At 36.2% G+C, this 144,179-nt stretch overlaps 1 protein-coding gene, 2 non-coding genes and 1 pseudogene across 5 annotated transcripts; 1 reads left to right on the top strand and 3 right to left on the bottom strand.

Annotated features, from left to right (window-relative positions):
- Positions 1 to 7,065: 7,065 nt before the first annotated feature.
- On the bottom strand, positions 7,066 to 7,137 carry TRNAW-CCA (transfer RNA tryptophan (anticodon CCA)). Its single transcript has one exon. It is a non-coding gene; the product is annotated as a tRNA-Trp (tRNA).
- Positions 7,138 to 33,165: 26,028 nt separating this feature from the next.
- On the bottom strand, positions 33,166 to 34,098 carry LOC145660754 (serine/threonine-protein phosphatase CPPED1 pseudogene; annotated as a pseudogene).
- Positions 34,099 to 37,184: 3,086 nt separating this feature from the next.
- Positions 37,185 to 37,257, bottom strand: TRNAM-CAU (transfer RNA methionine (anticodon CAU)). Its single transcript has one exon. It is a non-coding gene; the product is annotated as a tRNA-Met (tRNA).
- Positions 37,258 to 51,492: 14,235 nt separating this feature from the next.
- Positions 51,493 to 127,211, top strand: LOC145694443 (uncharacterized). 3 transcript variants are annotated; one of them, XM_081770685.1, is made up of 4 exons: positions 51,493 to 51,513; positions 102,789 to 103,288; positions 117,131 to 117,603; positions 122,978 to 127,211. In XM_081770685.1, the coding sequence occupies exons 2-4, from the start codon at positions 102,794 to 102,796 to the stop codon at positions 124,818 to 124,820; spliced, it is 2,811 nt and encodes a 936-aa protein (XP_081626811.1). In that variant the 5' UTR covers positions 51,493 to 51,513; positions 102,789 to 102,793; the 3' UTR covers positions 124,821 to 127,211. The 3 variants fall into 3 exon arrangements, with proteins under 3 accessions (XP_081626811.1, XP_081626810.1, XP_081626809.1); XM_081770684.1 differs by lacking the exon at positions 51,493 to 51,513 and adding an exon at positions 64,043 to 64,143; XM_081770683.1 differs by lacking the exon at positions 51,493 to 51,513 and adding an exon at positions 85,595 to 85,877.
- The last annotated feature ends 16,968 nt before the right edge of the window (positions 127,212 to 144,179 follow it).

Genomic DNA, 144,179 nt, shown 5'->3' with positions numbered 1-144,179 from the left:
TGGCGGAAAAGAGAACCGCCAATCAGGTTTGTCTCGATTATTTTTTTTTTTTTTTTTTTTTGGCTTCACCGAGTAATGGGAACAAAATAGGTGAATCCTTTTTTATAACATTTTTGCTCGTCCTACAGGATCGGCATCCATGACTCTAGTTATTTAAATTTCTTTCAAGTTCTTCAACTTCATATGTTTGAAAAATAAATTATTTTCTCAACCTTTTACTTCTATTCGTTCTTAACAATTCCATGCCAATTCGATATATGCAGAGAAGAAATTGCATGAGGGCGGAACTTTTTTCTTAAGGGTAGCTTATGAAGTTGGTGTTGTAAATCTGTCTCATAATCTTTCGGTAAGAAATGAATAGAATAAATATTAGCATTGTTTACATCGATTCTGCCTCAGGGGCGTCATTTCAGACTTCGCTTGGGGGGGGGGGCAAGAGCACCACCGACATAAGACTTTCAAGTTTTGTACTAGTATATTAGTAAGCAATCTATTAACGTATATGTATTCCTCAAACTCTTGGGGGGGGGGAATTGCCCCCTCCTGCCCCCCCCTAAATGACGCCCCTGTTCTGCCTGCGCGTTTACACTGAGAAACTCATTGTCATTGTACCAACAACATTTTAGGAAAGGAGTGCTATGTTATACATGGAGTCTTCCGTTCTCAATTCGGACATTGAGCAACAACAAAGTTATTTTTATTCATTATTTTCTCAATAATTACCCATTCTTGATAAATTTCACACATCGACACCGCTTGCTGCGTAGAGTGCTACGGCTTACTGTATTCTCTACAATGCGTTTGTTTCGAGCTCTCTTCCACGTGACGTCACGTCGCGCAAGAATTCTGGGTAATTTCTTCTCTCGATAGCAGAAAATATGCTACCTGTAATACTCTATATACATTGTATAACACTATTAGTAGAAACAACTTACTATATAGAAGTACTTATTGAAAGGCAAAAACTTCATAGTCAGTGTAACTTTCGTTACATTATGTTACAGATGAAGGAATCCAGTGAAAATCAGAAGTTAATAATGCAGTGGGAGTAGAAAAAACAAACTTTTTAATTCACCTGTTACTACAACTGCATTGTGAATATTGTTCTACTGGGTATATACATTTCTGGCTTGCAAATTCCTAAAATTATCCGTAGATGGTAAGAAAAGATTATCCGGTTCTAAGATTAAACGGTGTCCGTGCTAGTTGACAGAAATGACACAGGGTATTAATAGAGCCGTTTTCAGATGTATTGAACCTCACATGCACTAGTCCTATATTGCTGAATTTAGTATAAATATATTGATCAACATGCAAAGTCCTAAAATGCATCTAGCTGTACCGCATAAGACCCACAGTTTAGGATTTGTGCGACTATTTGTAAGACTCCCGCACAAGGACTAAGAAATGTCACTAGCAATAAACAACCATGGTAAAGATAAAGAATAAAAATTTTGAAACATTAACTGAAGAAGTTCCCAAAGATCAGTGGGAAGGTTATGAAAAGTGGTGCTATACAGGGTGTTTCAAAACAACATCGACAACGTTTGGGAGGTGATTCCTGACACGAAGATAAGACGAAAAGTATAGACTAACCTGGGTGCACAAATGCTTCCTTTCCGAGTTATAGGCTGCCGAAAACATGAAAAACTTAAATGTAAAGGTCCATAGCTCTAAAACTATAGGACCTATCGTATTCGGGTCAAGACTTTATTTGGGAACTAGTTTGTGACCTATCCAAATATCCATGTTTGAGAATTCTGTGGTTCTTCCGCAACAATTTTTATAGAGGTAGGTGGATGGTACCTCAAATTTATATGCCCGTAGCCAAACTGCCTTCATAAAAGTTGTTGCGTCGGTACCTTAGGATTCTGAAGAATGTATTTTTGGATAGAGCACATATTAGTTCCTTAGTAAAGTTTTGACCCGACTACGGTAGGTTTCATAGTTTTGGCACTATGGACTTTTAACTTTCATTTTTTTTATCTTTTCGTCAGCCTATAACTCCGAAAGGAAGCATTTGTGCACTCAGGTTGGTCTATACTTTTTGTCTTATTTTGGTGTCAGGAATCACCTCCCAAACGTTGTCGGTGTTGTTTTGAAACACCATGTATATAGTAGAATTATTCCGTACGAAAAAGTCATGAGTACTTGATGTGTATGGCAGGGTTTAAGTTAAAAATAATGAATATGCTACAAAAAGGGTAGAAAATTAGGGTAGCCAGAAGGCAATAATTTTAAAAGCCGGACTTATATGAACTTGTAAACCTTTTCCCCATATATTTATTTATTTATTTGCCAGATACAGCAAGGTAGTTATTTTACACTGAAACTATATAACATAGAATATGAGAATTCAGTTCATTAATTGCATTTAGGCGGATTTTGCTCAAGCAAGCTGGGAATGCTACATTTAGAAATAGCTACATTTACCATGTTATAATTCTTACCTCATTGATATTTCTCTGCTGTTCGAGGGGCTTTCAAATAGACGTTTGTTCTGCAAGAATTCTTTAAAGATGTCACTGCATCTTCAATTCTCACTTTTTCCTTCAAAACTGAAACAAACTTGAAGTTCAGACTTAACTGTCGGTTGCGTTCTTTTGTGTAAGCAACATTTATTAATGAAAATACGACCCGTTCAGAATAATGGAAAGTTAAACATTTATATTGAAACAACTGAAAAGCAGGACAAATGGAAATATGAAGAAAGCAATTTATTCATAAGATGTGTCCAATCCAATTGGCCTTCCTGTGGATGCTGGCTAAAAGCATCCTCTTCTTTCCTATCAGTTTTAAAACATCCTCGTTTGTTACCCTTTCTGCCCATATTATCTTTTCCAATATCACATTTCTAAGCTTTTGCTACCTACCGTTTCCCTTGGGTGCTGGCTCCCGAAGAACTCCCTAAGAAAACAGCTGATAACAATTCTGGTCCAGGCTCATACTCTGTTTGGGCGCAGATTGATAATACTGAAATATGACAAGTGATTTGACATGAGCCACGTTGGTGCTTTTGAGACTCAGGTTGTATTATACTTACTTTTGCGTATGCACACGCATAAATATACGCAACTGGCAGGTCGTCTGCTCGCAGGAATTCACACACACATGAATGAAGACGATGATATTTACTTAGGTAAATTCCTATTTATTGAGTATAAATATATGTGGGTACGGAACGGAATAATATATATATATATATATATATATATATATATATATATATATATATATATATATATATATATATATATATATATATATATATATATATATACATTAACAACACACAAAATTCTCACTTGACAGAGCTAAATGCTCAAACAGAAGAAATTGCACTGCGGCAATCGAATAAGCGAAATGGAGAATAAAACTCTTAACACTGCATGGTAAATGTAGATATGCGCACACTATATACGAACACTAGAAACATAGTCCTTGTTTAAATATCACTTGCACTATAAATTGACTCTTCACACTGAGTCGAGACTTTTACTGCGTAATAATGACAAGGGGAATGGGGAAATGCTGGAAAAACGCTGGTCAACGAAGTATCTTGACTCCAAAAGGACGCTACATATTCAGAAGGTATCCGTTTGTTCTTTAGCTTCACATCCTATATATTAATGTAGCACCACAAAGTTCTTCATACTATGACTTCTTGCTATCACTTCTTCTTATAACGAACTCTTTTTGCTAACTCTCCGCTTCTACAGACTCTTGGGAACAACCCGTTCTATACACTTAGGGTTGACAATGCACTATATCAAACAATAAAGAAAATGTTAAAGTTTCTGCATTCCTACACAGTGCCAAAGGGTCGATGTTATAATAGAGAACACTGGCAACATTTGATTTGGTTCCGTGAGAAAGAAGCTTGGAAAGAATAGTTTAAAAAAGTGTAGCAGTCTAAACTAATAAATTCTTTCCATGGTTATAGGATTTTTATGCACTACTGTTATACGTAAAACAGTTCAGTGGAAAGGAGCGAACGATGGTAACTGTGTGTATGAGTCATTCCACCTACGACTCCTGCAGGACATGAACACTTGTTCTCACGGTAGGAAGTATGCCATAATATGAGTGCGTGAGAACACGACAAACACAATATCATTCACACACAATATCAACTTCGTATCCAAAAATATTCCCAATCTTAATAAATGTTGTTAAGAAAAAAGTATATGCGGAACAGTCATGGTGACGAAGACTATAAGTTGGAAACTATTTTAGGGAAAGAAAAAATAAGTTTGCTGCGACGAAGCACTCTGGCTAGACGGTAAGCGTTGCATTGAAAAACTATAAGTTCTTTGTTCAATCGTGAGAAACGATAAGAACGACTGAAGAACACCTGCATACACAGAAAGAATTGAAGTTCTCACCAAAAGAGAAATAGCTGTTCGTTTCTATGAGTAAAATAATAATTTCGTTGCATGAATAAAAGTTAAAAGAAAATACACTGGTCGTCCAAAAAGATAGTTTTGTGGCCGGGCAGACGGTCACACTTTCTAAATATTTCTTCTGTAACTTACGTAATGACCAAGTCTCTAGACTAGTGATTCTCAAACTTGTTGTTACTGCGACCCACCTTAAATAATAAAAGTACAATGTGGCCCATCAACATTTATTCAAATACACATAGACATTCTTTCTCAATAACTGTATCATATGAAGCTGTACGCATACGTAAAGAGAGTTAAAGTGTTCCCTATAAAGGTAACAAAAAGCTGACATTACTCCTGACGCAATATCCTACCCCGTGACAGATTTTGATTCACACATTCTCCACCCTAACCCAGAATCTCTACAAATTGCACAGCATTGCCAGGCTCTGAGTAACCACTTAACCTACTCTTTACCTCATTAACAAACGCTTCCAATTTTCATTTTCTGAGTACCGGTAGTACTTCATAACATGTTTCTGCATCAAAATAAAATTTTCATAATTAAAAGGAAAAACTTCTCGCGACCCACCAAAAAACAGCCCGAGACCCACCAATGGGTCGCGACCCACACTTTGAGAAACACTGCTCTAGACCATACAGTCCAATACTTCATATATAGCACTTGACCAACTTATTCCTTAGTCCACCACTAAAAATCACCTTAAATTGAAGAAAATCCATCTAGTTCATGGTTTCCGTGAATATCTATTGGAAAAAATAAATTCTCTAACATATTCGTTATTTCCTCTCAAGTATACACTTTAGCCACAATTACAGTACCCTGCAGCGAATGTAAAAGCGATTTCTCAAAACTAAACCTTATAGTAACTTCATCTAGGTTCATAGGCTCCGACTTATTATTACTATTATTAGTACTGGGGCCGCGCTGGCTCAATAGTAGAGAGTTCACCTGGTGTGCATAGAGTCCTCGGTTCAATCCCAGCTCGCGCCAAGTTAACTTTGTGGTGGACAAACACCGTGTGCGTGGGTTTTCCCGGAATTCTCCCGTTTCGAACCACTTTCTTCATTTCACCATTTCAGTCATTTCCCACAATCAGTCTCCTTTAGCCTAGCCGGCATAACTGTGGAACGTAAAACTTAAAGATTTCATTACTGTGACTACTACTATTTTTATTATTCTTATTATTTCAATGGGTGCTTACGCTTCGGTAGTTGTATCTATCCACTTTATCTACTTCAAGCCTTGTTCTTCTACCCCAAGTTTCACGCTAAAGTAAATTGCCAATAATTGCCATGTTTTCTTAACTTTTACCATTCAGTTGGAATGTTTCAGAAAAATGTTCCGATTTCACGATCTGAAAATATGAAGTGAATATTTTAGTTTTACCCCCCTCCCCCCACGGTTATGTCGTGTAGGCTAAAGGGGACGTATACAATATATATAAATAGCATACCTACTAATAATCCGAGTTTCAGCAGTGTTTCACCAATATCAACCAAGAAATAAAAGTATAAGTGAAAATTTGTATTTTACTGAAAGCAGGCCTTTAATAAGTGAAATGAAATGAAATATTTGAGTTTTACGTCCTAGGTTTATGCCATGTAGGCTAAAGGGGACGGTGATGATGAGAAATGAATGAAATGAAGATAGTGGGAGGAAATAGCATAACTCCGAGAAAACCTACGCACACGGTATTTGTCCACCACAAAGCCAGGCCGGTAGCCAGCCCAAAAATGTAGGGGGGCCGGCTGAAGTTAGGGGGGCCCAATTCAACGTTACTATAGTTTATCACCATAATATAGTTCATTTGCAAGCCTACCATTTAAAGTTTAGGGGGGCAGCAAAAATTTAGGGGAGGCGCCCCCCCCTAGACCCCCCTGGATACGGGCCTGCACAAAGCCCACTTGACGCGAGCTGGGATCGAACCAGGGACCTCACACGCCAGAGGTGAACGCTCTGTTACGAAGCCCTGATCTGAAAAGATGATAGCATTAGGTATTGATTTCAGTTTCGGATGAAATTCGAGACACTAATTATTGGATCCTTAGCAACTATTCAAAGTGTATTACTTGGAAAAATAAGAGGCTATCCCAGTGAGGTCAGAGGGTGTCATGTGCAGGGATGTACCCAGAGGGTGGCTCCGGGGATTCCGGATACGTCCAAAATTCCGAACTTTTATGTAGATTTAATCTAATTTTAGAGGTAAATTTACAAAGTTTAATATAGTTTAACCTCATATTGAATTTGACCCCTCCCCCCCAAAAAAAAAAGCTTTGGATCAGTTCTGAAATAAATTTCTGCTTGGCCATGGAACACCTAAAATCTGTCTTAAAATATTTTGAAAATACATCGTTCCGTCCTAAATAACATAGCAGATACGTATTTACCGATAGTTCCAAGTCGGTACATAAAACGGTTACCGAAATTTGGTAAAATGAAGTGTAAGATCACAGGGACATGTGGTTTTCATTCGAGAAAATATTAGGTTTAAATTTTGTGATTAGAAAAATCAGTTTTACTGGGAGCTGAGTACGAAAACCTCGAAGGGCACTTTGAGAAAAACGGTCAAAGAAGATTTAAATAACGATTTTATGTACCTGGTATTAATTTTTGTAGCTATTAATTTAAAATTTGACGAAGGAAAAAACTTGAGGTTGACCTCGACGTGATTTGAACACGCAACCTTCTGATCTGGAGTCAGACGCGCTACCGTTGCGCCACGAGGTCGATGAGGAAATGTGTTGAAAAAAATGTATAAGAGCTATAGAGGATGACTACCGAGAAATTTTTTGTGTAAATGTATATATTTCTTGTGCTATTGAGTTTTCTCTTCTTAAGAAAGGTTAAATAGATACATAATTAATGTATATATTTATGGAATTAATGTTTAAACAGGTTATTTAAGGCAAGTTTGGATTCGAAGTTCTCTCTCTGTATCTGTACAACAAATCGAACTTGATTTCACGAATTGTTTGAGAAAAACATTCAATCTTTCTATAGCCTACGTTATAAATAACTTATGCTTAACGCATATTTTAGTCTTCCATTTCATTTTGCTATATAATGCCTCAATTGTTTTTAAGTTTATATGAAGTAAACTGTTTTGTTACTCCTGTTACCAGGTTATTGTTTCCTGGTATGAAATGTACCCGTTTGGGCACATTGGGACCGAGTGTGTCGCAGCAGCAGCACCAGCACAGAAAGAAAAATGCAAGCACCGCCGTCTCTCGGACAAATAAATAAAAAAATACACGAGAAGAGTTTAAAAAAAAAAACTATTTGCCTCGCGACATCTTTCTTGTTCCTACAGTTTTGTTATCTTATGGGTTACATTAGGGGCCCATTTCCCTCCCCTGGTGTTCTCTTTATTTACAGTATCTACTACCGTACATAAAGAAATGTTCATGTTGAATGTAAAGCTATGAATTGTCATGTATAGTTTTAAATATCAAAGGTAGGTTAATTGAATGTGTAAAAGGTACATTATGCCAGTGCGTGATGCTAATTTCTAATAGTAAGTAGCCACACTAATAGATGTCGTTGTCTGGTGCCAATATATATCGCGAGAGTGCAAACAATTTGCAAATTTGAAACTATTGTGGTGCGAAGATGTTCTTTCTACTTGGAATCCATTCTGTTTTATATAGTTTTTTTTTTTTTTTTTTTACGTGCAATCAGCAGTGATGCCAATTTAGCCTATTTTTGGCTAAATCTAGCCTATTTGGAGATGCATTTAGCCATACAAATCTACGAAATGCTTGTAGCCTTAAATATAGCTTATTTTATGACACTCTTTTGCCCTTTTGGCTTATTTATTAGCCGTTAAATTGATTCTAAAAATACTTTTCCTTTGAAAGCAAAGTGTAATATTTAAAAATTAGTCTATATCTCATTATATTATATATGATATAATCATATTAATTGATTTCTCTTGTTTTTCATTCTTCTCTCTCCCCACCCACAAATCCACAACTACTTAACAATACTTATCGACTCAGAAAGAATTTTAATGTCGTTTCCGTAAAGACCCCATTTGCTACTTTTTATTGGCATTTCATTGCAAGAATGAAAGTTTTCTAATACAAATTCAGTAAAATGTTTGGTTCTTCAAGTTATAGAGATTTTTTTTCTGTTTATTAAAGGAAACAAATAGAATATATAATTAGCTTGAAAGCACTCAATACAATCATCATGATTCATGTGGATGTACGGAGAAATAAAAAGTGTTTATAAGAACCTGCCGAAAGAAGTACTACTGAAAATTCGGACAATGGCAGGCTACATAAACACAACCAATCCACAATCCAACGATGATGCATCCAATTCCAGCGCCTCGGCTAGCTGCGACAAACTGATAACTCGATAACTTATTTGAACTGATAACATGGCTGTTGACTTTCACAAATCAGATGAGTTGTTGATGGATTTTATTGTAGTTTAAAGTCATGTATGTTGCTTGTTAGTCTTCAGCGAATAAAATTCAACATTTCAAATTTTACTATAACCCACTTTATAAACCTACACACAAAATAGGGGTTTAAATTCTACAATGTGGGTTATTGGTTAGCAGTTAAAAATCTAGCCTTTTTTTTTACGTAAAAAAGCTTATTTTTGAAGGAAAACTAGCCTATTTTCTTCAGGGGGGCTACACTGGCAATCATCTTCTATATTTTGACCATTCTTTTACGGGTGCATTCCCTTTTTGTGTGTTTTATAACAATTCATCTTAGTGGCGCCCCACTTACGTATTTAATGAATTATTTTATAACTGTGACAAACTGCACTGAGTCAGGCAATTTGGTACGTCTTTGCCATCCATTTTTTAAAAAAATTTTTGCAGTTGTACTGCACACTTCTACTAAATTAATATTTTCATAATCAATTGAGGAATTTGATATCAATAAGGGCGTAAGTCTGAAGCAGTTGGAGAAAAACGATGTTGAAAATTTCGATGTAATATGCAACATTTTATTCCGATATTGAATTGAAATGTTACCAGGAAGCTAAACAAGCATGGCAAAAGCCACAAATGCGTTTGATGCAAAAAGGGCGTAAACTCGCTTACGCCCTTGTTACATCAAACTCCTCAATTATTACACAATTTTTTTTCAGTGATTTGGTTGACATAGCTCTGAAGCTGCGACCGTAGTTAGTATTTGATCCCAATAATTTGTTTTGAAGAAAGACTTAAATTGCAAACTTTAAATTGAAGGGTAAGGGAAAAAAAAAAGAAGGAATGTCACAAAACTGCATTTTCGAGAAAACGGTGTTTTAATATTCAAAACCGCGTAGAAAAGAATAGAGTTATTAAATATTTTGCCCCTTTTTACATTGACATTTGTTTCTACATCTATGCATGTGCATGCATGGCATATACAGTCAAATAGTACCAAGAGTCACCAACAGATAGGACAAAGCACCCGATAAAGCACATACATGGACATTCCTTGTTTTTTTCCCTTACCCTTCAATTGTATTCTTTTAGTTTAATTATTAAACTGGTTAGTAATGATGCTAAACTACTACTGCCAACCTCGGAAAACAAAATTATCGATTTTTGTCTTCAAAATTATTTTAGTTTCGTTATGGACGTGATAATTGTAGAAACAAATTTAATACATTTAATAATAGCAATAAAATATAATAAACTTACCAAATAAACAAAGTTCATTTTTGAAAATGCACGCTCACAATCAGCACTAGTGTGTGGCAAAACTAACGTATCTAATACAACTCTTCCCAATTCTAAAAATTCGTGATTTCCGTGGGAATCAGCATTTTTGATAAAAGTCAAAAATTCGTCCAGTTCCTTAGATTTTCTGGAAGCACCGCCTGTTAGTACTCTCCACTGATCGTCTATCACTTGTATATCATGATTGTTTTTCACTGTAATTCTGTACAGCTCTCATTTTTGGAACAAATGTTGGTGATCTTGCAGCACTTTTTGATAATGCTACTACTTCAGGTGTTAGTCAATGTAAACTTTGCAAAACAGTATTACCAAAATTATATTATTTTTTATTTTACAGCAACAAACTTTAAGGAACTGCTGCACCTTGTAGTAGAAATATGTTAGTTTGGATTCATCTTACTGATTTATTTTAGCGATTTAAAAACATCACTCTGTGTGTTTTATAATTCTTTAATTCAAATCTTCAATTTATTTGCACATTCAAAAACTGAAAAAAAAAGTGTGCGTTCTAAAATTATCGTATATTCATTCACCTATTTATCGCAAGGACATTATCGTATATCGTATTGTCTTAAAATATCGTACATCGCGATATATTATCGTATGGTTGGCAACCGTGTGCTGAACATAAACGTGGTTTGTTTGCTTATTTTAAAGAAAAGAGTAGGCATATTTACTGTAGATACAAGCATTAAGGTGGATCACCATCCGGAAGTCAGTACATATTTTAACTCATTGCCTTAACTACTGCGCAATGAAACGTTACATATTATAAATACTGTACTATAAGATAATGTTTCAGCTGCAGCACAAGTCACTGACTCATTTGCTTGTGTCTCCTAATATCGAAAAATGTAAGAAATAAAAGAAAATATTTGATTCGTTTTATAATGAGCACACAAGATGGCACTTGCTGGTAGATCTTACTAGAAGTGCTCAGTTTTACGAAATGTTTATTTGTATGTGTAATGTATTTTAAGTAACGATCTTATTATGAAATAGATATATTGTTTGACCGTTTTTAGTGTTATGTTTTATATTTTATTTAAATAATAATTTACATTTAAGGAAATAGATTTTGAGACGAAACTTGCGCAGAACGCCATAATGCGTTGTTGCCAAATTTGTACGTTTACTGTAGTAGTCACAATAATAAAATTCCTGGATTCTAGTGTTGTAATTCATTAAGCGGAATTGCGGTAAGAGTCGAAAACTAATTTCTCTAGTAAGTATCCAAGCAGAATTCCACGATCAGTTCCTTTATTATCTGGCATCAGTAAACACTCGACACTATCTGGAAACGCCACTCTATTTAAGCAGCGTTCAGCATAGCACTGGGAATACGCAGTGATCCACCTTAATATTTGTGTAGGAGGCCTAAAGCCAGGATTTCGTAATAGGGGGGTCCGTGACGAAATACTGTGGTTATCACACCAGGGTCTCGATCATTTTAAACTATTTTGCTGGCAACATATTCGTTCATTTAGCCAGGATTTCGTAATGGGGGGGGGGGAGCGTGACATGAAATACTATGGTTACACACCAACGGATCTATCAATCTACACTATTTTACTGGCAACACACCCACATTGGTTTGTTAGGACAATAAAATGAGGATATGTTAGTAAGTGTTTTAATAACTAAAAACTATGAAGAAATCTCGAATAAAAGAATATTTAAAAAGTATTGAAAAAGATATGGTCTTCCAAAGTCATTTGAACTCGGTTCTTCTTGTCCTCTTTCTTCTTCTTTTTCTGATCTTCATTCAATGCCGTCAAGGATAGCAACGAGATCTCTTTCGGAAGTAAAGACATCCTATAAAATGGATTAGTGTTGCCGTGAAATTCAAAATGGCTCATAATATTAGTGATTCTGGGCATTTCTTAAGTTCTACCTGAGAGTTTATGTTATCCATGGAGATAGATAGAAATTGGTATGCTTCGTTACAATAATATCCATTTTCAACTTGACTTCCCCCCCCCTTCCCCCCGTTTCCTCCACACTAAGCTCCTCATAAGAAAGAATTTTTTACGCTGATTCATCTTTTTCTCGGATCTTTTTGTTTTATCCTTCCTTAATGTTTAATTTCTGGATACGAAGGGGGTGAGGGGTGGGTCCGGACCCACCCCTTGGCTACGTGCCTGTGTAGGCCAAGCCTCTTGTTAGTTGGTAGACAAATAAAAATTCTGTAAAAAAAAGAAGTTAAATGTAAACATTGAGAAATTTAACTTAGTCACGATTTTGACCTATAGGGCCTTCTGCAGAGTCGTTCTGACGCGTGATTAATACCTACGATGCTAAAGAGTTCAACTAACATATAGTATGTTTCCTGCAGTAGTCAGGACTTTAGTATGACGCTAATCATACGTCAAAATGACTCTGAATAAGGCGGATAGTGTGCAGCAGGCGTGGACCCAAAGTAAGAGGCGTCTTCAGAAATTGAGTTTACCTTGGGCGGTAGTCACAGTGCAGCTATGGCACCTTGAAATTTTGACTGCTACAATCAGACCGGTAGCCAGCCCGTAAATGTAGGGGGAGAAGTAGAAGTTGAGGGATCGATCCAACCATATTATAGTTCATTTTCGAGCCGGACCCATCAGACTAATATAATTTAGTATTAATAAAGAGATCTTTTTAAGTTCGTTCTAGCAATGCTCTTGGAGCATTCTCTACTGGTTTTAATTGTTTCCGGTAAAAGTTACATCCGGTCTTATTTTCAACATCCATTACATCTACGTTTTTATTAGACAAAAGCGATTTTCAGAGGATATGTATCTCTTAATAACCTCTTTTGTTACTCCAACTCTCCAGATTCCTTCCTGCAGTCATTGATCGTATAATTGGAGATTCACTTATACAGGGTGTTTCAAAACAACACCGACAACGTTTGGGAGGTATTCCTGACACCAAGATAAGACAAAAAGTATAGACCAACCCGGGTACACAAATGCTTCCTTCCAAAGTTATAGGCTGCCGAAAATATGAAAACAAAAAATGAACTTTAAAGGTCTATAGCAGGGTTGATATGTTTAAAACAAAATGTTTAAAACAAGTGTTTAAAACATGTTTAAAACGAGGGCTGTTGTTTTATTCAGTTTGTTTTAAACGTTTTAAACAAATTGTTTTAAACGTGTTTTTTTCGATGCTGGTTGGACATGTTTAAAACAACTAAAATATCAGATTGAAGAAGCTAATTTAATTTTCTAACAAACAACCAGTCCTCCGCAGGATTTGTGCATGAAGTAAATTACAAGCAAAGTTATATTCTTATTATAACAGCAATTACTGAACTAAATTCTGCACATCAGTGTGCGTATAACTAAACCATCAGAAATTCAAGTGAAGTATTTGAACATTTCTTAATTTCTAAGAATAACGGAGGTTAAACACACTATACACTATTCTAAGATCCAAATTCACAAATTCAAAACTTGTGTATTTTTTGATCACTATCATTTCCATAATAATGACAGTTTTCACGTCATAAGCTAGAAGAAATGCTCTGACAAATACAATACAACTCATAGAAAAGAGCAGTGACTAGCCTACAAGGAGCAAATGACATATTTTAACTAAACAGTTTTCAAGATACATCTCTATCTGCAACATGGGTAGCTAATAATGATTAGTGTCTACGGCATAACAACGCAATTAACTCTAAGACACCCGCCAGGGATTTTAACAAAATGGTAGACTCTCACGTTCGGGGCTCTGGTGACCCCCTAATTATCACAGAGTCATGAGTTATACACCATTGGAAAGCTTATAGACCACAAATTCCAACGATGTAGCATTCGTGAAATTCCCGTCATATTCGTAGAAAAAGACAGACATAAAAATCATTAAAAATATGAAAATATTGACTTTGCGGGGTCTTGGCAACCCTTGCAGCCACCCTCGGTGACAAAATGATGCTAATGTGTAGGCCACATACTTGTGACAATAATATAAGAAATGGCAGACATCGCTGCCATTGCGTAATAAATTCGTTTTATGTAGGAAATATTTTTTAAGAAATATGCGCATAAAAACATTCATTGAATTAGACATTCTCCCTCCTACCCCACTGTAGTCCCACGTTCATATGCAAATCATGTTTGCTGAACACATCATGTATACGAACAAGAATTATGCTTCTAGACCACTTCAGTGAAATATATCTTGTGTTACATGGGACCGTCCCGAAAATAAATGTAAATTAACCAAATTTGACCCTCTCTTCCTCTATAAACAACAAGTACACATACAGATTACTATCATGTAGGGGACTACTTCATTGCTTCACATACCAATTTTTATGAATGTACCACAAAGGGGTGAGGAATACCCACCAGAACCTGATGAAAAAAAATTGATGAAAAATTAAAAGAAACAACTTCATCCTACCTCTTTCGGCCGTACATACGTACCCCCTATATACATAAAATGCAACTGACGGAAAGCTTCATCCCTCAAAAATACTTTGGTACCAAATCATCTTTCTAGCTTAATTAAAGACTGAGCTATTGATGTTTGTTGTAAAAATAAATGTAATTTACGTCAAAAAACTGAAACTCCAAAAATTGGCTAACTTTGCCCCCTCCCTGCTCCCCCATATAAGCAAGAAGTACAAATACACGATATTACCATGTAGTGGCCTACTTCATTGCTTCACGTAACAATTTTTATGAATCTATCCCCCAAGAGGGGGAATGGTCAGGGCCTAAAATTCAACGAAATCACAGCTCCACACTGGTAAAAATTTTATATAGTATAGAAAAACTACTTTAGACAGCATTTGTTTTGACATATAATCAGTGTTCTGTCCAGTACAACATGTTACCAGCGACCAAAAAATATAATTATTATTATTATTATGTAGGAAAATTTTGGCATCTAGAGCAAACAAAAGGCACATTAGGATACATATTTAATTGTATTGTTTTAAACCATAAAATACAGGAAACAAACCGGTAAGAAAAATAGTCACACTGGAAGAAAAAAGTAACTTCTTCTTATATAAGAATTTCACCGTCATTTTTCCGTGATCATCACGCTGTCTCATTCTGTTTTCTGCCGAGGCAAATACACCGTTATACCAGGGCTGTTCCTTTGACTTCCTACCAACTTCAAAACGCCAGCCATTTCATAACAGCAGGGATTGGGCTAAAATCTTCCAACGGACCCTTATTTATATTAACGTGAAGGTAATTTTCACAGTAGTGGGAGCCAAAGAGAGTCTGTTATCTGTTTTCAATATGTTGTCACTTATAAGCCTTTCAACATCGAAAGAAGATGGTTTCGAAGCAACAACTCGGGCTAGACTTGTTGACAGAGCATTGCAATGAGCACTTTCAGGCCCATTGCTAGTTGCATATATATATATATATATATATATATATATATATATATATATATATATATATATATATATATATATATATATATATATATATATATATATAATTGAAGGTATATAATATTCATATTTTTCTTTAATTATTAATGCATATATAATTAGGTTAAGAACCAGCGCTGGTAAAATTATTGTAGATTTGGTATATGTCTATTAATCTTTATATAAATTTATATATTTCATGTGTGCATTTATGTATGTTAATCTTGAAAGTTATTCTTTTCAGTTTCAGAAAAATAATTCCAAGTAAGGCTAAAGTTTAGTAGCTAGCTAGTTCAGATGGAAACACTGTTAAGCTCAGTGACAGTTTCTTCTCGCCGTTGCGGAGAGGGGGAAGCTGTTAAATTCGTATATAAGTAAGAAGGGAAATAGCAGCGGAGAGGCAGATTTTGGATTCTTTTGGTAGAGTCGAGACGGAATTTCTTGCGGGAGGAGCTTTCGTGCTCCTTGGGCCTCTTTTTGCTTCGCGACTTTTCTTTTTAAGTCAGAGCAGGGGTACAGCCGAAAGTGATGGCTGTGTTTAGGGTCAACCTTTAGACTTGTTTAGCGGAATACGAATCGGAATATTTAAGTTCTGGTTGTATGTCCATGGGTTTATAGTCTAAAGATAGGTTCGATTCCCGATTAGGTAATTTTATTGAAATGAATTTTAGCAGGGATCTTTAGATCTATTGTGGCAACGTTCCTTCCGAACGCTGTCCGGTTGCAGAAATTTTCTTTCTTTTGATTTTTAGGGAAGGCTGTTGCTATGGCAACCGAGCCGGATAAGTAATATATTTTTTTTCCTCGGTTAGTTGTATTTGATTAGCCGATTAAATTTTTTCACAGCTGATTCCTCACATAAGGGGATGGTAGGCTGTTGTTTGTTTTGATTTTTATTCCTACTACCGAGCCTGAGTGGAGGTGCTTTATTCCTAAATGAAGGAAATTTCCCTTTCCCTTTTTTTCCTTATTAAAGATTGTTAGCTAGTTATTTCCTTAAGGGTTGTCCAATAAAGGGCAATTCCTGAATTAGGGATTTAGGCCAAACATTACTCAGAATGTTGGGTCTGTCTTTAGAATATGCGAGGTTCATGATGGCTTGTACGAGAACGCATGTTCAGAACCTCTCTTAAGAAAATTTTAGTTAATCTTTAAATGAAGCTTCATGTCCGAAGCGTACTGTAATTTAAGGTTTTAAAAAGGCGGGGGCCCCTGGGTCTAGAGGTGTACCTAAGAAATATATATATTTTTTTTAAAGAAATCAGTTTTCGTTAAGAATCATTAATTTCCCAGAGTTTTTTTTTTTTTTTTAATTTTAAATAAACTATAGTCTACTTTAAAAAGTCTGATTGATATAAAATTCCCTGAACCTTGGGTATTAATATTAAGTTTATTGTTTGCTAGTTACCTAAACAATTAGTAAACAAATTTATTTATATTATGTGAGTGTCTCATGAATTAAGTTTCAGGTTTAGAAGCGAAATATAAGATAGTAAAAGAAACATACTATATCATATAAGAGTTAAATAGAGACTACCACAGCATGAAATGACTGATTTCCACAGATTTTCATGAGAAGACTTTTAGCGTCCAGACCTTTCAACATACTGCACGATGATGCCTCTCTATATTGCATTGCGAACTGCAATCTGTATCAGGACAAATAACTTTGTGGCATTCTCTTAGGGCAATCATCAGTTACATCCTCTTGCAAAACACGCAAAGGCTCCAAAGCAACAATACTGTCTTCATACAGCAAACGCTGACTAATAAAGTTAATTATGGAATCCAGGACTTCGTAGCGTACAGTAAAATCTCTTTTCTCCCTGACATATTTGCTATGGGATTTATTGCAACGTGTGTTACGATGAAGTTGAATACCATGTAATGAGTACTGCATTTCTCCGTTGACGTTCTCTTGCATACGTTCGTTTAAAAACGTTTCTTCCCACCCGCCTAACAGAGGTTTCTCTTTCATACTCTCCAATTGTGCTACAGTTCTATTTTTATTTGTTATTATGTCCAAAAGAAACATTTCATCACTCTCAAACTTGTGCTGGCAGTTCTTGAAAACATATAGAGCGTATGTCACAAGACACAGAAGATGAAGGCGATCTACTTCTATCCTTTTACGCAGATGACCATTGGCTTCATTACATCCATGGCTTTCCGTTTGCAATTAAAGGCAGCTTGGATACCAATTTTTTTAGAAGAGTAGTGAGCATACTGAATGAAAATTCTGTCCACCTGACGTCAAAATATTCTGAGTAGTGCAAAACTTCTAAGTTATTTTCTGAAGCTACCATCGTTAAACTTTTCGTTCGCTGCCCTGAAGAGTGATAGAAAGCGCACAGTTCAGATGCTTCTTGTATGACAGATGAAACTTCTTGGACATTCTTGGTGACATCTTTCCATGCTAAATTAATGCTATGGGCAGCACATCAAATTGCGGATGCGATGCGGATACGCATCAAATTGCGTTAATACGTGAAACGAATAAAAATACTCCGAGTTGGTGAAGTACTTCTCTACTGACAAGACCATGTACTCTTTTACCCAACATGCGTAACTCGGCCCAAATTTACTGCGTTATAGGCTACTGCCTACTGTACCTGTTCATACTGCTGACTGTGAGCGCGATTTCTCAAAACCGGGTAATATTTAGTCAGTAATGGGTGCCCACACTAAGAAATTCCTGGAGGGATCCCTGTATAATTTTACTGAGGCTTTGAATTCCAATGTTCCATATAAAAATAAATAGACCTAATGTCCAACGCCCAGCAACATGGAAAATTGAATATCCTATGCTGCTTGTAGGCACAAAGTACCGGTAAATCAACTAGACGAGAACCATGTGTTAGGTGTAGTGTCTGCAGGCATAAAGACGAACTAAAGGAACATTGGCTTACCTTTTGTTTCTTTATTTCCTTCCTCTGTTCCATTTTCGTTATCGTTTCTAAAGCAATCAAAATACCTTACCAAAGACAACAAAGCAGCATCGTCACCAAACAGTGAACGCTAATCTATAGAAAAAGAATTAACCCGGGCCGGCTAGCTAGATTTTTTTCCCCATGAAACTTACGAACGGATAATATTTTCTGGGTTATGATTGGTTGTTGAGAGTCTACCTTGCTTCGGCTAAATTTTTGGCGGTTATTGATGTATGTTATCTCTGGTTAGGGTGACCAGACATACTCTTTTTAAGAGTATTATACTCTTTTGGAGGTTCATATACTCTATACTCTTTTTTCTTCCCAAAAATATCGAATTATACTCTTTTATGGCATTTTCAATTTCATTTAACGTTTAATGCATTTTCCCATTGAAAATCGCATTTTTTTCCTGTAAAAACTTGGACGTTGACAGCACTGTTTAGTACTTCGTAGTAGCAGACCCGCTGCACTGTGCTGCGTTTCTCGTCCTCGTTGCATTGTAGGGTTGCCAGATTTTCTTTTTGCAAAAGAAAAAAAATAATATAACTAAACTGTTTTTATTAGTTAGTACTAAAACTATAGTAAAGACGGCAAAATTAAAGTGATAGATTTATCCAAACTTTCAACGTTTTAATTATTAAATTGTCAATTAAATTGATTGAGTACCTGGAATGATTTATATTTTCGGAATTTATATCTGGCATTCGTACAGTTCATGGCACAGGGTTTTGTTTCCCCTTCAAAGTGAGTCAGTTTTTGGTAGTGGGAATCGCGCAGTGATTATTATTCTAATTAACGTGCGTACGTACACTCAATCAATTATATTATTCGAGGATTGGAAGGATTTATTTTATTAACAATGTCGCGAGAAAAATGTCAGTATAATCAAGCGTTTGAAATAAGCTATCCTTGCATTAAAAGGGTACGCAGTAACGATGTTTACAAAGCATAGTGCACGGTATGTAAGAAGGAGTTCTCTTTAAAAAAAAAATAAAGGTAAATATGCACACTGAATGATAATCAACTTCCGAAGCAGGTAAGTTGGATGTTTTTTTCACCACAGAATCTTCAGAAGAGCTAGATTTAATTCGACTAGAACTTGTGTGGTCATACCATAATGTTAAACATAACCACTCTTTTAGAAGCATGGACTGCACTAGCAAACTTTTGAAATCAACAGTGAATAAAAAATTTGCATGTGCGAGAACGAAAACGGAGGCTTTGTTAACAAATGTGGTGAGAGTGTGGTCAGAAAATATTTTAAGTAATAGTGTTTAAAAGGCTCCTTTCGTTGTTGTTGCTTGTGATGCTTCCAATCGTAAAGCAACCAAACTTATGCCTGTTTTAGTGCGGTACTGTGAAGTAGATACTGATATTAATGTAAAAACATGTCTTCTAGAAATTCATAGCATGTCAAATGAAACCTCGGAAACTGTGTCGAACGTATTAATGGGTACATTACGTCAGTTTTGTTTGGAAAATAAGTTCATCGGTTTTGTAGCTGATAATGCACCAGTAAATTTTGGAAGCATAGAAAATAAAACAGCAGGAAATGCGCATAGCGAACTAGAGTGCAGGTTGAAGAAAAATGTTTTGCCTATTGGGTGTGGGGCTCATATCCTTCACAATGGAAATTCTGTGGCGTGTTCGAGAGTGATACCGATCGATGATTGGAATGGTTTTTAAAATATACAACCATTTCAGTATTTTTACTGTAAGGACGGAAAATTTGAAAAACTTTTGTGAGTTCATTGGCTGTCATTATGAGAGTCTTTTGTATCACTCAAAGACGAGATTCTTGTCTCTGCTTCCGTGTGTATAAAAAATTATACGTCAGTATGAACCACTTAAGGGGTACTTTTTGAGTGATGAAAATGCTCCAATAGCTATAGTCAATTTCTTTCGAAACGAAACAAGTGAGTTGTGGCTGTATTTCCTGAATGCTCAACTAATCTTGTTCAGTGAAACAATTACAAAAATTGAAAGGAAGGATATAACAGCGACTGAAGTTTCTGTTGAATATTTTGAACTTCTGAGGAAATACAAAGATAGAATTGGACAAAACTTTTTTCCGTTTTCTGCTAGAAATTTACTTACGAAACTTGTAAAAGAAGGGAATATAAGAGAGGAATATGCCTACTCAGTGTCAAGAAGGTTTTACTTTGAAGTGATAACATACTTAGAGATGTGGTCACAACGTTTTTTCGGAGAAGTAAACAAGATGAAATATTTACTACCTGACACATCAGTTATCTATGAAGAATTTCAGGAGTCGTTTGCATATTTCTATGAGCAGGTAAAACATGTAGACAGTTCGTTGGAATTCAGTGATAATGATATTTTTTACACTTACTGTGCAATATCCAGATGTGTTCAAGAACACCTTGAACAATGGGGAAAGAAAAGAGAGATAATGATGGGCAAATGGAAAATAGTGTACTAAGATTTAGTGCGGGCTGGGTCAAATTTAAAAGTGATTGTGCCACTCGTGGAATTCTTGTTTACTTTACCGGGCACTAATGTTGATTGTGAGAGGCTCTTTAAAATGCTATTAACACTTGCTGGAGCGAGGAAAAAAGTCAACTCACAGTGTCGACACTGGAATAAGTTATGAAAGTGAAGTTCAATGTAAGCATGATCTGTGAAGAGTTCAGACTGGCAATAAAAGATGACATTAACTTACTCAAGAAAGCAAGATCGTCGCAGAAGTATGAATGATGGTGAAGTATTTAACTCATTTGCATGCGCATTGGATAAAATACTATAACTCATCTTGTCTTTATACTTACTGTCAATTTGTATTTTTGGATATACTCTTTTGGATTTAAAAAAATCTGGTCACCCTATCTCTGGTAGTACATATTTCTATAACGGATTCAAAGGATCACGTAATTTTTATCTACAAAACAACACATTTCATTATATCGGAAAAGTGTAATGTCCTATTGAAACAACAGATAAACGTGTAGTTAGTTGCATATTTTAATACTATATGAATGCAACCGAAAACGTTTGAAAACTAAATATAGTTAAAAAGTTCCTTCACCTCAAAATTGGCAATGGTTTTCCCTGCCATCTAGGAGACACGTATACGTATTAACTCTGGCTTAATATCATATACTGGCAGTTATATGGAATTGAGTAACCCATTGCATAATGAATGTATTGAATCAGTAATACTTAGTTTAACACACTAAACGCGTTTAAATGCATAATCCGAGAAAAGTAAGGTACTCACATTAATACCACTCCACACTTTAAGAATTACAGTTCCACACTTCTTTCCTACAGTTCCACAAAGTGTGGAGTACTCCACTCAATTTTAGGCCCTGGGAATGGTCCCCAATGAAACTGTTGTTAAAAAAAAAAAAAACGATATTTATCCTCCTCCCACATACATGAAATGCACACCAGCAAAGCTGCAACTTTCAGGAATAAATTGGTACCAAAACCATCTTCCAGCCTTAATTTAAGGTTTAAGAATGTGCCATTGAGGTTTAAGTCCCTGACACAGCAGTTGCGTCAATGGGGGTTTAAAGATTAAGAATACAGACGACCAGTAGAACGTAACAAAGAAACTAAACTACATGTTCTGTGAACGGAGATCGGGAAAATCCCGATTTCTTTCTGCGGAATTGAACATTTGGGCGGATCGAGGTTAGGGAAGTTCCCGAAATTTGATCTAGCGGTTGAATACAGATGACAAGCAATACCTAAGAGTGTAAAAATGTAATATATGTGCCTTTAGATTATTCTTTTAAACAAAATAAACATTTTAAACATGTTTTTTTTTTGTTTAAAACAAAGTACTTTGTTTTAAACGTTTAAAACAAAGTACTTTGTTTTAAACGTTTAAAACGTTTTAAACAAAAAAACATGTTTTAAACATAAAAAACGTTCTTTTTGATTTTTTTTAAAAAAAATCATTTTTTTTTCAACCCTGGTCTATAGCTCCAGAACTATGGGATCTACCGTAATCGGATCAAGACTTCGCTTAGGAACTAATATGTCCCATATCCGAAAATCTATAATTCATAATCCTAAGGTACTCATCCAACAATATTTATAGAAGGAGTTTGGCTACGGGCATATAAATTGAAGTACTCACGAACTACCTCTATAAAAATTGTTGAAGAAGTACCTTAGGATTCTGAAACATGGATATTTGGATAGAGCACATATTAGTTCCTAAGTGAAGTCTTGGCCCGACTACGGTCGATACCGTAGTTTTGGAGCTATGGACCTTTAAAATTTATTATTTCATGTTTTCGGCAACCAGTAACTCCGAAAGGAAGCACTTGTGCACCCAGATTGGTCTATACTTTTTGTCTTGTCTTGATGTCAGGAATCACCTCCCAAACGTTGTCGGTGTTGTTGTGAAACACCCTGTATACATTTTCTGTTAGACAATATGAATACAGCAGGGGCGCGGTGGCTCAGTGGTAGAACGTTCACCTCGGGTGCTTGAAGTCCCTGGTTCGATCCCAGCTTGCGCCATATGGACTTTGTGGTGGACAAACACCGTGCTCGTGGGTTTTCTCGGGGTTCTCCCATTTCCTCTCACTTTCTTCATTCCACCATTTCACTCATCTCTCATCATCACCGTCTCCTTTAGCCTAACCGGCATAACCGTGTGACGTAAAACTTAAAGATTCCATTTCATTTACAATATGAATACATTTTGGTATACCGTTTCTAGAAATATTCTTTAACAGTGATCTGTAAGGAAGCGTTGAAGTAAGAAGAGGAATTAATAGAACATATCTCTTGTAAGCGTACGTAGATGGTGTTTGGTTGATTAACTTAGAGTTTTAGCGTCTGTTTCAGCAGCGAGACCATATGAGACATGGGATTCGAATTGCGTGTGAGAATCGAACCTAGGTCTTCCACGCCATACGTGGCATTAGTAGCAAATACATGAAGTGAAAATGTCAAATAAAATCTGAGATAGGAAAAGCAGCAAGAAGTAAGAGTAATTTTCAAAAAAAAAAAAGAAAAAAAAAGAAAAGAAAAGAAAAGAAAAGAAAAAGACAATTCTATTTTGTAGATCTTTAAATGATTTTTTTCCTTTTCTTTTTAGTTTAACGTTCCACATTGTACAGCGAGACTAAGGATGAGATGCATGGTAATGGATGAAATAGGAGACCCCCAAGAAAACCATATACACGAGCCTACTTGGAGGTAGCTGAGATTGAACTAGGGACCCCACGCGCCAGAGACCAGAAACATACAAGTGAGCGCTCTTGAACTGAATCGCTGAGGCTTCTCAAATGTTTCGTGGAGAATATTCCATCGTATGGGACAGAAACATAGACGGTACACGAAAATGGCAACAAATAAATAATTAAAAAAAAAAAATATTGGGGGGCTTTGAAATGTGGGCTTGGAGAAGAATGGAAAAAGTTAGCTGTGTTAAACGGAAAATCAATCAGTGGCTCAGTGGTACAGCACTTACCTCTGGTGCGTGGGATTCCTGGTTCCATCCCCGATCAAATAAGTTTATGGTGGATAGCATCGTGTTCCTGGGTCTTCTCGAGGCGCTCCCGTTTCCTCCTACTTTATCTTCCACTAATTCTTTCATCATCATTCACTTGTTTTATCATCGTGTCCCTTAGCTTATAAGGTAATACTGGGACGTTAAACTGAAAGATTTCATTTCAATTATGACAGAAGTACGAGAATGTTGATTGATGTACTTTTTCTCCCAATGTCTTTGGACAAGTCTACGGAAAAGTCGGGACTTGTTTTCTTTCTTTCTTTTTTTATGTAAGTCATCGACAGGCGTGTACCTAGAATTTTATGTTGGGAGGGAGCCAAAGTTTTTGGAGGATCCAATATTACAAGACACTATCTATATGTAGTATCGAACTAGTGTTATTGTGTACCGTAAATGACAGTAAGTAATTGGTAAGTACTACGACTTATATTCCACAGTGGCGGATGTAAAAATCGGGGGGGGGGAGGGAGTCAGGTAGAACCCAGACTATGGTAAGTATATCATGGGTTTACTCTAAACTTTCAAAAAATATATAAATAATAGCTTAAATTATTTTTGTCACTCAAAAAACTGGGGGGCCCAGGATCCTCGACCTCGACTAGATCTGCCACTGCTATAGATATTCTCCTGAAAACACACTGAATTAGATTATTCTTATAAGAAAATAGAGAATACAGATCAAATTAAGGTGAATTTTTTTCTTTAATGCTAAATCCATCATTTCTCTGCTAAGCAAGTATAATTTCGTTAAGAAAGTGCTCAAATGTATGTCGAGTCAAAAAGTTTCTTTGAGGAGGGGGGGAGGTCCGAACCTGGTGCAACCCCCGGTTAGGCACATCCCTGATCGTGGATAACGTAATCAAAATGTTACTCAGTACGGCAATACAATCACACGTTAATCGAAATGTTAGTGTGGGGGCACGTTGGCTCAGGGGTAGAGCGCCTTTTTCTGCTCCGTGGGGTCGTTGGTTCGATCCCCGGTCAAGTCAATATCTCGTCATTGTGTTTTCTCGGTGTACTCCCGTTTCCTTCCACGTTCCCATTCCACCAATTCTTTCATTATCATTCACTTGCCTTAATCATTATCCCCCTTGGCCTAAAGGTCGTTAAACTGAAAGATTTCATTTCAAAATGCTTAGTGCCATAAAATCACACGTACACTCATGTTCAAAATGACTGTCGCATTTCTATAACTGTCTTCTTGTAAGAATATAATTTGATGATGATTTTGCAGGGTACTTTTAACACTGATACTATGTGTATAATCGGAAAATGTATATTTATGGTAAAATTTCATTGGAAAAGAATTATAAATACGAAAATTAGAATGAGTAAAACAAAATGTTGCTAAATGGACAAGAAAGTTTTATTTTTGTTTTATTGTTCTTATTTACTGCTCTTTTGACATGAAATTTGTCACATACATGTCTTTGCCGATTATACAGAACCTGGCGAATTCATTATCAAATTATATTCCTACAACAATATATACACATGTGACAATAATTTTGGACATGACTGTACAAACATCTATTGAATATGCCCCAAACTGTTTACAGACCCAAAAATACGAATCAGAAATGTTTTTGTAACTTGAAAAAAATCTTCATTACTCCACCATAATGAAGACTGTCTACAATTATTTGTTAAGAGAGTAATTTGGTTCATCAATAAGTAAGTGACCTTGGTTATGAAGGCACCCGCATCCGAAACAACACAGCGTGTAATATACCAGTGACGTAACACAACTTGGTTTCGAGGCGTCGAAGCTTTTAAAGTGGCTTCGTCTGCTGACTTTCCGTTTTCCCCTTTTTGTGTGTGAAGACAGAAGAAGTTAGCGCATGAGCCGCTCATTAGATTGCGCGTCGTCTCAATGTTCACTCCTCCCAACAGGCGAGCATCACATGAGAGAAATATAGAACCTTTTACTTCGTACTCTTCAGCTCGAAATTACATTTCTAATATGTAAAATTATCTCCTACAGAAACAAAAACGGCAGTGAATTTGTTTGTAATTGCACCGCTGGAAATGTGACTAAACCGTTTGAAATGAACTTTGGAATATAGTATTCACTAGGGCTCAAAAGTTGAAGACTTAAAAATTGCCTAAAAAGGACCTATAAAAAGTCCAAAAAATATCTTTAAAAAAGGACCTAAAAACTGGAAGAAAGGAAGTAAAAATAAGACCCAATTAATTAGAATTACATATATTAATGAATATAATGCTCAAGAAATACAAGCTTCTGGTAGGTTAACGGTCTGTCCTTCTTCCACAAACTGAAGTACAAACTAAAATAAGAAAACTTCCCCCTCTCACCTCCCTTTGCTGGAGGACATTGTTACGCCTCCTTATCTGACTTGTGATTGTTGCAGATCTGGTCTTATCAGTCCAGTCGTTGAAGAATGTCTTATCTTTTGAATTTTCTTTACTAAAGAGAAAATATTTAAAGAGTTAATGGGTAGTAAATTTATTGTCAAAAGATGAAGTACAGAAAAAAAAAACGCTAAGACCTATGAAAAGCTTTTTTTAAAAAAAAAAAAAAAAGAAAAAGAAAAAAAGAAAAAGGCAAAAAAAAGGACGAATAAAATCCATTTTCTGACCTACAATGATCTAAAATGAACATATATTATGTTAAGACTTGTCTTCGGGCACTCGTAAAAAAGAGGATTTTTCCTCAACTTCTGGACCCTAGTTATCACCTACTCTCTCTCTATTAAGTTAGGGCCAACTCTTATCATATGTGCAACACGTACATCTGCATGGGGCGGCAATATATTATTTAAAATAAATGTTTCTTGTAGTAAACAGACTTCATGATGATGGTAGTTAAATTTCCTAAGCTGACCTATTTGAATACTGCATTCATAAATCGTGTTTAGGTCGCATTAGTTTAAGGTCACTTGGACAGTGCTCAAGCAAATGGTTAAACACATACCAGCATGAATTGCGTGATTATCATCAAATACAAGAACACAATTCTCGAACACTTGTTCCATTTAGTTAGTTATCATACTTCTGATAAGAAAGCTAGTCTTGTCTTTATCACAAAGAAGTTCCTTATTCATTGAAGGCGGAAACGATTTTTTTTTTTAAATTTTAACAGAAGTAGAAGAAAAATCAAGGACTTAGTTGCACTAGAATTGTAAATGGAAACCAAGAGATTGAAGCTCAATATTGAATTCTATAAAAAGGATTACAATCTTTCGTCTCCAGGTGTGTTAGCTTTATCTTTAACTAACGTAATAGATTATTATTTAAAGAAAAAAAAAAACAGATACACGGAGATTCAATTTGTAGTGTTTATGTGTTTCTGAGTGCGAGTGCACTTTCCTTCCCCTTTGTTGTTCATGACGGGGTAGCATACTTCAAATCGTGGCTTTTAAAATTTGTTCTTTCTGGAGAAAGAGGGAGGCAAATGATATCATTGGACGGTGCGGCAAATTACCTAGGGCCGTCCCTGTCTGAAGTAAGTTTTTATAATGTCATTTTGTTTAAAGTAAAATGGATATTCTAGGGAGCTCAAAGTTTATATTTAAACTAATCGAGTTAAGTCACTGACTTCTCGAGTTAGGAATATGAAATTCGGTGTATACACACCTCATTAAAAATAAAGAAAGCATGTTCAAGAGTCGTCGACAATTCCGCTTTTAATATAGAGGGGGATGAATTTACACATTTTTTCATACTTTCCATTAATAAAGTGACAAAAGTGAGAAAACAGTTGCACCGTTTTTTAAAATTAATTTTTAACTAGCAGGAGGGCACGATGGTTCAGTGGCGCCCTCAGGGCTGGTCTAGTGTCAAGCGCGTGCGCCTTTGGTGTACGTGGTCCTTAGTTCGATTGCCGGTGGGAAAGCCTTTAGAATTTTAACTGTCCCCGATGTTTGAATGTTTGTCCCCCTTTGATTAAAGGTTACAGGAAAAACAAATAAATCGAGTAAAACACATTAATAAGTATTTAGTCAAGTTACTAAGGAACGTTTGGTAAATCAGTTAACTTTTAAGAAGAAAAAAGTGTAGAGCGCTTACCTTTGAGGCGTGGGGTTCCTGATTCGATACCCGTCCAAGTAAGTTTATGGTGGATATCATGTCCGTGGGTTTTCTCGGGGTACTCCCGTTTCCTCCCACTCTGTCATTCCACCAGCTCTTCCATCATTATCCACTTGTCTTAATCATCGTCTCTGTTAGTCTAAAGGGCATAAACATGGGGCGTTAAACTGAAAGATTTCATTTCATTTCATTTCCATTCTTTTTTGAACATAGAAGCGCGGTGACTCAGTGGTAGAGCGTTCACCTCCGGTGCTTGGAATCCCTGGTTCTATCCCAGCTCGCGCCGTGTGAACTTTGTGGTGGACAAACACCGTGCTTGTGGATTTTCTCGGGGTTCTCTCGTTTCCTCCACTTTCTTCATTTCACTCATTATCACCGTCTCCTTTAGCCTAACCAGCATAATCGTGGGACGTTAAACTTACAGATTTCATTTTTTCTCTTTTGAACATAGCAGTTGGGCTGACCTGGTTGGTTGATTCGGACTTTAGCGTTCCGTTCAGCACCCAAGCTATATAATACGTGCACCTACAGGTTAACGTTGAGATCCAAGCCCAGATTTTCATCATTGTACTTCAGTTACAATGCGTATACTAACGGAAGGGAAAAGGTTTATTATTATTATTATTATTATTATTATTATGGCCCCGGGAAGCGTAATCGCTAACGCTCTCGCCTTCGGTGCGAGCGGTCCTGGGTTCGATTCCCGCGAAGGGGGGGGGTAAGCACTCGGTCGTAAAAGTGTAAAGCGCTTTTTCAGGCCAGCCACCCTGAATGAGGTTTTCCTGAGTTTTCCTCATTCCCACCAGGCAAATGCCGGGGTTGGTACCTAACTTATAGGTCCCATGCCGCTTCCTTGCTTCCCCAATCCTTTCTTTCTTCACTTTCCCCAGATAGTGTGCTCGGCGAGGGACGTCATTCCTCAAAAATGTGAAGGGCTAAATGGCCTTAGATGCCGACAGCCCAGAAATCTAAATCCTATTATTATTATTATTATTATTATTATTTTGCAAAAAGTAATGGCTGCACCGTTTCAGGTAAGTTTTTGAACGTAGCGTTGCCCACGAGAGAAGACGAGACGAGACATAATATTTTATCGTCTCATTTCGTATTTTTTGTAGAACTGTCGCCTCGTGTCGTCTCGAAATTTTCCTCGTCTCATTTCGTAAATTTGTGTCATCCCCCCCCTCTTTTATGTAGAAGTGATCTTAACCAATGGAGGACACTGTACTATAGTGGTTACAGCATTGGATTCATATCTACGTGGTCCCGGGTTCGATTACTAGCCGGTGCTTCCCTAATTTTCGGCGTCCACCCAGCGGTGTGAGGCAAAGTGACGGCCACTATAAATGTACCACATTGACTTGACACCTAGTCTTCCGTTTCAGGCGCTGCTATCGGCTGAAGGAATTCCATTCTCTTTCGCTAAGGCTCTCTCGCTTAGCAGCTGCTGAACTCTTATTGGCTCAGCGCGTGGGTTTGTCGGGGTGTGAGCTTTAGCTGGCATTTTTGCCACGGCTCAAGACATTTTGGCAGCACAATAGGTGTAAAAAGCTCCCGATACGAAGGGTTAGCGATAGGGCGACGCGGCGCGCTGACTATGCGTACGTCCTAGTCTGGACGTAGTTCCATTAGTCACTAACAGATGGTGTGGAGCGGCTCATGCCTACAAAATCGAATCATTACGTTAAGTGGTGGTGGATCTTAACCCTTCTGGACCACGAGCGGTCTATGAAGGATGTAATATAACAACATTTAAATCATAATATGCTTGATTTTTTCTGGCCACCTGATTTAAATAAGTCTTTCCGGGCTATCAAAGCCATTTCTCGTAGACACAGCAATAGCCAATCGGGAGTCAGCATCCCTCAGCCAATCAGAAACCAGCATTTCCCTCAGCTAATCACAAACCCCTAAATACTCGATATATATACATATTCACGTCTCTGGTCTCTTCATTACAATCCCTGAAGCAGTGGCGGATCTAAGGGGGCAATCGCCCCTTCCCAGAAGAGGAAACATCACATATCAATACCTTCACCTGGCTGATTGCCAGAGAAGGCATCTTGATACGTTGATAAGTCCTTTCTTATGTTCGTACAATTACTTCATCAATTTATTAGTTTTTATACTGTGAGTCATATGACACTAAATCAGTGTTTGAAATCTGAGACTTCGGTCAACGAGTGTCATCCACGAGACTCAAAAAAATGTTTTGTCTCGTCTCGATTTTCGTCGTAAATAAACGAGACGAGACTTGTTAAGTTTCCCGTCTCGTCTCAAATTTGTAAATGTAACTTTCGACCCGACTCTTGCCTCCTTTTCGAGATGAGAATTCAGACGAAGGAAGTATTTCTCGACTCATAGACAACAATAGTTAACACTTTTAAAAAAATCATTTGAGCACATGGGTGCAATAGTGAATGGTCTAACCAACATCCACATCTCTACGTCTACAATATAAAAAATAATAATAATAATCAGTGGCATATTTACGATTTTGTTTCGGGGGCTTGGCTAACATTATTCCTGGAAATGTGAAAATTCTGCAAGATATTTCATTTATTTTAAAATAGTAAACAAAATTTCGGGCGGAGCTTAAGCCTCTCTTATTACGCCACTGATAATAATAACAAAAAGATTTTGCAAAAAGCTCTCAGTTTCAAGTATAAATTTACAGTCCAGCATACAAGTTCAGTGTTTCGTTGTACTAGCTACAAATATTAGCTTTGTGAAATAATTTTTAGATGAGAATGCAAAACCCTAGCATCAGCTTGATGAATTTGAATATTCTGAGCACCTCCTTGAGTGAATGATAGTGTTATGAGCACCTCCTTGAGTGAATGATGGTGTTCTGAGCACCTCTGTCATCTTAACGCAATACACCCATGCACAATGCTGAGTGTAAGACCCGGACGATCAGTATAAACAGATAGAAATAGATATATAAATACAGATAGACACAGATAGAAAATTCTTTCTTTCTGCTGAACGTCCTACGAATATGACCTTTAAGTTAATGGAGACAGATGTTTAAGGCAAATTCATGATGAGGAGGAATTGGTGGAATGATATTGTGGAAGGAAACAGGAGCACCCCAGGAAAAGCCACACATACGATGTTGTAAACCGTTGCCTCTGCTAGTTTTCTGTAAAATTGAAGATTATTTACAAGTATCTTAGTGGTACGTCGTCGGAGATGCCTCGTAATACGCTTTATTTCCGAAAACATCGAAAAGCATGTCACTGCTCTAGAACTATGGGTCAGTTAAATGAAAACCGAACACAGGCGAAAATGCACAGTCCCCAGAAAAAAAAAAAACTGCAACATGAGCATGTAAGTTTATTGTGAAAGGACGAAGTCGTTTGCTCCAAAATAAGCGTGCAGGGGAGGACACCGAGGTTTCTCCTGGCGTGATTCGTGCCACTTAGACGTTATATTGATTCCCTGTGCTGTTAGGCGTAGTTTCACAATAAACTTGCATGTTCATATTGCAGGTTTTTTGCTGAGGACTGTACCAATGGAATGTTATTTATTCATTTAAAAGTAATTTAAGACGTGTTAATATATTTATCCCACTGGGAGACGAGACGATCAATTCCATTCTTGAAGGAGGAGTTAGGTCGCTAACGGATCCACCACCTCACTCACTCTTGCACTTCCTCGTCCGACTGAAACCGACTCCACGAATATCGTTCTTCAGGTCGCCAAAACGTGAAAATCACAAGGAGATCTGTGCTGTACGGAAGATGTTGAAGTGTTTCCCAGCCAAAGCTCTGAGGCGTATCTTTCACCAGATTGGCAGTATAGGGACGGGCATTATCATGCAAAAGAATTTTCCGTCTGCCAGCATTCTAGGGCGTTTTGACTTTATGGCGGGTCTCAGTTTTTGCAAAAAGGCTTTATAGCGCGTCGTATTTATTGTGGCCCCACGCTCGAGGAAGTCAACAAACAGTGGGGCCCTGCAGTCGAAGAAGAAGGTCATCATGACTTTACCGGAATTTGTGTGCACAGCTTTGGATTTCTTTCGCGGGTAGAATTGGAGTGTTTACATTGTTGGCTTTCCCGTTTCCTCTCCAACTCAAATGGTGGCACCACGTTTCTTCCCCTATAACAACACGGGACAGAAACGCGTACTCTTCCTCTTGGTACCGCAGAGGCATCAGACACGAATCCATTCTGTTAATCTTTTGTCCCTCCGTCAGTTGATGCAGAACCCACTTCGCGCAAATTTTACTGAACTGCAGATGTTCTTTGATAATGGCATGATTAATTCCGACCTAAACATGAATTTCTTCCTCTGTAACTCTAATTCGTTGGTTTTCCCGGATAAGATCATCAATTCGCGCAATCACATCAAGGGTAATGGTTCGATGGGTCTGTCCTGGGCGCAAATTACCTTGCATTGATGTGTGACCTTCTCGGAATCTCGTATACCACTCCTGCACACTTATCAGTGACATACACAGTAGACACAGCAGACATGCAACGATGAGTTTTGCGTGTTCCAACACCTTCATCCACCAGAAAACGAACCACGTCTCTCTGCTCTTCGTTGGTTGTCTCTATTTCTAATGCTAGACGAACACATTTTTCACTACGCCCAGTGAGCTAAAAACGCACAACTGTGTGCACCTGTGAGTTGTCACTATGCTTTTCTCCTCCCGAGAGATGACAGTGTCGATAAGTAACAGCAGTGTTGCCAACTTTCGGGAGGAATGTGTTTTATCGAGGGTGTTCGGTTTTAATTTGATTGCTCCTCATATGTCGAACAGCTTCTGTTTTACAGGAAAAAGCTATCTCCGTCTCTTAAAGTCAAAATTAATAGCTTTGTAAATCTTCCTAAAAACTGGAATTATTATTGAACTCTATAGGCCTACACTAAATATATCAGAGCTGCTAACTTTAAGCCTTTCATAATTTTTATTCAACAAATTAACACGATTTTATACAAGAAATACTTTCGAAACAACACTGGTGAAACGTTTTTTTTAATACATTAATAATAACTGTACAGCTCCCGCCAAAAAATACGAATTAAATTATGTGTGAGTTGGGAAATTTAAACAGAAGAGAAGAAATAAAAAGAAATAAAGAAAAAGATGGGAATTTTTGACCCAAGAATAGAGCAATTTTAAAAATAGAAAGATTTACTAAGGCAGAAAATTAAATTTTTTAGCAAAAAGAACTGGTATTTTACGTTAATATTTTACATACTAACTTTTGTTGGAATGCTTTTTAGCGAGTGAAAACTATGATAAATGCCATCCTCAAATACTTTCACAATTCTAATGCCTGGCTCGTCCTTCCCAAGTTGACCCCCAATAGCTGTTGTAACGACTACTTCAATGTTCTCATCAGAGCCTCCAGAATTTTTGTGGCAATGCCCACAAAAGATTTTGGATATCCCAACTTTCTTGAACTTTTCTAACATTGGTTTCCTAACTCCAATATCAATAACCCAACTCTTCGACGTTCTTCCTTCGGTTGGAGTCTGCAAAAACCATGGAATGTGTTGTAAGATAACAGCGTGTTTGCATCCATTGATCTGTATTTTCTTCAGCTGTAAGTCAATCCACATATCTTGGTCTGCAGCCATTGTTCTGGCATACGCTGAATGCTCAAAGAACTGAGAGTTGAGGACAATAAAGAATACTCCTCCGCACCAGAACGAATAATAATCATCTCCAAATGTGGCACGATAGGTTGTTAAAGTCTCCTTTGTGGGATAATCAGCAATATCGCGATTTCCGGGGCAAAAAACAAGAGGAATTTCGGGATCCAAAGTAAGGAACAGTTTCTTAAAATCATGTTCTTGCTGAGCTCGCAAATCACGGTTTTCTTTGTACGTTGCATCGCAGTAATTTCCACACAATGCGAAAAATTTAGGTTTTGGTCTCATAATATTTACTTTATCAATTGTTCTTCTTAACAGTTCGATTTCTCTGTCCCAGTTTGGTTCGGAACTCTTCTCGAGTTCACGTTGGATAAACCCTAATTGAGGATCAGTGCCCAAGATAAAGTAAAACGGTTCTTTCCACTGACCTTCAGTCTCTTCGGTTAACTGCACATGTTGTCGATTTCTAATAGGTACTTTCCACGCCTGTACATCAGATTGAGATGTAGTTTCTGTATCATCCATTTGGATTTTGTACCTATTTCCTTTGTAATAATAATAATTATTAATAATAATATCTTCCACAGACTATGAACTATTTCTTTTTCTAACTCTAAATTTCAAATGAGTCGGACATTGTAAAGAGATGTCATGAATCAATTTATTTCTGTATAAACTTTTCTTGTTAACTGGGAATCAATAATGCCTTTGATGTTATATTGGATTGAGATTACAATGGTTGTCAAATGAGTTTCAAACTCTTACTTTTTTTCTACAATGTTTAACATTTTAACATTTTTTAAAATTGTTTAAGTTGGAATTTATTAACCGAAATGACATTATTACACTGCATTCAGATAAATTACAATTTAAATATATAATTATAAGGTAAAAGAAAAACTATTGTCCAGGGATTAATATATATAAAACAATTCTTCTCAGAGTATAAACACCTCATCCAGTTCCTTTCCAGGAGGTAAAGTGCCAAGGGCCGACGAGATGTTACGACGTTGGATTAACAATTTTAGTTTTTGGCTACTTTTAGTGTGATACAAATTTTAAGTGATTCAGAACAATATAACAATATCTGGCGCCATTAACAAACGTTATTTACATTTTTTTTCGTTCTGGTTTACTCTTGTTGAGCCACTAGAAAGAATTGTTGAAAATCTGCAATTATTACACTAATTTACCTTTTACTGCCCCTAAAGTATTTCTGCTGGGCGATATGAAAATATCTCGCTTGGCATAGATAAAATTCAAGGGGGTCACCAGAAGTAAATATTGAACATTTACAATTCTTTTATGATTTGCGTATAAATATGGCTTGCGGATGTGTAGCATAAAAAGTACAGTGTATTTTTTTAAAAGAGTATACAGTGCAACTTAGAACAGGCTTAATGGCCGGGACATTCTGGTTGCAGCTCCTACTGTAATTATTAAATTCAAGAACAACAATGACACAGTCAATATGGCTTTATATCCGCGACCCCAATGGTAGCTGCAAAGGTTTAAAAGAATAGAATAGAATATGCCTTTGGAAAGCTCTCGATACTCATAAACCGTGCAGCTAAATTATGTGTGAACCACCAGATAATGAGTGAAAATTTGTTTTTTGCAGTAATAATCTATTGCTTTAAAAAGAAGGCTTGTTTTACAAGCGGTTTCTTCTTGTGATTCCTACCGTGCTGACATGGTTAAAGAATGCAGAGTGTCACAATGTAACGGCTATTTACTATATTTTTCAAAGAAATATAAAACCATCTTTTAGTGTCTTGAAAAGGTTCCATTAGGGAATTTCCATTTTAACTGTAACTATGGATTATTTATAGATATGCTCGCATGGGAAAATTTGCTCGTGACTTGGAATTCTCTGAGTTCCTGGAGTAAAAAATCAGGATGAGGATACCATCTGAAAATTTACACTATATTAACAATTATGCATAAGTTCCTTGCTGAAATTTCGGGGAGGAAAATTCGAGAAATCTGGAAGACTTATTTGTGAAGTACCAGAAAATGCAGGAACTGACAAGAACGTTGGCACACTATAACTAATAGAGGGTTAGGGTGCCGAAGGCGCAGAGGAAACCACAATTTGCTGTCATTGTGACTTCATATACTTTGAGAATATGTATATACAGGTGTTTTAAAACAACACCGATAAGGTTTGGGAGGTGATTCCTAACAATAAGATAAGACGAAAAGTATAAATCAACCTGGGTGTTTAAATCCGTCATTTCGGAGTTATAGGCTGCCGAAAACAGTAAAAAATGAACTTTGACCCTAGATTACAATTACGTGATGAAGTCACAAAGACAGGCACTTTTATTTTTACTTTTTTTGACATATATCTTCTCTCTCTCCCTTTCCTTCGTTGCATTGTAAAAGTGAGATGAAGAAAACATCCCAGGCCCAAACCTTATCTATGTTGAAAGTTTGATCGAGATCGTCCAAGAGTTATTGAGTTTTATTTATTTTCATGTATTTCCCCTCCCCTCCCCCTCCCCTAAGACCTACTGTCAAAATGAAATGATAAAAAAAAAACTTCCCAGGTTTGAACTTCATATAGGTTGAAAATTTGATTTAGATCGATCGGGTGATTCAAAAGTAATTAATTAACGAACACAGTCGCTGTTATTTTTATATTTATTGATTTTTGTTTATCTCCCCCCTCCAACCCCTTCCCTACGTTGCTCCGTCAAAGTGAAATGTTAAAAAAATCATCCCAGTCCCGAACCTCATCTACATTGAAAATTTGATCAAGATCGGTTTAAGAGTTATTAAGTTTTATTTATTCTTTTTTGTCCCCCTCCTCCCCCTCCCCTAAGTTGTACCGTCAAAGTAAATAGCTAAAAACACTCCAAGGCTAGAACCACCTCTACGTTGAAAATTTGATCGAGATCGGTCGGGCGGTTCAAGAGAAATATATTCGCCTTATAGAGCTTTTGGGGTCACAAATGAGTTATACTATATTGTCAGGTTATTAATAAATCATTTATTTATGATCAATGTGACCATGCCATTTAGCCACACATTTGCAGTGACAATTTCTGTAGTTTATTGCAGTAGTTCTCAACCTTTTTTGACTGCGTCCAGGACATCGCGAGACAGTTGTTTGATATTTTATTATTATTATTATTATTATTATTATTATTATTATTATTATTATTATTATTATTATTAATAATAATAATAATAATAATAATAATAATAATAATAATAATAATAATAATAATAATAATAATAATAATAATAATAATAATAATGTTTTATAAAGACCCTATATAGCACAGATCATTATTGCTAACGCTGGAGTGTTGATTGGCAGTCTGTCTCGATTTTAACTATTATTAAATTCTTCATGATTCTTAAATTCTAAAATTTCGCGACACATCTTAAGGGACTGCACGGCACATCGGTTGAGAACCATTGGTTTATTGTTCTTAACACATTAACATGATATTTATATTCTAAAATACAAAGTTTAACAATAAATTTGCAGATAGTTAGAGAAGTTTACTACTCGAAAAGTCCTAATTGCAGCACGTACAAACGTAAAATTAAATTCCGGTTTGACACAAAACTAAAATATTTTAAAAGTAAAAAACTAATGCCCCGGGTGAGGATCGAACTCACGACCTTAAGATTATGAGACTTACGCGCTGCCTACTGCGCTACCGAGGCGATGGGAGGAAAGTAGTCACTGAATAAAGCAGTCAGGGAGTATTAACGGGGGAAAAGTTTCAGCGTTCGTATAAACCGTGCTTAGTATTACAATGTAAGGACAATACAATTATCGTAATGGCCTTGTTGCCATCCTGCGAAAGTCTATAATTCACACTGAAGCCGTTGTCTCTCTGGCGCTGCGATTTGAGCATAGCAACCGAATCTGAAAGATAGTATAGCAAGAAAGTTTCGTTTTCAGACAATACTCTGTTGCATGATTATTTATTCCAAATTACAGGGTGTATTGCATTGTCAGATCATCCTTTTCTTTCTCTCTCTTCATTTTAATGCATAGTGCAACGTGCAACACTTCGCCATGAAAACAAAAATGTAATTTTGTTGTTAACATGAAAGAGCATATGAAAGAGCACTAGCTCTGAACTAGATACGGTACTAATTTCAGGTCCACTCGAGCAGACGTTTCTACCAAATAGAAAATTTATAGGTAAAATATGATGTGAAACATTTTTCTTGAAGGAATGAGAGTGTGAAACCTGACTGTGGACTATTTGGAATTGCCGTTACTGATAGAGTGAAGTATCTTGTCCATATAATAAGAATTAAAAATACCTAAATATTTGAGCCTAGATGTTTATGCAATCCACAAGTCTTTACTGTTTTAAAGTTTGCATATCAGCATTGCTTACAGGCTGAGATGTTTTTGTTTTATACTGTATATAGGCAGGGTAAAAGTGAGGGGGAACGCTGGGGGTCGCCCTACTCCACTTCCTAAAAAAATACAATGGGCAAAGATTAGGCAAGGGGAACGGTGTGACGTCATGCGTGCCCCTAACTTTTCAGATCCACTTTTACCGAGGAAAATGTTCAGTTACTATTCAACAGCGCCGATTTCTGTATGACTGTAGAGACCCATTCAGTGGGTTCAGAGATGTTTTTCTTCGTTATCACATGTCTAACAAGACATCAATAAGGATTTTAGTATTAATGTGTGTGTGTGTGTGGGGGGGTAATTAATGTAAACATAATGATCAATAACTTCAACTTAACTTTAAAAGTTATTTGTATACTAAACTTCCAGTGTTCCGCAACCTTTTTCTACTTGCGGCATAACTTTATAATCCATTACTAAACACAGAGAACCAACAAGTTATTCTTCTAAAAAAAAAAAAGTATTATGTGACAGGCTATGCCATGTTCTACCGTGATATCCATGAATGTATCCGTGATATCTATGAATCCGTGATATCTATGATCTAAATATCCGTGATATCTATGAATATCCATGTTCTACCGTGGTTCGTTATTGGCGAAACGAATTGTAAAAAGGAAGTTGAGGTATAGGGATACTCCTTTAAGTACTAATGGCGCGTTCGTTTCGCCGATAACGGAGGATGGTAAAACATGGATATTTAGATAGATCGCATACTAGTTCCTGTGTAATTCCTTAAACCGCTTGGGATAGGTCCTATAGTTTCTAAGGCAGGGCGTTTCGAAACATGATTTTCCGAATTTTCAGCGGTTCATAACTCTGAAAGGAGACCTTTCTCGACCTATGTTTATCAGAACTTTTTTCTTTCATTTCATAGGCCTATAAGGAATCACCTCCCAAAGTTTGTCGGTGGAGTTACCTACCACCTTATATATATATATATATATATATATATATATATATATATATATATATATATATATATATATATATATATATATATATATATATATATATATATATATATATATATATATACAGGTGTTAATGAACTATACCGACAAACTGTAAGAGGTGATTCCTCACATCAAAATAAGAGAAAAAAGTTCATATGGACTTATGGCAACAAGTGTATAGTTTCAGAGCTAGGGCTGTCCAAACTCGCGAAAAAGCTAAATTTCAATAGGCTCTATTTCGAATTCTAGAAACTGTGGATGATGGTTCTTATCAGCGTAAAGGAAGCCACGCATGCACAATCTAAAAGTGCATATCTCATCAATTGTCAATAGGTGTAGAGGGTATTCCCTACAGGATGTAATTCTCAGATATGTTTTCAATAGAGTTTTCATATATACCCTGATTTCAAGAAGGGTCCAAAGTAAGCAGGAGGTAAACCTTGACAACAATGTACATCCAATGCTTCGGAGGGAAGGCGGAAGTGTTAGGAACTGGCAGCTCCATGTTTCTTTGTGTTCGGAATAACGTGTAATGATATGTATTTCGTCATTGTGTATTTCACATTTTCTTCAATTAATAAGCATTAAAAAAAAAAAAAAATCACACCATGCGTTTTCCTGAATACAAGGGACCGTACTGCTGACGATCCTTAACACTTGCGATATCGCGCAAAGGATTCCGTGTTCACTGCTATCAAGGCTTACCGTTTGCCTACTTTGGACCAATCATAAAGTCAGAGGATATCTCAAAATTCGGTTGATGGCATTTGGCATGCCTGGGAATTTCACCCTGCAGGGAATAATCTGTACACTCATTGAACATGAATGAAATATGCATTTTTGAATTTCGTACGCGTGACTTCCTTTGCGCTGATAAGGACTACCATCCACAGTCTCACGAATTCGAAATAGAGCCTCTTGAAATTTGGCTTTTTCGCGATTTTGGATAGCCCTAGCTCTGAAACTATACTTTTCGCCATAGGACCATATGAACTTTTTCTCTTATTTTGATGTGAGGAATCACCTCTTAAAGTTTGTCGGTATAGTTCATTAACATCCTATAGGCTATATATGCAGTGGCGGATCCAGTATATGATCAAGGGAGGGGCTAAACCATAGTTTGCAGCTTTATCCAGTGTAAAGCAGGATTGAAGCCAATTTTATCCAGTGTATACCTGAGCGTCAAGGGGGGGGCTATAGCCCCTATAGTCCCCCGTTGAATCCGCCCCTATATATATATATAGTATCTTGGGTAAAGATGGCCCACAGAGTGAAGACGCTCCTCCTCGAATTGCTCAAGGACTGTGACTCGTAGTCACAGCACTTGCCATGCGCGTGAAAGGATACACAGTTTTGAGTAAATATAGCCTATGTGGAAGTTGCATCGGGGAAAGAAGCTGCTTTTGTTCAGGCCTGTTCATAAAGCTAAGTTAGTCTTATTTTAGTGTCTATAATGTTAGAGCGTGAAACGTAGTAATGCTCTTGACGGTAGCTAAATAGAAATACATGAATAAAACAATTGTTTAAGAACTTCAGTCTTTTACAAACGCTAATGTGCTTTGTTGTATTTCTCTGTCCATGGGCATGTCACGTGATCGCGGTGGCTCAGTGGAGCCGGTGGGTGTAGCCGAGCGGTCTGAGGCGTTAGGCTGATTATCGTAAGGTGAAGCCCATTGGGGGTTCGAGTCCCTCTGTAGTAGCAAGGGTGGAATTTTAACTGTCCTCGATGTTTCGGTGTTCGTGTTCCTGTCGAGTCTAGTAGTCCTGAAAAGTGGTGGAAATAGAAAAAAAAGTAAGTCAGGAAGTTAAAAAAAAAGTGGTAGAGCGTTCACCTTTGATTTATGGGGTCCCGGGTTGAAACCCTGCTCCCGCCAAGCAAACTTTGTGGTGGATATGCACCCTGTACATGGGTTCCCTTCGGGTTCTCCCACTTTCTCTATTCCGCCATTTCATTCATTTCTCATCACCACCGTCTCTTTTGGCCTAGTCGGCATAATTGTGGGACGTAAAACTAAAAAAAAAAAAAATACTATTCATTTCCCACATATTCAAAAACGGACACACACCAATACTACGGGGAGTCCAATACTACATCTATGCAGTAGTGAATGGGCATTAATCTGCACTCAAAAAGACGATAAGTAATTGTAAAATACTTCCACCTATAGATTGTTTTATATATATATATATATATATATATATATATATATATATATATATATATATATATATATATATATATAGAGAAAGAGTACAGGCGAAGAGTAAGATCAAATTTTCATGTTACATCACAAGTATAATTTTATTGAGAAAGTGCACAAATGTATTTTGAGCTAGGAAGCTATTTTTTTTTTATCGAGGGAGGAGGTCCGAACCGGATGGACCCTTCCTTGGGTCGTTCCTATTCAAGAACACAGTAGTGCTTCCTCAAGAGACGATAAATAAGGTTTTCTCCTCTCATTAGTCAAATTTGTTGAATTCTCGTTTCTTCACGATTAAGGCAAATGAATAGTGATTAAGGCAAATGAATAATGATGGAAATCATTAAGGCAAATGGATAATGATTAAGGCAGATGAATAAGATTAAGGCAAATGAATACGATTAAGGCAAATGAATAATGATTAAGGCAAATGAATAATGATTAAGACAAATGAATAATGATTAAGGCAAAGGAAATGATTAAGGCAATGAATAATGATTAAGGCAGATGAATAAGATTAAGGCAAATGAATACGATTAAGGCAAATGAATAGTGATTAAGGCAAATGAATAATGATGGAAATCATTAAGGCAAATGAATAATGATTAAGGCAGATGAATAAGATTAAGGCAAATGAATACGATTAAGGCAAATGAATACGATTAAGGCAAATGAATAATGATTAAGGCAAATGAATAATGATTAAGACAAATGAATAATGATTAAGGCAATGAATAATGATTAAGGCAAATGAATAATGATGGAAATCATTAAGGCAAATGAATAATGATTAAGGCAGATGAATAAGATTAAGGCAAATGAATACGATTAAGGCAAATGAATACGATTAAGGCAAATGAATACGATTAAGGCAAATGAATAATGATTAAGGCAAATGAATAATGATTAAGACAAATGAATAATGATTAAGGCAAAGGAAATGATTAAGGCAATGAATAATGATTAAGGCAAATGAATGATGATGGAAGAATTGTTACAATGAGAATGTGGGAGGAAACGGGAGTACCCCGAGAAAATCTACGAACACGATGTTGTCCACCACAAACTTACTTGACCGGAGATGAACTAATCTTTGTTTCACCCTAGGAAGAATATAAAACGGAAATACGTCAAACGCGTCAAACCAGTGTAGCCAGTAGCAAAAAGTGCACTTTTCTGTCAGAAAGGATGAAAGACTATTGTCCCTTTATACATGTGCATATAGTCTCATACAACAAGGTTACAGACCTTACGGTTGCCTCTATTCGTAGAACAAGTGGGAAGTGAACAACACAAGTCACTTTATGTAGTTATTTATATCTTTACTTAAAATAACTTAATAGCGTGTGTAATCCAATTTTATGTATGGCCAAACGGCAAAGCAGAATGAAAAGATTTTCGGTTTATATTAGACCCCAATCCCAATTAAGATGTTATCATATCACATTAATTATAATAGCATACCAAGGAGGAGTGGGGAGGAGTCCGAATTTTTGCAAAAAAAATTAAGTATCTCACTAGCCGCTCAACTTAGAAAGCTGAAATTTGACATTTTTTAAAAATAAGCAGACAGCCCAGGAATTTTAGCGTTTTTGAGAATTCCCTTCAGATTCTAAACCCTTCTAACATTCAATTTTTTTTACACACCCCCCTGGATAGAAAAGGAATCCAATTCTTTCTTCAAATCCAATTCTATCAATCAGTGTTGTATGTTTATTGCATCAATTAAAAAAAAAAGGTTTGCTAATTTCTTTCCTTTAAAAATATGAAGTAAATACATGCTCATGTCTGGTTTTGTAAAGCACATGATTTCATTGTTTCGGAGTTTCGATCAAGACAATCAACAAAATAGACATGCTTAATCCTTCTCTTTTGGGCGCCGCAGTTCCTTCCGAGAATTTTTTTTTTTTTTTTTTTTTTTTTAAGGAAAATTGATACGTATAAATGAAGGTTGAAAGGGAAGAGACCATTAAACCAGTTATCACTAATAGTTGAGTTACAGAATATATTGCTTTGTGAATACACCCCCTTTTATTTTGAACATCCCTGTAAGAAAAAGTTCCTGGCGTACGTATTGACTCCCTTTTTAGTGGGAGGTCGCGCTTTTAGTATATTACGAGTTGGTAGTGGGTTGATATGTAAAAATAACCGGAAACGATTGATATTAGTGTCGAATTCATAGTTTAGGGGTCACTGAGATAAATAGTAACTCTCCCGAAGCTGTTCAAGTCTAAGCTTAGCCCCATTCACATGGTGGGGATGAAAATTAAAATGTCCAAACTCATTAAGATTAGTGTAGAACTCATAGTTTTCGTGGTCGCTAGATGAATAATGACAATCTCCAATTTGTGCAAATAGTGTTGCTCACGAGACGAGAAATTAGGTTTTCTCGTCTCGTCCCGATCATGGAAGACTTACTTCTCGTGTCAATTATCGAAGGATTAGTTCTCGTCTTATCTCAAAATTTATTCGGATTGTTTTGTAAATTTATTTATGCCCTGAGTTTTCTTAATTTCATCCACAAATTATGAGATTCCCTCCTCATCACGAAAGGTTTACGAAAGGTAACAAAAATTTAAACTATGTTAACTTTTGTAGCAGTAGTGTGGCCAGGGAGGACGATCCGGGGCTATACACCCCTAAAAGTTTTTTTTTATTCCTGCATTATTATTTTTGTCAAAGTTATAGGTAGCCAATTTTAAAACTGTCAAAGTTAATAGCCTATGCTATTCTTATTTTCAGTGCACTGTATTTTTTATGTATTTTATTGTTATTTACGATGTAGAACCTGTTTAAATGCGCTTGCCCTTTCTCTATTGAAAGTATTTAAGCAAAACTAAATTCGCTTGAACAAGTCATTGAAGCGGTGGGGGAATATAAATTTGTAAAAAATGAAGCCTAAAACAACTTTTGCGGGGAAGGGTTCCGGACCACCCACTATCCTGTGTGGTATTCCATACTACTGGTGCGTAAAGAAATAACGGTTTTTAAAAGAACCGACAGATTTTTTCAAAAACTGGGAAGATTATGAAAATTCCGATTTTCAGAGAAAATTCTTTCGAATTTAAAAACTGTTGCGTTTGTAACTGATGCCGATTTTAATAGAAAACCGAACCGTTTTTTAGTAGAAAGACGAGCCGGTTTAAGACCAAAAACAGTTTTGGTGAATTCGGTTAGTGACAGAATTTAAAATGTTTTTGAAGATTGTGGTAAAAACAAATTAAACTTCAGAGTTGACTTGCGCGGCAGTTTATAATTGTTCGTGTGTCCAGCGTAGCTGGTAAGTTCATCTAGCATATTAATATAAGTGCTTGCAACCCTAACGGTAGCCGACAACAACAGCAGAAGCATGACACAAGTAAGATTGTCAGATTTACTCTCACTCAAATATTAGTGTATCGAAAAACTTTTTAAAAATGGAGCTACTTTTGCAGTAGATACACGAAGAAAGTAAGACTGACTGTTAGAATAATAATAGAGGTATGCAAACTCATTCTTTATCAGTTAAACTTCTTACGATAAGGTAAGTTTGGCAACATGAGCTCAGTTGTTGCCACGTCGGCGGAAGCGGGATGGCAGTTTTGATTCATTGTGTTCTGTGATAGTTCAGTGAATTTTGTTGTGCAAATTTCTTCTGTTTTGTTTTATTTTGTTATTTTCTTGTTATAGTTATTCCGTGCTATCTGTGTTATTATTAGTGCTGTTAGTAGTTAATTTTGTGTTTAACTGCTATAGTGGTATTTTTGGAGACAGTGGCTAAAAATTCCCACATTGTTATAAGAAGCAAAGAAAGAAGGGAAACCTCTTTCTACTGGTGAAAAAATCATGTTATTAAACGTTTATTCATATTTTCGAAACCAGGCAGTGAAGCTGGAGAGAGGGTTTGTCCTTAGGCGTCAAGGCATCTCTGAAAAAAAAAAGGGGGAGTAATAGTGTGATTCATACCATGACTGAGAGTGGGTAAATTCCTGGAGCTGACCTCGTTTTTCGCGGCACAAAAACAGCTGATTACACTGGCGGATCCACGGGGAGGGCGGAGGGGGCGACCGCCCCCTCCAAAGGTTTTTTTGAACTTTCAGCATTTATCATTGGGAAATACTAACATGGTCTTTTTCCCGACCAATCCAATATGTGTGACAAGCGTAGCAGAGTCTAATCAAAATGTGTGGTACTTAATAGTACTTAATACAGACATATTTGAATTTTGAATACGTTTCTCCCTAGTTCCTTGGGGCGGTCACCATAAGCCCCAAAGGAGCAAGAATATGATTCATTCGTTGGACGAACAGCTGTAAGAAGGAGGGTAAGACGGCTCACTCTTTGAACTAAAAACGTATATTTTAAAATTCTGTCCTAGAAAAAGGATATGGGAATGGAATTCGGGTCCTGAAACTTCAAGTACCTTTACCTTGAATAAAGAGAAATATAGAGCCTTCAGCGCTCCTCACCGGAAAGCTCTCTGAAACTGAGACTTTTCAGTTGGTTGATTGATTAATATGTATTTACGTCGTTTGCCAAAAGCGATGCTTTAAAGAACGAGGACTAGAGTTTAAAGTTGGATCTGAACCACTGTAGTGCGTTCGATGCTCACTCACCGGGAATCAAACCACAGAACCCCTTGCATCAAAGATCAAAGGTACTTTCGCTAGCTACTAGATCAACAAAGAGAGCCGTGACTTTTGGGGTTCAACGCGGAAACATTAGGAAGGGACCAGGGATTTATTATGACTTCAAATGGCATTTTATATTTTCTTGAGAAATAACACAAGTTTGTTATTGTTATTCATACATAAAAGACGAAATCCTGAGTGAGTAACTTCGCACAGGCCAAACCACTTAAGCTAGAAACTTGAAATTAGGACAGTATATAAGATTTGTTACGTAGGGTATTACTAAGAAAGGACTTTTTTTTTTTTTTTTTGAAATTCGAAGAAAGGAAGGGAGAATGGGTTGGAAATTACTTTAATAAGATGGCCATCTCTTAAGAATCCGTTACGACTAGAGACTTGAAATTTGGCATTTGGATTTCTCATTTAAAATAATTTGTCACGCGTTTCGACTTTTTTTTTGATATTATAGTAAAACGGAGAAAAAAGAGATGGAAAGAAAAAGTGGTGGCGATTGCAAATATTATAATAAGATATCAATATCTAAGAATCTTTGAAGGTTACAAACATGAAATTTCGTATATGGACTTTCCACTTAAAATTATTCAATACATATAGCAGCATTTTTTAAAATTTTACCTAGAAGGGAAGAAAAGGGGTGGGATTATTATTATTATTATTATTATTATTATTATTATTATTATTATTATTATTATTATTATTATTATTATTATTATAAGATGCCATATCTCGGGATCCCTTGCGGTTAGAAACATGAAAGTTGGTAGTTTGATTTCTCATTTAAAATAATTCAACATTTATTTGAACTTTTTTTTTTCACTTAACGTAGAAGAGAAGGGAAAAAGGTGAGGCTGGTTCATTAAAATGCCTTACGAGGTGTTTGAATTTCGTGACACAATCTCAGCTCAATCCAATTCTATATGAAAGGCAGAGGGAAGACGCGAAATATTGTGCCACAGTACCAGGTAGGTACATCTGCTACGGCCGTATGTCGACCAGATTGGGGATCTGGGGCGAGCCCCACCTAGACGAAGGCTAGTATAATATACCTAGGTAATTTTATTGTTGTTGTAAGCACAACTATAATTATACTATGTTTCGTGGACCCCACACAATTATAGAGATAGATTAATTTTGTATTAATTTTTCTAACTGCTGTTCCGCAAGTTACTCAAAATATAAATGATTAGAGCAAATTGTTTCACTCTTTCGTTAAAATGAATGATATCATCAATACAGTATTTTCTTTTGTGCAAGTACTGTGCCAGACAGTGCATCTCATATGTTGCGGTGACTGTGTGTGAAGTGAATCAAGACACCGTCACGTCTTCGAAACGGAAGTACGTATTTAATTTAAATCTACAGAAAAAATACTCCCATTACAAAAAAAAAAAAAAAAAAAAAAAAAAAGAAAAAAATACAATTTCTGGTCCCAAAGTGGAATCTGGGAATCCTTTTTTTCCCAACCCCTTCCAGCCCCGGATTCGTATGAGTCCCATTCTTGCAAATTAAATACTGGTCACCTTGAAGCTACGCTCATCTTCGACAAAGCGAACCGCCCCTCCCAAACGATCATTCTGGATCCGCTAGTGGCTGATTATCACAAAGAATTTGAGCAGCAGAATATGAATATTTCCAAGAAATACTCTTTCCGAATGTACCACCAAATTCCGTGATTGTTATAGATAATGACCGCACATACTCAATAAAAGACGAAAAAATCCTTACGAAATCATGTTCCAAAAAAGAAATTGTAGAGTGGTTAAAAAGAAAAGTGTTGAATGTGATTCAAGCTGCAACAAATTTGAAGTAATACAAATGTTAAATAAAGTTGCTTCTAACACAGAAGTCTCCTACAGAATAGAAGGCATTAAGTTCTTCGTCTCCCCCTTATCATTGCGAACTCCCTCCCACTGAACTTGTGTGGAGTAAAGATTTGGGTCCTTCTTGCCTCCAGGAATAGATTACGTGAGGTAAGTAATTACAATTCCTCTTCTATTATTATTATTATTATTATTATTATTATTATTATTATTATTATTATTATTATTATTATTGAGTCGCTTACCGCTGCGCAGTTTGGTTTGTGTTCTTTTTTATTTTCTCAAATCGGCTTCCTCCTACTCATAATAAGTGGCAACATCGCGCTAGTTGAACGTCATTTCCGTTTTATAATCTTCCTAGGGTGGGACAGAGAGTATATACTCCATGCACCAGAGACAAGAGCTCTACCACTGAGCCACCAGGCCCCCGGTTTCGTCAACATTTTCAATTAAAAGAAATCTTATTCATAAATTATTTCATCGAAATTTATGGATAATTCTCTCATGCTGAAGAAAGTACTACATACAGTCTTGTTCATAAACTCCTGGCCACTCACGTGTCTTTAATAGGATGTAATCTTACAACGATGGGGGCGCGATGACTCAGTGGTAAAGCGTTCACCTCCGGTGCTTAGGGTCCCTGGTTCGATCCCAGCTCGCGCCGTGTGAACTTTGTGGTGGACAAACACCGTGCTCGTGGGTTTCTCGGGGTTCTCCCGTTTACTCCCACTATCTTCATTTCCACCATTTCATTCATTTCTCATAATCACCGTCTCCTTTAGCCCAATCGAGTTAACCGTGGGACGTAAAACTTAAAGATTTCATTTCATTTTCATTTTTGTAATCTCACAACTGTCCTTAGAACAATCCAAGAGCTTGAGTTAAAATACAGATCTTTAATAGCTAAGGAGCACTAACATTTGTTTCGTTACTTTCGCGTTTGGATAAAGAGTACAGAGTTTGCTAACGAGAGGTGGTTAACAGGCCCGTAGCCAGCCCAAAAATGTAGGAGGGGCTGAAGTTGGGGGAACGATCCAACCATATTATAGTTCATTTGCAAGCCTACCGTGAAAATTTTAGGGGGGGCGCCCCCCCTAGACCATCCCTAGATACAGGCCTGGTGGTTGACGAGAAGTGTTTGAACAAGACATAAAGCAGTCTTATTTCTCACTTTTTTGTTTTTAAATAATTATATAACGTGGGAAGCTCAAGAATAAAATTCGAGTTTCTGCCCCCTGAACATGGGATTTTTTTAAAAATTACATTTCAGTTTCAGGACAGCAGCAGCAGTGCCTTAAATTCTTTTCAATTCTTTCGGAAATTGTATGGTGGGCCCATTGCATGCTTCACAAGTTGATTTGAAAGGACAATATTTATCACATTTCAAAGCCTTAACAAATATATTATTTGTGAGGGTGTTAATAATATACATCTGAAATGGTCCAAAGTATATTTTCGTTTCATTTAAGAGTTATTTTTAATTTTATTTATTTATTTTTATGTAGTGTGAACCTGTTTCATGCCTCATTTGTGCAGTACATTCGTATCTAGATCCCAGTGGTGTATTTAGGGGGGTTATCGGGCTCAAGATTCCCCTCCCGAAATAAATTTGTTAGTTTTTCGCATTCCACGTTCAACAATAATCCTTCTTACCATTTCTAAGAATTTCATTGACTTTCCATTTTCTTATGCTCTTTGTTCAGAAATAATACTGTATTTGTCAAATTTCATTCCATGTAAGAACTGCGTTCTTTTTTCTTTATTTCGTCCATTCTACTCTTCTCAGGCCCGTAGCCAGCCCAAAAAATTAGGGGGGCCCGGTAGAAGTTAGGGGGGGCCCGACCCAATCATATCATACTTCATCACCATATTATAGTTAATTTGCAAACCTAATGTGAAACTTTTAGGGGGCCAGCCAAAGTTTAGGGGGGCCCGGCCCCCTAGCCCCCCCGTGGATACGGGCCTGACTCTTCTGTTTCTTAGTTGTTACTTTCGTTCGTTTCTTCCACCGTACCGTCGTCGGTAACACCAAAACTAAGAGGAGTTGATAAATGAAACTGGTGTTCCACACCAACTTGCACGGATTTCAACATAATCGGGACTTTAGTTATTTTAGCAAAGGAATATTTACACCGTTTAGGATGAAGAAAGGTAAATGTTTAAATTAAAGAAAAACAAGAGGGAGGAATAAGTAGCCGTGGAAAATAGGTAGGCCAAGAGGATGCTTCCTTTTTCTTTTATGAATAGGTAGAATAAAAGGTTAGATTCACTGCTAAATTTTTGTGTGAATCATATCACGTAAGATTCACCAGTCTGCAATTCTTGCCATTAAAACTTCAATTTTTTGAATAAATTAAAATATATTTAATTCTCAAAGTCAGGTGGGCAATTGCCTCCCCTGCTTCTCCGTGTTGTCCATAGCCCTCCCCCCGAAACAAATATCTAAATACGCAACTGCTAGATCCTAATTACATGTGTCTCTTTCACCTCTCTTCGCGACCCTGGACAGGCACGTAGCCAAGGGGGGGGGTCCAGGGAGTCCGGACTTCCCCCTTCGAGACCACAAATGAAAAAAAATAAGGAAGGACGAAACAAAATGAAATGAGAAAAAGAAGGATCAGCGTTAAACATTAAAACCTACAGGAAGCTTTTGGTTACTTTTTCTTATGAGGAGCTTTGTATTACTTGCAATACGTGGTGGCGAGGTGAGCATAATATTCTGGAAGAGCCAGGGAATTTGAAATTTCTAGAAATGTTACTTAATTCTCAGAATTTCTGCTACTAGGCAGGAAGATTTCAAGCTAGTACCGTTGTGTAACAGCGTGGACATTTTTTATCATAATTTTTCGTCATCGCATCCTTGCAGTGTCAAACATGATATTTCAAAAACAATTTTCTACTGCTCCTTTACCTGTCATTTGGAACAGACACTAGTTGACGGAATAGTAAAAACAAAAAAATATATGGAAAGAAAGTTCTGTTATTATTTGATTCAACAGAGAAAGGGACGCAGATATTGTAAAATATTTTACAAGATATTATTGAGTATGTACTTTTTATAATAGTGAATATGTACTTTTTATAATAGTTGAGGTCATAATGAAAGGAAAATTGTTATATTTGAATAAACAGAGGAAGACTGTAAATACATTATAAAATCTTTTTCAATACGTTTTTTTTATTATTATTATTTTACTCGAGATTTCTTCATAGTTTGTTCTTAAAATACTTACCAACATATCCTCTTTTTATTGTCCTAACAAACCAATATATGTTGATAGTAAAGTAGTTTAGACGGATCGAGCTCCTGGGCCTTCAGAATTTCTTGTCACTTCCTCCCCCCCCCCCTCGGTACGAAATCCTGGCTAAACGAACCAATATATGTTCCAGTAAAATAGTTTTCAATGGTCGAATCCCTGGTGTGATGACCACACTATTTCATGATTCGGACCCCCCCCCCCCTTCACGCAATCCTGGCTACGTGCCTGCCCTGGATGCTCGGTATTTATTATTGAACGCATAACAAGAACACATTATATAAATAACACATAATATTATTATATATGTATATAATTATAGAACATTATTATTATATGTATTAGAACATTATTATTATGTGTATTATAGAATATTATTATGTGTATTATATAAATAACACATAATATTATTTTAAAAAAATAGCTTTTATGAATGTTATTCCAGCCTGTTTTCAATGTAATCTGTAATAACGAACAGTATGTTAGAATTTGCATTGAGATTCACTTAACTTACAAAATAAATACGATGTAACTTTCCTTATTTTATTTCTTCACTAGGACGAACTTAGAAAGTTCTCTAACAGATGGCAGTGGCAACAAAATAAACGTCACGTTGACGCACGAAGACGACGCTTCAACTGTTTTCTTTTTTTCTCCTATATTTATACGTACAATAGTTGTGAGTATTTTATTTTGAATTTCAGCAAATACTACTCTTTCATTTGTGGTGTATGAGTGAATACGTAAATTTTCTAGTGTTGTGACGTAGATCCACATGAATGGCTGGCGTTAATCACATGATAGTACTCTGCTTCCGCTACTCGCAAGTTCTTCTCTCACTCGGTGTTAACGAGAAGGAATGTTGCGGTAGGACGGAATGTGGCTCTTGAGTAACTCTTTGAATTAGGAGCACATAACTTGGAAAGAGGTAGTGACTCCTCGTCTCATGAATAGACGATTCAGTCACGTAATCTCTGATGAAATAAGGCAATGTCAAGGTGACCAGACGTCCCGTTTTAGCCGGGACAGTCCCTTATTTTCAACCGTTGTCCCGTTTTTTTTCTGATTCTCAAACGGGACGCCTAAATGTCCCGTTTTTAAGCAAACATGACCCAGGTACCCCGTAATTATTACTCAAAATATAAATGGTCAATGCTAATTCTACACTCTTCCGTACCAACACTCATTGGGAAGGTTCAGCCGTGCCTAGAACTTCTGAATATTCAAATGAGAATTGAGTGTTCTGTGGTTTAAGTGGGAATTGAGTAGGAATTCTGAGTGTTGAAGTAGTTGATACTTAAGTAGTTGGTAGTATTCTTCGGTGGTACTTAAGTTAGAAACGCTGTGTTATCATTCTTACTTATGTATTTTGTAAATTGAAAACACTGCTGAGTCCCAAAATGCAATGTGGAAGCCCCCCCTTTCGTCGCCGATTCCTATGCGTCCCGTTTTTGAAAGTAAAAGTTCTGGTCACCTTGGGCAATGTGCAATTTTCAGGATGATAAATGTTGATGAAAATTTAGAGTCCAAATAATCATTAGGAGGTAAACTCCGTACATGTGCAGAATAGACCTAATTTCAGTAGTGATCGAACACTAGACATGTTATTATAGAACTAAATATAATTAAAAACCTAAACATGTCTAAGTAAGTGGAAATGTCAATATTTTAACAGTGTTTCTCAAACTTTTTCGAACTGAGGATACTTTTATTACTCAGAAAGCCAAATATTTGGTTTAACGTCTTTCACAGCTTAATATCTCACCATTATACCCTTTAGGTTAAGGGAGACGGATGAGAAAAAGCAAATGAGTGATAATAGAATAATTGGTGGAATGAAAAGTTGGGACAGATGTTGTCCACCACAAGCTTACTTGGCTGGGGATAGAACCAGGGACCCCATGCATGAAAGGTAAGCACTCTAGCACTAAGCCACCCTACGTATTCGTAGAATAAATATTCCTTTTATAATTAAAAACTACGAAGAATTTTATATAAAAATACATCTATATATATGCCTTTTTATAGTACCGTACAAATTTATATAAACTAATATCTCCACACTTGATTCTCAACTGTAGTGTGTGATACACAATTTGTACTGAATTTTTTTTTTTCACTAATTTGAGAGCGCTGAATCGAATGATAATATAGGGGCACGGTGGCTCATTGGAGTACATGGTTCCAAGTTCGATTCCCAGTGGGAGAGGCTGTAGAATTTCTGCGTTTGTGTCCCCGTCATTATAGGTTACTAGAAAAATGAGTAAAATGAAATGAAATCTTTGACTTTTATGCCCCACCGTTATGCCGGTTAGGCTAAAGGAGACAGTGATAATGAGAAATGAATGAAAGGGTGGAATGAAGAAAGTGGGAGGAAACGGGAGAACCCCGAGGAAACTCACGCACACGGTGCTTGTCCACAAAAAAGTTCACTTGGCGGGGACTGGGATCGAACCCGGGACCCCAAGCACCAGAGGGGAACGCTCTACCACTGAGGAGTAGAATTAAGTAACAACCTAGTAACAAGTAGTTAAGCAAATTAATGAGGCACGTTCGGTGAATCAGTTAACTTTAAAAAAATTTAAACTAAAAGCAAAATGGAAAAGCACTTACCTCTGGAGCGTAGGATTCCTGATTCGATTCCCGGTCAAGTAAGTTTGTACTTTTGTTTCCTCCTACATTCCCATTCTACGAGTTCTTCCCTCCTTTAGTCTAAAGGACATAAATGTGGTACGTTAAACTGAACGTTTCAGTTTCGTTTACAATTTTGAACTAAAAGAAAGATCTTCAATAGCTAAGGAGATTAATTTCGTTCACTCCCGCTTGTGGGTAAGAGTGCAGGTCTCTTTGAAAAAATGAAATCTTTGAGGAGACGATGATGATCAGAAATGAAGAAAGTGGCAGGAAACGGGAGAACACCGAGGAAACCCACGCGCACGGTGTTTGTCCACCACAAGGTTCACTTGGTGCGAGCTGAGATCGAACCAGGGACCGGAGGTGAATGCTCTACCACTTTTTTTTATAAAGTTAACTGACTCACCGAACGTGACTCAATAACTTACTTGAACTACTTATTACTAATTTTACTAGCTTTACTCGTTTAACTCGCTTTACCAGTAACTTAGAACGACAGGGACACGAACACAGGAACATCGAGGACAATTGAAATCACAAAGGCTCTCCCATCGGGAATCGAACCCGGGACCCCATACACCAAAGGCGCACGTGCTAGCCATTAGACCAGCAGGGAAGGTACTGAGCCACCGCGGCCCCTCTAGGCCTCTGAAGATAAGTGGGTGGCCAGAGTTTTTTTTTTTTTTTTTTTGCACAAGACTGTACAAATCCTGTATAAAGATTACGTAACTTCTTATACGTAAATCAGCTTCAGCATTCGACTCTGCAGAAAATACATCAAGTACGTTACGCACTGTCACATTGTATTCAATGCGATGCTCAATATTGTAATAATACCATGAACTAAGAATTTTTTAAAAAATATTACTTTTATTTATAAAAATTATAATGGCAATTTGGTAGGCGAAAATGGAACAAAGTTTTTTTTTTTTTTTGTAATATCTTAACTGTTAGATACGTACATAACATTATTTTTAAAAATCACCAGGACAATATTTGTAATCAAGAAATCGTTGGAAGCAGAAGCAAAATAGTGCAAAATCATCTGTAGTCAAATAACAATGTCTTTTAGTAGTAATTAACAATTTTGATAAAACCACGAAAAAGACGAAGGCAAACCCCAAGGTAAATTAAAGTTCAAAAATATTTAATTTTTACATCATTAGATAACAACATTTTTCAGAAAATGTAATTAGGACTTTCCTAAGATTTTGTAAATTTTTATATTGGGTATTGGCAAAGTAAAAAGGAAAAATAATTAAGGCAAATGAGGACGATTGTCCATATAAAATAACCAAGTTTGAAAGTAAAAGATCTTTCTGCATTCTGGGTCCTGCATCCAGCATCGCAATGGAATGGTCTATACGAAATTACAAACACCGCAAGAGAGACCATTGTCTGGTCAAAACCAAGCAAAATATGCAATAAGGTGGAGTATAACTACAAAAAACTTTAAGGGCCTTATGCAGAGTCGTTCTGGCGCGTGATTAGAGCCATACTAAAGAGTTTGACTAACATATGTTTCCTGCAGTAGTCAGGCCTTTAATATGACGCTAACAGTACGTGAAAACGACTCTGCATAAGGCCATAAGAGTCTATTTTTCATATGTAACATGATATTAGGAGATCTCGGAAAGTAACAGGCAAATTTAAATGTTTAAATATTTAGCTTATGTTATAATTGGCCTAGCATTAAGTAATTCTAAAATTATCTGTTATACAATTAAACTAACCTACTATATCTGGTTTTAAACTCAATACTCTTGATTATTCACACTCAAATAATTATATTGTTACAAAAGACTATATACACTATACTACGATTATAAGCTAATTGAGTCATCAATAAAATATTATCATTTGTAACAATATAATATCCTGGATCCGTCCTGGATCCGCCCCTGGAGTAAGTTCCTTCATGATCTTCGTTTTGTCTCGCAAATTACCTCTATTTCTAACGATTACTGTTTTTATAACTTGCGGTGGAACGGTATTCTAGGCTGGGTCAACGATGCTCCCACCCTTTAGTTATGCATATGGATTTCACAACTCATGACAGGTAATGTAATCCTGGAATTTTTGGCACGTATATGCTCAAACCTTTTCAAAATTTTAGTATATGACCTTAAAACTCCGAAATTAGGAAAGACTATCCACAGCAGGACTGCTCATTGGAGTTCGACAATATTTATAAAAAGTTCCTTATGAACAAACAGGTACGAGAAAACACTAGCATCTTAAATTACTAATCTAACAAATCAACATTTAAATATACTATCAACGTTAACTGACAAGTAGGTTGAAACTCTGAAAACCTGGCAGCTACAATCGAGAAGCAACCAACGTTCAGCTTGAAATGGCTGACTCAAGGAACGTTTAAAGCTTCTTTCTGTGCTGTGAGAAGCATTGTGTGTATACATTGAAAGGAAAATCGAAAGCGAGCGTTGAAGGGCGAGGGCATGCCCTTCAACAAAAGAACAGACAGAGGAGAACGAACTCTCCCGTTATCGATTGGATTGTGCAAGCATTTAGAACCCAATGTCCTCCTACATGGACACACCACCACAGGGAAATATAACGCTGGAAGAGGTAGCAGTACCACAAATATATCGATATTACGTAGCCGTGTGCGCTTGCGCAATGTGTTTCGTTTCGTTTCTTTTTCTCACTCGCTGGCGCTGAGGTCGCTGTAGATTAAGGCAGTATTGCCATGTCTGTGACTTTTCACTCCTATGTTCTTTTTTCTTTTTTTCTTTTTTAAAATACTATCCATAGATATTGATTGATTTTAGTAAATGCATAGTCCATATATGCTAATTTAAGATTCTTACTCCAACCAAAGTATGAAATAAGAAATATATAGCTGAAATGGAAAGCAACTATAGTTTTCAATTTTTTTTTTTTTTAAGTTATTTCATTTTATTTGTTTCTCTATCGCTTTAAGGACTACCTGAAAGTACCGTCGTAGAATATCGTATTGACTGCACTAAAATGTAAGAATATTAAAATTTGCTGCAATAACGACTGTAGAGGGGACGGGCGTACCCCCAATCACCTCATGGGGACATATTGTGTTTGTTGTAAATAATAAGTAGGTAAATTATATATAAAGGTATTATTTTCGGTATACAAAAAGTAGTCGCACTCGTCTCCCACAAATTTCTCTGATCCTTCTCTTTCCCCACCAAAGAAAGTAAAGATGGTGTCGTCACTGATTTGCTGCCTTTGGACAACACTTCAATGCATCCTCCCACATCCTCATTCTACCATCTTTTTCACTCACAATAATCATCTGCCTCCTTTAGTCCGGTGGTATTCAACTTTTGTTTGTGTACAGGGGCGATCCACGGGAGGGGATCGTCCCCCCAGAAGAGGAAGGTTTCTTATTTTGTATATAAATAAAACCTATCCCAGGGTTTGGGGCTCTTAAAAGTGGTTCTAAGTAGCAGTATTACAACCCCTCCCCCAGAAGTCCGTCCGTCCTGGATCCGCCCCTGTTTCTCTATATTACTCAAGGTATTATTTCATTGAAGAGTGTATCCCACATGTTTCAACGATCCTTAATTCAAATTATAGGTAACTATAAACAGGGACATTACGCAAAAATAATGAGAAAGGTCTGGAAGCTTTGGGAAATGTGAGTGTGGAGAGCAATGGAGAGAATTGGCTGGATCGAACGGAAAACGAATGAGTGGGTGTTAGAAGTGGTTGTGTAGTAGAAAATAACAATTTTAGATATTATTAAAAAGAAGAGAAACTGGTTGGGACATTGGCTAAAACTCTATCATAAGGGACGTGCCAAAGGGTATGGTGGCAGGAAAGAGAGAGAGAGGGGAAGAAGACTACTATTAATGGACGATATCAAACAGAAAAATCGTACGTGAAGACGGAGAGATTAGAGGAAGGCCGTGGAGCATGGAAGCTTCCCTGTTGCGGCAAGTGACCTGCCAATAATGGCAGAATACCTATGATGATGATGTCAAAAGGAAATTATATAATTTCTTATTTTTTAGTTAAATAACCCAGTTATCCTACTGCATAAATAGGAGAAAAATGCTGTAAATTTGTCACAGTGAACATGGAATAAATGTTATAGTCTACTTTAGTACAATATATTATGGGGATAAGCGTACGCTAGGCTGAATAGTAAAGAACATACAACTATGCGACATAAAAAAAATCGATATGTTTGCATTGTATTATCCAACAGATATTTTCATTAGAATCATAGATAGTTTCACTTTCCGACCTAGCAACACTGATTAAATCCAACGGGAAAACTCGGCTTTACCACTCTACGTATAATAGTTGTGAGGTGACACCTGTGGTATAGGAAAAATATGAGGAAAAAGGTCTTCTGGACAAACACTCGTGGTACGAAAAGTTACGATGCGCGATCGTCAAAGTAGGCAAATAGAACGTTACAAGAGGTAATCTGGGTAAGAGTATTGTACTATATATGTTCGTGTGCGTTTATCCTGCAGCTAAGGTTGCCAGATTTTTCAGAAAGAAAAAATCTCATGATTTTTAGGAAAAAGAGAAAAAACCGGAAGGTATGTGATATTGAAAATTTACGTTAAGGTTGGTTTAAAGGGACAAGTTTTGCCGATAGATGTCACTACAGTCTTCCTATCTCTCCCATGTATTTTTTACCTTATGAAAATTTACAATTTTTTTTTTTATAAATTTCAACCTAGACACTTCAAATTTTTAGAGAAGGAACTTCATAACCTATTAAAGGGAACAAACCGTGCCGATTTTTTATTTAGAATTTTCTTCATTGTTGAAATGGCTTGATTGTTGAAACGGATATCCAAATCTTTAACGATTAAGCTGTTTCAACAATGAAGAAAATTCTAAATAAAAAATCGGCACGGTTTGTTCCCTTTAATAGGTTATGAAATTCCTTCTCTAAAAATTTGAAGTGTCTAGGTTGGAATTTATAAAAGAAATTGTAAATTTTTATAAAAGGTAAAAAATACATGGGAGAGATAGGAAAACTGTAGTGACATCTATCAGCAAACCCTGTCCCTTTACACTAGGGTGACCAACCGTCCCGTAAAAACGGGATTGTCCCGTTTTTTCACTACCATTCCCGGTGTCCCGAAAAATTTTCCCGGGACGCCAAAATGTCCCGTATTTACGTACATTAAATACAAGAAAGCTTTCCAATCTAAAATTTCTTAATTTATATTATTATTTTCTTATCGCATAGCTTAGAAAATACTAATATTATTATTTTCTAGGCTATGTGATTATATTGGAATATGTCTAATTACTGAACAACGTCATTACGACGTTTGCGATATTGAATGTGGTGGCTGCAGTTTTCCCTCCAAGACTCCCACTGCGCAGACGACAGTGCAAGGGGCTGAAAGTCTTATGAAAAACAATACTCTCTGTTTCGGGCGGTGGAAGACTGAGGTGCTGTCACCAGTATAGTACAGTGTTTCCATGATTTGACTAAGATGTAACATACTGTCATTTACGAAAGGGGAACAAAAGTAGAGAACCATAAAAGTGAAAGTAAAAAGAAAACTAGCAGTAAGTGAAATAATGTTTAAAAGTAAGAAAAAGCAAATAAAGGGAGTTGGAATCCGATGCTCAGAGTAGTTTGTTATGAATTCTGCCACTGACAGATTTTGTTGATTGACAGATATTGATGAAGGGGGGCGCGGTGACTCAGTGGTAGAGCGTTCACCTCTGGTGCTTGGGGTCCCGGGTTCGATCCCAGCCCCCGCCAAGTGAACCTTGTGGTGGACAAACACCGTGCTCGTGGGTTTTCTCGGGGTTCTCCCGTTTCCTCCCACTTTCTTCATTTCACTCATCTCTCATAATCACCGTCTCCTTTAGCCTAACCGGCATAACCGTGGGGCGTAAAACTCAAAGATATTGATGAATGTTTTACATATATTTTAGTAATGTTTTCAAAATTTTATTTTTTGTTAGTTGCTGATAGTTACTTGTTATTTAGTTAATTCCACAACCTTTTCAATAGGTTTTAAAATGAAAAAGTGTAAATTTGCCCTTTTTTGTGAGAGATACAGAGAGAGAGAGAGAGAGAGAGAGAGAGAGAGAGAGAGAGGGAGAGAGAGAGCAAACAGAGAGGCAAAAATATATATTTAGGGGAGTAACCTATCCAAACGTAAAAAAATGTCCCGTTTTTTCTAGTTGAAGATTTGGTCACCCTACTTTACACTAACCTTAAACAAACATGTATAGTTTCACATAGTAACGCAGAATACGTTTGGTTGAAAACTAAGGCAGTTTTACTAAAATAATAATAATAATAATAAAAAGCAGTTCATACCTCGGTGCTGAAAGAGACACCACACTAAGATTCAACAAACCAAATTTATTACGCAAATCTTTATTGGCTGTCAAGCACTGGCGTCTCTGGCATGTATTTTTTTTTGGGGGGGGGGGAGAGGGCATCAAAGAAAGTGATTTAAATGGTACTACCTAGCCCAACCTGTTTATTATCTTTGATTCCTTTATGCTTTTTACCTTTATGCTTACCTTCACGGACCCCCTAAGGTATATCAAGAACTCTGATATATAATCGTTCCTTAGCCTGAATAATGTAGATTGTCTCTCTTTAACAGTTCCACTTTTTTTTTTTTTTTTTTTTTTTTTTTAACATTCAAAAAACTTGCAAGGCACATTGAAATTCAGAAACACTTGGAGTTCTGCTTTTATTAAGAGGTTCTAATTTCCAAGAACAAAAAAAAAAAAAAAAAAAAAAAAGTCAACAAACTCTCCCTCTTATTGTTACACAGTTGCCATCGCGCCGTCCATTTTCTGTAGCATATGGCATAGTCACCTTTGGAGATACATTTCAGATACTGAAAAATAGCACTTCCTAGGGATGATCTACTGGCAAGATGGCTTCCATGAATTGAATCCTTGAGGTTTGAGAACAACCAGATTCGGGACTATATCTGGTGAGTAGGGTGGTTGTGGCAGAAGTTCAATTTCGTGGTCAGCCAAGAATGAGGTTACGACATTAGTACGGTGTGGTGATGCATTGTCCAAGTGGAGGATGATATTGGCATTTGCCATTTGTGATCGTGTCTTAGTCAATTTTGGCAAAAATTCTGTATCCAAAAGTGTAAGAAAATACGCGCCCCCTAATATTATGTTTTGTTTACGAACACCCTGTAGGGTCAAAAAGCGAGGCCTGTAATACCTGTAATAAAGTTTGTAGAATTATAATACTAATAAGTCGGAAAAAACACATTTTATGTAAAAGCACTTGGGAGGTAGGTCTAGGCAGGAAAAGAGGGAAATCTCCATTCTAAACAAACAAACAAACAAACAAACAAAAAAAGACGGAAACTTCTCAATGTCTGATTGGTTTGGAATTTAATGTCCCTTCCAGCACCGAGACTATGAGACGTGAATCTACTTTGCGTGTGATCGGCACCACTTAAGCTTCCATCGGTAATCGGACCCAGGTTTAAATATAACAAATTACTTTCAATCTTACTAATAAATCATAATTGACATAGAGATCTCGGTCGCTCACCCGGGCACTGACATTTTTCTGCTTACCTTTCTTCTTCGAAAGTATTTCTGTTTTCTTCCTCAAGAGTTACTTAATTGGAATTTTGTTTTGAGATATCAAATTGCTGCAAACGACGTTACCTAATCTTCACATATATTGAAAACTATCTACGTAATTCGATGTAATATTTACCTAAACGTCTTTTCAAAATTAAGTCCTTGAAAATAGTCAAACTTTCAATTTCTTGTAACATGGTTTCTATTTGTTCGAAATGCGTCATATCCAAGAGCGCCGACCCTGGGGGGGCCGAGGGGGCATTGCCCCCTACTGTATTTGTGAATATACAATATTTGGATCATTTGAGTACAATTTGTCTTAAAATCTTCACACACACATACACACACACAGAGGCGGATCTAGGATATGATCAAGGGAAAGGCAAAACTATAGTTTGCAGTTTTATCCAGTGTAAAGCAGGATTGAAGCCCATTTTATCCAGTGTATAATTGAGCGTTAAGGAGGGAGGGTTAGGCCCCTATAGCTTCTTCTTGGATCTGCCTCTGTATATATATATATATATATATATATATATATATATATATATATATATATATATATATATATATATATATATATATATATACACCTTTTGTTTCTTTTTCTTGAGGGCAACACTAATGAGGAATACGTTCCTAACATCCGTTCCTCCTAACAGAGTTTTTCGTATACTCTTCAAAATCACAGAAAAAAAGAACTTGCATCTCTATGTCCCCTCAATTGGCTTAGTACCCTCGCCTAACTCAGCCTAGAAAATGGGCTGGAGCGTACCTTCGATCCTAACATGTAAATACAGTAAGCGCTCTTTAATTTGGCAACCTATGGTTCTGTAATCTGGTATCGATCGATCTACAAGAATATTCAATTAAATAAATCTTGAATGTTTGAAATTCATTTTACACTCATTTCGAACTATAAATAAGAACAACATATTAAAGCCGCACAGTTGCTGGAATGACGAAATGTACTTTGTACAGTCTATTTATATCTTCTGCACAGGTTCAGAAGGTGCGTAAACAATTGAAACATGTTTCAGTTGTTTGCATTTTCATCCAGAGTGATTTATCTTCGGGTTTTCCGTTAAAACTATATTCAGATTCTATAATCCGGCCAGAGATAGAGTGGGTCAGTGGGCCGTAGGTCAACAGGGCGTGACCCACTACGACCTATCACCTACTGTGACCCACTCCTCTCAGTGCATTGTAGACAGCATCTTCTGAACACGGGTGAACTTGTCTATGTTTTACTTTTAAGGCCTTCATTTTGATTCCGTTTTCATCTATTTCTATTTATTTACCTGAGATAAGTATATCTAATTGAAAAAAGAACTTCAGGCACTTTTGGATGTTGATATTTGTAATTGTAATAAGAGCAATAGGACTTACTATTTAGCTTTTCGAAACACAGTCGAATTTTACAGTTTTTTTTCTTTACGTTACCTTGATTTGAAACTTTCAAATTTCATCCCGTTTTCCACTGAATGATACCTGCAATTCAAGAAGGAAACAATTACATATGATAATCAAATTAAAATTCATCATAATATGACCCATGACAAACACTTCCCTGTTTTATATTGTAAAGGTCAGATCCACTGGTATTGTAACAGAGCGATGCTGAGCGATTGACCGTAGGAATTCAAACTCCGATTAGTGATAATTTCATAGCCTTGTTTTGTGACAAGTGTAAACTCTTTAGTCATTGAGGGAGACCCGGGTTCGATTCCCGGCGGGAGCTCTTGTGGTTCGGATTCCACATTAATCAGTAGGTCCACGTCTCATATAGCCTCGCTGCTGAACGGGACGTAAAACTCAAAATCAACTCAACTCAACTCTTTAGTCATTGAAGAGGAGGGCATGGATCATGGGTCAGAATTGATGACGGGTTTTCGTGGGTAGTGGTTCACGGTGAGTTGTGGGTCCAGTGGTTCGCAGCAATGTTTCTTTCAGAAAAAAGTTCGGGGGGCACACTTAGTATTTGGAGCGGCACATTATTTTCACAGGGTGCTATTCTATTTATTATTATAGTATAGAAGTATTATTTTGGTCTTCTCCAGAGGGGCACTTTCAGAGCTCCGGAGGGACAGTGTCCCCCCAAAAAAGTCTGGAAGAAACATTGGTCGTGGGTCAATTAGTCATGGGTCAGGTTTTCATTGACCCAAAACCATCTCTGAGTCCGGCACGGTCGTGGTTTGAAATGTGGCAGATTAAAGAGCACTCTCACTGTATTGTTAAATTCTATTGTTCAGAAATACATAGCAGAAGACTTGGAGGAAAGCAGACATAAATTTTTTTTAAGTATTGTCCACAAAAGAAGTCTTGTACACAAGCCAAACAACATGAAAAGGAAATGTCCTAATTCCAGCCGGAAGAGTTTTTTTTTAAATATTTTTTTTTTACTTTAACTGCTAACTTGTGCCAAAACCAAAAACACATGGCGCCTACAGGACATTTAAGCCATTAACTTTTTTTTTTTTTTTAAAAAAAAAAGGTCTTTGCAGCAGTTATGCAACAGCGCAAAATGGGTCCTTATTTACGTTTATTATTTTTTTTCTTCTTTTTCGTTGATCTGTCATTTAGTAGTGAGACTTTTGACGTATGACTCAGAATGTACTGTGACTCGCCTATCGCCCTTTCTTTCAGCAGCACTGCTTCAAGACGGCTAAACGTTGGTGTGTGTTTTGAATTCTTAAGGAATTAATTGGCATTCGTAATAGAGGGCTATTCTTTAAGGCAACATTTCCTTATAGGCTTTTACAATGCAGCAATTCGCATATTCCTTTTTCAGACAACTCAAAACACCAATTGACAAAGAATATAGTGACGTCTATTCGTGTGTACTGCGCTCTGGGAAGAATGAAAGTAAACTAGAAGTTATTCCTGATAAAATAACGAAAACGAACCGAACCTTGTAAACGTTCGAGATAAGAGATTGTTTACTTTTCTTTCTTTTTTTTTTTATATGTATGAAGAAGTAAGTGGAATCAGTTTGATAATGTAACAAAAAGAAATTGGAACGTCATTTCGTAACTCGTTTGATAGGTGTCGCTACAAGTCAACGATACGGATACGCCCCAAGAACATTTCTCTTGGTGTTGGTTGCCATAAGTAGGTAAGTGTTATTTTGTTTTAGTTTTATTATATAGAAATAAATGCTTTATGATTAAGAAACGCTTATAGATTAATTTTGAGATTAATGTTCTAATCAATGTTGCTTACGAAGTGAGAAAATTCTTGTCTTGAAACCAGGACGACAATTACATTTTTAAAAATCGAGACGGGACCAGAAATATGACATTTCTCGTCTCATTTTCAAGGCAATAATTGAGACGAGACGAGAAATTTCTTGAGTCTCGCGGGCAGCACTGATTTACTCAAGTCATAGCTTTTTAAATAACTGTTCTTGTGTTAAATGATTCATTAAAAAAAAAAAAACTATAAATTTATAAAGTTATTGTACGTACCTAATGAAGAGCATTTATTAACGTTTAAAGATATAGAAGTAATTACACAATATACTCTAATAATACATATAGTTTAAATGTTGTTATATCACGCCTTTCATGGTATATGTGCCAGGGCGCCCATCAGGGGGGGGGCAAGGTGGGGCGCTTGCCCCCTCAGGCCCGTAGCAGCCCCAAAATTTAGGGGGGCCCGGTACAAGTTAGGGGGTTGGCGACCCAATCATATTAGACTTCATCACCATATAATAGTTCATTTACAAGCATACCGTGAAATTTTATGGGTGCCAGCCAAAGTTTAGGGGGACCCGGCCCCCTTGCCCCCGTGGATACGGGCCTGCGCCCCCTCTAGAGGAAATTGTACTTCGGAAGATCGAAAACCCAATACATTTTTTTAGAATAGCTACCGCAAAGTTTGAGACTACATTTAAAATGTCGCTTATACTTGCCCCCCCCCTTTGGAAACCACAACATAAGCGTCCTTGTATATGTGGTAGTACAGAAGGATTATATGATCACTTTAGATGCAATTAAGAAAACAATCAGAGCAATTAAGAAAACAAATTTACAAAATGAAACGAGATAAAAAAAATGTAACGAACAGGGAAACGATTGATGTAGCATGAAAAATTGATCTTACACATCATCTGTACTCTTTTTCTTATAAGGGGGCACGGTGGTCTACTGGTAGAGCGCTTACCTCCGGTACGTGGAGTCCCGGCTTCGATCCCCGTCCAAGTAAGCTTTTGGTGGATAATATCGTGTCTATGAGTCTTCTCGGGATACTCCCGTTTCATCCCTCACTTTTTCCCACCAATTTTTCCATTATCATTACATTGCTTCAATCATCGTCTCCGTTAGCTTAAAAGGCATAAAACAATCTATTCTGTCATTTTCCCCTGAAAATATAGATGGAAGTATTTACAATTACTTATCGTCTTTACGGGCGCAGTGGCTTGTAGTGTTGGACACCGAAAATTGGACCCATCCCAACAAAAATTTTTGGTTGTGTGCCTATCCTCTCCTTCCCGTTCATTGCTTTTTGTCTAATTCTTTCTGCGATTTCAGATGCAGCATTTAATGCTCATATCTTTAATAATAATAATAATAATAATAATAATAATAATAATAATAATAATAATAATAATAATAATAATAATAATAATAATAGAATTAATTTATATTTATTTCATTTTAATAAGATTTTGCGTATCACTTCTTAATAAAACTTAATCAATATTTCCTATTCAATAATCAGGCCCGTATCTAGGGGGTCTAGGGGCCCGCCCCCTCTAAATTTTTGCTGGGCCCCCTAAAATTTTCACGGTAGGCTTCCTAATGAACTATAATATGGTGATGAACTATAATACGGTTGGATCGTGACCCCCCTACCTTCAGCCGAGTTTCCCCTACATTTTTGAGCTGGCTACCGGCCTGTAAATAATTATTTTCTATTTTGTGGGAATTAATTTAACACCTGTTTGTTACAACATTCGTAATATTTGTATATACTGTAATTAAGAATGTAGTTTATTTCTATTTAATAACTTACGTCACCGCCCTTGTTCGCTCTTCACGTTTTCCAGGTTGAGAATCACTATATTAGGGGGAACTGGAAAAAGTTCGTTGTGGAAGATGCCCAAAGTACCCAATTCAAATTTGGCGTTGTTCTGAATGTTCTCTTCAATCTTTAATTAAGAGCTCCTTCGTGACTAAGCGGTTAGCATACGCGCCTTTGGCGTGGGAGCTCCGGGTTCAATTCCCGGCCGGAGCTCATGTGGTTCGGATTCCACGTTAATCAGTAGGTCCCGTCTCATATAGTCTCGCTGCTGAAAGGGACGTTAAACACAAAATCAACTGAAATCAATCTTTAATTAAGACCTATAGTAAGTTCTACTGAGGTCTGTAAGTTTGATGTAAGCCGTACATATGTCAAGGATCAAAATGTTTTATTCTTTTTCGGAAGTGTTATTCATCTTGAAGCTTTTCATGACGTACACAGTGTGACAATTAAGAAACGAGACTGGGAAAATGAAATCTTGCGTTCTAACGTACAACGTTTATGCCCTTTAGGCTAAGAGAGACGGATGATTAAGGCAAGTGAATGATGATGGAAGAATCGGCGGAATGAAAATGTGGGAAAGAATGGGAGAACTCCGAAAAAACCCACGGATAGATGTTGTCCACACCACAAACTTACTTGTCCAAGGGTCGAACGAGGGACCCACACACACCAGAGGTAAGCGCTGGGCCACCGTGCCTCCTAAAACGAGGCTGGGCCTGTTGAAAATAAGTGATTGGCAAATAAAATAAAGTTTCTTCAGTTTATTCAAAATAGTTTCTTGCGAGGTGAGCTGAAAATTTCTGCACGTGTTTTCAGTGTCATACGTTAAGATTCACCAGTACGGAAAACTATCGTGCCGAAATTAACATCGCAGTAAAAGGATAATTCTCGTTTCCTAATTGTTGCATTGTGTACATGTAATTGTTATATTTAGTTTTAGCTCACCACCAAAATTTCGATTTGCCACGTAAAAACTGGATCTAGAAGGTAAAAACTGGAGGGGTAACCAGAACCCAGATTATGATAGATAAATCATGAATTTACTATAAACTTTCAAAAAAATATATAAATAATAGTTTCAATTAGTTTTGCCACTTAAAAAACTGGGGGCCTAGGTCCCCCCGGCCCCGGACTAGATCCGCCTCTGCTGTTTCTTTTCTCTATTTATTTTCTATTTAGAAGTTTTTCTTTTACCTTAAAATATATTGTCCAGGGTACTTTAAGTATCTTCTTCTCCTATTTCACATTTTGTTGCCAAATGTTTATCTTGCTTAGATTTCTTGTTTCCTTGCGTTGAAGATTCAAGTGTTCTGTTGTTCCATTATACATCTAAGCATAATTTATATTTTTTAAAAAAATCTATAACATATAAACATATTTGCTAAGGTAGCCTATACGGACCGGTTTGGTACAGCCTCTTGTTTCAGGAAAATCTCTCTGATGGGATCATTTAAAATAAAATAACGGGAAGGCATGAAGCTTAAAGAAATAATAAACACTTCTCAGCAAAGTATACACACTTATTTATTAAAAACTAAATTACAGTGTAACGGTTTCGACAACTTAACGTTGTCTTCATCAAACACTAACTGAAAGAGATATCTTTAGAGCATAGACATTGAGTATAGTAATAGTTTATAATCTTATTTTAATTTAACATACTTATTTTGTAAATAAAGAAATTAAAAATCTTCTAAATAGAGCCTGCGACTCCATTTTATTCAGAAATGAACAACAAAAATTAACAACAATAACGTGCGTGGACCCGGCTCTATTTTACAGCTTCCATCCCAACATTCATCTGGTGGAACTAAAGAAATACTCTGACAAACCTCAGTCAAGATAGAATGTCACGAGTTCGAATATGGGATTTTCTGATATGGAAGTAAGCAAGCTATCTGTGACCACCGCACCACCTGGAAGCTATGAAATCAGAAATACTTAACTGATGCAAGAATAATGTAAATCAAAGGAATAAAGTATGATCTGTCAGGAAAGTAAATGTACACCTATTTTTCGAGTCTGGCATTCCTGCGCTCCATCCGTGGAGAGTATGAGAATTAAATCAATCAAATGTTTACTGAGGGGCAAAAAGAAAAGCTTAATCTGAATAAGACATTGCAGAGGGGCACAAGCTGTGAATACGAATAGTGCATTGTGTAAATAAAGGACGACACCGAAAGAGAAAGCCAGAAACAGCTGTTAAACTTACAAAAAAAGAGTAAAAATTGTCGAAGTGGGAACATAAAACACCAATACAACAAATACGCCGACAACTAAATGGTCACCATGCCATGATCTTGGTGTAGTGCTTAAGGTACTGGCTTACAAATGCAAAGGACGCAAGTTCGAATCCTCGGCAAGGACATTTTTAAAAATTTTTGTTAATAATACATACAAATCATGAGAGATGGTAAAAGAGGTCGTATTTAGTTTTTCGTAGCAATTATTATTGGTAATGTTTAGTACTGATAATACTTTTTGTCTTTGCGTATTGCTTTTGTTCTTGTCTTCATTTCGAAAGAGAAGAATATCCGAACAAATGCCACCAAAATTCCTCATATTTTGAATGTAAACGCCATTTGCAATTAGTAAAGAATAAAAATTGAACGTTCCGAAGTAGCTGCAAAAAGTAAAAGGAAAAACATGGAAGTCGACCATACTCATGGTTACTAAAAATACAATTTCTACATGCCTTACACCTCCCGACCACGTTTCTACGTTAGCAAGTAAGAGGCTTGTGTTTAGGTTAGGCTCGTCAATACGTTTTGCAAAGGGGCCCGGTTTAGCTCTGACGCACCACAGGTGCGAGAAGGGAGAAAAACACTTTTTCTCTCTCCCTCTGTGTCTATTTATCTATCTATTTGTATATATATAAGGCTATTTGTGAATGCCATAACCACCCTAATTTTCAGCGGATTGAGACGAAACTTGGCACAAACATTAATTGTTGAAATATCTTGATGAGTTCGTTAACCAGAATAATCAGATGAAAATGTTCAAAATGGTGGCCCTTCAAACTCTTAAAAAGTTCCAAGGGAACCAAATTTCGCCCATAAATAGGTATTCAGAAAGTTTGAATAAATTTTCCTCTTTTACTGAAATATTCGTGTGCAGAAACTTATTGAAATATTGGACCCGATTAATCGCCTAAAGAAGGTTCACGCCTTTTCGCTACGGTCAGGTTTTTTTTTTTTTGCAGGAGGGGGTTATCTTCTTATTGGAACAAGATGATTGTTACTGATGATATGAAATTACACATTGAAAGTGAAGAAACTTGTGTAACGTGTTATTTGAAAGAATAATATAATAAATGTGCATTCCTCTAACACAGAGAACTCATGTATTTCGAGTTCGGGAGCCTGAATGGCGAGGAGTGTTATTTGATTTGCTTTTTAGTAACACATTGCATTGCAAATAAAGGTAGGCAACATTAGTGGTAAGTAAAATAATAATAATAATAATAATAATAATAATAATAATAATAATAATAATAATAATAATAATAATAATAATAATAATAATAATAATAATAATAAATAATAATAATAATAATAATAATAATAATAATAATAATAATAATAATAATAGGTGTTGTTTGTGGCAAGGCAATATTTTCCTCAGTTCTTCTTCAAACGTAATGATTGTAACGCCATATCTCCCTTACAAACAAAATATTAGCAATTTATATCGAGAGAACGGGAAACTGTAGAGCGATGGGACCAACGTTGGACAGTATGCACTCATAGTACTCAGAAAAGTAAGCGATTTCAATGCAAAATGAACGAAGAGTCATTGTCATGGGTACTCATGGGGCCACGGCAGAGCCCTCTTTAGGCAAAATGTCGATAGCTTATATCGAGAAAACAGGAGGTGATACTGGGATGGGACCAACGTTGGACACCGTGGACCTATAAGGCGCATCGAAAAAATTAGGGAGGCGGGCGCCAGCCAGCTTTACTTATTTCCACATAATAATATAAAATTATATTGTCGAAATACACACACGAGTTAGCTACTAATATTTCATATTATTATTATTATTATTATTATTATTATTATTATTATTATTATTATTATTATTATTATTATTATTATCTACAGCGTCTTTTCATTACGTGAGCATGTTTGACATGAAACCAAAGAGAAAATCCATCCTGTAGCGAAAAGAAACAATACTTTCTCTCAAATGGATAAAATATCAAGCCGAGATTGATTCGAACTCGCATGGACGGCGCGAAAAGCCAGTGCTTTGTCCACTATTTTTTTAACTGACTCACCGAACGCGTTTCAGTAACTTACTTATTGCTAATTTTACTTGCTTCACTCGTTTAACTTGCTTTTTGTAATAACTTATAACGACAGGGACACGAACACAGAAACATCGAGAACAGTTAAAAATGATAGATGCTCTCCCGCCGAGAATCGAACCCGAGACTCCATACACCCAAGGCTCACGTGCTAGCCTCTAGACCACCGGCGATAGCAACGCTCACTTCCTGTGTCGTTAGGGATTACGACCACTGTCTTGCCAGCTATCACTTCTGTGGGTTGTATACTATGATCACATGTTTCTTCTTTGCTGGAAGAGTAAAACCTACATTATATGTAATACATGAGGTATTTAGACCTACATGCTCTTTATATAATGTAATAAAAGGGTCATGGTGTCGGATTTTAATACATGACGTATTGCAGTATACAACATGCTTTGCATTACTTGTTTGTTTGTAGACAGCTACTAGCTTAGTGTTCTGAAAGGTTGTGTATAAACTAGGGATAACCCGTTCCGGAATTATTAGTTTTCGGACTCCCGAAAGTAAAGCCGGACAAATTCCGGAATTTGGAAAATTCCAATTTTGTAATAATTTCGGAATTAATTTCGGAATTATTAAAAATCCGGAATTTAGAAATTTCTGATTTCGTTAACATTCCGGAATTCGGAAAATCCGGATTTTTTCGAAAGTCGGAGTTTTTCTCAATTCCGGAATTTTCTAAATTCCGGATTCTTTCCGAGTTCCGAAATTCTTCTGAATTCTGGAGTATAACTGAATTCCATAATTTTGCGAAGTCCGGAAAGTGAAAGTTCCGCTTCCGAAAAATGAATTTATTTTGGTTAATATGAATCGTGGCAGAAATAAGTCTTTGACCAGGTAATGGCGACTGCTTTGAAAGAAATGGGGAGTATGAGAATTCAATCTGTCATATTTGTAGTTTCGTGTGGAGAAAGAACGAACTTGTGAACCAGGGGTTTAAGAAAAACTCAAGTTATTAATATAAACTTTGCCGACTTCATAAAAGAAATACGAAAGACATTTTGAATCGAAAAATATAACATACAAGTTTGCAAGCGGAGACTAAGAAACCTAACGTAACCAGACTAAAGACGGATCGTTTACCGCGTAGCGATCGCTGTTCAGTGGTCAAGGTGCTTCTGCGAATGCACGTTGCAATTTTTTTTTCTTACTTTAGAATTTTTGATGGCGATTGATCAGCGATAACATACGTTTTATTATATTCAGATATTTGAATACTCGGATGTTTCAATACTTGAACTATCAAATCTTCAGGAATAATAATAGTAATAATAATAATTATTATTATCTCGTAGAAGATTAAAAGCTAGAAGCTAAATTATCGCTCAGGTCATACCATTACAAGGAGAAACGTGACATTTGGAAAGAGTATTTCGGTTTGGTTTAATGTTGCTCACGAGAGGAGGAGTTTCTCATCTCGTTTCTAAAGCAAATAAAATAACATGAGAATTAACATTTTACATTCGAGACGGGTCAGGGCTAAATCAAAATTTTCGTCTGTCTTTGGAGACGAGAATCGAGACGAGACGAAAAGTATCGTAAACATTTCCCGTCTTGTCTCGATTCTCGAAATAGTGTATGTCCATTCTTTAAGTAACAATTGCTCTGTAGACTGAATCTCATAGTCTATTTCGTTACATTGTATTTCAGAGCTCATTGAATTATGCTCTGTGTAGGTATTTTTGTAGCAAAGCTTTTATATTTACCTCTGCATATTCTAAAAATTAGTTTATTATATGCCTTACTGTCGCGTGATATTCAGTTATATTTATTACAGTTATTTTCCTCAAAACATACTTTCTACATGAAACTTCAATAAAAGGTTCAAGTTTAAAATGTTGGTAGTTGCAGAGGTGTGTCTTGAAGGTACGGAACCCTTTCCCCGAAATCTCTACTTTTAAGTAAGTTTTGCCAAATTTCAGGGCAAGTTTAAAACTATTATTATTATTATTATTATTATTATTATTATTATTATTATTATTATTATTATTATTATTATTATTATTATTATTATATCAACTCCATGTATAATCTTTAAAAGATATACGGTTTGTATCTGAATAGTAAAAGCTAATTGACTGTCGATCTCGGTCGTCTGGAAGTCTTCAGGAGGCAAGGACATCGGTCACGTTCTGGGTTTGAGTTCCGAAGGGGCAAGTATTCGGGCTCGAGCAAAAAATTGTTAAAAGTTTTAGGCTTCATCCAAACATATTCAAAACAGCTGGGACCGGGTTTGGGCTTCTCAACGGCTCGAGCGGCTCGGCTTACAGCTCATTCAATATCGAACCGAATCGAGAAGTGAGCCGAGCCAACAGCTCACCACACCGAGCCGATTTGAGCTATCGGCTTAGTTGAGCTGCGTCGAAACGTGCTGATGAACTAGTTTCAACTTAGCTGGCTCGAACCGGTTCACATGAGCCGAGTAGGTGACCCATCCCAACCGAGAAAGCTCGAGCCATCGCCTCAATTGAGCTGAGTCGATGGCTTGTTCCAACTAAGCCGGCTCGGGTCATCGGCTCATCCCAACCGAGCCGACTCGAGCTGTTCGCTCATTTGATACGAGCCGAGCCGGTTGATATCACTACCCGAGTTGGTCTTCTGCTTGAGCTCAAGAATTCGACCTTGGAGATCTCAGCCTTGATTTTAAGAACTACAGTATATACTTATATTGGTGATTACGACATTTGAGGCTGTCTCGTAATAATAATAATAATAATAATAATAATAATAATAATAATAATAATAATAATAATAATAATAATAATAATAATAATAATAATAATAAACTCTTGTCTTCTCGTTATCTAGACGAGACGAGATACACTAAAATTGCCCCACGAGATGCACTAAAATTACGAGATGAGACGCACCTCTGTCGTGAGCAACACTAAAAGTATTCCACATTACTGCTTACATTTCTCATGGCTTTTGCTTTCCAGTCTGATCAGGCCAATATTTCAAAACGAGTTAAAACGAGCTGAACGAGCGAGAGAGCCATTATCAAACTCAACTCAACTCGAAACTAGACCTCGAAAACAGCGACTTGGCTCGGAACTCAATTCAAGAAAATTACCTTTGACTCGACTCAAATTGTACTCGAGTTGAATTGAATTTTGGCTCGACTTGTGCTCATCCCTATTCGTGTTTGTATTTTATGTTTCCACTTCAACAATGTCTACTTCAACAATGTCTACTCTTTTTTCTCCTTTTACCTATTGAACTATTGAACTTGCACGGCGAAATTACTGTATAATACGATATCATTTCTGTAATTTTACTCCATTGTATGTTATTTAGTTTATTAATGGGCACTAAATTGTCTCCAGATCAACGAATTAATTAACTACGGCATGCACTTTGGTGGAAATATCATTGCAATAAGATTATTGGTTCGTTCCAAACATGTTCATGTAATGATATTTCCACCAAAGTGCATGCCGTAGTTAATTTATTCGTTGATCTGGAGACAATTTAGTGCCCATTAATAAATTAAAAAACATACAATGGAATAAAATTACTAAAATGATATCGTATTATACAGTAATTTCGCCGTGCAAGTTCAATAGTATAATAATAATAATAATAATAATAATAATAATAATACATTTTCATCGGTCATGCGCGGAAAGTGAGAATTAAATCAATCACATGTCAAGTCAATGTAAGGAGAAAAGCCTAAACTGAATAAGACATTGAAGCGGGTCACAAGCTGGGAATAAGAATAGTGCATGGTGTTAATAAAGGACGACACCGACAGAGAAATCCAGAAACAATAGGTAAACGAAGAAAAAAAAGAGTAGAAATTGTTGAAGTGGAAACAAAATACAAATACGAATAGAGATGAGCAGGAGTCGAGCCAAAATTCGACTCGACTCGAGTTCAATCCGAGTCGAGTCAAAGGTATTTTTCTTGTAGTACTTAAAATTATACTGTAGTTCTTAAAATTAAGGCTGAGACCTGCACGGTCGAATTCTTGAGCCCAAGCAGAAGACCAACTCGGGTAGTGATATCAACCGGCTCGGCTCGTATCAACTGAGCGAAGTTGTATTACTATACATCTGCTTCCGCCCCTGTCAAATCTGGTCGATCTCGTTGACGCGACATATTTGCTTTTTTTATACCCCTTTCTTCGTTTACTGAACGAAACAGTAACTATTCTGAAATATACTACTGCGCATGCCTCGTAGATAAATATTTCTGATGCCAATAGTCCAAGGAATGTTCTTTTTCTTATTCCCAGCATGGCCCTTTTATTACATTATATGAAGAGCATGTAGGTCTAAATACCTCATGTATTACATATAATGTAGGTTTTACTCTTGCAGCAGAGAAGAAACATGTGATCATAGTATACAACCCACAGAAGTGATAGCTGGCAAGACAGTGGTCGTAATCCCTAACGACACAGGGAGAGAGTGTTGCCCTTCCCGCTGGTCTAGTCGCTAGCACGTGCGCCTTTGGTGTATGGAGTTCCGGGTTCGATTCCCGGCGGGAGAGCATCTATGATTTTTAACTGTTCTCGATGTTTCTGTGTTCGTGTCCCTGTCGTTATAAGTTATTAGAAAAAGCAAGTTAAACGAGTGAAGCAAGTAAAATTAGCAATAAGTAAGTTACTGAAACACGTTCAGTGAGTCAGTTAAAAAAAAAAAAGTGGACAAAGCACTAGCTTTTCGCGCCGTCCATGCGAGTTAGAATTAATTTCGGCTTGATTTTTTATCCATTTGAGAGAAAATATTGCTTCTTTACGTTACAGGTAGTCCACTCTTTTCGTATTTTTCGCTGTCGTTCACAGTTAAAGTAACTGACTATTATTCTTTCTACGAATGATGGATCTTCTCTTTGGCTTCATGTCAAACACGCACACGTAATGAAAAGACGCTGTCGATAATAATAATAATAATAATATGAAATATTAGTAGCTAACTCGTGTGTGTATTTCGACAACATAATTTTATATTATTATGTGGAAATAAGTAAGGCTGGCTGGCGCCCCCCCCCCTATTTTTTTCGATGCGCTTTATGGGTCCACGGTGTCCAAAGTTGGTCCCATCCCAGTATCACCTCTCGATATAAGTTATTGACACTTTGCCTAAAGAGGGCTCTGCCGTGGCCCCATGACTACCCATGACAATGACTCTTCGTTCATTTTGCATTGAAATCGCTTACTTTTCTGAGTACTATGAGTGCATACTGTCCAACGTTGCTCCCATCGCTCTACAGTTTCTCGTTCTCTCGATATAAATTGCTAATATTTTGTTTGTAAGGGAGATATGGCGTTACAATCATTACTTTGAAGAAGAATTGATTAAGATATTACCTTGCCACAAACAACACCTATTATTATTATTATTATTATTATTATTATTATTATTATTATTATTATTATTATTATTATTATTATTATTATTATTATTTTACTTACCACTAATGTTGCCTACCTTTATTTGCAATGCAATGTGTTACTAAAAAGCAAATCAAATAACACTCCTCGCCATTCAGTCTCCCGAACTCGAAATACATGAGTTCTCTGTGTTAGAGGAATGCACATTTATTATATTATTCTTTCAAATAACACGTTACACAAGTTACTTCACTTTCAATGTGTAATTTCATATCATCACTAACAATCATCTTGTTCCGATAGGAAAATAACCCCCTCCTGCAAAAAAAAAAAAAAAAAAAAAAAAAAAAACTGACCGTAGCGAAAGGGCGTGAACCTTCTTTAGGCGATTAATCGGGTCCAATATTTCAATAAGTATCTGCACACAAATATTTCAGTAAAAGAGGAAAATTTATTCAAACTTTCTGAATACCTATTTATGGGCGAAATTTGGTTCCCTTGGAACTTTTTAAGAGTTTGAAGGGCCACCATTTTAACATTTTCATCTGATTATTCTGGTTAACGAACTCATCAAGATATTTCAACAATTAATGTTTGTAGCAAGCTTCGTCTCAATCCGCTGAAAATTAGGGTGGTTATGGCATTCACAAATAGCGTTATATATATACAAATAGATAGATAAGTAGACACACAGAGGGAGAGAGAAAAAGTGTTTTTCTCCCTTCTTGCACCTGTGGTGCGTCAGAGCTAAACCGGGCCCCTTTGCAAAACGTATTGACGAGCCTAACCTAAACACAAACCTCTTACTTGCTAACGTAGAAACGTGGTCGGGAGGTGTAAGGCATGTAGAAATTGTATTTTTAATAACCATGAGTATGGTCCACTTCCATGTTTTTCTTTTTACTTTTTGCAGCTACATCGGAACGTTCAATTTTTATTCTTCACTAATTGCAAATGGCGTTTACATTCAAAATATGAGGAATTTTGGTGGCATTTGTTCGGATATTGTTCCCTTTGGAAATGAAGAAAAGAATAAAAGCAATACGCAAAGACAAAAAGTATTATCAGTACTAAACATTACCAATAATAATTGCTACGAAAAACTAAATACGACCTCTTTTACCATCTCTCATGATTTGTATGTATTATTAACAAAAATTTTTAAAAATGTCCTTGCCGAGGATTCGAACTTGCGTCCTTTGCATTTGTAAGCCAGCACCTTAACCACTACACCAAGATCATGGCATGGTGACCATTTAGTTGTCGGCGTATTTGTTGTATTTGTGTTTTATGTTCCCACTTCGACAATTTTTACTCTTTTTTTGTAAGTTTAACAACTGTTTCTGGCTTTCGCTTTCGGTGTCGTCCTTTATTTACACAATGCACTATTCGTATTCACAGCTTGTGCCCCTCTGCAATGTCTTATTCAGATTAAGCTTTTCTTTTTGCCCCTCAGTAAACATTTGATTGATTTAATTCTCATACTCTCCACGGATGGAGCGCAGGAATGCCAGACTCGAAAAATAGGTGTACATTTACTTTCCTGACAGATCATACATCACCGCGGCGACGCAACTAGGTTAGTTGTCCCCCGGGGCAAGAACTCGCTTTAGCGCCCCCCCCCCCTCTGACTAACTAAATAAAATGCTCTTCAACTATACCTGATATTGTCATCGCATAGTAATTCTTCTATTCCATTTTTTCAAGTGGTAAAACTTGATTTCAAAATTGCAGTACATAATTTAATTTTTAGTGCAAGATAAAACATAAAATTAATTAGTATATTTGTTTGACAAATAATCTGAGAATAGCATGCTTGACATATTCTTATAGTCTTATTATAATAACTGCAAATCACAATGTTTTTGGAATTATATTCGGTTGTGCATATGTATAGAATGAATTAACAGTCTGTTGCTTTAGAATAGAATATTTAATTATGACAAACAGTTAAGCTGTTGTCTCAAGTATTATACCCGGACATTTTGCAAATCTCTTAAATTGATATAAGTTAAATGAAAACACAAAAAAGCTGGACCTACGGGCTCTACGAGCTTAACTTTACGGGCTCTTTTGGCTCCAAAGGTTTTTAAAATGTCCTCAAAAGAAAGCTTTGAAGTTAACTTATGCTCTATGGATGTGATCCTAAGGTGGGTGAGTTGTTGAGTTTTTTTTTTTTTTTTTTTTAATGATCCTTAGTTTGCTAAACTCCTTGCCTTGCCTTATAGTGAAAATAAATATTTTCCCAGTTTTGTGCCCCCCAATCCGGCGCCCGGATCAAAAGCCCCGTTTGCCCCCCTTCTTAGTTACGTCACTGCATCACCGCTATAGGCCTATTCTTTGTGTATCATGTCTTTCCGTTACGCTTTTTTTACTTAAATTATATTTGACTAATGCGCAAACAGAATACTTTGCGATATGTTTCGAATTTTGAGAATATATTGAAGATATTCAGAAAAAAAAAAAACATGTCTTCCAGTTTGGAAGCCATTGCTATAAATTTTAATATGTTGTTTGCTATATTTAGCTCGTTATAAACCTTGCAGCAACGACTAATGTCCTTCTAAAATTGAGAAATGTCTAATTTGAATCTTGGCTAGTCATTCATTCCCTCTGCGCCTTCAGTTTCTTGTTTTATCGATGAAAGAAAAAAACTATAGGGAAGAAATATGTATATTTAAAAAAAGAAATCATAAACATGGAGTGCGGCAATATTATATATGTATTTCTTTGCATTTCCATAAAAATAAACTCGTTGGTTGCTCAATGGTGCTTTGAATTCTCACCGTTGTTTATGCTGCATACTGTTACGTCATGCGATAATGGGCAAGGTCAAACAGAAGTACAGAAACTTGCTGCAAATGTTGCCAACCCAATAACTTTCCCCCAATCTTAGTCTTAACCTGTACGCATTATCTACACGTGCAAATCAAAGATTGTGAATCTCCATAAAAAAACAACCTTGCGTTATGGCGCAACTGGGGCCGGTCCTAGGCAATTTTCCGCCCCGTGCAATAGCATCATTTGCCGCCCCCTTTTTCCAGAAATAAATCTTAAAAGCCATGAATTTAAGTATGCTATCCAGTGTTCGAAGTGGGAAAAAAGCAGAGGCGGCATGTTTTATTACGATTTTGACTCGACATACCGGTTATATAAATGTTGAAATACAGTGAGGGTATGTTTCCTAAAAGACTGCATTTCTATTTCTATGACTGTAAACCATTGGAGAGCTTCTCTGTAGTTACCGGGGGGGGGGCATGGGGAGACTGATCCCCTATCAACAACTTTCTAAAAAAAAATCTCCTTATGCTGTATTGTAGAGAATAATACACGAAAATGCTCAAGAACCAAGTTTTTATATTAACAATTTTCTGCGGGAAAAATCCCGGATCCCCACTTCACTGAGGAGTACTCCAAACCTCCGGAAGATCCGCTCCCACAGCAGAAAACCCCTAAATCCGCCCATGCTCAAAACACAACATTTATATGCATTAAAGCAAGAAGACACACACACACACACATATATATATATATATATATATATATATATATATATATATATATATATATATATATATATATATATATATATATATATATATATATATGTATATATATAAGAAAAACAATTGAATATTGCACATCAAAATATAAACTTGATGAACTCTTTTGAAGACACCACTTTTTAAAAACAAAAGGTAGGAAAAAGATAAAAATATCAATGTTGTCAACTTAGAAATTATTTCTACATGAGAAATAAAATCTTTTTACGTGCAAAGCTATTCTTCAATTACTGTGTATAAAAATGGATTTATTAAAGGTGGCTCAGTGGTAGAGCGTTCACCTCCGGTGCTTGGGGTCCCTGGTTCGATCCCACCTCGAGGCCGTGTGGACTTTGTGGTGGACAAACACCGTGCTCGTGGGTTTTCTCGGGGTTCTCCCGTTTCCTCCTACTTTCTTCATTCCACCATTTCACTCATCCCTCATCATCACCGTCTCCTTTAGCCCAACCGGCATAACCGTGGGACGTAAAACTTAAAGATTTCATTTCATTTTTTCAACTTTCATTTGTTCACTTTCCCAATGAAAATGCAGTTATTTAACAGAGAAATGATTTATGTAGCATGAACATTTAATTTTATACTTCGTCTATATTTTCTTCTTTAAAAAAATCTAATTCTATCACTCAAGGGGGATCCTGGGGGGAGACGATTGGGACGATCTCCCCCCCAGAAGAGGAAACTTTCTTATTGTATGTATAAATGATACCCATCTCAGAGTTTGGAGCTCCTAAAAAGTAGCTCTAAGTAGCAGTATTATAACCCACCACTCCCCAAGAAGTCTGTCCTGGATCCGCCCCTGCTATCACTTTTACTGAAAATATAGCTTTAAGGTTGGTTTAAAGGGACAAGTTTTGCCAATAGATGACACTACAGTCTTCGTATCTCTCCCATGTATTTTTTATCTTTTACGAAAATTCACGATTTCTCTTACAAATTTCAACCTACAGACTTCAAATTTTTAGAAAAGGAACTTCATAATCTATCGAAGGCAATAATCCGTGCCGATTTTTTATTTAAAATTTTCTTCATTGTTGAAATGGCATGATTGTTGAAATGGATATCCAAATCTTTAACAATGAAGCTCTTTCAACAATGAAGAAAATTCTAAATAAAAAATCGGCACGGATTGTTCTCTTTAATAGGTTATGAAATTCCTTCTCTAAAACTTTGGAGTCTCTAGGTTGAAATTTATTTTATTTTTTTTTTTTTTTTAGGTAAGGGATTAGGTTTGGGAGATTTCTTTAATCATCTATTTTGTTTATTTCAGTATACTTTGTTTCATATCAAACAAACTAACCCCAGCCATTAGAGGGTTACGCCCTCTCTTTGGCATAGGTTTCCATACATGTTGATGGTGCTAGAACAGGTACAATAGATGGTCTAAGTGCAATGCAAAATAACAATAGATTGAGAAAAGAAAAAAAACGACGTAAAATTAGTCTTGAAAAACAAAACAATATAATGTAGTGCAAGATATCATACTAATGGTGCAAATATACAAATATAGTTAAAGGATAAATGTAACTAGGTATATGATAAATATATATAAGCAGGTATGATAATGATAATGATATGAAGTGCAATTGACGTCACAAACACATTGGGGAACATTAGTTGAGACACATGAGCGTTAGATCTTCTGTCTCGGGGCGACTCGAGACTGATGTAAGACGTGATGATAGCCCAATGTTAGTGATGAGTGAGAAACATGTGCTAAAATGGAAAAATATGAGGTATATGATCTCTGATGACGTAAATATCAAATATTGCTCTCTCTGCGGCGTCCAAATTTGTTAGCAAAAATATCAATTTGTTCTTCCAGTAAAAGATGTTCTAACAGAAGTTTGTGTTGCTGGAAAGATCGAATATTAATAAACAACAAATTCATAATTAGAATCAGAAGAGACATGGCTTTAAACGACGGTTTCAAGAGGCGCAATTTGAAAGTGAGCATACTGTCTTGAATATGTACCATGCATATTGATGTTAAAGAAAGATTTTGCAGTGTTAGTTATGGTACGAAGTATATGATCGCGTTGAAATGGCAGCACGTTCTGAAGCACTATAGTGAAGTAACGTAGAAAATCTTCGATACTAAGTGGATGCAGAATAGATTGAGCTGGAGGTGTAGTTTTATCAGAACTTCGAATGGGTGCAGTAAACTCCGGACGAGTGGGTTCTGCCTGAAATTTATGAAAGAAATTGTAAATTTTCGTAAAAGGTAAAAAATACATGCGAGAGATAGGAAGACTGTAGTGACATCTATTGGCAAAACTTGTCCCTTTACACTAACCTTAAATATTTTACAATTACTTATCGGGTAGAGAATAATACCCCTTCAATATTACATAGATGTAGTGGCTTGTGGTGTTGGACCCCGTCCCCAAAGCTTTGATCCCTGAACAAAAATTTCTGGGTTGCGCACCTTCCTCTTATGCGACAAGTTCCTCAAATAATTCTAGATTACGTGAGTTTGTGTTGGACAACCTGGTGTCTGTGGGTTTTCTCGAGGATCGCCCGTTTCCTCCTATATTCTTCTTTCAACCAATTACAGTACTTCGTAATCGTTCAATTTCATTAACTATTCGTCTCCTTCCATCTACAAGTTCCCGTAGGACGTAAAACTATATAAAGTTTCATTTTTGGGAGCAAGGGATTCATAGTTCGATCAAAGACCATGCGAGTTTATGATGTATAACATGGTCCAGGGCCGTAACTTGTTGGGGGGCAAGGGTGCACGAGGGGAGCCCATTTTAAGACAAAATTTTCTTATTCCATATACGGTACGAACATGAAATTATAAATGAAATTCCAAACAGGTTCACTACATTACATAAACAAAATAGGACACAAAAGTTAAATAAAGCAAAAATGAGTCGTGGACCCATTTCAGTAAAAAATGTCTACTATTAGGAGCCCTAGAATATTATTTATTCGTATGGCTTTGAGATTTGTCAATATTGTTTCCTTAATTAATTTGTCATGTATGGAACGGGCCCAGGGGCGTAACTAACGGCCCTGCAGACCTTGTCGTGCCGGAGGGCCCACAGGCTCCGGGGGAGCCATAAAGAGTAAGAGAAAGATGGAAAGAAGGGGCCCAAGAATTAGAAAAACAACTTTTTCTAGGGGGCCCAAATACGCGTATTAATGCTTGCGCTCCCAGAAAAATAAAATCTAAGTTACGTCACTGATGGGATCTGTAGATTTTCTGGAAATTACACTGTGGCGTTGAACAGGAGACAATAAAACCTTCTTTAACGTGTCGTCTCGCACATTTTGTAGAAATCCCGTGATTTCTCGTTTCCCGAAGGCTTCTTTTTGTCTCCTTTTGTAAGTTTATGACTTGATTTTCGAAAGTAGTCTTTAATAGAATTTCGCACGTAATAATAGGAAATTAGAAATCTATATGGGTATAACTGTTGAATAATTAAAAATGATTTTTAAAACAAAGGATAGTATCACCTGTACGCCACATGAAGTAGATAAATTTAGTTTTGCATTGCCTGATATGTTCTCAATTAAATCAGTTATCGAGTTCTATCAGATTATTTGCGAATATAGGTGGCAGTAATTAAGAATTACTTATCGTCTTTTCGGATGTAGAGTGAGACAGGTTCAACATTACATAGACGATACAATTGGTCTTCCTCCCCAAATACTTTGGCCAGCTCCCAGGAAACATTTCTGGGTTCGCGCTTCCCCTCCTTCATTGTTAATTAGGCTATCTTTCTTTCGTCTTCGTTAACTTGCGTAGAACGTGAAATCAAAGATTTAATTTCATTTTAATTCTCAAACTGATGATAAGTATCTCTGAGGTCAACTATAAGTGCTAAGCGGTCAACCTCAATAAGCCAAGCCTCAGTAACACTCACACTCTTCGTTTTTCTAGTGCTGTTGAGGACCATCAGATAAGGTGAACTTGAGCTCCTCCGTGGCTAAGTGGTTAGCGTACGCGCCTTTGGCGTGGGAGACCCGGGTTCGATTCCCGGCGGGAGCTCATGTGGTTCGGATTCCACGTTAATCAGTAGGCCCACTTCTCATATAGCCTCGCTGCTGAATGGGAGGCTATAACACAAACTCAACTCATAATGTAAAGTTGAAACAAAGGAAGAGATAGGAAAATGTCATAGAGAGTAAGAAGACCTCCAAAGATGAGACAAGTGTCAATTAACATATCTCAATAAACTGAACAAAATTATGTGGGTGAGTGTAGAACCTCGTGCGTAGTTTCCGAAAAAAGTTGACAGACATTTTTTTTTTTTTTTGTAAACTTAAAAATGGATTATGTGCAATAATCACGCCACATATTAACATAAAGCGGATACTGCAGTCTTCTACATCAAACCAAACTTTTCATTATAAAAGACGAGAGTATACAACAGTTGTTTCCAACCTTTTCCGACTGACGTCACACTTTAGTGAACGCCCACATCGGCGCCACACACTTCTTTGATTTTTTTTTGTTAATGATGATAGTATAAATAAAAAATGAAATGAAATCTTTGAGTTTAAAATCCCACGATTAGATATGCCCTTTTAGGCTAGGGCAGACGGATCATTTAGACAAGTGAATGATGATGGAAAATTTGGTGGGGTGAGAATGTGGGTGGAAACAGGGGTTTCGCGAGAAAAAACCCACAGGCACAATATTGTACACCAACAACTTAATTGGCCGGGCATTAAACGAGGGACCCAATGCATCAGACGAAGCACTCTACTCAGGGGCGGATCCAGGGGGGGGGGCGATCGGGGCGATTGCCCCCCCCCCAGAAGAGGAAGCTTTCTTATTTTATATAAATAAAATCCATCCCAAAGTTTGGAGCCCTTAAAAGTAGCAGTATGACAGCCCCCCCCAGAAGTCGGTCCTGGATCCGCCCCTGACTACCACTGAGTCATCGTGCCCCATTAGTAATATCGTAAACCTGTAAGTTTCTATAAAGTTAAGACCCTACATAGTACTGAGAGTTGAGCGGTACAGTCGCTCCCAACATTGATTTTATAACTAATTATTAAGTCCGTGATTTTTAAATTCCTAAAATTAAAAGTGATCTAAAATATTTCATTGTTTTCCTTTTCATTTCTGTCTTTAATAAAGCTACATCCCCGCTATATGATTAGCTTGCGCGTCCTTGGAGTGGGAGACTCAGGGTCCATTCCCGGTGGGAGTTCATGTGTTTCAGATCTCACATTAAGCTGTCGGTCTACTTTTCACATAGTCTTGCTACTGAAAGGAACGCTAAAACCAAATCAAACCAACTAATCTTTCTTTCGTACGGTACAAACCAATTTCTTTGCTCTTTTTAAATCACCACTGCCACAGAAAGAGAAAAATACATTTGCAAGTGATTATGTATGCAGTAAATACCTAAGAAATGGTTTAAATTCTGTTAATAGTTTAATAAAATAAGGAAGCAAAAATTTTGAAATGGACTGTTCAAGGATTGTTTGACATGCCGCTGTCGGGCGCGGCACCCAAAAATTTTCGTTGGGAGGGGTCCAAACTTTTTTGAAGTGGTAGAGCTCAGTGGTGGCTCAGTGGTAGAGCGTTCACCTCCGGTGCTTGGGGTCTCTGTTTCGATCCCAGCTCGCGTCGTGTGGATTTTGTGGTGGACAAACACCGTACTCACGGGTTTTCTCGGGGTTCTCCCGTTTCCTCCCACTTTCTTCATTCCACCATTTCACTCATTTCTCATTATCACCGTCTCCTTTAGCCTAACCGGCATAACTGTGCGACGTTAAACTTAAGGATTTCATTTTATTTTCATTTCTTCTTTTTCTTCTTCTGTTTTTATATATAGCTTATAGCTATCTTTATATACGCTGATTCATTCCTACGATGAATATGCGCTGAACGATAAACATATTAAATGAGTATGCGCCATATTATATCAGTATACATACCATTATATCCCTGGCATGGGCGCCCGAAGAAAATTTTCTAGGGGGCTCAAATCTCTGATTGCTATGTTACGTTTGGAATTTTTTATTTGTATGAAGAAAATCTAAATAAATTTAATACATTTTCGTGAGCCAGAGGGGGGGGGGGATCGAGCTCCACCCTGCCCCTGCGTTCGGGCACCTATGATCCCTGGTCATAACGAATAGCTTACTACGTCATTCAAATTCTAAGTGATGGAGGGCATTTGAAGTAGTTAACAACTGAAAAATAAAATCAGTGTAAAATTTAAAAGAAGAACATGTTTAAATCAAGATAGTACCAAGCCACTGGGAGGGGTGCGGGGTGGAAGGAGTTTGTGCTATTGAAGATCATAGCTTGTTTGTACTATATAATACAAGAACAAGTTGGAGTCACGTAAGTACGGACCAAAGTTTAGCAGGAAGTCACTTTCCTTGTTCTCTGGATTGGCAACACTGCGTAGAGACGTCACACTTGGTTGCTACAAACACCAAACAGTTGGTTGTCATTGAGAAGACAGGATAAGCACGATGAGCAGTGTAGAATTGCTTGCGAGTGATAACCGTGCAATTTTCTGCCTGTGTAGCTCGAAACACTCAAGTGTGACAACGTAAAGTAATGAAACATGACGATACATGGAAAAAACAACGTGAATTTAGACGTCATTTTGTACAGAACACGAAGGTATGTTATTATTAATTTTACTTTTAATAACGTTTTTAGTGTGTTTTTGCCTGTTTCCTATTCTGCTTCAGTGCATTCAGTGCATATATTTAGTAAGATCCATGATATTTTTATTATTGTAATTATCTTTAAAAAAATGTTTCTGGAATTTATTTTCGTTCGCGGTTCATCGTAAAAAAAAAAAAAAAAAAAAAAAAAATCAGTGTGCAACACAATTTTATTCAGTAACTTAGTAGCTAATTTGCATAAGCAATTAAGATTTTATGCACCATAAATGTTTCACAAGACATACGAAATATATATTTTAAAACGTATGCCGATTAAAAACATGTTAAATTACAAGCAGTAACGCTTCACTGTTGGGTTTGTATCCAGGGACGCCCGAGCCTGCCAGATTTTTACAAGGGTTGGGAGGATCAAACGACCGAAATAAGCACAGCTCCAAATACACGTAAACACACACACAGTGGAGGCGATTGGACGTTAAAAGTGGGGGGGGGGGCAAGACATGATCTGAATATTTGTATGTCAATGCTAATATACAAAATTCCTTGGTTGAAACTATATACATTACGGGTCATTTCAGAAAAGTGGGGGGACCACTGCCCCCCTTTGCCCCCCCTAATCGCCGCCCATGCACACACACATACATTGATTCACACGTGCAGATAATAGGTACGTCAAAGAATAATTATTTACGAACATGGCATAGGTTTATTAATATAGCGTATAACATTTATCGTCTCGATATGTAGATCTAATAATTATATTTTAAATATTGTTACATTATACAATAATATATTTCGAACTGATGCGTCTTCGAAAATCCAAGGGTGGGCCACTGGCCCTCTGCCGTGTCGTGACAAAACGCTGTAACTTTGGCGGAGCAGTTTTGAGAAAAAGAGCCGTAAAGTTTTCATCCGAAAATTTGATTTGTATCGTGTAGGACCGGTGTATCTTGACTTTGGAAACACGTGGTTGCATGTAATGTTACGTAAATGCATGTTGTGTGATTAAATTTGGTGAAAATTGATTGGTTGACTATTATTGCCTAGTTACATCGTTTTGTCGCTATAGCGCTGAGCTTGTATTTAGACTTACATCAACATGTGGCTACAGCATCTACTATATATCTAGAGTTACATCATTTTGTGGCTATTGTACACGATTTAGCAGCTTTATTTGAAATGGAATTCATTTTAATAGCAAATAGTACCTATTTAATAAATGAAATAACTGAAATACCCAGGCGTTAGGAGTACGTAATTGTAATTTAGGCATAGGGACTTGTTAAGAACACCACTTTTCCACGCCGGGAAAGTCGTACGGTATAAAGGCAATTCCTATGTTAAATAATAGCGAGCTCACACAGATTCTTTGTTTCGTTTATTGTAATAGGCCTAATCGAATTTGCCTATGATATATACAACATATTTTGTGTTCAATGTGTTGGTCATGTTCCATTCACCAAGTATAACCAAATCGGCTTTCTATACACAACTTAAGATACCCATGAATATCACATGTTTTCCTTCGTTCGTATTGGCAGCTCATGGCATACACAAAATTCACTGTTAAATGGTAACTGAATGTTTATTGCAAAATTGTGGGGAAAACTGCTAATAACCAAAGAAAGCCCATAAATAGACACACAAAATAAAATTGCTGAAGGATTGAGTATGCTATATTTGCTAGTACGTAATTTGAACGACCATGCATGTTGATTTAGTTTTGTTCCCCTTTTTAGTATTTCGCTCGGTATGAACATATTTTCGTTACATTCCTTTAACATTATTAAATAAAACATTTAAGGTTCTTCGCTACATCGAAATTTAACTGCCGCTAATTTCACCTTTTTTTGTAATGTCTTCAAAACAAATAGCAGTATAGGATAATGGATCCGCAGCTTACTAGACAATATTATTTTACATGTCATATCGTTGTCGCGGCTCACCTGTCTGCTTTCGCTGTGCAGCTAGTCAAAAAATCGCAAATAAATGACAAATCTATGAATAGCTACAAAACGGAAGCAGAGAGAAATGAGTCACGCAAAATGAGATTGTCTAGCAAACTGCGGATGCACTTTTTGTACTGTTATTTGTTTTGAAGGTATTACAAAAAACTCTGAAATTAGCGGCAGTGGTGAAGAACCTTAAGAAGAATATAAAACGAAAACCGAAGCTGTTCTTTGAAAAACGTACTTATCGATCTCATATCATTCCTTCACATAATAGCGACAAAAAAGGGAAAATGACATACAAGTGACCAAATTATCTGTCACTAATTAGTCTGTGCTTTGAAAAACTTTTTTAAAAGAATTTACACACTAGACAGTTCTTTGATGTGTCAACGTCAAATATCACTTCAAAAATCGACGTCAACGACCCTGTCGAGATCGAAAACTCCGCTCGTGACAGGAAGTTTCTGAAAAAACTCTCGTCTGGTTTGAGGCATACTGACAGAGCTTGAGGAGATTCTCCTTCTTCTCCGCACTGATGCCTCTTGGGGATTCCTGCCTCGGCAGTGCTGACAGCAGATCTGGGCTTTTTTTTCCAACACCTTAGCAAGGACTCTCTTCGTGGCTTGCTTAAGAATTGAAATCTCGCGAAAATCTTCTGTATTGTAGTCCTTTTTCACGTAGATTGCCAAACTACCTCTCCGAAATTCCACAATCTTCATGTTGCTGAAGGACCATCCTTTCGGGAGTTTGGCTTTCGTTTCATCCCGGAACAATATCATCTCTTTGTGGGACAGCGTTACCGTCTTGAGGTTCTTTCGACTGGCCTGTATCGTCGACACAAAGTCATCCATGTCGTACAGGTCTTTTAGTCGAATTTTGTTGCTGATGCACGCATGCACGCTGTCGGCACTCATGTAGGTGTGACCTGGCTCCAGATATTCCAGTCGGATCCTTGAACAGGATACAGTGCAATCGTTGACGACTCGTAACAGCGCCCCGAAGAGGATTCGGTTCTTATTTTGGGCTCCGCAGTTGTCTGCAAACAGGTAGATGTTTTCCAAATCCCTGGCATGACCTTGAATGAAAGCCACGTAGGCAGACACAATGTTGCTTGCCCTTCGCCCGCCTTCCGCTTCGTGCCACAGCACGCAAACTGCCTCCGCGCCTTGGCCAACCTGAGCAAACGTCTCATTGAACAGTACAAGTTTTCGCAAGAAGAAGCTGTCTTTGGTAGACAGTTTTGGCATCGAGAGCACTTTCTGCATATCGACAGTATAGACTGACACACGAGTTTCTTCATTGCTTTGAAAGTCGTGCATGTGCCCCCGGGCCAGATCACGGTTCTTCAGGTGGGAGATCTGTTGTTTGCACAACGCGCACCCACAGGCTTCGCAGGAGTGCTCCTGCTGCGGCCCGTCGTTGTCGTTGTGAACGGCCAAACGATGTTCCTCGCATCTGGAACAGGCATCCTGGGTGGGTCTTGAAGTGGAGATATGGAGATCTTTCATCACCTCGTGGAAAACTGGCCAGCTGCATTTCCTTCTTTCTTTTTCCTTGCAATCTTCGAGGTACTCTTCGTACGCTTTCGACGCAGTGTAGCCGCAGGGGAGATATCTCCTGTTTGGAGCATGCTCTAAATTGTAATGTGATACCAGCGGGTTCATCATCTCGAGCCTATTTGGCCGGTTTGTTCCCATGATTCGGGGCGTTGGTCACGCCACTTTGATTCAGATTGAACCATTGATTGGTTTATACAACGGTGACGTCACTCTCAGACACGCGTAAAAACAGAGCATGCTACATTCATTTTTCAACCGAACAATGTAATTCGCGTTACATCGTTTTGTCGCTACAAAATACACATTTACTACTTACAATGACATTGACAGAACAATGTCATTTCAGTTACGCAGTCGTTCAGTAGCGACAAAACAATGTAACTCGATTTGCATCGTTTTGTCGCTACAGACAGGCTAATTTTCTACTTACATCGAAATTTTCTTTGCTGTATTTTCAAAAGTATTTGACCCAGCTCAATACTGGGCCTGGTGAACACAAATATCGGTGGCGGGAAATTCAAAAATGCTTATAGCGACAAAACAATGTAACTCAAGTTACAGCGTTTTGTTGTGACACGGCAGCCCTCCTTACGGGTACCCATGATTATGTCCGTCTCTGTTAAGTGTAAGTATGTCACTAATGTTATCCACGAGATGACAAATGTCTCGTCTCAAAAATGAGACGAGACGATAATTTTCATGAGTCTTATGAGGAACACTAGTTCACCGAACTCCGACATTAACTAGTGTTACATGATATATAATATGAAAAGGATAAATTGATTAAGTGCTAGTACGAACACAATGAAGAGCATTTATCAACGTTTAAAGATACACAAGTCATTCCGCAATGTACTGCGATAATAATTATAATTTAAACGTTGTTTTATTACACCGTACGTGAACCTGTCGTGACGCAGAAGGTTTCTGATAACTCATAGACAAACTTAAAAAAAAAAAAAGTCATAAATTTTGTAAATGAATTTACAAAACAAGACCGAGACCTTTCCGAAAATCAAGATGACACGACACAAGCAAACATTAGGAAACACTATGTGACACTTAAAAAATCAAGCGACTTCTGACACACTTAACACTGTATATATATACAGGTCGGGCGGCCTTCAGAGGGCTCTATATATATTAACGAATGTTACGGGACACTTTTCTATCACAATTAAATTGTATAGGCTAATGAACTGGTAAATACATTAAAAGAGGATGACGCGCGAAACTGAACTTTTTGAAGTAAAAAAAAAACAACAAAAAAACTATATATCCTTTCATAATGGGCAACCAACAATTCTTTGCTGCTGTACAGGTTGCATAGAAGCTAGGGAAGCCATGTTAAATCCAGCGTTACCCGTTAAGATGTTAACGGATAAACTCCATTCGAGAACTCGGCTAAAATAACAAACTGTAGCTGTCTGTTGCAACAAAAACTAAATTTAAAAAAATAGCGTTCGTTTAAGAGTTTTCGTGTGGAGTAACGTATGTGCATACTACCATTACAATATTATAAGACTTTCGTAAAGTGATTCTAATTAAACGAATTTCGATTTGTAGTACTAGATCCATGTAATAGTTATTATCTTGCTCGCTGGCACTCATCTCGCAAGATAAGAGAATTGGGAATTGTTATGACATTTTAAATGACAATAGTGATCAATTTCTTTGGCAATTACATGTTTTTAAATTTAAGAATCAGAACATTAAATACGTATTCACAAATTACGGAACAATTCTGCATCCCGGAAATTTTTAAAATGAAATCTTTCAGTTTAACGTCCTATGATTATGTCTGTTTAAGCTAAGGGAGACGATGAAGTGCAAGTGAATGATGATGGAAAAAAATGGTGGAATTACAATGTGGGAGGAAACGGAATTGTCCTAGGGAAAACCCAGGACATTATCTTGACCACCAAAAACTTAATTGGAGGCCGGGGATCGAACCAGGGACCCCATGCACTAGAACTAAGTGCTCTACCAGTGAACCACTTTTTTTGATCAACCGATCATTCGCCAGTTTCCTAAGCACTCGAGTTTTCCTCGTACAGTTTTTTTAAAAGCCCTTACTAGAGTGGACAGGGACACGAACACAAACATACTCAGGAGAGTTAGAATCAGTAGCGCGTCTAGTCCGAGGCTGGGAGCCCTAGGCCCCACAGTCCTCTGACATGACAAAAATAATTTAAGCTATTATTTATATATTTTTGAAATTTTATATATACCTATCATAGTCTGGGTACTGGCTGCCCCCCAGTTTTTACCTTCTGAGTCCGCCACTGGTTAAAATTCCAAAGGTCGTTGCACTGGGAATCAAACCAGGGACTACGTCCAGCTAAGGCCGCGCGCTAGCCACTAGACCAGCGGGCAGGGCTAACCACCGTGCCCCCACCTGAAGAATTATATCCAGACGTCGGGACAAAATCTCGTAATAAGGGAAAATATAGGATGCAAGAGATCCTTAGCGATGTCATCTCTGACCAATCAACTTTCTTTGTTAAATTTTCTTTCAACATCGATATAGGGTACTATTCAGGGGCGTAAATAAGAGCCCCGCAGACCCCGCATAGCAGGGGGGTCTCAAGCCATCAGGGAGTCCCAAATCATGAAGTGGGACGAGAGAAGGGGCCCCACTCCACGCTGTTTGCGGGAAAGCCCCCAAGCCTTTAGTTACGCCACTGGTACTATTGGTAATATACTAATTTAAGTGCCTCAAGATATAGGACTAACTGGTTTATTGGAAAACACATGTCATATTACCTGTCAGGGCCAATCTATGTAGCTATTTATCCACTTTGAAATACTCGTAACAAAGGAAGTTATAGTCATAAATTCTTTCGTCTGGAGACAAAGGTCAGTTATGTCATTGGAACTTGAGATAAGGTGATGTGCTATCTATAGCAGTAGTGAGGAATCCCCCACCCTTTCCAAATGCATATCGTAAAAATGTCTACTTGTGCCATTGACGTCATTGGGCTAAAACTATGCTGAAAAATATTTCTGCTATGCTAAGTATATGATGTTAGGGGGAAAGATGAACTTGCTGCGGGGGAGAAAAAAAAAAAAAAAAAAAACAGTTAACTTGCTGTCTGTGTGAGAATGCGTTGAAATTGGGACAAGGGAAATTTGCTCTTTTTTTCATTGTCAACAGAGGTCAGTTCAGTAGAGAATGAAAAATGAAGAGTTTATTATTATTCAGGGCTACCTCCCATGAAAAAATGTTTTTTCATGTCAAGCAGGATTTAATTGCAGCAGAGAACATGAACGTGGGTAAAACTGATGTAAATTCCATTGACGTTTGTAAATCATAGGACGATTTGAACATTTATAATAACTTGATTGATTAATTAGTCAATTCATTTGTATTCATTGTATCTTTCAGTGTTGGGTAAGTTACTTGTAAAAATGTAACGCGTTACTTGCCCCAAAGAAGTAACTGTTACTTTACTTCGAAAGTAACGCGTTACTAACGCGTTGCTTTTAGGTTCGAAACTTTGAATATGTCAAAAAATCTTATTACTTCAATTTTGCGTACTACTATTACTACCGTTATTATTATTATTATTATTATTATTATTATTATTATTATTATTATTATTATTATTATTATTATTATTATTATTATTATTATTATTGCACGTTCTGAATAGCTTTGTGTAAATGCAAGGACAAATTTTTACTTGACAGCTATATGAACATTTTCATATAATGTACCATTGACTAAAATGCCATACTTCATTACTCGTAGGGATGCGCACGAGCGAGTTTTCTTTGAAACTCGATTCAACTAGAAACAGACATCTTTGAGCTCCACCCGAGAACTCGGCTAGAAAAATTTCTTCCAAATCGACTCGAATTCGGGTCGAGTTTCGAGTCGAGTCGAGCCAAATCCGGTGTGTAGTTTCGAGTACTCTCTCCAAGTATTTTACATAGGCAATATATTATCAATGATACTACTACTACTACAACAACTTATTATTATTATTATTATTATTATTATTATTATTATTATTATTATTATTATTATTATTATTATTATTATTATTATTATTATTATTATTAATTATAATAACATTGTGTATAAACATGAAAGATAGGCGGTTTGTACTTAAATACTAAAAAGAGTAGTTGATTGCCAACCTCGGCAGTCATAAAGTCTAGGAATCAAGGACATTGTTCACGAGCTTCTAAATTTGGGTTGAGGGTCTAGGCTAAGTATTCGGGTCGAGCCAAACATTGTTAAAAGTTATAGGGCACTGGCCAAATATCTTCAAAACTGCTCTTCCCGTTTTTAGAATTGTCGACTCTAGCAGCTCGACTCACAGCTCATTCACTATCGACCCGAACCGAGTAGATGGCTCATTCCAACCAAGCCAGCTCGAGCCGATAGTTCATTCCAAGCGAGCCGGCTCGAGCCGTCGGCTCAATTGAGCCGAGCCAAACTGAACTTGTTATAAAAAATCTCTTGGAATCTCGCTATCGAGACGAGACGAGATGCGAGCAGTGTTCCCTCTCGTGAGCAACACTACAAGTATCCCATATTACTGCTTAGCTTACATTTCCCATGGCTTTCGCTTTCCAGTTTAATCAGGTTATGATTTCAAAATGAGTTAAAATGAGCAAGCCATTTATCAAACTCGACGCCAAAAACAGTGAATCGGCTCGGAACTCGACTCGAGAATATTACCTTTGACTCGACTCGAAACTCGACTTGAATTCGAGTCGAGTTTTAGCTTGACTCGTGCCCATGACTATGCCTTAGAAAAAATGGTTGCTTATTATTAATCTGCTAAACTAGTTATATAATAATAATAATGTTGTTATGTAAAATTAAAAATACAGAATATAGAGAAACATTACACTATAACTAATAAAATGAGAACACTTGAACTAGGGGTGAATCAAAACTTGCCAGCAACTCTAAAATCAATACATGCTTTTTAAAGCTAGTTGTTCCAAACTCTATAATCAACGGGACTCTAAGATATGCAAACTGATCTGAAAGAACTCCAATATTACATACCATCAACAAACTATTTTCTAGTAATGAAGTAGCCTGATCATCAGAACACAGTTTATTCGTATTAACCCCTTACTGTATATCGTTAATTATGGCATCCTAGTTGTTGATAAATATTTCTCACTGGGACACCACTTTACTTTTAAATCCTGTCCACCATCATCTTCAGCTTTTAAGAAAAAGTATTCTTTCAAATGTTCGAACGATAAAATATTTTCGTTCTCCATCTTTATAAAAACAACACCAATCAAAGTAAAATAGACTACCGGTACCATTGCACTCGTAATTCACTCACTGAATGTATTGATTTGGAGCTGTCAAAATCTATGACAAAATGTTCCAGGTAATTGCAGTCAGTACACGTGATTTGACTGAGGCTGTTCACATCTTCCACAACCAGCAAGTTGCACTTTGATCTTATTTGTTTCTTTGTGTGCTGTCGGTCACCTACATCGTTCGTACTCCATTGCTCCATTCTGAGAAATTCACTTTCAGGAAAGAAACATTTGTTTCCGAGAAAAAAATACATATATTGTAGTTACTCATCCGAAATGTAACGCAAAAAAAGTAACGCAAACTAGGTACGTTACTTTAAAAATTGTAACGCGTTACCGTTACAGTTACTTTGGAAAAAATGTAACGCGTTACTAGGAAACGTTACTTAAAAAGTAACGCGTTACAAGTAACGCGTTACTTGCGTTACGTTACTTCCCAAGACTGGTATCTTTAAGAAAAAGTGTTCCGGGGCGGCACACTTAGTATTTGGAGGTGCACATATTATTTTCACACGGTACTATTCTATTTACTATTATATTGTAGACGTATTATTTTAGTCTCCTCCGGGCAATCTCAGAGCTTCGGGGTTGGCAGTGCCCTCCAAAGCACGTCTGGAAAAAACAATGTATTAACATATTCTTTATCAACAGCGGGGCTATATGGAACAAGACGAATATTTCAAGATGGTATCTCAATCACTATAACGCATTTGAAGTTCTTGCACCAAGATTCGAACCCAGGACCTCGTTCTTGATAATGTAGAATGTATTCGAAACACAAACCTAAGTTGTATTTGCTACGTACCAAATAATTAGCAGCAGTGGCGCCCGAAGAAAATTTTCTAGGGGGGGCATCTCCATGGTTGCTATATTACGTCTGGTATTTAATATACATGGTTTGCTATATTACATTTTCGTGTGACAGGGGGACCCGGGCCCCACCCTGCCCCCATTCGGGCGCCCATACTTATCACCGTTCTGATCAAGGAGGTTCGCAAGGGATGGTGCTGGGAGTCCGGAGCCACCAAAATACTACTTTTCTGTAAATTTAGTTTAATTTTAGGGTGATTTACAAATTTTAATATAATTTATCCTCATATGGAATTTGGACCCCCCCCCAGAAAAAAAGCTTTGGACCCTTCTCGATATAAATTCTTGCGTACGTGCTTAATCAAGCTGCTAAGGCTTTAGGTTAAAAATCACAGAACTTATCTGTCACAGGTTCGAACCCTCTATTATGACATGAGTGTTGAGTAGTCAGTGGCGGGCCCGTGGGTGCATGGGAGGGCAAACTGGGCGACTGTCCCTCTAAATACAAGTAGCTGCGGTGGCTTCAGTAGGCGCCGATTTTGAGGTAGAGACTTGCACGGGCCGAATTTTTCGGCCCGAGCCCAATCCAGCCCGAATGTATCTAGGCCCGGCCCAGCCCGGGCTTGAAAAGTTTTGGAGATTTTCGGCCCGAGCCCGGCCCGGCCCGATAAGTTTTTTAAAATTCTTGGCCCAAGCCCGGCCCGGACCCGATAAATTTTAAAAGTTTCATTTTGTAACATCTTTCACGGGCACACTTCTTCAACGTTTGCCTTTATTCTAGTTATCGTTTAACGAAAGTCAATAATTATTAAAGAATTGCAATTAATCGGCCACAAACCTGAATGGGGCCTTCCAAAAGTTACGCAGAAATCGGCCCCACTGCCTTTGGTGAGTAGGATTCCTGGTTCGATCCCAGCGGGTATTGTGGTGGACAAACACCACGTGTGTTTTCTCGGGGTTCACGGTTTCCTCTCACTTTCTTCATTACATCAGTTCATTCATTATAATCCCCATCTTCCTTAGCCTCGGAGCATAATCGTGGGATGTTAAACTCAGAAGAAACAAACACAAAAATACAATTGATGTATACAAATTGTTATTTGAGTAGTTGCTTTATTATAGTATATCGCCGCGCTTAATTCAGTGATGTCAACCTGAAACGTTAGAAAAGCACATCTAAAAAAAAGAGGGGGTGGGGTGGGGGGCATTACGGTGGCTCAGTGGTAGAGCGCTTACCTTTGGTGCGTGAGATCCCTGGTTCCATACCCGGCCAAGTAAGTTTGTGATGGACAACATCGTACTCGTGGCTTTTGTCGGGGTACTCCCGTTTCTTTGCAATTTCTCATTATACCAATCTTCCATTATCATTCACTTGTTTTAATCATCGCCTTTCTTAGCCTAACAGGAATAAACGTGGGACGTTAAACTAAAAGATTTCATTTTCTTATCTCGATAAGCAAAAAAAAAAAAAAAATCCCATTTTGCATCTGAATTTCCAACGTTGTATTACTACTACTACTACTACTACTACTACTACTACTACTACTAATAATAATAATAATAATAATAATAATAATAATAATAATAATAATAATAGTGTGACTTTTATTTTAGTTTCTGGGTGAATTATCAGTAAATTTTGATCTTTCCCATTTGTAAAATAGTTTCTGAATAACTATTTTCCTAAATCTAGAACAAATATATTTTGTATGTTGTCAGAAATGCAGTCCACACCTTTCTATCATCACCTTATACTGATTCGAGTGATACTAGAAAAATTTTGTTTTCCACACAAAACGTGTAGAACGTTTTGGAAATTGATTGTTTCTCGTTTGATGTTTCACTTTCAAACATTTTATTCTTTCCCCAAATTCCCAAAACGCCCAAATTCGACAGCCAAATAACTCAAGAATTAAAGACCTGTACGCCAAAATATTTCATATGTGTACTAAGCTCGTGAAGTTAAGATTGGTTGCTTTCCATCGACCGCGTACGATATATACTGTCCTGATATTGATTTTTTAAAAAAAGAAAAGAAGAATCAAACGAGGGGTAATGAAAAAGAACGGGACAAGCATTAATTGTTCAGCTGCAATATTACTTGCAGGTACACGACCTGAAGGTCATCCTCCCCTCGCCAGAGCTAAGGTAAATTAAACTACAATTATATGCCACCCTTGTGAAGGCAGTGGCGTAACCAGGACTTTATTTCGGGAGGGGCCAAAACTACGTAGTACAGTAGTCTGCAAACGATGTACTGCATCACGTGATATGGGCAAAATTTAAAGTTTGGATTCTCCGCACTCCAAGAAATTTAGTTTATTCTTATCATTAACATACTAAAAGTCCTTAAGAGTCTTCATCCCGGCGAAATTAAAATACCGCTAATTTTACAGTAATTATGTGATATCTTCAAATAGATAAAAGATAATTGAAATATGGAACAAGAGCGACCTAAACAATATCATTTTGCGTGAGGTACCGTTATCACAAGTCACCTAGCGGCTTTCCGTTTTCAGCTGTTTACAAACACGAAAATAAATGCCGATTTTCAAAATGGCTCGAAATCGAAAGCAGATAAGTGAGTCGTGATAACGGTTTCTCATGTAAAATAATATTGTCTAGGGCGCTCTTGTTCCACATTTCGATTATCTTTTATCTATTTGAAGATATCACATAATTACTGTAAAATTAGCAGTATTTTAATTTCGCCGGGATGAAGACTTACAATAAAAATCCAAATTCACAAATTCTCTCTTGTTAACGGTTACAATTTTTAAAACTTGCACTGTAATTATTATTTTCTACATCTTTATTTTTGTATATGATTATGCACTCTTTACTAACATTGATTACTCTAAGAAATTAATTTAGGGTTTTCACTGAGTTTTTCCTTTTGTACAGTCCAGGGGTGCCCACAAGGGGGGGGGGCTATGACGCAAACTCCGTCATTGAAATATTTGGGGGGGGTAAAAATCTATATAAATATGTTTGAGAGGGTGTAAAAATTAATAGAAAAGATTCTTTTTTCATGGAAGAACACCTACGGATAGACAATTGAGGGGGGTGCGTCATGGACATGAGGGGGTGGGGTGGGCACCACTGGTACAGTCCGCAGCAAGAAACCTGCAACATGAGCATGTAAGTTCATTGTGAAACTACGTCTAACAGCGCAGGAATCAACATAACGTCTACCAAGTGGCACGAATCACTTCAGGAGAAACCTCGGCGTCCTCCCCTGCAAACTTATTTTGGAACAATAGACTTCGTCATTTCACAATAAACTTACATGCTCATGTTGCAGTTTTTTTTTTTTGTTGCGGACTGTACAATGGTTTGACTTAATTCAATATTAATTTATACATTGCTCTAGTTTAGGTTTATTGATACATTATAAATTTTGAAATACTACTGAATAATATATACAATATATATATATATATATAAAAGATTAATTTGATAAAATTCTGCACGCAAACGGATAACTTGTAATACGGCATTAACATTTTCAGTCTTATAAGGATGCCAATGTGACAAAATGGGTACAGTCAGCGATAAAAGTTCTTACCGTTTGGTGAAATTAGTTTCGTAAATAACTTCAAAATGCAAGAACAATTTGAGTACAGTTTTCAGTAAATTAAAAAGAATGTAATTTTCTCTAAGTTCCAGCTATACCACTGTTATTCCCAAAATAAATTTTACAAAAAAAAAGAATTGTCACTGGCTGCCTTCCATTTGCCTTACCACACCTACAGTGGAGGGACGGACAAAAGCACAAAACCAGTAGCAGCTCAAAAAAATATTCAGAAAGCGACAGGCATGAAACCATGGGCGTCTCTGGCGGGGGGGGGGGAAGACGAGGGGGACGCATTCCCCCAATATTTTGAAGTACAAAATATTCAATATTTTATTTTAATTTAATTTATTTACTAACGACAGAATATCATATAAATACTAATTATTATTTGGAATATAATATTCAGGCTGTGAAACGATTATAACAGAGTTATACCTTAGGGGGTCCGTGAAGGTAAGCAGAAAGGTCACAAAGGAAATCCAAGATAATAAACAGGTTGGGTGGGCTAGGTAGTACGATTTAAATCACTTTCTTTGATGTCCCTTCCCCCAAATTTTACATGCCAGAGACGCCAGTGCATGAAACCATTGGCTTTTGTCTAAAGAGTTCTTGGCTAGAGAGGTGAGGCAATTATTTGAAAAAGGACAACAGTAAACTATCGCAAGACGACATTTCGCACGTTATGTCTCGTGTCTCAATGCAGATTAAGAGACCACTTCATGCACGTGCGTGCGTATGTGTGTGTGTATGTGCAAGCTTCTATATTTATTTTTGAAGATACTGGACGAACCAAAATTTGACTGCAGTGCTGCTGTATAAGAAAGGCCAGGTTAGCTTCGGAGGGAGCCTGGGCCCCCCGAGCTCATAGCTGTTTGCGCCACTGTGTGCAGGATAGCAACGAGTGTCGCAGTACAGTCCCTCCGCCCCTGGACAAAATTTTCTGGAAGGAAACCTATCCAGCTGCTTGCAAGTAGCGTTTTTTTCTTCTTTTCTAAAATTACATGTTCTTGCTGAAACAGGAGCGCTGCCAGAAATTTTGAAAGGGGTTAAATTGCTATTGAATGTTTTTTTCTCATAATTATTACTTCCGTTCTACAACTTGTTAAAAACCTCTGTATAATTCAATTTTAAGTCGCTGAATTTTATTATTTAAACATGAATCTCTGCTCAATTAAAAAAAAAAAAAGTTTATGTTTATTTTGGTGCCAGGAATGGCGAGGCGATCATCACAGAATCTGTCTCGAATAATTCTATTTTTTTTTCACCAGTAAATTAGATCTTTGGCCTCAAAAGATTTATATATTCTTCATTCTTGCACAACAGGTTGGTAACGGGTTACAACTAAAAATCTGCACAAAATGTGCGGAATCATAAAATAAAACCTATTGACACAGTCATCTCTATTCTTTGGTATGTTGATAGTACACTCTTTGTCTACTTCGCAATATGTTTGCTTTCTTTTTGGTGCGAAATAACTGGTAGAAAATGGCGTCAAAGGAAGAAGTCCTCCGTGCAGGCATTGTAAATTTCCACGAAAAACATCACGAATTGGGGAAATCATATTGTGTGATACACTTTGCTGCTGAAGGTGTGCCAAAAAGAACAATTTATGCGATACTTAAATCCGAAACAATAGAAAGAAAAGCAGGAAGTGGTCGAAAGGCAGCAATTATGACGAATAAAAATAAACAAAGTCTAAAAATGATGTTTGACAAGAAAGACAACATTAGTCAGATCAACGCAGCAAAAACATTTAAGTGTTCACAACAATACATATCTAAAACATTAAAATCAATGGAAATCAAAGCATGCATAAAGGAAAAAGCTCCATCTTACACAGACACGCAAATAAAAACTGCGAAATCCAATCGTCGTTGGATGGTCAGAAATTACAAAGGAAAATCGTTTGTTTTGGATGATGAAAGTTACTTTAGCCTTTCTAAATCCCAAATGCTCGGAAATGACATTTATTATTCCTCAGACAAGCAACACACTCCTTCTAATATAAAATATAAAGGCAAGCAGAAATTTGAAGGCAAAGTGATGCTTTATTTAGTTGTATCGGACAAAGGTGTGTCGCAGCCTTATTTCAAGCCTAGTGGGTTAGCAATCAATCAAGATGTATACGTGAAGCAATGTCTTCAAAAGATCTTAGTTCCCTTTATACGAAAATATCATTCTGACAATAATTTTATTTTCTGGACTGACAAAGCCAGCTCTCATTATACGAGAAAGGCTCAGGAGTACCTCATGTCCCAAAACATCCTTTTGTGCCCAAAACCAAAAATCCAACTAACTTGCCCCAGTGCCGCCCAATCGAAGGTTTTTTTTGGACAATTGAGTGATAAGGTGTACAAACATAATTGGAAGGCAAAAACTGTTCAGCAGCTTCAAAGAAGAATACGCAAATGTTTAAAAGAAATTGACCCAACTGGCGTCCAAACAGCCTGTGCGTCTATTCCAACACGTTTGCGGACTGTAGCTGATCATGGACCATTTGCAATGTGTCATTAGCATTTTCTTTTCTGTCTATGTATATACTGTAAATAAACGTTAGAACATAGTTACCATTTGTCGTCTTGTTGCTTTTATCTTACCTCGCATTTTGTGCAGATTTTTAGTTGTAACCCGTTACAAGTAGGTTTGGAATTGGCGCAAAATATTACCCACTATAACACTTGGGAATATTAGCTACTTTGTACTAATAATAGACAGAGAGCATATTATTGATCTAACACCACAGAAAAAAAAAAAAAAATACTCCCTACCTTCTCATATTGAAAAAACACAAAAAGAATTATATTTTCCCTTGAAGGGAGGTAGAGTCGCAAACCCTTCTGGGTCCGTCACTGAGATTTGTAGTTGATATTTTATCATTCTTGCGTAAAAGGATGGAAGGTTTGGAGGGGGGGGGGGCAAAATATTAGTAACACCTGGGGGAAATTAGCTAGTTTGCACTAACGATAGACTGAGAGCAGATTACTGTGTATTGTTCTAATATATGACACTAAGGGACGCGGTGGCTCAGTGGTAGAGCGTTCACCTCCGGTGCTTGGAGTTCCTGATTTGATCCCAGCCGTGTGGACTTTGTGGTGGACAAACACCGTGTTCGTGGGTTTTCTCGGGGTTCTCCCGTTTCCTCCCACTTTCTTCATTCCACCAATTCATTCATTTCTCATCATCACCGTCTCCTTTAGCCTAACCGGCATAACCGTTGAACGTAAAACTTAAAGATTTCATTTTCATTTTAATATATGACACTGAAATACTTGATCCATCTCATCTCGTTCAAATAGCACAAAAGAGTTATAGTTTCCCTTTAGAGGTTGTACACAGCTTCTTCTAGATCCGCCACTGGATCACGGAAGGTTTATATGTCTTTATTGTAGCGCAAAAGGATGAAAGATTCGGTGAGAGTGCAAAATATTACTCACTGTAATACTTGAAAAATATTAACTAGTTTGTACTAACAATAGATTGAAAGCAGATAATTGGTCTGATATATTGATTAAAAAAAGAAAAAAGTATTCATCGTCATAAAAATTCATGCTAATAATGTCGGTACCTGCGATATCGTTTGGTAAATCGATACCTGGATGAAAATCCGTGTAACAAATAGATTAAAATTCTGACGCATAATTTGTTAATATATTGGCCCAGAAGATTTTGCTGATCAGATGTACTTTTATTTGTTTTCTTTACAGGAGCCATGAGTTCCTTGAACATATTCAAATCCTTACGGAAGAAAAAGACCGACAGTCAGTTGTTTCTGCAAGATGACGCAGCCTTGTTAATAGATAGAGAGAAAAACACACAACTATTAAAATCAGTGGAAGAAAATGACATAGAAGGCGCAAATAAATGTCTAGAAGATGGTGCTTCACCAAATTCTTGTTGTTTGGAAACAGAGACGTATGCCTTACATCTAGCAGTGAAAAATGGTAACACAGTGTTAGCAGATTTGTTACTTCAAAATGGCGCGTTAGTAGATCCTGTGGATGAAGTTCAACTAACGCCACTCCATCTGGCGGCAGGTTCTGGCTTCGATGACTGCGTGGAATTACTTCTACACAGGGGAGCTGATCCCAATAAGACCACAGTTAGTGACGTCATAGTTGCAGATGAAGTAGTGCGGCGATCTAAGAAAGAATGGCACGATTCGCCGTTTCATGAACACTTCAAAGAGAACCTTAGCTCTCAGATGGTAAGTTCACTTTTTTTTCCTATATAAAATATACGATTTTTTTCCGTTACAGGGCAGCATGGTGGTAATATTTTTCTAAGCAGGAAAACTTAACTTACGGAATTATATATCCACGGTAAAATTCTGTCTTTTAGACTAGAGCTAAAAGATGGTACACGGGAGGTTTGGACTTTCCTATCATCCTTTTTTATTATAAAACTTTCTTCTTGAATACAATAGTAATAAATATTACAGATAAAATATAAGTTTCTGTTGATATCTTGGTGTTTTGCTGGTGAATTTGTAGGAGGCCAATGACTAAGCGTCTTAGGGCGACAGGAACCAAAGCTTTTGCGGCCAAGGTGTAGGTAGGTGCATCTCAATGACCAGGCGTCTTAGAGAGTGTAGAATAGGTGTTTCTCAATGACCAGGCGTCTTAGAAAGTGTAGAATAGGTGTCTCTCAATGACCAGGCGTCTTAGAGAGTGTAGAATAGGTGTCTCTCAATGACCAGGAGTCTTAGAGAGTATAGAATAGGTGTCTCTCAATGACCAGGCGTCTTAGAGAGTGTTGAATAGGTGTCTCGCAATGACCAGGCGTCGTAGAGAATGTTGAATAGTTGTCTCGCAATGAACAAGCGCCTTAGAGAGTGTAGAATAGGTGTCTCTCAATGACCAGGAGTCTTAGAGAGTATAGAATAGGTGTCTCTCAATGACCAGGCGTCTTAGAGAGTGTTGAATAGGTGTCTCGCAATGACCAGGCGTCGTAGAGAATGTTGAATAGTTGTCTCGCAATGAACAAGCGCCTTAGAGAGTGTAAAATAGGTGTCTCTCAATGACCAAGCGTCTTAGAGAGTGTAGAATAGGTGTCTCTCAATGACCAGGAGTCTTAGAGAGTATAGAATAGGTGTCTCTCAATGACCAGGCGTCTTAGAGAGTGTTGAATAGGTGTCTCGCAATGACCAGGCGTCGTAGAGAATGTTGAATAGTTGTCTCGCAATGAACAAGCGCCTTAGAGAGTGTAAAATAGGTGTCTCTCAATGACCAAGCGTCTCAGAGAGTGTAGAATAGGTGTCTCTCAATGACCAGGCGTCCTGTGTAATTGTATATTTATCAGGAAACAACAATTACGTTGTTCCATAAATTATCGATTCAGATAATGAAAAAACAACGAATTACAATCTTCAGCATATATAAACTCCATTTCAATTTTAGATAATAAGCGAAAGGAAGTGACGTTCAACGTGACGTCATGGTGCACCATGTTGTTACTAAAGCTGTTTTATTGGTAGAAATAATATGATTCAAGAAAGAAAAGATAGAAAAAGAAAGAAAATAAAAACGGAAAAAACTCTGGAGCCAGCACTTTTGAATAACAAAGAAGTCCTGTTACAGTACATCGCGAAGCCCCAGGTGGCTAGGATGACCTGGGACACCATTCTACGCCTTGGATGGGAAACACTATTGCATCCGCCATACTCCTCGGATCTTAAACCTCCGATTGTCACTTGTTCCATTCCTTGGACAGTCCCCTTAGAGAACACTAAAATCCTTAGTAGAGGTGCAAACTGCACTTGATACTTTCTTTGGTTCACGGCCCACGAAGTTCTACCGAGATGGGATCCATGGTCTTCCAGAATGTTGGTAGAAGGTCGTCGATGTTGTTGGGGATTATTTTTGATCTTCCATGTACGTCTTAGGCGACATCGATGTTCGAAAGTGGAGGATGAAAATAGCGACAGAACTTTCTTGGTTCTATATACAGAGCTAAAGGAAGTGCTAGGTGCAGCAGTTGCACTGGGTATTGTATACAGAGCAAACGGAAGTTATGGATCTAGCAGTTGCACACAATGTTCAATATGTCGTTGAGCATAGAAACGTAAGTTTTTCTACACACAAGCTTTTCACCACTGTTTGTATAAAATATGTTCCGTTTAAAAAAAAAAAAAAAAAAAAAAAGTATATATTGTTTCGTCCACGAATAAAGCACAATTTAATGAAGAGTTGCCCTTAATAATTCATCTATTAATGTTCGAAACTCCAAAGATCACAACGATCACTTGCAACAAAGAAGACAAAATGAGTTATATTGTAAACTCTTTCGCTAAATATTTCATGAGATGGGCGGGGGGGGGAGGAAACAGGAGGAAGCAGATAAAAATAGCTGAAAGAGCAGAAATTTAGGCAAAACAAAGAATAGCTGGAAGAAAATGAAGAGGACAGAAAAATAGCTGTAAACCGTACATTTGAACGACCTATTAAATTTAATGTTGCAAGGACGTACCAAGGTAAATGGTCCATCCTGTTCGTAGTAGATTTGTTTTCTTTTCTCTCTCTTTCCCTCTATCTTTTCTAAGAGAGAATTATCTCTGTTTCCTTTGTTTTCTTACTCTTTCACTCCTTCCCCTCTAAATGGGATAATGAGGGAATTGTAGAAAGAAAAATGAATATATATCAAATCACATTCGAGATATGGGTAAGTCCTTAGGCTAATCTGTTTACACTTGTTCCTCTTCAAGTCAAGACGTTACCCCTTTTCCGTTCTACTGCTACCAAGACGTCACAGTTTTGTTATTTTACATGAATAAAAGAGAACGTTATTTTAGTATCTTCCTTGACCTTACGACAGCAAACTCATTTCTTTCCTTAGTCGCCATTAACATTGTTACTTTTATTCAAGTCACTTGCATTGCATGTTCCGCAGTGCAAAAATCTTTGAAGTTTTACGTCCCACGCTTACATCGGCTAGGCAAAAGGAGACGGTGATGATGAGAAATGGATGAAAATGGTGGAAAATAAAGAAAGTGGGAGGAAACGGGAGAACTCTGAGGAAACCCACACAAATCTCATTTGACGCGAGCTGGGATCGAACCAAGGACCCCATGTATCACAGGTGAACGCTCTATCACTGAGCCACTACGACTCTTATGTTCGCAATACAGATGACTATTTTAAATAGTCATAGTAAATAGCAAACAATTAGAAAAATTGCTATGATCAGATTTTTTTTTTGTCTGGTGCTTGGGGTTCCGGGTTCGATCCCAGCCCCCGCCAAGTGAACTTTGTGGTGGACAAACACCGTGTGTGTGTGGGTTTCCTCGGGGTTCTCCCGTTTCCTCCCACTTTCTTCATTCCACCATTTCATTCATTGCTCATTATCATCGTCTCCTTTAGCCTAACCGGCATAACAGTGGGACGTAAAACTCAAAGGTTTTTCAGATTTTTTTGTTTCATCGTTCAACACTTTGTGCTGGAGTATCATTCCATTCGTCTTAAATGGAACTCTTTCTAAAGGATACGAGTGTTAAATTCACGAATGATAAAGTGGAAGGAAACAAATGCGAAACCCATCAAAGGCAATCTACTTCGTGGTTATTTATTAAAAGTTCAGGACGGGAATTATAAAATTTATGAATAACAAACTGGGAGACAACAAGGATAATTCGACAAACCAGGGACACGAAGACGAGGGGGGGGTCTACCGGCTCGCCCTTCCGAAACTTAATAATTCGACATATATTTGTATATTTTCTTAATAGAAGTATATTTGTTTAGCCGAGAAATTATTCATGTTGCATATAGATTATTTGATCTTCCTCTTCACCTGTACTCTTTATTTTCTTATGAAAAATAATCAAGTTCTACTATTTTTCCGAGAATATAGATTGCACCACTTAACAATTACTTACAATCTTTTCGGGTGTGGAATGACACCCGGTTCAATACTTCATTGACGTGGTGTCTTGAAGCATTGGACTCACCCCAACTTTGGAGCCCACACAATAAGAATTTCTGGTATGCTGCTGCGACAAACCCACGTACATTGTAATCCTTCAATTAAAGTTATCGATTCTAATCAATTAATGAATCATGAAATGGGAGACAACAAGAGCAACCCAACAAAGCCCACAAACATTGTGATTGACACCTTAAGAAGTCTATGATAAATATACAGATGATAAAATGGAAGACAACAAAAGTGTTTCAACAGAATCTACATAGAGCATCAGTCGGACGTGGAAGATTCAAGTTTTTTTTTTTATTATGTTATTTTTTTTCTATTATGTGAATGTTATTGAACTTTCATTCGAAATTTCTTACATTTAAGACACATAAATGAAATAAAATGAAATCTTCAAGTATTACGTTCCACAGTTATGCCGGTTAGGTTAAAGGAGACGGTGATGATGAGAGATGAATGAAATGATGGAATGAAGAAAGTGGAAGGAAACGGGAGAACCCCGAGAAAACCCACGAGCACGGTGTTTGTCCACCACAAAGTCCACACGGCGCGAGCGAAAACCCCAAGCACCGAAGGTGAACGCCCTACCACTGAGCCACCGCGCCCCTTTATGAAGACTTGAGTCGATAAAGTAGAGGGCGGAGGTGAAGTCAGGACCAATATGACCTGTAGGTATCAATGCTCTCACCCTAAATGGATGCGTAGATATCAGTGTTGAGTATACAGGGTGTTTCAAAACAACACCGCGAACGTTTGGGAGGTGATTCCTGACACCAAGATATGACAAAAGTATACATCATCCTGGGTGCAGTTATCTGTCATTTCGGAGTTATAGGCTGCCGAAAACATGAAAAATAGAAAAAAAATTAAATTTAAAAGTCTATAGCTTCAAAGTTAATTTTTTGTTTTCGGCAGCCTATAGCTCCGAAATAATGGATTTCTACACCCAGGTTGGTCTATACTTTTTGTTTTATCTTTGTATCAGGAATCGCATCTCAATCGTTGTCTGTGTTGTTTTGAAACACCTTGTATATACAGGGTGTACCATATAGCTTCGGATAAGCATGTTGAAAGGATATTTTCTGAAAATTTAGCTTTCAGTGTTTTATGGAAGTACATAGAAAGAGGACTTAAAATTTGTTTTTATTTTCAATCTGAGTTTATATGTTTACTATTCTTATGTAGGGATTGATATTGGAGTGGTTCGTCTTTATTTCTTCCACAGCCGCTCATGTATTCTCTAGTAAGAAATGCTTGTTTTCTTTGATCATACTAAAGTAAATTACAGAAGCACTACAATCGTATATCAGGAAAATTGCTCTCATAAGGCGAAAAGCATAAAAAATGTAGTTATTAAGGTCAGGAACTTGGATAAAAATTTGCCTAATTAGCAAGACCTGCCCTAGGCAATTTGCCGGCCCGTGCAATGACATCATTTTCCGCCTCCCCCACCCTTCTCCAGAAAGAATAAGTCTTAAAAGCTACGATTTTAAGTATGCTACCCCATCATGAACAACAAAGGGGAGGGAAAAAAGCACTCGCACTCAGAAAGACCTAAACACTACAAATACAATCTCATCGTGTTTATTGTTTTTTTTTTAAATAATAATATATTATGTTAGTGAAAGATAAAACACACTTGCAGAGGAAAGGCGGTAATTCTTTTTATACAATTAAATATCGAGCTTCAATCTCAATATATCAGTTTGAAATTCCAGTGCACTAGCTCTTTTATCTTTATTTCTTGATTTTTTTTTCTCCATCTATCAAAAAATAATTAAAAAATACTTGTTTCTACCTTCAATGATAAGGAACTTGTTTGTGACAAAGAAAAGACTAGTTTTCATATCAAAACTGTGGTAACTAACCAAATGAAACAGGTGTTTGCTATTGTTCAAGAATTAACTTCTTGTATTTGACAACAATCAAGCAATTCGTGCTGGGATTTGTTTGACCATTTGCTTTAGCACTGTCCATCTGACCTTAAATTAATGCGATCTAAACATGATTTATGAATGTAATACTCAAATAGAAGGTCATCATGGTATTTTTAACTACCATCATCATGAAGTATGTTTCCAACAAAAATATTGATTTTAAATATTATAGTTATGACAGATTTTTTTCGAGCCTCGAAATTTTTCGCTCCGTGCAAATGCACGTATTGCACATATCGTAGAGCCGGCCTTGCTGGTTAGGTATTCATGCAGAGATTGTACCAGAAGAAAGAAAAGATACTTTTCATACTAAAGCAAGCTACACCTACTTGCTTCACTGGGCCTAATAAAGTTGGACTTTTATATATAAAGCTTCCTCGTCTGGTTACTCGTTTTAATGTTTGTCCTTGTGCTTTGTTAACTACCATTGCAAACAAAGCCACACAGGAAACTGTAGTATAATGGACTCTGATGGAATAAGTGGCATTCTTAGCACACAGACTCTTTCGCACTGAAAATTTTCAGAGACAATAGTTCCTTCAATTAAGGTTGATAGAAATGGACGGTTTACCAAGACGTATTTTTGTCTGTACTTCCAGCGTTGTTTGTTTCCGGTGGATTCGAAAGACATGAGCCAACATACGGAGCTAACAATGGTTATTTCTTTTGCACTGACCTATAAATATTTAAATAATAATAATAATAAAATAAAACAAGTACGATTCTTGTTTAAATTTCGAAAGGAAGGCATTTAAAAAAAAAAAAAAGAGCAAATGAATTAAAGATAAGGAAATAAGAAAACGTATTTGCATGAAAATAAAGAGAAACACACACCGGCCCATACTTTTCTAGCAGGACGTACTGTTTGGAACTGAAAATGAGTTTTGGAAGGGCCCACTTAGGTTGAGAGCGGAACTGATGAAATTTCTTGACTCATTCATTGGGAAGAAGAAAAAAAGGAAATAAAAGAAAAATAAAGAAACAAAAAGAAAGAATAAGAAAAGAGAAAGGAAGAAAAAAAGAAAAAGAAAAGCAATAAAAATAAAAGGAAATAAATAAAAACAGAAAAGAAAAGAAAAAGAAAAACAAAGGGAAAAACAAAAAAAAAAAGAAAAAGAAAAGAAAAAAACAGCAGGAATGAAATTTCAATTGTTATATCAGCTTGAAGTGCACGCGCCATTTTAGATTGGAATTCAGTGGTCTCTTTAGTGGTCAGCAGTGGCGGCTCTTGACGGAAGTCATGTCAGTAAAAATTAAAATGTTATTGCTACAAAGGAGAGACAATTTTAACTACTGTACTTACGTAATACCGACATGAATTAGTACATTAGGAAGTTTTTCGCCTTAATTTATGATAATAAAAAATTAATCTTTTGCCGATGTAACTCTCCATAAAAAGACGCCCCTGGTGACCAGTTATCTCAATTGATGATAACTCATTATAAAAATAAAATTATCAAAAAAATCCATGGAAAGAAGAATGTTATTACACGAAAAATTACACTTGTGCAACAGCACTTGTGTAATGCTGCCACGAATTGCTGACTATAATTAACTATTTATAACTCTATGGCCTACAGGACTCGGAGGTTCAATGCAACGTTCACAAATTTTGTCCTTAGCCAACTGAATGCAGTTTCTACTTTGTATCCCTATTTTTGCGAGATCAATCTTAATATTGCCCTCCCATCTGCGTCTAGATATTCCTAATGGTCGTTTTCCGATTGGGTTTTTCAGTTAAAACTCTGAAAGCGTCCCTACTTTCGTCCATTCTTGCTACTTGACCTGCCCACCTAAGCATCCTAGAGTTGATCACCCTAACAATGTTTGGTAAACGATATAAATTATGTAGTTCCTCGTTATTCCGCATTCTCGTTCCTCCTCGGTCCGAATATTCGTCTTAGGATCTTGTTCTCAAATAGTTTCAGTCTGCGTTCTTCCCTCAGAGTAAGCGACCATATTTCTCAACCATAGAGAACAACAGGCATGATTATCGTTTTATATAAAATTTAAACTTAAAATTCCTTGATCGAATTCGAGACAACAAAAGATTTTAAACTGAATAATAACACGAATTCCCTGCTTTTAGTCTACAATTAATTTCTTCGTGAATATGGTTTTGGTCTGTTAATATTGCTCCTAGATATTCACATTATCGAAAGTATTGTTTGATATTTTAACCCATCCATAATTTGCAGTATTACGATCTCGACGGACTTCCATGTATTGAGTTTTCTCTGCAGTTACTTCTAAATCCATATCCCTGCAAGCGTTTAATGTTATTCCTGCATTTCTTTCTATTGTTTTCTTATCGTCCTCTATTAAATTTACGGGGCCGCGGTGGCTCAGTGGTAGAGCGTTCACCTCTGGTGCTTGGGGTCCCTGGTTCGATCCCAGCCCGCGCCAAGTGAACCTTATGGTGGACAAACACTGTGTGTGTGGGTTTTCTCGGGGTTCTCCCGTTTCCTCCCACTTTCCTCATTCCACCATTTCATTCATTACTCATCATCACCGTCTCCTTTAGCCTAACCGGTGTAACCGTGGGAAGTAAAACTCAAAGATTTCATTTTATTTTCTATTAAATTTACATCCTGGTGAATATCATTCAGCTGTAGGCCCTGGTTGCTATCTTTGATTTTCCTTATAGCAGGATTCTAAATTTCCGATCGCCAGGTTGCCATTGGCGACTAGAAATTCGGAGCTGGCGACCAGTGTTCAGTAGACATAGTTTCTGCCTAAACTCAGAGCTGCACAGTTTCTGTTTCGCACGAAAATAATTATCACGGAGGGAGAGAAAACACGGAATGTGAAGTCTTCACAACGTTGTAATTCGCCACTCCTTTCCTTACGGACTTTGATTCTAAAAGTGCAATCGATAACTGGTACTTCAGTACAGAGAGAGCGCGTTACACAAGTATTTTTTTAAACATATATATGAATTGCCCAATTTAAAATTGATTATCCTGAATCTAATTGTCTGATTTTGAAATGTTATACACTGGTGTAATCTCTTTCTTTGTCAAACCAAAGGCCGTAGGTTGGGGATGGACTCTCATAATTTGTACGTAAGAGATACTATCGACCGTCATTTTTGGATTGACGAGTGCGTCTGACTTTGAAATTTTGCGCCCTTCTTTATAGCGTATTCTAGGACAAAGTTGAATAATAACAGCGACAACGCATCTCCTTGTTTCGATCATTTTCGGCCTGGAGTCTCGTGGACAAGAATGTTCCTACCCAAACTATTCTAACTTCTGACTGCTGACTATTCTAACTTTATTTACGTAGATGAACTACATGAGGGGTTTTTATTTCTTTATATTTCCATATTTATATGAGTTTAATTAGGATTGTGTATTAACGTGTATAAGAAGGATCTCCTCACACCACTTTTTTACTTTTTGTAAATAACTCAATAACGCACAATAATATACAATAACATACAATAACTCAAGAACATGCAATAATACAATTTCAGAAAGTAGTCCATTTAAGAAATACAATTCGATAACAACAAACAATATTAGAATTTTGGAAAGTGAGACATTTATCCAATAATTACAATTCGATAACAACAAACAATATTAGAATTTTGGAAAGTGAGACATTTATCCAATAATTACAATTCGATAACAACAAACAATATTGGAATTTTGGAAAGTGAGACATTTATCCAATAATTACAATTCGATAACAACAAACAATATTGGAATTTTGGAAAGTGAGACATTTATCCAATAATTACAATTCGATAACAACAAACAATACTAGAATTTTGGAAAGTGAGACATTTATCCAATAATTACAATTCGATAACAAACAATATTAGAATTTTGGAAAGTGAGACATTTATCCAATAATTACAATTCGATAACAAACAATATTAGAATTTTGGAAAGTGAGACATTTATCCAATAATTACAATTCGATAACAACAAACAATATTAGAATTTTGGAAAGTGAGACATTTATCCAATAATTACAATTCGATAACAACAAACAATATTAGAATTTTGGAAAGTGAGACATTTATCCAATAATTACAATTCAATAACAACAAACAATATTGGAATTTTGGAAAGTGAGACATTTATCCAATAATTACAATTCGATAACAACAAACAATATTGGAATTTTGGAAAGTGAGACATTTATCCAATAATTACAATTCGATACCAACAAACAATATTGGAATTTTGGAAAGTGAGACATTTATCCAATAATTACAATTCGATAACAACAAACAATATTAGAATTTTGGAAAGTGAGACATTTATCCAATAATTACAATTCGATAACAACAAACAATATTGGAATTTTGGAAAGTGAGACATTTATCCAATAATTACAATTCGATAACAACAAACAATATTGGAATTTTGGAAAGTGAGACATTTATCCAATAATTACAATTCGATAACAACAAACAATATTAGAATTTTGGAAAGTGAGACATTTATCCAATAATTACAATTCGATAACAACAAACAATATTGGAATTTTGGAAAGTGAGACATTTATCCAATAATTACAATTCGATAACAACAAACAATATTGGAATTTTGGAAAGTGAGACATTTATCCAATAATTACAATTCGATAACAACAAACAATATTGGAATTTTGGAAAGTGAGACATTTATCCAATAATTACAATTCGATAACAACAAACAATATTAGAATTTTGGAAAGTGAGACATTTATCCAATAATTACAATTCGATAACAACAAACAATATTGGAATTTTGGAAAGTGAGACATTTATCCAATAATTACAATTCGATAACAACAAACAATATTGGAATTTTGGAAAGTGAGACATTTATCCAATAATTACAATTCGATAACAACAAACAATATTGGAATTTTGGAAAGTGAGACATTTATCCAATAATTACAATTCGATAACAACAAACAATATTAGAATTTTGGAAAGTGAGACATTTATCCAATAATTACAATTCGATAACAATAAACAATATTGGAATTTTGGAAAGTGAGACATTTATCCAATAATTAAAATTCTATAACAACAAACAATATTAGAATTTTGGAAAGTGAGACATTTATCCAATAATTACAATTCGATAACAACAAACAATATTAGAATTTTGGAAGTGAGACATTTATCCAATAATTACAATTCGATAACAACAAACAATATTGGAATTTTGGAAAGTGAGACATTTATCCAATAATTACAATTCGATAACAACAAACAATATTGGAATTTTGGAAAGTGAGACATTTATCCAATAATTACAATTCGATAACAACAAACAATATTAGAATTTTGGAAAGTGAGACATTTATCCAATAATTACAATTCGATAACAACAAACAATATTGGAATTTTGGAAAGTGAGACATTTATCCAATAATTACAATTCGATAACAACAAACAATATTGGAATTTTGGAAAGTGAGACATTTATCCAGTAATCACAATTCGATAACAACAAACAATATTAGAATTTTGGAAAGTGAGACATTTATCCAATAATTAAAATTCGATAACAACAAACAATATTAGAATTTTGGAAAGTGAGACATTTGTCCAATATTTACAATTCGATAACAACAAATAATATTACAATTGTAGAAAATTGTCCATTTGCCCATTATTTACAACAATAACAAAATTCACTAACAATAAACAATATTACAATTTTAGAAACTAGACCCTTATCCATTTATCCAAGATCTGTAATTGGATATAGAGTTTCTTGGATATTATAAAAAGTATAAAAGTGTGTACAAAAAGTCATTATTGTACACAAAAGAAATGTACATTCGGCAAACTAGCATAATTTGACAATCTAGCTAGATATAGTTATTGTTATATTGTTATCTATGCTAGTGAGAAAGAAAGCTCTAGCTTTTCAAAATAACCAGAATTTTATTTGTTTAACTTATTCTAATTTTAACTTTTTAAAATACCTTATAGCATTGAACAGGGACCAGGATTAGATACATCGATTGTGTCTTGAAAGGAAATGAAATCTTTCAGTTTAACTTTTCACGATTATGCCCTTTAGGCTAAGGAAGACGATAATTAAGGCAAGTGAATGATGATGGAAGTAGTGATGTCAACCGGCTCGGCTCGGTTCAACTGAGTCATCTGCTCGAGCCGGCTCGGTTGCGATGAGCCATCGGTTCGATTAGGCTCTACTAAGGTGAGCCATCGGTTCGGTTCGGCTCAGCTTAGGTGAGCCATCGGCTCGAGCCGGCTCGGTTGCGATGGGCCATCGGCTCGGCTCAGGTGAGCCATCGGCACTCTTCGGATCGGATCGAGTGAGCCATAGGCTCGGCTCGGTTCGGCCCAAATGAGCCGAGGGCTCGAGCCGGCTCAGTTTGGTGAGCTGTTGGCTCGGCATGACTCGGTGGTGATTGAGCCGTGAGCCGACCCGCTCGAGCCGTTGACAACACTAGATGGAAGAAGTGGTGGAGAAACGGGAAGAATGTGGGAAGAAACGGGAGTACCCCCGAGAAAATCCACACATAGAGAAAATTCCGGACAGGATGTTGTCCACCACAAACTTACTTGGCCGGGGATTGAACCAGGGACCCTACACACAAGAGGTAAGCGCTCTACCACTGAGCCACCGTGCCCGATTTTGTCTTGAATATCATGTTTTTAAATCATTGAATTTTTGTGGAAGATTTCACCTACTCTTCAAAACACTATAGAAATCCATAGAAGGAATTACTAGTATACTTCGTAGCTACGAGCCAAAAAACGGGACCCTTTTGTTTTAGAAAAAGCGGACATTCTTGTGTCCCGTTTGCATTTTTCTCGGAGACACAGGATGACTTTCTGAAAAAGGGGATAATTCTGTTAAAAACTGTCATGTGGTGGTTGCTCTACTTTAATCTTTGTGTTACTTCTTGAGTCTTCTCCCGCTATCAGATGAAGCATTTTAGCGAAAGACCTTTTAATAGAATGGAATGGATAGATAGCATTATCCATTAGTTATCCATTAGTTTGATACATTCTTCTTGTTCTTCGTTGCGTAGTAATTTTAATACATAATATCGAGATTTGCTAGTTAATATGACTTTCTTACTTTTCTGAGGAATTGGAAAACTACACAACAAGACTTGTTGAAACAACACTATTTATTTCAACAACGAAGTTAGAAGTCCTGTATACACTTTTCCAATTCCACAAATTAAAAAAAAAAAAAAAAAAAAAAAAAAAAAAAAAAAAAAAAAAAAAAACCTATAAGTCGACCTTAAATGCTAAAGCTAACACAAGAAGAAGAAACGTATTAAGTAGCAGTTCAGAAGTAATTCTAAGGAAAATATGATTAACCAAACAGTAGTATTTTGCAAAATATATAGTAGAAAAACAGTAACCTTTGATGCACCACACAGGTAACAATATTCGCTCTTTTACGTGCATCAATCACAAAGTTAGTTGCACTCCTTCGTAAATATTTTCGAATATTTTCGATCAGAGGCTATTTTGATGAAACTGTGTGGCAACACAGCAGACTTGTGGCTATATCGTGTGACGTAGCGACTTTCCCGAGGCAAGTGGAGGTGTCAGTCGGAAACATGTCTCGACAGCTGCAAATGGCGTCCAAATTGGAAATGCGTGTAGTGATTCGTTTTTTTGTGGGCGAAAAAAGGTGTAACTCACTCAAATTTATCGGCAGTTACTTACATGAAGTGTATGATAAAAATGCAATGTTACGTTAAGCTATCGCGAAGTGGTGCAGCATGTTTGAGAACGGACATATAGATATTGACGATGCTGAGCGTGAGGGAAGACCGTCATCCTCCTTATAGCCCAGACCTTTCACCGTGTGACTTCCATGTGTTTGGTCCCATGAAAGACGAACTTTCAAAGCAGCGATACCACTTGGATGACGAAGTGAAAGCTGCAGCTTAACAATGGTTATCGGACATTGGACGGGATTTCTTTGCGGAAGACATAGAAAAACTTGTACCACGCCTCGACAAATGCTTAAGTAACGGTGGTTGAAAAGTAAATTGTAAATGGAACTTTACGATAAAATTTCTATCCTGTTTTATTTTCTTAAGCATTGCAACTAACTTTTTGACTGACCCTCGTATAAAGATAGTTTAATTTTATTTTTTATTTTTCATATAGTTTTCTATCTTAGTGCTCTACAATATAAAAATAATGGTTGTATTTACTTTAACTTTTATATTTGCAGACCTTTTTCTATGACGCTACACCTTTGCATTTCGCCGCATGGCAGGGGCATGCAGCCTGTGTAAACCATCTTTTGGCAAACGACGCCAAAGTCAACGAAGCTGACAGAAAAGGTCGAACACCTCTACATTTGGCAAGCTTTCGAGGGAGAGCATTGTGTGTTCAAGCCCTGTTGGAGGCAGGAGCGGAGGTTACAGTTCAGGATGAAAATGGATTTTCCCCTCTTCACTCCACTTACGATACCAAATGCATTGCACTGTTAGTGGAAGCAGGCGCCAAAGTAAATGCAGTGGACAAATCTGGAGATAGTCCATTACATCTAGCTTCGAGACGACTTGAGTCTAAAGCAGTTGCTGCTTTAATGGCTGCCGGAGCTGACGTTAATCAGGAAAATTTGGATGGAAAGAAACCGTTGCATGTCATTGGTCTGGAATTTACAGGAGTATTCGAACCTTCAGCAGCTAATGTTAAAGGGTGAGATGGTTGTGTTGATTTGATACGTTTTAAACACTTATTTTCTTGTAGTTCTCAATTTCAATACTTTTCCTATACAAGTATTAATTTAAATTAAAAGTAATTTATTAAAAATTTTGATAAGTATCTACATCCTGAACTTTCAGTTGTAACGACTTCTAAAGTTCCAAAGTTTCGAAAACATTTTGTTTCCATCTTCAAAAGGAAAAATATTAGTAATACAAATAAAAAAGTGTTATTATTGTTATGAATTCAATGCGTATTTTATTATGAAGCAATTTTACTGACTCAAAAGAATGAATCTCGAAGAGCAAAGGAAAGTTTTTGATGTTTTGAAAGAATTTACCGTTAGCTTTTTTTTTTTTTTTTTTTTTTTTTTTTTTTTTTGGTCTTTGGTTATTACACTAACCTTTTTATATGTATATATATCTTGAGTTGGTAAGTAAATTCACTTTGGTTGGTTAGGCCGCATTCAATAACTTTTAAAGACTAACGAAGCAGAAAGAGAAATTAAAAAAAAAAAAAATGTAATTATGGATATTATTAAGACATAGGGCGAACTATCATTTGTTTCTCTCTCAGTCAATATCAAAATGGTTATTTCCATCAAGGAGCTCATTCATCAACGCCTATTGTACATTGCATGCTGTATATTGCAATGTTATTTTCTATAGATTCTAATAAAATCCTACACCTATTTATTTGTAAAAATATATATCTATAATTATTTACAAAGTTTCTTTGTAATACAGCAAAATGTGTCTCAGTGTTCAAAGAATCCTCAGCACACGGTTCGGAGATATAGGTACAATCGGCTTAGGTTAAAGTAGGAGTCCCTTCGTTGACTGCAATCCCAGGGATAGGTGATTACAAGGAATCTCCTTTGTCCAATGCGACCTCGGGAGATAGGATTCCTCCATAGCTCAATATAGCCCTAGAAGGAAGGTAGTTATAGGATATCTCTTTTGCCCAACGCAGCCTCCAGAGATAACGTTTAGAAGGAATCTCCATAGCCCAATGTGGCTCCCGGACAGAGGTGTTGGTACGTTAATGATCAGTTGATAACTGATACTTCTGTCCAGTTGTAGTCCTCTTTTATGGGTGTCCTCTGAAGAGGCGGTACATGAGGAGAAGATCGTCAATCTTTGGTTTCCTTCCGAATCAACTTCGTGATTTCCTAGTGTTCTCCTTCCATCGTCTGCTGGTGACAAAGTTTGTACACAATAGCACGTGGTTGTGAATGAAACATTTGTTTATGGAGGTTGTTTACACGTAAGTATAGGGAACCGTACAATATAGAAACGAGAAATTTGAACAGAAAACTCCTTTCCTCACGAAAGCAAAGGATAAGAAGGGATTTTTTTTTTTTTTAATATGTATCTTCAGATGGTATTACGGTTCTCCAAACTATAACAAGGTAAGCTATTACGTTCTCATAGAATGTTACTGTTCGAAGAACTGTGATAGGTTAAATTTGTAATTAATGAATGCCACTGAAGTGCTATATACATGTATAAATGTGAATAAGCAATATCGTTAGAATTTAGCTTAAAACATCATAGTAATTAGACACGTCAGAAAGAACTGTACGAGTATATGTTATAATCACTGTGAGAACACATCAGGTTAGTATTGTGTTAAACTTACGATTTGGTCTGTACGTTCAAATGCTTGTTATTCACTAAAACTCAAAAAGTTTTAAGACCATTAAGCGTGAAGCCACGAACTGAAATGTTTTATTCTGGCGCCAGGAGCCTTTACTGGCCTACTAAAGAATACCAATGTGTGCATAACATGTGTGCACATGGCTCCCAGTAGTGGAACAACTGTGCATACAATATATGCAGATGGCGCTTAAAATATTAAGCATCATAATTTTCTTAATTATATAGCTCATTCTTCTAACTTCAACTTGTGTTTCTAATCAGTGCTACTTAAGTTTCATGTTATCATTTACTTTCTCATTCTTCTAACTTCAACTTGTGTTTCTAATCAGTGCTACTTAAGTTTCATGTTATCATTTACTTTCTCATTCTTCTAACTTCAACTTGTGTTTCTAATCAGTGCTACTTAAGTTTCATGTTATCATTTACTTTCTCATTCTTCTAACTTCAACTTGTGTTTCTAATCAGTGCTACTTAAGTTTCATGTTATCATTTACTTTCTCATTCTTCTAACTTCAACTTGTGTTTCTAATCAGTGCTACTTAAGTTTCATGTTATCATTTACTTTCTCATTCTTCTAACTTCAACTTGTGTTTCTAATCAGTGCTACTTAAGTTTCATGTTATCATTTACTTTCTCATTCTTCTAACTTCAACTTGTATTTCTAATCACTGCTACTTAAGTTTCATGTTATCATTTACTTTCTCATTCTTCTAACTTCAACTTGTGTTTCTAATCAGTGCTACTTAAGTTTCATGTTATCCTTTACTTTCTCATTCTTCTAACTTCAACTAGTGTTTCTAATCAGTGCTACTTAAGTTTCATGTTATCATTTACTTTCTCATTCTTCTAACTTCAACTTGTGTTTCTAATCAGTGCTACTTAAGTTTCACGTTATCATTTACTTTCTCATTCTTCTAACTTCAACTAGTGTTTCTAATCAGTGCTACTTAAGTTTCATGTTATCATTTACTTTCTCATTCTTCTAACTTCAACTTGTGTTTCTAATCAGTGCTACTTAAGTTTCATGTTATCCTTTACTTTCTCATTCTTCTAACTTCAACTAGTGTTTCTAATCAGTGCTACTTAAGTGTCATGTTATCATTTACTTTCTCATTCTTCTAACTTCAACTTGTGTTTCTAATCAGTGCTACTTAAGTTTCATGTTATCATTTACTTTCTCTTTCTTCTAACTTCAACTTGTGTTTCTAATCAGTGCTACTTAAGTTTCATGTTATCATTTACTTTCTCTTTCTTCTAACTTCAACTTGTGTTTCTAATCAGTGCTACTTAAGTTTCATGTTATCATTTACTTTGTCTTTCTTCTAACTTCAACTTGTGTTTCTAATCAGTGCTACTTAAGTTTCATGTTATCATTTACTTTCTCATTCTTCTAACTTCAACTTGTGTTTCTAATCAGTGCTACTTAAGTTTCATGTTATCATTTACTTTCTCATTCTTCTAACTTCAACTTGTGTTTCTAATCAGTGCTACTTAAGTTTCATGTTATCATTTACTTTCTCATTCTTCTAACTTCAACTAGTGTTTCTAATCAGTGCTACTTAAGTTTCATGTTATCATTTACTTTCTCATTCTTCTAACTTCAACTTGTGTTTCTAATCAGTGCTACTTAAGTTTCATGTTATCATTTACTTTCTCATTCTTCTAACTTCAACTTGTGTTTCTAATCAGTGCTACTTAAGTTTCATGTTATCATTTACTTTCTCATTCTTCTAACTTCAACTTGTGTTTCTAATCAGTGCTACTTAAGTTTCATGTTATCATTTACTTTCTCATTCTTCTAACTTCAACTTGTGTTTCTAATCAGTGCTACTTAAGTTTCATGTTATCATTTACTTTCTCATTCTTCTAACTTCAACTAGTGTTTCTAATCAGTGCTACTTAAGTTTCATGTTATCATTTACTTTCTCATTCTTCTAACTTCGACTAGTGTTTCTAATCAGTGCTACTTAAGTTTCATGTTATCATTTACTTTCTCATTCTTCTAACTTCAACTAGTGTTTCTAATCAGTGCTACTTAAGTTTCATGTTATCATTTACTTTCTCATTCTTCTAACTTCAAATAGTGTTTCTAATCAGTGCTACTTAAGATTCATGTTATCATTTACTTTCTCATTCTTCTAACTTCAACTAGTGTTTCTAATCAGTGCTACTTAAGTTTCATGTTATCATTTACTTTCTCATTCTTCTAACTTCAACTAGTGTTTCTAATCAGTGCTACTTAAGTTTCATGTTATCATTTACTTTCTCATTCTTCTAACTTCAACTTGTGTTTCTAATCAGTGCTACTTAAGCTTCATGTTATCATTTACTTTCTCATTCTTCTAACTTCAACTAGTGTTTCTAATCAGTGCTACTTAAGTTTCATGTTATCATTTACTTTCCCATTCTCCTAACTTCAACTTGTGTTTCTAATCAGTGCTACTTAAGTTTCATGTTATCATTTACTTTCAGACGCAGTAATTCAGATTACTGCTTGATTCAGATGCAGTAATTGTATTCGATAACGATCAGCATTCATCGTTTGACCCGGTGGAAGTAGCTCATAATAAACCACACCGACTTAAACCCACCAAATGCACAACATGGTTTTCATTCCATGGGTGTCCGATTTTGGTGGTTATCCGGGCCTCATCTATGATTTTCTGCGCTTGGGATTGCCGTAACGAATCCATTTTTCATCACCGGTTACATTGCGATGCAGATACGACTTCTGTTTATCTCTTTGAAGCAGCACTTCACAAATGGTTAAACATTTTGCAATATGTCTTTCCGTCAATTCATGTAGCACCCAGTTTCCCAGTTTCTGGATCATTACTATGAATTTTGAATGCTTACTAACAGTTGATTCATCAACATTTAGAGTTGAGACAACTGTTTAAACGTCTGAGATGAATTTTCTTCCAGTAGTGCCTCTAAGTTCCCATTTTCAAACTTTTTCGGCTGACCAGGACGCACTTTGTCGCTCAAGTCAAAATCATTGTTTTTGAATCGTCGAAACCACTGTCTACACGTTGTTTCCGATAGAGCATGCTCTCCATACGCCTCTATTAACAAACGATAACTTTCTGCAGCAGATTTCTTAAGATGGAAGCAGAAGAGAAGCACTTCCTGCAAATGTTGTTTTTTAGGCACAAAGCCCGTCATGTTCAAGACACTGAAAACAAATGTTGTTTTCACTTCACTCGAAGATCAAGTAGTGCTCGCTCTTATAGCCCAAGGATAGCACTTCCAAATAGGTATCCTGTCACAGTCCGCTGGGCTGCAATAACACAACTACTGCCCTCTGTTCATCAGCAGCGAGAATTAATTCAAGCACCTAATATTAGTGACAACATGTGTAGTTGTAACTAAAACTTTAATAAGAACATCCGGCTTTACATTCAATAATTATTTACAATTAAATTTGATAGTTAGATTTGACGCCTCTGTGTACTTTTGTATTCAAAAAGACTCACAACTCAAAACGTATTAAGATGAATGAGAAGTCAATTAATCAGTTTACGCTAAAACATTACAAAATATTTTCTGCTAACTGGAAATTATGTTAAATTTTTAAAACTTTCCCCTGTACCTTTTCGTAATGTTTACTTTTAGAGTTTGGGATAATTATTTACTGATTGTGATGCCGATATTAGCATGCTTTTACTAATTCAGTACTTTGTTTATTTTTCGTATGTTTATTACAGTTTCGATGAAACTTTTTCTTTTCTTCTGATCTCGGACGACCATGCCCGAAAAATCCTGAGATTTGGCTACAGTGAACTTCTTCTGACTGCAGTGGTCTTTGGTTCAGTGTCCACCGTGAGGACTTTGATGGACAGTGTACAAGAGCCGATGATCTGGTGTGAAAGTGATGGGTCAACAGTTCTTCACGAAGCCGTCCGTAATCCAAACCCCGCCATTCTAATTGAGTTGCTCAGTGATGATAGGTTTTTGTTTCCGTTGGAATATCGTGATTATCGTGGTAGGACACCGTTACTTCTTGCAGTGCAACGACGAAAGACAGCTTATGCGGCAGCGCTTTTAAGAGCAGGTGCTGATATTACAGTTTGTAGTCCTGGTGATAATCAAAACGCGTTACTTCTTGCTATGACTAGTGACAAAACTACTAATCTTCTTGATTTAATCCTAAAAGATCCTAGGAGTAGTGTATTGTTCAATTGGACTGATAAAGAAGGTCGAACTCCACTTCTTTTGGGAGCAGAAAACGGGTGGGTGGAAGGTGTTGCCAAACTCATTGCAGCTGGCGCGGATCCTTGTGTACCTAATACCAAAACAGGGCAAACTGTTTTACACGTTGCTGCAGCTATTGGAAATCTTAATTTATTACAAATCCTAGTTCGTTACTGTGTCAAATCCAAGTCTGGACTGTTGTTGTCAAGAGATTTTGAAGACCGAACATTTCTTCATGTTGCTGTCATGAGGGGAAAGCCTGATTGTGTACAACTAATTGTAGAATTAATAGAAAACTCATATCAAAATTCGGAGGCACAAGAAATTGATGAAATTTTATTTGCTAATAATGATGCTTGTGAACAAATACAACGGCCAGAAGAGCTTACCGGTGCAGAAAAGTTGTTAAATGTGCGCGATTCTTTGGGAAGAACTCCTTTGCATTTAGCTGTTGAAATAGGATCTCGTGAAATTGTGTCAATTCTTTTAGAAGCAGGTTGTGATATGACTCCAAGAGTGTATTATGGTATGACAGTGTTCCATTTAGCAGCTAGACATATCAGTGCCGAAGTGCTTACAGCTTTACTCAGAGAGGGTAGATGTCAGCATTTGATAGGTTCCAAAGATAGAAAAGGCAACACACCTCTGGATGTTGCTACTCACGGAGGTAGAATGAGTTGTGCAAGAATTTTGCATGAACTACGGTGCAAAACTTCCGTTGACGATGCTCATATGACTGCCCTACATAGGTGGGCATATGAGGGTAATGCCAAAGAACTTTCTCAGCTTCTGAGAGACAAATTCTTCCAAAGAAAGGTGAATGCTCGGGATGCAAGAGGTAGAACTCCTTTACATTTGGCAACTGAAGGTGGTCACAAGCATTGTGTAGCATTGTTAATGAAAGCTGGTGCTCTTTTATGTTTAACAGATTGGGAAGACGGAATGACCGTCCTCCATGTAGCAGCCTTAAATAAGCATCACTTTATCATTTCTTTGTTCGTGAACGCAGACCAGTTATCATTACGGGAGTTAGCAACAGAGGACTGGCATGGAAACACAGCTTTAGCCATAGCAGTACAAGAAGAGAGCTTTGATTGCATACGTCTTTTGCTTGATGAGCGACTCTGTAGATTTTTAACAACCAAAATGATCAGAAAGTGCATTTATTTAGCAGTAAAAAGAAAGAATTCCGAGATTCTGACTGAACTTTTAGGCTGTCTGAAGGACCCTGGAGAACTTATCTCACCAGATAGTGAAAGTAAAAGTCCATTAGCGACTGCAGTGCAAGAAAGATGGTCAGAAGGCATTTCGATAATGACCACTTTTATGTCAAAGCCAGTAGAGACAGATCTTTAAAACACACACAAACACAAATATACGTAACAAAAACAGAAAAAAACACAGCGTGGACTGTAAACATAAAAAAATAACAGGCAATACCTAATAATTTCATCTATCTATTATACATTCCTTCATTCAAGGAAGCAGATATCACGAAATACACATTACACAAGGAAATTACCACTAGACACAAGTAAATTCTTCGGGAGGAAATCAGAAGAATTTGGCAATGGGAAAGCCTAAAAGGAAACCTAATTTTGGGAGAAGTTCCAATAGATCTCACGTGGTCAGTCCATTTATTAGTTATAGTTGACAATAGGTACTCTCAAAATGGCTGACATGCCATTACTCATTACTTCTTAATTCTGTTGTTTTACACATCTGTTCTCTAATTCTATGTAGTACTTGCTTTTGCGTGTCATTGTCCGTTATTTGCCACTACACGTCGTTTATTTGGCTTTTATTAGGTTTCTGGTATCTTGAAGTGCAAACCTTTGTAAGATTCTTCTTCCGAAGTCCCTGGTTATAGTCTTAATATGATTTCGACAACCAATCCTGTTGCTTTCGACAGCTAGACTGCAATGAAGAACTTCGGTTTCACTATTTTGTTCATCACATTTTTTTTTTTTTTTATTCAACTTAGTTCTTTTTCAATTCAAAATATTATTGCTACATACACTAACTCTCAACTTAGTGGCACCAACATAACAGCAATCTGCGATGTTATTCTTAACACTCATACAAAGAAAAATAAATAAAATAAAATAAAATAAAAATATTTAAGCCGAAGCTCTTTATTACTTTCTGACTCTTGAAGACAACGACATTGATTGCCAAAATTATGCTAGGAATATATCAATCCCAGAACCTTTATACTTTAGTGTTAATGAATCTTAACAAGAATGTGCCTATTATATTCATGTTAACTTTTCTAGTCTTCTTTATTTTGTAATCCTTCAAAATTCCAGTTACAGTCTCAGCCAAAGTAAACTATTTATAAAGCTAATAATCAGTTGTACTATAAGCAATATATGTAATTTTATCTATGAAATGTATGTTTATGTGTTGACGTATCCAATTAACTTTGAGAGTAATTGTTACAATGGAAAGGATACAATAATTGACGCAAGTATTAAAAGTACATTTTTTTTAACAACAGTCTCAAGGGCGCCGATTTTTCTGGAACTTGGGGGGGGGGGTGGAATTCATAAATAAGTACATTTAACAATATATATAACAATAAAGATGCATATTAAAAAATCATACTCATAAAAATACATGGAGGCTCACATGAGCTTTGTCCTTCCCCCCCGCCCCCAGGATCGGCGCCCTTAAACTGTCTTACAGTTTTATTGTATTATGATTAGGTGCTGACATTTATGACCACTGCAAAACCGAAAATAATTTAATTAATTCATATATTACTTTTTCTTCCAACTACCTCAGCGAACTTGAAGAGATACAATTGAAACAAATTTTTGATTTCAGTTGTTTCCTGCTGCGATCTATAGAATAAAAAAAATCAATAGCTTGTACAGTCATCGACGGAAGAAAATAATATCTTTATATATAGACGGTATTTCAAAACAACACCGACAACATTTGGGAGGTGATTCCTGACACCAAGCTAAGACGAAAAGTATAGACCAACCTGGGTGCACAAATACTTTCTTTCGGAGTTATAGGCTGCCGAAAACATAAAAAATGAAAAAAAAAAGAACTTTTAAGATCCGTAGCTCCAGTACTATGAGATATATCGTAGTCCGGTCAAGACTTTGCTTAAGAAATAATATGTGTCCTATCCAAATATCCATGTTTCAGAATCCTGCGGTACTTCCGCAACAATTTTTATAGAGGTTGTTGATGAGTACTTCAAATTATATGCCCATGGCATTTATGCAGCAAGGTTGGTCTATACTTTTCGTCTTATCTTGGTGTCAGGAACCATCTCCCAAACGTTGTCGGTGTTATTTTGAAACACCCTGTATAAAGTGTTCTACTTTTTTTGTGTTGTAGACTCTACAACTTTGGTAAAGAGTGTGCCTTGAATATTTCTATCCATGATAACATTTTTACATTTTTATACAGTAGATATCTAGGGAATTATACTGTTTTATCTCTAACTCTTGTATTTTATTCAATGATTTTATACGAAGCGAAGTTTTATATGTATTTTTTTTTCAAACATGAATTAAAGTGAAAGAAAGAATATTTTAATTGTACAAGATGTATTTTTGAATAAAATAGCGAATGTATCATAGATTTGATAATTTTATGGATACTAGTTGATTGTGATAAATAAGTTTTTATCTGTGATCTTAAAGGCAAAGAATATAGTATTGTTGTATTGTATTATGAATAAAATTAAATTATTGCAATTTTATTGAATAAAATTTTGATGAAACGCAAACGTCTTTATTAATTTTAGTTTTTATTAATAAATTAAGTAGTGCACAATATAAAAGATGGGTGAAAAACAAGAATTTTAGAAATGATTAAAAAAAGTATCAAAAGATTGTGATCTTCGCCAATAATAATTTTTTGGATCAAGGGCCACAAAATTTTTGAACGGCCCCTAAATCGAGTTTTCGTATATATATTTATTTGGCTACACTATATGTAGTTCTTCAGATATAAGGCATACAAGAAAATTTTTGATTCAAATATATTGGATCTTGGATCAGGGGCCAGAAAATTTTTGAACGGCCCCTAAATCGAGTTTTCGTATTTTTTACGGAATAAACACATGATGCTGAATTAAGTGATAGTTTGAGTTTGGCTACACTATATGCAGTTCTTCAGATATAAGGCCTACAAGAAAATTTTTGCCTGACTTATATTGGATCTTTTAATCAACATTATTGATTGCTTTTTACATGAGTCAAGTTTTACTTTGCACAGTACAATTACGCAATTTTACTAAAACGTGAAAGTTTACTACAAGTATTAAAATTCCACATAGACACCAAAATTTCCACCAGTTCTTGAAGTCGTCTTGGAAGACACCCTTGACTGACTCCAGCAGGAAACTCTCGTGTTATGTCTGGCAGAACATGCCGAATGCATTCCTCTGGTTGATCCAAATTTTTGGCTATGTTCGATAAACTTTTTCCTTTTGTGTACTCCCACAGGAGAAAGTCACATAGGGTGAGATATTTATCCCATATCCTGTACAACTTCACGACTTCCACATTCTCCAGTAATGTGACTTGTAGTTCATAGAAGATTGGTTTGTTTTACTCAAAAGCTAGAAGGTACCTAAAAGGAAACGTAAGGTTTTTCAAGCGATTCATCTAAGCTCCCGTGGAGAGGGGCGGAGGTTAGTTAATAGGGATTCAATGTCCGCTAACATTGAAGTCAGCAGCGCAAATCTGTCTTCAACATTGGGGGGGTTTTACAGGTAAGACCTTTCCCATAATCTTTTCTTCTTTTAAGCGATGTTCGAAATATTTATGATGTTGAAAAACAATGCTGTGGAGGATCAGGGGAGCAGAGTTGTTTACAACATTGGGAGGCGGGCAGATTTAAGGCTTATTTTAATGTGACATCAATTTCATCTCACTTTCCTTTGTGGCAGTCGGACACAAATCATCACATTTCTCTCCCAAAAAATACATTTCAAATTGGATTATTGGGGGAATAGTCCCCCATTTCCAAGATTAAGGAGACATGTCCCCCTCACCCCCCGGGATTTGTGCCAGTGATTGAAGTAGATGGATGTTTAGTGAAGTGTCCTGAATCGAATGCTGTAAAAATTTTGATGCAGTGTGTGATGAATCAAATTCTGTGAAAATTTCGGTGCGGTAATAGTAGATCTTAAGATTTCATTGTTAATTGTAATCTAAAGTGTTGTCTCATTACTTGCTTAGACTACCTTTATCTAGATTTATTGTTTTTCTTTGTCCTGATGAAGACTGATTCGTATATTGCCTGTTTCATTGGCTTACAAAACACGAGAAATTCTCATGTAAACTTTACAGTTGTGAAAAAAAAGTCAAATAGCAGATGTAATATACATCATATTGTACACTCATGTCCAAAATTATTGTCGCATGTCTATAACTGTCTTCTTGTAAGAATATAATTTGATAATGATTTTGCAGAGTACTATTAATACTGATACTTTGTGTATAATCGGAAAATGTATATTTGTGGTAAATTTCATAGGAAATGAATTATAAATACAAAAATTAGAATAAGTAAAACAAAATGTTGCTAAATGGACACGAAAGTTTTATTTTCGTTTTATTGTTCTTATTTACTGCTCTTTTGACACGAAATTTGCCACATACATGTCTTTGCCGATTATACACTTACTAACATTATAAGAAATACCGAGCGAATTCGCTGTCAAATTATATTCCTACAACAACATATTTATAGACATGCGACAATAATTTTGGACATGAGTGTACCTATACGTTTTTCTAAAATACAAAATCATAAAATAGGATATATCAAGTATATAATCACGAACATTTACATCGTAGTTAGGTAATCGTTTGTACCACTCCAGGCATGTACTCACGAGTTAGTATCTGTTGCCAACTCTTAACTTAATTATTTAAATATTCTTTAATACTACAATAGCACTTTACAGCAAGTAGATTAAATAACTTCTTACGAAAAACGGTAACATTAGTCATATTCTTCAAGTACATAGGAAGTTTATACGGTTTTACTTATATTAGCATATTTTTGATGCATCACAAATATATCACTACATTGTCGTGTATTATTACTATGAACATTTTTGTTAAAGGTAAAAAGATACCTGTTTTTCACAGTAAAAAGAATAGATTTATAGATGTATAAGCTGGGGAGTGTTAAAATTTTTGCTTCTATGAAAACGTTTTTACATGTCAATTTTGTGGCTAATGCAAAAATTATTGTAATCGCTTTCTTTTGCAATCGGAAAGTGCGTAAACTATTTTCAGCAATTCCGCAATGTATTATTCCTAAACTAATTAGTGAATTAAACTTAGCATAGTAAAAGCTAAGAAGTGCTTCTCTCGACACAGTACCTTTACGTTTGTATACTTGTCTTTCTACATTTTGTATAAACGAATGAGTTTTGTGAAATATGTTGCCTTGTTTAATGGAATGCTTAGATTCATTTACGTATCTTAATAGTCCTTAAGCTGCTTGAATCTTGTCCTTAGTCTCTCTGTTATGTTCTTTTATATAGTTTCAGTGTTTCTCTTCCTCATACTGTTTTTAATACATCTGGTTGTCCTAAAAATTTTGTCCTCCAAATGGTGAAATTTTTAATTTATAAACAGTAACTTATACTGTCATGGGCTTCTGTCTTCATTTGTTGAGTGAATTATGTGAATATTAGTGCTTCCATCTAGTGTGGGCATCGAGAAATAAAAAACAATAGAAAGGCAAGTTGCGCTTAGGTATGTGAGGTGCCAGAATGACTGTGCAAGATTAAAAAGGACTGATACATATTCTTACCTGTAAAACCCCCCCAATGTTGAAGACAGATTTGCGCTGCTGACTTCAATGTTAGCGGACATTGAATCCCTATTAACTAACCTCCGCCCCTCTCCACGGGAGCTTAGATGAATCGCTTGAAAAACCTTACGTTTCCTTTTAGGTACCTTCTAGCTTTTGAGTAAAACAAACCAATCTTCTATGAACTACAAGTCACATTACTGGAGAATGTGGAAGTCGTGAAGTTGTACAGGATATGGGATAAATATCTCACCCTATGTGACTTTCTCCTGTGGGAGTACACAAAAGGAAAAAGTTTATCGAACATAGCCAAAAATTTGGATCAACCAGAGGAATGCATTCGGCATGTTCTGCCAGACATAACACGAGAGTTTCCTGCTGGAGTCAGTCAAGGGTGTCTTCCAAGACGACTTCAAGAACTGGTGGAAATTTTGGTGTCTATGTGGAATTTTAATACTTGTAGTAAACTTTCACGTTTTAGTAAAATTGCGTAATTGTACTGTGCAAAGTAAAACTTGACTCATGTAAAAAGCAATCAATAATGTTGATTAAAAGATCCAATATAAGTCAGGCAAAAATTTTCTTGTAGGCCTTATATCTGAAGAACTGCATATAGTGTAGCCAAACTCAAACTATCACTTAATTCAGCATCATGTGTTTATTCCGTAAAAAATACGAAAACTCGATTTAGGGGCCGTTCAAAAATTTTCTGGCCCCTGATCCAAGATCCAATATATTTGAATCAAAAATTTTCTTGTATGCCTTATATCTGAAGAACTACATATAGTGTAGCCAAATATATATATATACGAAAACTCGATTTAGGGGCCGTTCAAAAATTTTGTGGCCCTTGATCCAAAAAATTATTATTGGCGAAGATCGCAATCTTTTAATACTTTTTTTTAATCATTTCTAAAATTCTTGTTTTTCACCCAACATTTCCAAATGGCAAGAATACATAAGTTTCATGTTTTGAGAAGAACAAATGAGTGCCAGCAATTAATTACATTGTTCCGTACATCGAATCTTGTTTTGCATATTTGTAAACTTTGCCACCACAAATCATTAACATTCTCATCTTTCCCCTATGTGGTCTATCTCTCCCACAATGGCAGCGGTTTATCTATTACAAGAAGCAGAGTTAAGAAGGGTAGTTTACTTGTAGCTTTAGAACGCGGGAAACTTCATTATTTTAATTAACGCATTATTTTATGATGAAATACGTCAGCAAAACCGAAGAAATTTACATCAAGAACTTGAATATTGCTTTCAATGAAATTTAGTATTAAAAAAAAAAAAAAAAGTTTTCAACCTGCTCAAAAATCTCGTTTACTGAAGTAATGTGTGGACTTTTGCTTCAGGTAAACATACACCGCCTTATGCAGAGTCGTTTTGACGTATGATTAGTATCATACTAAAGCCATAACTACTGCAGGAAATATATGTTAGTCGAACTCTTCAGTATGACACTACTCACGCGCAAGAACGACTCTGCATAAGGCGCACGGTGTCTACCATATATCCACCATGACATTACACCAATATTCACGCTGCACTCTGGTGGATAGTTTACGAATTGGTTCGTCTTACGAATTATGGCCCTGGTTCGTCTCACCCAGGGAGTCCATCTCCACTGGACTTACTCTATACAAATAATTCTTCATAAGGACTAAGAAATACAATTGAATTTGGATAAAGGTAGTCTAGACAAGCAATGGGACTTAAAATACGTGTACTCTTACTTAGAAACCATACTCACGGTAACACTGCTGTAATATATCGCCAATCGGTTTAAACAAAATGGCACTTGGCTGAAGAAAAATTATCGCACATGTGGAATGAGAAAAGCATTTCGTAAAACGAGTGCACTTTTATTTATATGCCTTTTAACAAGATAACATGCATAACAAACTGTACATAATGTATAAATTCAACAATTAAATATACTTTACTTTCAATTTTTCAAATGAGAATGTTAAATTAGTCTGTGTAAAATCATAATAGCGTTTCTGTGGTTGAACGTAATTTTTAATACGTTTCTCAATTTCTATTAATTTTAGTTAATTTTGAAACATATAATTCCAGTTAAGTTAGCAAATATCAGAAGGGCCAAAATAAATATAGATATTAGTGTCGAAAGGTACATCAATATTCCGATAAGCTTAGTTAAAATGGACTAATGTCAAAACAACTAGACAAAATAATAATAATAATAATAATAATAATAATAATAATAATAATAATAATAATAATAATAATAATAATAATAATAATAATAATAATAATAATAATAATAATACAAAAAGAAAGAAAAAAAGGCGACAAATTAAACTATCAGAATATAACCACTTTGGTCTCGACCTACATACACAAACCCATTGTCATAAACTCATTTATTCATTATTTTGGCTGTATGCAGCTCAAGCAGTTTAATTCTCTTTTTAATTTAAAAGGAACTAGCATATACTAGCAGACGACGTTTCTATGTGTATGTGTGTGTGTTCTCTCACTCCGAAGATGCATGTGGGCGGAGTGACCTTGATCAACACTTCTTCAGCCAATCACAGCTCTGTATGCTCTTACGTCACTTAACGCGTGAAACCCACGCGAACAGCGAGAGCTAAAGAGATTTTGCGGGAGACAAACACTCGGCGCCGGAAGAGATAACGTACAACAGCATATACTACCCTGCTGCAATAAGACATTATGTAATCATCTTTCACATTTAGTCGAATCGAGTTATTTTTCACATTTTAAAACACATCAAGTATTATTATTACCTTAATTGTTATATCCAAGTTCAAAGATATGTAAGTATCAATATAATTAAAATTCTCAAATCAATTGACGAGTATTTTCTGCGATTGTGCATGTCATCCCCTCACGCCTCGTGGTGATTCGTTTAGGTGCATGGTGCAAAATGTACTTTTTACTCATTATTTGTGTAATTTGTTAATTTTCGGAAACATGATGCTAAATTTTTTTTTGTGTCTCTAAAAGTGGTACGTAGAATTTTTGCTTACGTGTAGTTGACGTTGAAAGGAGCTTTTTTCGGATAACTTGTTTCATCGTCAACGCTCGAGCGAACGTCCTACTTACGACTATATAATATAATGTTTGCTCTATCTGGATCACCATCCTATGGAGTAAACGTTATACCATTTATCATTTTTATAATATATCACATTACAAAGGGTATCTCAACAAGAGCGCCATATTTAATATGCTCAAAAAGACACTATATTATTATAAAATGAAAACTATTTTTACATACGTACTACAGGTAAATGTTGTGATTTAAGAATCTGGAATTTGATTGACCTGGCAATACTGGAATTTTGTCACTGTAAGTTCATTTTGCAGCTTTGTGTCAACATGGAGCGCTACACAAAGGATCAGCGAATTTTGATTGAGAAAACTCATTACAAGTATGGTGAGTGTTATGCACAGAGTGTTAGAAAGCTTCGTGTAATCTTTAGACGTGAAAGTGCGCCCAACTAAACAACAGTTCGTAGATTGATATATATAAAATTGATGATACAGCTCCGATAGTAGACATTAAATCACTCCTTCTCGATCCAGTCTGCCTGTTGAAAACATCTCTATTCTGCATGACAGTGTTATGGCAAGTCCCAAAAAATCCGTTTGGCACCGTTTGCAACAGGTGAGCATTTATAGGAGTCCCTACACCATATTCTCACAAAAGCTCTGCACACACACGCATGTATAAAAATCAGCTAATTTAGAAACTGTAAACAAATAATGATTTTCAAAGGAGAAACTTTGCCTAATGGGTTTTGCAAAGATGGATGATAATTTTGGAAGAAACACAATGCTTAGTGACGAAGAACATTTTTATCTAAAGGGTGTTGTTAAAAAAACAAAACTGTAGCATTTGGGCGGCAGAAAATCCTTGAGAAATCCAATCCACACCAAATTACAGTGTAGTGTGGCTTTTGAGTTAGTGGAGTGATAAGACCTTATTTCTTCCAATATGAAGATGGAAATATTGTTACAGTTAATAATGAAAGGCAGGACAACATGATTACTAGTTTATAGCGGCCACATTTGCAAGGAATTGACATTGAGCGTATGTGGTTTCAATAAAATGACTCTACTTGTCTCTCCTCCCATGATACGATTACTTTGCTTTATGAGAAGTCCCCGGCCCGTAAAATTGCTCGCGACGATCATCAGAAATCGCCACCAAACTCTTGTGGCCTTATTCCTTGTGACTACTTTATTTTGGGGGGTTCCTGAAATCATGGTTTATGCAAACAAATCCAGAACAGTGCGGAAACTTAATAACAGAAGCAAACGTGTCATTAGCCATTTTAATAAGCGTGTAAATAAATAAATAAATAAATAAATAAATAAAACCGAGAGAATGCGGTGCAAGTCGTGGAAAACGTATGATCGACATGATTTTTCATTCTTAAATTGGAATATTTACTTGAATGTAGATACGTAAAAATATTTTCTATTTTATAAAAGTAAAATACGTTTTGGGACATTTTAAGTCCGGTGTTCTTGTTGGAACACTCTTGATCTCATGATCAACTGGAAATTCACACAGACTTAAGGAGCTATTTATTGCATCCGTATAGTAGTTCTAAGCCATTACCTTTCTTTCTCTGTATAGCTGACAGAGCGAATTCATTGCATGTTAAATCGTCCAGAGATAGCACTGCGTAGAAAAGTCGTATCAAGCTGACATGCAGTCTTGTCATCTACCTCAATTAATATGATGAGGGTAAACCTTTCTTTTTATCGAAGAATAATGCTACAGAGTATATAAATTAGCTACTGCAAGCAATAAAATCTTATACCTACCGTTACTACACCGAAATTTCTACAATATTCGATTCAACACATTGAACCGAAATTTCCACAGAAATCGATTTAACAAATTTCATTAAACATCCACCTGGTTCTATGCCAATGAATATGAAACACTGGAAGGAAGATGGAACAAGGAAGATAGAAAACACCATATCCTCATCACAAATTGTTCTGTAAACAGTTTTACAATTACTGAGAAGAAGAAAGAAAGAAAAAAAAAGATATATATAATCTACTAAATTTCTACCTTAAAAACTATAGTTATCCTTTTCATTGAACACAAGAAAGAAAGGAAGAAAATAAAAAATGAATTAAGAACCAATTCAAGAAGTAATCCGGAGGACTGTGTCAATAAGCAAAGAGTGGGGTTTGCAAATTATATAATAGAAAAATAATAGGAAAATAATATAATAGGAAAATAATAGGAAAATAATATAATAGGAAAATAATATAATAGGAAAATAATAGGAAAATAATATAATAGGAAAATAATAGGAAAATAATATAATAGGAAAATAATAGGAAAATAATATAATAGGAAAATAATAATTGTGGTAACAACAATATTCGCTTTTTTTTTTTTATATATATATATTTCACATATATGCTGGTAGATGCTTTAGGATACATGACTTAAATATCAACGTTTTTACTTTGTATCACGAATTTTGGTGATGCACTTAGATAATTTCACTGTACTCTGTAATATCCTTCAGTAGTATCTTAAAATTGCTAAATTAAACGCATTGTTAGGTTTTTCCTTTCTGTAGAACTATCATAGAAAAAGTAGTAAAATCTTAATTCTCAGAAATTGTAGAAACAATGTTTTTCTTTTATGAAAACTCATGGTTTGTATTGTAAATAATGAATATCACTGGTCTTTAGATATTAAATACTTCCTGTGAGTAAAGTAGTGAACAGAACAGACTATTTCCGGTATCCCGGATGCACAAACATTCCGGTATCTCAGACCTATGATTGTCGCCTGCACTGACTCACTCCCGTAAAATGATACTCTTCATAGCACAATCTGCTTGTGTGATGCGCCGCACAGCTAGGCAAAATATCATTAAAAATAGTGATTAAAATTAAATTCTTAATTTTGTTTTTCCTAGAGTTAATTAGCTGCCAACATAGGCGGAGCTATGGGGGCACAGTAGGGCATTGCTCCCTAACATTTTGACAAAAAATAATGCCATCTGTAAGATCCTTCAATTCTCATTTGAATTTACCGTCCCTCCCCCCCCCCCCAGCTAACAAAAGGTCTGCGCCTCCAGGAGACAATTTCTAACTGCGCCCATGGCTGTCAATATATGCTGATCACCATCTGGTGCCATCAGAACAGAGTTTCAGAAGGTTATGTTGATTGCAAGCCCGTGTGAACTGAACTGTGGTGTCTACTGATTTCAAATTTAAGGGTCTGAGAACTTCTTATTTTCCTAGGCAAAGTTGTAAAGTTACGCTGTGTCTGGGAATCTGTTTAATAAATAAATAAATAAATAAAACAAGAATTTTAGGAATGATCGAAAAATGCATCAAAAGATTGCGACCTTGGCCAATAATTAGATTTCGGATCAGGGGCCACAACATTTTTGAACGGCCCCAAAATCGAGTTTTTGCATTTTCTACGGAATAAGCACATCATACTGAGTTAACTGATAGTTTGGGTTTGGCTACACTATATGTAGTTCTCCAGATACAAAGCCTACAAGAAAAGTTTTGTTGAAATATATTGATTCTTTGATCCAATAAAGGAGGAATCCATGAACCTCCGCAACCTCTACATAAGGTTTCTCATTTAACAATTTAGCGTGTAAAATCGTAAATATGAAGATTGGACAAAATTATTAAAACTATTTTTCGAGACTCCTAAGGAAGTCAGGAAATCCTCTACCTGTCATTGCGGTCAAATTGTCCAAGTCTCCACTTTCACTATCATCATGAAAAAAACATAATCAAAGTTTCTCTGTTTCCACTGAATGCATGCATAAGTCTAGAGGTAAAATCCCATTGAATAGAAGATAACAACGGTAACTATTTTGACATTAAAACAGAAAGTTCATGTAACCTCTAGAGCAGGGATTCTCAATCTTTTACACTGGCGTACCACCAAAGAGTTACCTCCTTAAGTCGTACGTACCACCAACAGCGGCTTGCGTACCACCAGTGGTACGCGTACCATAGGTTGAGAAACTCTGCTCTAGAGAATGTAAGAAGAAGGCAAGCAGTGATTTCAGATCGCAGAAAAAAAATCGAGGTTTTTGTTGCATTCCAACGAGTTTTCTAAGACTAAAATCATTACATAAGCATAGCAATGCGTAAAGAGATCTTTAGGATACTTTCCCAATATTTTGCTTTGAAGTCCATTGAGGTGGTCATTGATCATCGAAGACACATCGTATGAGCAATTTGCTTGTCCACACACTAATATGTGTCCAATATTTTATTAAAGTAATTGAAAAGACCGATCTGATAAACCTGAAACCGACATAAAAGATAAAAAATAAATTGGATTGTCAATTTTTCCCAAAATGACAACTACGTACATTAAATAGAATATATATACAATATGATTTTTGTACAGCCTTAAAACCCTCCAAAACTGTGGAAAATAACATTACACAATTTAAGAGATATTACACAGATCCTAATGAAAAGTCGGGCATTTATGAAATAAAATGTAGCTTCCAGGAGTTATATAGGCGAAACGAAAAGAAATGTAAAAATCCGAGCAAAGGATCACATCGTCGCTTTCAATGCAAAAGGGCGTAACTAACATTTTAAAAATTTTACAGGAGGAGCAAAAGGAAGATTTTGTGGTATGTTCAAGTCAACATAACTTTTTCACTACTATATGGAGAGCTTTAATTTTTTGCACGCTTAATGGCAAGAGACAGGTGTTCCTTTTCGTGTAAATGTTACTTTCAAGCTATTCGTCTATCTTGACAAAATAGCAAAGTTTTTCACTTATGCTGTAAATAGATGTGTGTTAACTTCTAGTGTTTTTAATAATAATGTGGCGTATGTTTTTTTTTTTTTTTCATATTTTTTCATAACTGTGAACACAAAGAACATTAAGAATAAATTTTAATAGTTTAATATACTTTTTTTCTTATTTTTGTTATAATTATAACGGTTTTATTACTATAATGTTTTTCAAGTTTCGCTACACGACATAAAATGTAAAAATTTAGATTAAAATAGCACGAATTAAAGAGATAATTATCTGACAATTGTTATTAGATAAGTCGTTTCTTAATACATCTTCATAAAACTTAACGAGACGTACATTTTATTTGTAGCTGTTAAAATAATTCAATGTAAAAATTTCCAACCCGAAAAGAAGATTAGTGCAAATTATGTGTTAAATTTAAGAAGCTGACGGAAGATGAGAAGAAATTAGAGCTGCATATCCAGGAAGAGCATATACAAAGAAAGAAGAAAACGAAAAAAGGAAAAGTCGTAGAGGAAAATGAATAAAGCATATAACCTACAAACGGATTTGTTTTGATCTCACAGCAACATTAGTCAAGGAAACAAGGATTTTGCGAAACAAAATTTAAACAAGAAATTCTCATCAGCGTGTATTTAACTTGTGTTAAGTTAATTAAAATAAAATTGGTTAATAACATTCAAAAATATTTTGGATTTTTGATAATAAATCATACTTTTCGGGCTATTTCTTAGCACCCATTCAACGATCTCTCAAATCTTAGGAGACATGACAAGACAGCTATGACAACTCCAATATAGTGCCAAATATGGTGCCAATCGGTGGAACAGGGACTGAGAAATAGCTTTAAAAGATTAACGAACTATTGAGACTCTATTGTATGGTATATTTACACCCAACATCTTAAAACTCATTAAAGGTATTCTTTTGCAGTACTAATTAAATATGATGACACTATTTTGCTGTAACGAATTCAAAGAGTATTCTTAAAGTAATAATCGGTTGGTATTATTTTCGGAATTTAATCTATTAATCTTGAGAAAAAATATCAATGTAAGAAAAAATATATTATTCTTTTTTCAGGTAAATAGTCAGGATCTGCATCACTATCATCTTCTAGCTCTGTGCACACTCAGTAGGACCATTGTCGTCGTTATACGTCAGAAATCTGCAGATATCTTCTTTTTAGGGATGCGCACGAGACGAGTAGAGACAGGATTTTCCTGACAAAATTCGAGTCGAGACACGGCTCTTCCAATAGAGAAATATACAGTTTTCGAGTCGAGACATCACTTTTACAGCACTTTTTCGAGACGAGACAGCCACAAATCTTGTCTCGTGCGTATCCTTACTTCTTTTGCAATAATTTTGCTTTTTCATGTTCATTTTCATGACTTTCTTGTTTAGCTTCTCCTGATACAATAACTAAGTTGTTTCCTTTCTTATAAAGTTAAAAAAAAAAAAAACTTTTATACATTAACCACGTTTGCAATATCAAAGTCGTAAAAGAATCCAAATCTACAATCACAAACAATCTGTAGCGACATTTACATACAAAGAGAACAAAAAATTACACATTGTGGCGTATGAACGCCGTTCTATCAGCGTTTACTCAGATTGTACATTGCAGAAGGGCGTATGTGTCATTTAAGCCCTTATGTTTTGTACAACTTACTTATATATCTCTTAACGCCCTTATGAAAATTACCCTCTGCAGTTGAATGGTTCTCCCTACAGTAACTGTAGTCGATCGACATCTGTCGGAAGAGCTGAAAATCTCAAAATCCGAAAAAAATGTAAGTTACGCCCTTTTGTATTGAAAGCGATGATATTAGAGGTTCAAAAGCGGAAAGTCGGGTGTCAGGTTTATCGAAACATTTAAAACAAACGCAACACACGGTAGAAGATTCAAAACTTTTATTTGGAGCTAGAAATGAAGTAGAGGGACTGGTTTTTGAAAATTTATTTATTCATTTGAAAAAAAAAAAGTTAAATTTAGACAAGGAATGTTTGAGTGACGAATGGGAGGCGATAATTACCAAATTTTCATAGCATTAGCATGAAAATAAAAATAATAATATGAGTTGGCAACCTTCCAACAAGGAACAAGAAAGGTGCACAAATTAACTCCGCTATATTTTAGTTTGCATCATCTTCATTTGGAGATTACTGACGCACTTGACAACGTGTCCATACAACGCAGCTCTTTCCTTGGTAAATCCGTTCTATTTCTATTCCTTGATGTTTCTATTCTTTTTCTTCCTATCTTTAACCTCCGTGACGAAGATCCAGCGAAGAGTCGAAAGCTAGGAAGTTTAAAGAAAATTCAGAAATTATAGGAATCTATAAATAGAATGATAGTTAGCGTGGTTTTGCATTGTCTGTAATTGAAAAGAGTTGCTGCAGTTTTATCAGCGCTTATGTAATGAATTCCAAGAAATCAATCCACGATTTGTTTCTTTCGTTGTTGCCGAAACGTTACACGAAACAGATGAGAGTTGAGATTTCTGATTTACATCGGATGTTTCGTTGAGCATAATATCTACACAATCTGTTTTGAATTTCGCAGCAAACTTCATACCATAGTACATCAGTAACAAAATTTATTAAATAATTTTGAATGCTTGTTGAAGTGCTGCGGAAAACTGTAATTTGATGTATATTATCAACCTACAAAGTAATATTCCTCAAGCAGAAGTATCCCTGTATGAAGACGATGTTAATGTTATAGTAAAATGGAAAATAAATTAGGATGTTGAAGGTAGTGTAAATAAGACCCTTTGTAAACTATCTCACTGGGTTCAAGAAAGAAAAAAAAAAAAAAGCTTAAATTAAACATTGAAAAGACATGAGCAATCAATTTGCATCACCTGCGCAATAAACATGCACAGCCTGTGAATATTTTAATTGAAAATAATGAAATAAACTGTGTGAAATCAACAAAGTTCTTAGGAATTTGGACAGATAACAATCTCTCCTGGGATGTGTATATAACTAATCCTAGAAAAAAAAATTAAAGATTCTACTTTAAAAAATAATTTAACTTGGATTATTCCAATCGAATTTAATATGTGGCATTATAGTTTGAGAAAATACACAGAGAGCCAAAGTATCTTTTAGAATACAGAATAATAATGATATCAACTGCTAAACCAAGAGATAACTGCAAACCAATATTTTAAAAAACTCATATACTCCCTGTACTCTGTTTGTATATTTTAAATCTACTGATATTTGTAAAGAGGCACCTAGAGGATGTCCTTACGCAAGTAGAAGAACAACATGATCATAATACAGGAAATAAACAAGACTTTTCTATCGGAGAACACAGAACTGTATTATATAAAAAAGGGTGTAAATACGCTGGTATCATGCTTTACAATAAATTTACCAAAGATACGTATAAAGACTCAGTACTCTGTTGATAAATTATATATATATATATATATATATATATATATATATATATATATAATATAAAACTAGAATTATTAATTATAACACCGGTTTTACTCGGTAAAGGAATACATGAATTGTTAACTGCATAAAAATTTTACATAATCTACAGTAAATCAGTACCATTACTTGGTTTTAGTATTAGATATATGTGCAAGGATTTCTACACACACTGCAAGTAATAATTACTTTTTCTATTTTTAATAATGATAATCATGCAAAATGTAAATATAATAATGATATCACGCAAAATGTAAGCCATAATTATTAACCTAGTGTGTGCAATTTACATTATTATTATTGTTTTACTTTTGAGTTTATATATAAATGACGTGTCCACTTCTGATGCATTGTATTACAGTGCTATATATATGAAAAAAAGGACGAAAATACAATACAATACTTTTTTCTTTTTTAACAAGTGGAATTAAATTCTTTATTTGCGATAAGAAATTCTGTTTAATTCCTTATTTAGTAATTCTGCATTTCCGTTTTGAGAGTGAAATTGTAGCTCCTGTTTTGCTAATATCAGAAAGCATTAATCAACTTATTTAATATATATGGTTCAAATCCTCGTACCCTTAATTTAAAACATTTTTCTTAATTAACAAACATGTAAAACTTCTTCACTACACTGCATTCGTATATTTAAAATTACATTCGTCTGTGATTTTGTGAGGCGTAGTCGAAGTTATTAAAAACACAATCTGGAAATTCATCGCTTATTCGGGGGACTTTTGTATTGTTTTCCATTTCTGAGTCCTTCCGACGACGTAATTTTTGTCTTATTGTTTGTGGGAAGAATTGGTCAGAACACAAAAGGACCCATTGTGTAGTGGGAGATTGGACACAGATAAGATAATTTAGTTTCTTTCTTCGTAGTGCTCTGTCCTTACTGTGAATGTATTCAATTTTGTGTGTCCCGGTTGTGATAAAATTCGATTTCATTCTCGTTATCCGACTTCTTAGGTTTTTGAATAGGTTCCGTTTGACCAAACGTTCATACAGTTAGTTGAAAGGAATTCATAAATAGTAGCAATAACTTATTTTTTAGTAAGTTAATACCTAGAACAGTCTATAGTAATCAAACAAAGTTAATTTAATAATCTCTACCAATTAAAATTTAATAATTCAGCAGAAGAGTGTAGGTTCTTGTTCAGAGCGTGGACGAGGGCTTGAAAATACTCCCAAGATCCCCAGTCCACGTTCTGAAAAAAAAAAAAAAAAAATGATAGAATCAAATTAACTTACTAAGAAAGAAATTATTACTATTAATGAATCCACAATTTGTTATAATGCCTAAAATTACTACCAAATAATTAAACCCTTCAATTAACTGTATGAAAGTTTGGTCAAACGAAACCTATTTGAAAATCAACAAAGTCGGATAACGAAAATTATAACGACTTTTATCACAACCGAGACACAAAAAATTGAATACATTCACAGTAAGGATGGAGCACTACGAAGAAAGCTTTAAAAAACGGAATTTATTCAGAAACCTAAAAAGTCGGATAACGAGAATGATTAACGAGTTTTATAACAACCGGGATACACAAATTTGAACACATTCACAGTAAGGATATAGCACTACGAAGGAAGCTACTATATTATCTTACCTGTCTACAATCTTCTTCACTGTACAATGGTCTCCTTTTACGTTCGTGCCCAATTCATTCAACAAACAAGAACTCACAAAAAACAAACAAAAATTACGTCGTCTGAAAGACTCAGGAATGGAAAACAATACGAAAGTCTTCTAAATAAGCAATGAATTTCCAGATTGTACTTTTTATAACTTTGAATATGTCCCACAAAATCACGGACGAACGTAATTTTAGCATATTAAATCGTACGTTTTCTCAGACTCCAGCTGATACCATTCCACACAGAAATCTTCGTAACTCTGACGAACCAAATTTAAAGATGTGTGAAGTAGGAGAGAAACAAGGTTATCAGCCTATATTGTGCATCCTTGAAAAAATTCCCTATTTCTACAACTGTTTCAGATAACCTCAATAAAGATTATTATGTTTTTACTAATAGTACTATTAAAAATAATATACACATAATAGTAGAACAACTGACTCATCTAATTAATTGGAAATTAATAGAGCTGTTTCCAGATTGTCTTAAAATCGCTGTTATCATTCCGATATATGAAAAAGGACATAAAACTGCCCTAGCAACTAAAGACCAATATCCCATGTACTAATTATATCAAAAATTATTGAACACTGTATGAAAGATAAACTAACCAAATACTTTGAAAATAATAATGTAATTAGTTGTGTGTACAATACGGGTTTTGGAAAGGTATGACTACAATCAAAGCTGCTGAAAAAAGTTGTGTTTGAGATAATTGATGCTTTTGAAAACGGTTCATTCTCTCGCACAACATTACTAGACGTAAGCAAGGCATTTGACACTGTTTCGCATGATATATTGATAGAAAAAAATGCATTACGGCGAGAGGAGTGGATGTGTTATTAATCAGATGGTATTTTGAAATATACAGCAGGTAGTGTGTATATAAAATAAACAGTCAAACATTCTTGACGTACCAGCAGGAGTACCACAGGAAAATGTAATTAGTCCTTTTTTCTTTCTGGTATACATTAACGAATCTACCTCATTAATTATTACAAACCACTGTTATATAT

This window comes from Thermobia domestica, chromosome 9, assembly GCF_964235325.1.
Source record: "Thermobia domestica chromosome 9, izTheDome1.hap1.1, whole genome shotgun sequence".
Lineage (NCBI taxonomy): Eukaryota > Metazoa > Arthropoda > Insecta > Zygentoma > Lepismatidae > Thermobia > Thermobia domestica.
Note: the sequence above shows the minus strand (reverse complement) of the source record. Positions and strands in the feature narration are given on the sequence as shown.

Bases quoted from the DNA above. Each gene is read 5' to 3' on its own strand.
- LOC145694443 (XM_081770685.1), top strand. From the start codon at position 102,794: ATGAGTTCCTTGAACATATTCAAATCCTTACGGAAGAAAAAGACCGAC. The intron at 103,289-117,130 runs GTAAGTTCACTT...TTATATTTGCAG, and splicing joins AGAACCTTAGCTCTCAGATG to ACCTTTTTCTATGACGCTAC. The intron at 117,604-122,977 runs GTGAGATGGTTG...TGTTTATTACAG, and splicing joins TCAGCAGCTAATGTTAAAGG to TTTCGATGAAACTTTTTCTT.